General features: G+C 40.8%; 1 protein-coding gene and 1 long non-coding RNA gene across 2 annotated transcripts; one reads left to right on the top strand and one right to left on the bottom strand.

Moving 5' to 3' along the window:
• The first annotated feature begins 22,004 nt into the window (after window positions 1–22,004).
• Window positions 22,005–82,297, top strand: AHR (aryl hydrocarbon receptor). The gene is made up of 11 exons (XM_064167219.1): window positions 22,005–22,568; window positions 29,907–30,094; window positions 57,235–57,350; window positions 59,702–59,791; window positions 61,536–61,650; window positions 67,412–67,542; window positions 68,297–68,499; window positions 70,557–70,666; window positions 72,004–72,145; window positions 73,531–74,794; window positions 79,144–82,297. The coding sequence occupies exons 1-11, from the start codon at window positions 22,513–22,515 to the stop codon at window positions 79,297–79,299; spliced, it is 2,571 nt and encodes an 856-aa protein (XP_064023289.1). The 5' UTR covers window positions 22,005–22,512; the 3' UTR covers window positions 79,300–82,297.
• A 4,545-nt stretch (window positions 82,298–86,842) lies between these two features.
• Window positions 86,843–118,747, bottom strand: LOC135187951 (uncharacterized). The gene is made up of 4 exons (XR_010307517.1): window positions 118,647–118,747; window positions 89,369–89,455; window positions 87,234–87,322; window positions 86,843–87,107 (listed from the first exon to the last, which is right to left on the bottom strand). It is a non-coding gene; the product is annotated as an uncharacterized LOC135187951 (long non-coding RNA).
• Between the last annotated feature and the right edge of the window lie 1,995 nt (window positions 118,748–120,742).

The following is a 120,742-nucleotide window of genomic DNA, read 5'->3' as shown; positions in this document are numbered from 1 at the left end:
GGACTTGAGAGTGTTTGAATAGCAGGGTTGGATCTCAGTCTTAGACCTTTCCCTCATCTTTTTAAACACCTATTTCACAATACACACACACACCCCTCTCCCAAAAAAAGCCCTTCTTGAACTATTTAAATGATGGTCGAAATCTTCTTAAAGTTAGGAAAAGACTGTGAACATTATCTACCAGTGTATTACTCACATCTTATTTTGTACACAGTCACCACAGACATTTATTGAATTTCTTGTGAAACTCATAGACTGGAACATCTTTTGTTATGGTTACCATTTTTATTATGTTAAAGGGAAAAGGGAAGTAAATTCGAACTGAGTGGACTTGTCAGCATTGCCAATGTGCTTCTGTGTGTATTCAAGGCACAGAAGAAAAATAAATTCTGAGAATAAAGAAGTCTGACAAAGTCAATTTTTTTTAATCTTGGTTTCCTTTTTTTTGTTATAATGAAGTGGGGAAACCTTTCAAGTTAAATGAAAGAATGTCTATAGTTAGACATTGCTTTTTTATATATATATTTATATATAAAATTATATATACTCCTTTTTTAGTTTTGTTTTTCCACTCTCCCTTGCTAAGTAAAACCACTTAAGATAACTGAAGCCTAATAACAATTGCACTAACAATCAGAAGCATTTGTTTTGACATCACAGCCTCTTTAGATGAAATACAGAAGTATTACAATGGATGCTGAACTGAGACAAGTAAAATTCTCCCTCTGAAGAAGAGGCAATTCCCCAGCACAGTGGAAACCTTTGCTTCTGTTCCTGAGACATTACCCTTACACCCTTATGTTTCAATTAGAGCTATATTCTTGTTCATGCCTTCATTCAGTATCTTCCTCTCTTTGCTGCTCTGTCTGTAACCATCTTTTAAGTTCAATGTCTCCTTTTAATGATAGATTTAATGTCCAGATGCTATAAGGGCAGTAAAATGAGACATAATTTGTGTCCCATTTGGTAATGGGAAGTGGCTGTCACTGCCTATGGCAGGGGGTTGGATCTAGATGATCTCTGAGGTCTCTTCCAACCTAAACCATTCTATGACTTTATTCTGTGATTCTGTGATCACAAAGCCTAGTCAACCCAAAAGGTCTGCATAAGTTTCTTCTCTTGTGAACTGTGAAGCTCCAGAAGTTTTCCCCAAGACAGTAAGAGTCAAATCTATCTTCTAGAAGTCAGTTCAACAAGCTGCATAACCATGAAAACCATACAAATAGGTTTCCCTTTCCTGCAGAATAATTCTCACACAGAAAACTACACAACTACATCATGTTCCAAAACACTGAAGTGTTGATGTCTGTTCACAGCTCTTGCATTTTGTCTTCTATAAGGCAAAGAAAGCAGGTTTCTTGTTTGAGGGCAAACACTGCAAAAGGTGCACTGGAATACAAAATATACCTTCATTTCTAAAAAATCCACAGTACTCTGGTTACCCAGCATAGGCAGCACATCTTCTTATCTGTATTTGCAACAGTCCTTCTGGAACTGATCATTTATAGTAGGAGAGGAGACTCTAAACACAAGCAAATGTAAGAAAACCATTTTAGGAAAAGAAATTCCAATTTCAAGATATATTGTAACTCTATCTTAATAATAGTTACTATATCCCAAAACAAATGGTTAATTTTACCACATGATATCAGTGCAGGTGTTGAGCCTTATGGTTAAACAAAGTTTAAAGAAAAAATAGAGAAAGAAACAATCTTTCTATCTCTTAAATAAAAGGCTGGCTGCTTTTTCACACATTTGTCAATACAGTCAGGACTCATTCATCTACAGATTCATTCATAGAATGGTTTAGGTTGAAAGGGACCTTAAAGATCATCTAGTTCCAAATCCCATTCCATTAGACTTCATCCAGCCTGGCTTTAAACACTTCCAGTGAAGGCAGACCCACAACCTCCCCGGGAAATCTGTTCCAGTGTCTCACCACCTTTGTTGTAAAGAATTTCTTCCAAATGTCTAGTCTAAATCTCACCTTCTGAAGCTTAAAGCCGTTCCCTCTTGCCCTCACTACAAGCCCTTGTAAAAAGTCCCTTCACAGCTTTCTTGTAGATGCCTTTCAGGTACTGGTCTCCTGAGAGCCTTGTTTTCTCCAGGCTGAACAGCCCCAACTCTCACAGCCTGTCTCCATCGAGGAGGTGATCCAGCATCTTCGTGGCCCCCTCCTCAGGACCTGCTCAAGCAATTCCATGTCTCTCTTATGCTGGTGGCACCAGACCTGGACACAGTACTCCAGGTGGGGCCTCACAAGAGCAAGGTAGAGGGGGACAATCACCTCCCTCATCCTGCTGGTCGCTCTTCTTTTGATATAGCCCAAGACATACTCAGCCTTCTGTGCTGCAAGCACTCACTGCCAACTCATGTTGAGTTTTTCACCAAGTGACAAAGTTCTTCTACTCAAGACTGCTCTTGAGCCTCACCCAGCCTGTATTTGTGCTTGGTTTAAAAAAAAAAGAAAAAGCAAAAAAAGAAAGGAGAGACCTACTGATACTTTGTTTGCATATACTGCATACCAGCTACAGACATCGCCTTCAGCCTTACGACAAAAAATGTCTATGAGCTGAATTCCTTCCCCCATCTCCCACAGTATTACTGCTGTGAAATTTCCACAGGTAGGAAGAGAATAAAGAACACTTTAAGAGTTTCTATTTTCAAGTCACTGGTAACTTCTTTTAACTCCAATCCTTCTGAAACTGCACCTGAGCATTTTGTGTGTGCGCATACTGTGCTGCGCTATGGAGTCTTGCCGAAGGGAAAAAATGCATCCATACCTTGTAAATACATTTTCAGTGCCTGAAGAGCTCTCTTGCACAAATAGTTTTGTGTCATGCCATGTGCTGACACCTTTGAAATCTTGCTTGAAATGGTTTATAGCTTTGTCTAAATGGGGGTATTTGCGCATGATGGTTTATACGATGACGAATCGCTCTTCACATGTACAGGACTCCCTACAGTTGTTAGGTTTAGCACTGCTATATAAAGCATTAAGCTTATTACGCCCAAAAGAATTAAATTATGCTGAGGTAATTTGATTAGTTCTGTCCAAAGGAGGACACAATTCAGAAGAAGCTAGAATCTTGAAGTGAATCTTATTAACAGTAACATATCACGACCGAAGAGAAATATTTGCTTAACCATTTTCATTAAAATGATTTTCCCTTTTAATAAGGTCCACTTGTTGTTCTTGTAAAAATGCTGCCTGTTGTCCAGATGATTCAAAGCATGGAAGTTGGGTGAGCTTTGTAAGATTATTTCAGTGTTTGCACACACTACATGCAATCTTGTGTCCACAATTGTGAGTATTCACAGCCAGAAAATCTGCATTTGGTGGATTTCTTTCAAAATGTTAAATTATGGGCACCTTAATTGACTTTTTCTTGAAATATCCAGGTGATATGAACATTTAATAGCACCTATTAATTTCCTTCTGGAAAACTGAGACCAGTCATGAATGGAAGTTGAGTGATATTTCATTACATTACTTTTAGTTGAAGCAAATGGAAAACCTAAGTGCCTGGTGGCGATCTGCTAAGCACCAAAAAAGCAGAAGACTACTGAAGCAGCAAAGCAACACATCAGGCAAAGCAACAGATTCCCACAGAAGCAGGATATTCAACAGCACCACCATGCCTTCAGCAGTAGGTAGTGATGCAGTGATGATGTCTGAGTGATACCTGTCCTTTGGGCAGCCTTCACAGCATTTTCAGTGAAATATGATTTGGTATTTTCATCTCAGCAGAATTTAGCATATATATATTCCTTTGTAAGTTTTAATTCCTCTTAAGAGGAATGATCCTATCAACATAAATGGGTCATAAGGATTGCTGCATGATCAGATTAACCTCTCTTCTGCTTCATTGCCTCCAAGCTTTAGATCAGTTCTGATGGATTTTGGAAACAGTTTTATGTGCTGTTCCCAGGCTACTCTTTCCATCCTATCAGCATGATGCCGTGTTTATTACTAACTATTACCTTATCTATCTTCATATTTATTGGCCCATTCCTAGTATATAACCTGACTGTGAGAATTACACATCAGCACTGTAACAACAGAAGTTATACAAATGAACAAAAGCCTTAAAGACTTTTCTATCATTCATTTTTGTACAGTTTTTTTTTTGTAACCAGCTAGTTGTACCACACATATAACAAAGATTTACTCTGATATTAAAATAGTCCTTCCTTCCTTCCTTCCTTCCTTCCTTCCTTCCTTCCTTCCTTCCTTCCTTCCTTCCTTCCTTCCTTCCTTCCTTCCTTCCTTCCTTCCTTCCTTCCTTCCTTCCTTCCTTCCTTCCTTCCTTCCTTCCTTCCTTCCTTCCTTCCTTCCTTCCTTCCTTCCTTCCTTCCTTCCTTCCTTCCTTCCTTCCTTTCTTTCTTTCTTTTCTTTCCTTCTTTCCTTCTTTCCTTCTTTCCTTCTTTCCTTCTTTCCAGAATGATGTGAACAAGCACCTGTTAGTAATAGGGCTGTTTGCAGCATTTTTGCTGAATCTCAAAGCCACTGGATATTTCTTTTCCTTAAGAATAAGACTGTATGGATTCATGAATCTTAGCTCACTCCTCTGGAAGTTTTTAAAACGCTGGCTATGCTGACTGACAGAATAGGTGTGGACTTTGTTCTGTGGTTGCCCTTTAAAGTTGCTTGCAACTCCTAAAATCCCATGTTTTCTCACTGCCTGGACTGAGCTGCTTGGGCTTGATGATCTCAAAGGTCTTCTCCAACCAGATTGATTCTGTGACTCTGTGAGCTTGAAAAACCTGATTCCTGGAGATCCTATGAGGAGAACTGGGAGAGGAGGTTGACTTCGTTTGCCTCCAAGATGAAAATACAGAATGAAAGCAAACAGGTATGATCTAGTCAGGGTTTGTGCAGTACGTTTGTGGTTCAGAAACTATTTAGTAGTTATTTAAATTAATGTTGTTATTACTATCTATATGCTTGCTTGCAGCATAAAACCACTTAAGAGCAATGATTCATTAAAAACATCTCCCTGGGAATTCTGATCCTGCTTTGCATTGTTTTCCACCTAGTAACAACAGCTCCTCAGGAGCAACTTGGCAAGTAGGCATCAATAAACTGCTGCTGGGATTTGGGTTTAGTTTTGTTATTACTTGTATTGTGTGTTAATGGTGTTATTTGTAATCATAATATGGTATATAGAGGAGTGCAAGAGCATACCTTATTTGATAGATTTCAGGCAGGATGTTCAGTTTAACTTTGACTTTCTGAGGCTCATCTTAACAGGATAATTAAAATCCACTTGCCAATTATTATGCGGAATACAAACTGATGCTAATTTATTTCAGCTTGATATCTTCAAATGGAATAGGTAGCACCTGGAAAGTATGCTTGAGATCCTATTTAAAATCTGTGCTAGTTTGAAGCTAGCTAGAATGTTTTTGTAAGAAGGATTAGATCACAGGCTGTGAAAGAGAAACAGTGGTGATGTCTACTTCACTCATAGGCTTGCTGAGGTGTATAACAACAAGAGTAAAAATATAGATAAGGGAGTTCAAGCACAGCCTGAGCTTTGAGCTGCATTTCTCTCTAACCTCGCCCTCCATCTCTCTGATTAATCCACTTTGCTTCCTAACCTCCCTGGCCAACCCTCCACTCTTCCTTGAGGCACAAGGCAACGTCTGGGGTAAGGTAGAAGGATGGAAGAAGGTGGAAGGGCAGTTGGGGGCCCCTCCTGGGGACTCAGGTTTCTGGGAGAGCTGTTGTGTTTCTGTATTACCTTTTACCTTGTATATTTCTGTATGTAACTGTATATACTGCAAATGCCTGCTTGTATATTGTGCTAAACTGTAAAAATAAGCTTCATTCAAATTTCCAGAGCCAGATGAGTCTAGTCTGGGTGATTTCCAAAGCAGGGTGGGGGAGGGGAGGTAACACCTAAACCATCACAAAATCTCAGCCTGTGTTGTGTTGGATTCATAGTGCATGGTACTGCGTGAACCCAGAGTGAAAGCAAATTCACATCCATGTTTAGTAGAGCTGGATCCAAGCAGTTTATTTACTATGTGTATGAGATACACTTATTTCAGACAATCCACTGAGCAAGAATCCTAGCTGTGTTTCAGTTGACATTTGGAAAAACAAACAAACAAGCAAAGAATATTGCAATGCTTTTGAAAATGTTTTACTCCACAGGCTGGAATTCTTAAACCATGTCTAAATGAAAAGTAACTTGGACATGGGGAAGTGTTCATCTTTCTAGCAAGTCTGAAATATTGCTGTTTCTGTTCAAGCCAAATCAGACACTTTTCTGATTCTCTTCCACATTTCTTTTTTCCTCTCTAGAAAAAAACAAACCACTCTACCTCACAAGAATAGCTCTCAACTTATACAAGACACCTGTATTTTTCCATCGTGTTTACAAATTGTTATTACTGATATCTTCTAACTTCATCCTTACTAACACAGTAAGAGTCTCAGTAGGTAAAACTTCATGTAAGTTTTGTCATGACTACAAAATTTAAAATAATTACTTTAATTAACAGAATCACAGAATGACAGAGGCCGGAATGGACCTCCAAAGATCATCCAGTCTGACTTCCCTATGGAGCAGGATCACCTATTCCAGATCACACAGGAACGCATCCAGGTGGGTTTTGAATACCTCCAGAAAGGGAGACTCACATCCACCTTGGGCAGCCTATTCCGGTGTTCTGTCATCCTCACATTGAAAAAAATCCTCCTCATGTTTAAATGAAACTTCCTGTGCCTCAACTTCCACCCATTGCCCCTTGTCCTGTCAGTGTGCATCACTGAGCAGAGCCTGGCTCCATCCTCCTGGCACTCACCTTTTACATATTTATAAAGATTGATGAGGTCACCACTCAGACTCTTCTCCAAGCTAAAGAGCCCCAACTCTCTCAGTCTATCCCTCTAAAGTAAGAGAGATGTTCCATTCCCTTCATCATCTTTGTGGCTCTGCACTGGACTCTCTCAAGCAGTTCTATGTCCCTCTTGACCTGGGAGGCCCAGAAGTGGACACAGTGCTCCAGATGCGGCCTCACCAGGGCAGAGTAGAGGGGCAGGAGAACCGACTTGACGTACTAGCCACAACCCTTCTAATACACCCCAGAATTGGCCTTCCTGGAGACAAAAGCACGCTGCTGGCTCATGGTCAACCTCCCATCAACTAGGACCCACAGATCCTTTTCCCCTTCGCTGCCTTCCAACAGCTCAGTCCACAACTTATACTGCTACCTGGGGTTGTTATTTCCCAGGTGCAAGACTCTACACTTGCCCTTCTTGAATTTGATTAAATTTCTTCCTGCCCAACTATTTACATCTAATATCACTTCCCATGTATGTTTAGACAGCTCAAGCATTCATTATTTAAGAATAAAGCTGAATTTCAGTAAGAAAGCAAGAGAACATTTCTGCTCCTGGACTTTTTGCTTGTTTTGCTCTCATTGCTTGTTTTCCCCATGCTTTCAAAATAGCCAGAGTTCTGTGTGGTTTCATGAATGTCTCTTTGTGCAGAGTACAGCTGCAGAAGAAACAAAACACGTTCTGATGGAGGTACCTTCAATGACTAACGCACACAGCTTTGCATTGTTGTTTGCACGTTCAACTTCTAACAATTAGACAACAATAAAGGAAGAGTTTAAGAGTAAAAAGAAAGGTAAAATAACAATAGAGGTACAATCTCTTCCTATCTCTTCAGACCTATAGAGAAAAGTGCTTGCAGATTAGGTATACGGGATAAGACTGCTTACTAGGTAAGTCAGTAATCCTTGGATCAAAGGAGGCAAAAATCTCAAGAACCTTTCCAAGAGGAATGAGTTTGAAAAGAAAGGAGAAGCTATCAACAATGTGTCATTGATAACTGTTCAAAACAAGGTGGTGATTTTTTGTTTGTTTTCTTTTCAGCGGTGGGATCAGCTCACAAAGAGGATTTATTTATTTATTACTTTTGCTAAAGGCTTTTTACCTTGTGAAAGGTAATATAAATTACTCTGTGTCTAAAGCCCTCTGTCAGCACAAACATGCTGTGACAAGTTGCCTCAAGGAAAGTCCTGTAGGGTCCAAATCCCAGCTGAAATTCCTAAGTGAGCCATGCTGAATATTTGAGACTGTTACCTGATTGCTGGTCGGAGTGATTAGATTGCAGAATACCAACTTGAAAGGTACAAAAGCCTGAGGATCTGTACATCTGGCAGTACAGGTGGCTGCTCATCAGACCAAAGAGCACCACTGGGTTTTTTTTGTTTTGTTTTGTTTTTCTGAACCATATCACTCCTTAGAAAAATATGATGAAGTTGCAAAAGTACTCACTGGATTCCTTTTGTTAACTTTATATTCAGCAATGTCCTCCTGCACTGCATTTAGACTACCAATGTGGAGTACACTGTAATTCATCCTGGTGTGCTCCTTTGTTTGTGTTAAGCAGATGTTTTAAAGATGTGTAGATGTAGTGCTTAGGGACATGGTTTAGTGGTGGACTTGACTGTCCTGGGTTAACTGTTGGACTCAATGTTCTTAAAGGTCGTTTCCAAACAAAATGATTCTGTGACTTTATGATTGTACCCTGATGCACAGCACACATAGGAAGGACTTTACTTCACATTGCATTTCTTCCTCCAGTGTAAACTGGAGTATAGGAAATGAGAGAAGAGAGAAAATAATAATTGCAACTCACTTCACCCTGCCATAGAATGCAGCCAGTGTCCTGTGCCAGCACAGGCACTAGCAGCATCTGCAGCTGGGATGAACCATTCATTTCAGCAGAAACCACTGCAAAGCAGAACACTGCTGAGTCGATGAGGGGAGCTGCTTCTGAAGTGCTTTTGGGGCATAAGACAGGATTAATATTAAATAACACACATAAAAGATAGTTTTCTAGAAAATAATATGCTTTTTCTTCCTCTATCACCATTGTAATAGTTTCACTTACAAGAGAAAAAGGAATAGTATCACCATCTTGCTGTCCTGGTTATTTCCTTGAACAGCAAGCTTGAAAAGAACTGTTGGGGTTTTTTTTTTTTTTTCCATCTGTGTGTCTTTGTGTATCTGGTAAGCTAAATAGATTGAAAGGGCTGGAAAACACTACCAGACTAAACAATGTGCTTTTTTAATAGATGAAAATAGCCTAGCTACGTTTATTTCAGAATGAAGGCACAGATGAGTAGGAATACGAAGCATTGCTGAACTCTTATTCCATAAGTTGTGTTGTTCTTATCAAGCATTTCCAAAAACACAGCATCTCTGCAGTGTTTGGACACATGTAAATACACTCAGTGTGAACGAGGCTCAATATACCAAATATTCCCAATATCAGCTGCCCTTGCACCATATGCATACCAAGAAACTTTAACAAACATAAATTAAAATCTATCAAGTGTTAATACCAGTAATTCAACAGGGACAAAAAAGGATCTCACAGCCTTTCCCTCCCATGTGGCACAGTGTGGCTTCAACCAGAATAATTGGTTCACTTGTAGAAAATTCTGCTCTGACTTCATGTAGCTTGATGTAAGAAATTATTGGTTTTCTAACTGCATCTCAGGCATATATAAATCATTTCAGGATGCTTTCAGACATATATATAGAATGTAGGTTGCACTGCTTATGGATCACAGTTGTAGTAAACTTGGAGAGGATCACAGGATGTTAGGGGTTGGAAGGGACCTCCAGAGATCGAGTTCAAACCCCTTGCCAGAGCAGAACCAGAGAATCCAGCTTAGGTCACACTGGAATGCATGAAGATGGGTCTTGAAAGTCTCCAGAGGATACTCCACAACCTCTCTGGGGAGCCTGTTCTGGCTCTGTGACCTGTACAGTAAGTGGAGTTGGACCTCTCAGTGTGAAGGTGGAACTTCCTGTGCTGTAGTTTATACCCATTGCCTCTTTTCCCATCACTGGGTGCAACTGAGAAGAGTTTGTCCTGTGATGGCTTGGGTGTTGCCTGCCACCCCACATTCAAGAAAATCACCCAGACTAGACTCAGCCAGATGGAGGTTAAGGAATGAAGCCATTTTACAGCTGAGCACAATTTACAAGCATACATACACGTATATATATATATATATGCAAATACATACAGTTGTAGACAAGTTAAAAGTAATACAGAATCATAATACCCTCCCAGAAATCAGATTGCCAGGAGGGCTCCTGACCTAAATGCCCTCCACCCCCCCCCCCCCTCCCCTCTTTCCCTCCCTTCAGAAATAATCAGATCAACCCACATATATCTCATGTGATAAATCTGGAGAGATCAGAGGTGAGATGTCAAAAAGACGACAAGGAGGTTAGAGGAAAAAGGGTTAGGTTGGACTAAAGAGTTAAGGCAGAGGCAAACACAGGGGCCAGACCACCAGAAAGAAGGAAGGAACAGAAGTGAGGGCGGAGAAGTGTGTGAGAAGTGAGTGTCTTACCTATATTTTGACTAGTTGTGTTTCTCAGCAGAAGAATGGGTGATATAGGGTACTGGGTTTTTTTCTTTCTTCTCACAGCCAAGGATTTAATTTGTCTCAGTAAAATATTCCCACTAGCCTCAAATCAGCACATGTCCCCTCCCTCTTGACACCCAGTCCTCAGATATTTATAAACGTTGATTAGATCCCCTCTAAGTCTTCTCTTCACCAGAGCAAAAGGCCTCAGGTTCCTCAGCCTAACCTCAGTAGGTTATTCTAGCCACCATGCAACTAAGCTGTCTACATCATCATCATCAAGTTTAGTGTCTCTAAAGATGTTTATGTCAAATTATGTCACGGTAACAACTCTTCAGTTCTTTCACATAGGTGCTGAAAGAACAAACTCAGTTAAGTCAGAACATGGATCACTGTAACAGGAACAGCATAACCCAAGCACATTTGAAAGCCTTGTACTTAGTGTTATTGTCATCAATAAAAGCAGATCAGGTGACCCTGAGCTGTGATTTTAGCGTTACCATATTTCCAACCACCAGGAATTGTAACAATTGCCACATTTTAGGCCAAAAGATCTAAAATGTCAGTTTTCTTTACTCTGCCTGCCTACAATAGGGGGAAAAAAAGAGATGAAGAGTAAATGAAATGTTTTAAACTAAAAAAAAGAAAAAACAAACCACAAAACCAACACTGAGCTGCATTTTTTCATCTGTGTAGCTACAAAGAGAAGGAAAACAAAGACAAAACACACAGAAGGTAACTACCAGGTTCTGTCCTGATCAAGATAACTGCTTCATTGTGCCCATTATAAGTGTTGTCATGACTGAAGTTCAAACTTTGCCCTTAAACAATGGAGACCACAAAATACATATTTGCTGCATATTGAAAAATGTTATGGGAATGACTTAATTTATACAAGGGTAGCAATACATCTTGAACAAACATTAGCTAGCCATAACATTCTGGAACATGGACTGCTGAAACAATGGTGGCTGGGGAGAGGTTCCTACAGGAAGACTAAATTCCCAGTGTAAATTTCTTTTCAGGTCTCCTTTTAGAAACTCTTTCCCTTTTTTTGAGTTTATTGCAGAAGAACTGTGTGGTGGGGGAGGTGGAACTTTCCCTGCGTATGTCCTTCCCTGAGGGCTTCACAGAGAAAGAATTTTTGTAACTTTACAAGATGTTCTGCGGAGCCAAAAGGCCATCAAAAGACTGCAGGAACAATTTGTAGATTATTGCCATATCTTTCCTTTCTTTTGTTTCTTTATTTGGGCTGGTTGATTCTAGAATGTGGACATAAAGGCAGCATCTATCTAGGAAATTAAGTGGAGCCCAGATGTCAACCTGGATACTGCAACTCAGACATGCATAGACTGTTAGATGTGTAGAATTCCTTAAATGGCTCTCTGCCACTGCCACTGCTGCCATGAAAAACAATATACTGATCACTCCTATAATGACTTTGTTAAAGAACCTATCAGGAAACAATAGCTTCCATGGTTCTGTGAGTTACTAGTGGAAGTTGTGATTTTCTCTTTTGTCTCTTTCTTTTTCCCCCCCAGATTTCTTAAATGTCATGGTTTTGGCCATACAGAATGTTAAAGGTTGGAAGGAATCTGCAGAGATCATCGAGTCCAACCCTCCTGCCAAAAGCAGGATCACCTAGGGTAGTCCACACAGGAGTACATCCAGGTGGGCTTTGAAAGTCTCCAGAGAAGAAGACTCCACAACCCCCCTGCGCAGCCTGTTCCAGGGCTCCATCACCTGCACTGTAAAGAAGTTTCTCCTCATGTTGAGGTGAAACTTCCTATGTTCACGTTTTTATCCATTATTCTTTGTCATATTACTGCGCACCACCAAAAAGAGATTAGCCCCATCCACTTGACATCCACCCTTGAGATATTTATAGGCACTGATAAGATCCCCTTTCAGTCTTCTTGAGACTAACCAGCCCCAGGTCTCTCAGTCTCTCTTCATAGGAGATACTTAAGTCCCTTAATCATCCTCATGGTTCTCTGTTGGATTCTCTCTAGCAGATCCCTGTCTCCCTTGAATTGTGGAGTTCAAAACTGGACAAAATACTCCAGGTGTGGTCTCACCAGGGCAGAGTAGAGGGAGAAAAGAACCTCCCTAGACCTGCTGGACACACTTTTCTTGATGCACGCCAGGATACCATTGGCCCTCATGGCCTTGGATAACTTGCTGCCCACTAGGACTCTGAGATCTTTCTTTGTGGAGCTTCTCCCAACAGGCCAACCCCTAGTCTGTGCTAGTGTGTTACTCCTCCCAAGGCTGCAGGACCCTGCACTTGTCCTCATTGAACTTCACGAGGTTTGCATCCATCCAGCTCCCCAGCCTGTCCAGGTCTCATTAGATGGCAGCACAGCCTAATGGGATGTCAGCCACTCCCTCCCAGTTTTGTATCATCAGTGAACTTGCTGAGGGTAAGCTGCTCATAAACTTCTCCTTAGCCGTTGTCATTTTGCAGTGACAACCTCTTTCAAGTATTGCCGTGTGATGGTTTGGGCTCTTACCCACCCCCCTTTTGAATTTGCCCCAGCTAACTCAGAAGGCCTCCAGGAATATAAATGAAGCTATTTATTTTACAGCAGCAAATATACAAGCAGCTATTTACAGTATATACAGTTATATACAGAAATATACAAAGGATAAACAATACAGAAGCACAACTCCCCTCCCAGAAACCTGAGTCCCCAGGAGGGGCTCTCAAACCCCCCAACACCTTCCCCAGCCCCTCTCAACCTTACCCCAGTTCCCAGGAAGAAGAGAGGTGCAGCCAAGAGGTTAAGAAGGAAGGTTAGTGGCAGCGGGGTTAAGGAGATGTGGCTAGGTCTGAAGCTCAAAGCAGAATGAAAAAGAAAATGGAGAATGTTATCAAATGTTTTCCTTCTTCTTCCCAGAACTCTGAGCGAGACTGATGAGGGAAGGAGACACAACCATTGCTTACCTTTTCACTGCCCATTATCTAGTTCTTTTGCCAAAACATTCCAGCTTGCTTCAAACTAGCACATGCCACCTCGTTGTTTCGGATTTGCTTGTCTGCTATGCTATTCCTTTTCAGCAGTTTTATCTTTCTGATCAACTCCAGTTGCATTTCTAGGAATGTACTGTAGGAATCCCACTTTGAGAAAGTAAGACTTTAAAAGTTCTTTGGCTGATTAAATTCCAAAAGACTTCATTGTTCTTAAGTGCCTCAAGAGTGTATCGAGATGCTGGATTACTTTTAGCAGCTAACAAAAGCATAATTGCACCAAGAACAACATAGTGTTCTCTTATTACTTAGCATCCATGAGACTATTTGCCAGGTTTTCTGATCTCCTGGAAATAGAAAACTACATTAAACATAGACTCAGTTCACTGCATATTGTTATAACTACTTATATTTTTAGTATGCATAGTAGAATTCTTTACTAGAACCCAGGAAAAAAAAAAAATAACAGATTTGTTGTATTTCATTCAGTAAGATGAAGTAACTTTACTTGTAACTCCTGATTCTTTTAGGGTCAAGGTAGCAATAAGATCAGGAATTACTTCTTCCATCCTTGGCAAAACACTTAAAAGAAACCACACTGCTCCTGGGCCGTTATGCAGATCACAGGACATCTTAAGCCAAGTCAGAAGGTCAGCTAAAATATTGAGATAGACCAACGTACAGACCTCACATGACTTCCATTCTTATTGCTTCATTTCTTTTAAAATTCCATTTTACTTCAAAATATTGTCACATGTTCCTTGAAAACACAGTCAAATTGTTTTGAAGGACCATTTATTATGCTGTCCATTCCTAGAGAAACCTCACCCTTAACTTTGCAGATCCAAACTTACTAAGTGCAGAGTCAGGGAATTCTTATAGGAGAAGTCTAAGATGAAAAATTAATGCCTGTTGCCTTTAGGATATCTCTTTTAGTAAGCCTTTGTTACAAAACAAGCTGTGAGCTGGCTCCAGATATGTGCTCTCAGAAATAAATCAGCAATATTTTATACCTCTAACGTGAGCAATTTTCAGTCTCTGGCAGACAGACTAGATAGCAGCTGCACTGACTGTGCAGGGGAATTGATAAGCTTCTGAAGCTTCATGGTATCTGGGTGATGCAATCCATTGTGGCTTTAGGGATGCAGTAAGAATATTTGTGTGAAACACTGAAGAAAGAGTTCTGACTGCTGTTGCGCTGAGATCACAGGAATTGCTAAGAGCACTGACAAGCATAAAACCTCACACTGCAAGTTTTGAAGCTGTTTTTAACTTCAGTTTTCTAAAATATTAAAAACATACACTAAAAAAAAAATAATTAAAAAAATCAATGCTTCCTTTTAAAAGATCTTTCATTACAAGGAATGCTCAAGATAGCTTTTTTTTTCACTTCAATATTTCATCTGCCAAGGACATTGCCATGTTCCAAGTATAATATAGAATATAATTTATAAATAGGGCAAATTCCTTTATAAGAAACAGAACAGCTCTTTTCATTAAACACATAATTCAGTGTCTTTGATGACATTAGTGTAAATAGAAAAACATTTAAAGAGCATTCTGAACTGCAACGAGCACTCTAGACGTTGGTCTAGGGTTCTTTTTGTAAGTCTATAGTACACAAACATTTAAGAGGCAGGCTCTGCATAGTTGAGATTGTTAAAACCTTACTTTTCAGACAGCACCTGAGGCTCTACAGTGAAGCTGATGCGACATAGCTAGTTGTGAAAATTAATAGGTAAGTCACTATAATTGAGGAGCTAAACATTTATCTTGTATCCAGAGCACATTGATTGGAAGGTGCTCAGAAGGCTCATTACCAGCAAATGTGAAATACTGCAAGTTAGTCTGTGGACCAGAGTGAATTCAAAGAACCAGACCATATCTTTGTGATGTGTAGCTAGCAACACTTGTGGCTTGCTTAGGGATACATGTAAACACAGCCTAGTTGGAGCACTTAACAGGATAAATGTGGGAAAAAGAGAAAGCTTAAAGCAAACAGTTTATCAAGTGGTTTGTGATCAGTTTTCAATCCATGCATGCTCTCCTGTAATGCTGAGAAGAAATAACATGCCATGACTACTATTTGCAGATTAAGTGTTCATGAGTTTCCCATAACAAAGATACCTGCTCCTGTTACCTTTTCTCCAGTGTTAGTGCTTGCTCTACATAATGTGGCAGCTCTCTGGATACACGCTGGCTTTAATTCTCTAGAGACAGTTGTTTTCCTAATTTCCTGCCCTAACAGACTACTGTCTTCTCTCTTCACTTCCTCAGGTCACAGCTGAAATCAAAGAAAATTTATTGTCGAAATGATGGGAAGTTGTAGTCAGTCTGGAGGAAAAGAGATGTCACAGGTTTGCATTACAAAGGCCCTGGGTGGGTTACATGGAGGGCTATGTCTCCCTGTGACAGAAGGCTGTAAACGATGGGTAGGGCAGTCAGCCATCAAGCATGGCACAGGTACAGCTCACCATGCTTCTGAGAACTATAGGCTCAACGAATTACTGCATTTTGTATCATGTCAATGAAAATAGCTTGAGTGGAACTAATGCATACCATGTTTTTGTTCTCAAGTGGTCTATTTATGGTGTAGGTATTGAAGTCCCCGTGGTTGAGCTTCTGGTCTATTTGTCCTTGTTTATTATTTATTATACATTATGTTCATGGAACTCTTTCTGTGTAATTGCACATATTTCATATTGGTTTTAGTCTTGGCCTTTGGCATTCAGACATCTGTGTGACTATTCATGGGTGTCCTCATATTATTCTCTATGTGTACCTACTAGATCTGAAAGGAAATCCCACTAAAAAGAGAGAGAACACAACTGTCATTCATACAACACCTGTTAGCTTGCCTTAGTTTTATATGATTAAATTAAAATTCATGGCAACTAGAGATATTTATTAAAATTAGCTCAGTATTGTTGGTACAGAAACTAAACTCTGGCATGGCAACTGCATTGTCACTTCTAATTCAGATCATTTTTTTTACTCATTAGCCTTACTTTGTGTATACCCTTTCCTCTTAATGAGAGCAGAAAGAGAATTTGCAGCCTACTGAGTTAGCCATCATAATTGTAAGCTTGTTTCAGGCCCTCTCAAACCACAGGTTTTAAGATTATCAGCCAATTTAGAAACAAAGTCTTGTTAATAAATATGGTTCAGCAGTGTTTTTAAAGTAGAAATAAAACGATCAGCTCTTTTTCTATTTGTTTTGCCTATAGCAACACAGAAGGTCTTGATGCAGCAGGATCACATGTTGGTACAGCTGGATCATATGCTGCCCACATTTGCTGATGGTCATGGTGATTTACTGCTCTGACCAAAACTTCCCTGCTTCTGCATACTAATAATCGCAAGCTATTTGCAACATTTATGGCCAAAAGCATTGGAAATACATTCTGAGGGTAGATTTGTACCAGTAAATTAAGTGAGTGTCATGGAATTTCCTGAATATTAAAACTCAGCCATCAGTAGTTTTAAATAGTTAGAAGCATCCTGTACATGGTTTTGGCATGTTCCTACATTATTTTCTGGGACAGCCCAGGGGTTAACTCAGGCAAGTGGCCATTTGCACTTTTCATGATGCCACCTTAGTTTGGAAACTAAGCAAATGTACTCGTATGGGTCTGGTTCATTGTGTGCCAGTGCATCTTGGTAGCAGGGAAGGATCCTAGGAAGAGACAGTCTTTGGTGATCCTGATATTCTGGCCATCAGAAACATTGTGAACACATGCAGAAACAGTATTCTTCATTAAACTGCTTTGTAGTTGCAGACATAACTCCATATATTTATGTAATGAACAAATTTACCCTTTCAACAATGAAGGAGGGGAGCAGGAAGGAGCGTTGCTCAGTCAGGTGTTTAACTCCTGATATCTTGGTTAAGAGGCTCTAGCAGGTCTTTCTGACTTGCCCTTGGGAAGGGATGACTGATTACTTTATGGCTCACAGTTCTTGATTGAGAGTGGATTACAGTGGATTAAAATAATCCAGTGGCTCTTTACTTTTCAGGACAAATACATGAAGCTCATTGAGAATGATAATGTAGGACTATTTTAGCTATACAATAAAATGTAATGCTTGCTGGAGAAAAGGGTTACTGAATGTTTTAGGAAGGCAGTGTTAATTTAAATTGTTTGCTATATTTGTATAGCTCTTCAGAACCTTTTTTTTTTCTTTTTAGATTAAAAATATTATCTTGAATTGAGAGGCAGTTTCTGTATAAACTTCATTTCTTCTACTCATTTCTGTATATGAAAGAACTTCAGAGAATAGGAAACAATGAATTGATTTTTCTATTTAATCTATAATGCTATTGTTCCCTTAATCCTGTCTTTGCAGGAACATGTTTTTCGTATCACAGGATACAAGCAGCATCATGATACTGACTTACAGATGATGAGTACTAATTTCTCAAACTTTCTTAAAGAGGAAAAAAATCTTCAACATTATCTCTAGATATGTTTTTAATCTACTCAGGATACTTTTTATCCCCTGTAGGAACAACCAATATGTTTCATTGGGTTAGTGCAATTCAATTAATTTAAAGTAATTTAAAGACACTATCATAAAAAACCTTTCAGCACCAACCGTCATGTGAGGATCATAGTCTACTTGCCCCAATATTAATTACATGAAAGGAGGCTGTAGCCAGGTGGGGGTTGGTCCCTTCTCCCAGGCAACCAGCAACAGAGCGAGGGGGGACAGTCCCAAGTTGTGCCAGGAGAGGTCTAGGCTGGATGTCAGGAGGAAGTTCTTCACAAAGAGAGTGATCGGCATTGGAATGGGCTGCCCAGGGAGGTGGTGGAGTCACCATCCCTGGAGGTGTTCAAGAAAAGACTGGATGAGGCACTTAGTGCCATGGTCCAGTTGACTGGATAGGGCTGGGTGCTAGGTTGGACTGGATGATCTTGGAGGTCTCGTCCATCCTGGTTGATTCTATGACTGTATAAATTTCATATTTAATATATTTTAAAATGTAATACTCAGTAGAAAACCAGACATAATTTTAAACATTGTGTGGTGGTTTGCGTGTTCCCTGCCCCCAAACACTTTGGAAATCACCCAGACTAGACTCAGCCAGCTCTAGAAATTGAATGAAGCTTATATTTACAGCTTAGCACAATATACAAGTAGATATTTACAGTATATACAGTTATACACAGAAATATACAAGGTAAAAGGTAATACAGAAACACAACAGCTCTCCCAGAAACCTGAGTCCCCAGGAGGGGCTCCCAATTGCTCTTCCACCTTCTCTCACCCCTCTACCTTACCCCAGATGTTGCCTTGTGCCCCAAGGAAGAATGGAGGTTGGCCAGGAGGGATAGGAAGCAAGTGGATTAATAAGAGAGACAGTAGGTGAGGTTAGGGAGAAATGCAGCCCAGAGCCCAGGCTGTGCCAGAATGCCTTATTTATGTTTTTACTCTTGTTCTTATACATCTCAGCAAGCCTACGAGTGAAGTAGACATCACCATTGTTTCCCTTTCATAGCCTGTAATCTAGTTCTCACTTAAACATTCTAGCTAGCTCCAAACTAGCACACATTGGCATATCAGAAGGGTAATAGGTGTGGGAAGCCATGTGTGGGGATGGGAGAAGAGAAAAAGAATGTGCTGGTTCTATCCTATCCTATATTGTTAAACCAACAAATGACAAGGGAAAAACAAACAAACATAAAAACCCAAAACCAAGCAAAACAAAACAACAAAGAAAACCCCCAAATTAAACAATACCCACCCTCCAAAAAAAAAAAAACCAAAAACCCACCACCACAAAACCCCAAAACTTTCTTATCAGTCTTACCCTCATTAAAACTGTATAGAGCTCAGTAGCACTTCTAAATGGGGCTTTTGTAAGAACAGTCATCATGAGGCCATGCACAATTAGTCCCATTACTGAATTTGGTTTTTTGTAGATATATTGCCCTGTAAGTTTTAAAATGCAGGCAAAATTTCCATCAGTATTCCTGGTTCCTCAGAGTAAAACATTTCTGTGAAGTTCCCAGCACAAAAGAATCAGTATATAGGCTATTCACTGACTCACACTTCCCGGGGTGATTAGTTCTGTGAAATGAGTATGAAGAGAGTCGTCTGAGTTACCACAGATATTCTTTCTTATCAGAACAAAGGTGCATAGAAAATAACATCTAAAGCACTGGTAGTTCTATATGTCCCCCAAGTTCGAGCTGCATAAATCACAGTTTTAAAACACAATCTTATTTCTTTGCCTCCAGGGAGGCAGAAGAGACATCACAGATAATCAAACTAGATTTATTCTGTGTTATTTGCACTGGAAATGGCTAGAACAAGTCAACACACTGAATTAAGCTGAGGGAAGTAAAAGTTTGGCCATGGACACAGAGAGGCTAGAAATGAGTCAGAGATGACCCCAAGATAAAAAAATAGTGTTTATAATTCCTATAAATTCCTCCCAAATAACACAATTTCTGTTGGTCTTATGGCAACCCTGTGAAACACCAGTTGTAGACAGCAATGAGGTCATCTCTGAGCCTCCTCTTCTCCAGGCTGCACACCCCCAGCTCCCTCAACCTCTCCTCATAGGGCTGTATTCCAGGCTGCTCACCAGCTTCATCACCTTTCTCTGGACACTTTCCAGAGCCCAGAACTGGACACAGTACTCAAGGTGTGGCCTGACCAGTGCTGAGTACAGAGGAAGAATAACCTCCCTTGTCCTACTGGCCACACTGTTCCTGATCCAGGCCAGGATGAAGAAGGGTGATGGAGAGGAGGAGGTAAGACATGGTGTACAGTAGTATTCACCTTTTTGCAGAATGCTAAGATACTGTGGAAGAGATAAGAGAATGAGGTGGAAAAGGACTGAGGAGAATGTAGTGAATGACTGAGGTCCTCTGCAAAGGTGTTTGGTCAGGAACGTGGCAGGAATGTGACTGCAAGGCACTAACCTCATAAAGTGGATGGTTCTTTTACTGTATGCTTTCAAAAATGTTGTTATCCGAAGCCATTATTTTCCAAAACATCCTTTGACCGACTGCAGGAGCACTAACAAAGCAACCTAGCATCGTTACGGTTTAGTCAAATTAATTTTCTCGGCATATTGTGGCTTCAGCGTACTTTGCATCTGGGATAGCTTCCCAGGCAATTAAACCCGAACAATTAAGCTGGTAAACAAGCGCGCGTTATGCTGCCTAATCCCAGCTGCGAGCGCCGGAGGAGGAGGAGGAGGCTGGGACGGCGGGGCGCTGCGGTCCCACGGGAGGCAGCGGAGGCCACAGCGCTGCCCCGGCCCCGGGGGAAGCTGCTGTGTTGCGGGGCGGGCACAACTGGCTGTGTGCGGCCCGGTTGGCTGGGGCCGGGCTTTTCACAATACCGGGCTTTTACCGCACGGTAATACTTGAGCCAGTGTTAACAACCTCCGGCAGGAGAGCGGAGCAGAAGCGCCTGCAATGGGGGCTTCTGAGTGAGCTCCTACCGCCGGTGTTAGCTTGCAGCCCGGACAGCCCCTGGCAGACGGGCAGACACTAGCACCACGGACACTGCCTTGGCCTCCCGGCAGCAGGGCACGGGCGGCTGCGGCGGGACCGCAGCTCGGGAGCGCGGCTGAGCCCGCCCCTGTGTCGCTTTGCGACTCCGAGGAAGCTCTTCCCGGCGCTCGTTGGAGCAGTGACCGTGTACAAGTTGTGTTTACACTGGGCGACTCCCAGGCTCCCAAGTTGAGTGCTGAGGCAAAATTTATTGCGGTTATTCAGGGGGAAGGGCTCTCCTGCTTCTGCGAAAGGAAACAGTGGGAGAAAAGGGGCGGAGGCAGCGGCGTCGGGTCCGAAAGGCACCGGGGCTGGTCTTGGATGGTTTTGTCAGCGGTTTAGCAGCAGCTCTCACTTTTTGCGGCATTGCTCCTTTCCTTTAAAATATTTACCTTTAAATGCCAGTGTAATAACCCAGAGGGTTGCCCCTAATGAGACGAACCACGTCCTCGCCCAGCGAGGTCCGCTCGAGTGCTCGGCGAGAGCAGCCTTGCCCCAGCGACTTTGCTTTCTTTCCCCAGGTGTCCTTCTCTCCTCGCCCGCGGTGGAGCTCGGTCCCTTTCCACTTCTCCTCCCGCGGGTTCTCCCACCCGGGGCTTCCCCCGATCCCCGTTTTGGGCGGTGATGTATTGTCGCTGGTTTCTCCGCTAGGAGATCTGCGGCCGCGGCAGCTGCAGCCCGGGGGAGGCGGGAAGCTGGGATAGTGGCAGACGTGGGGGTGGCAGGGAGCGTGCCACAAACACAGACCTCACCGTACCACTGAGGTAGTGTACATTTTTCTTTCAATAGTGAACGCTGCTGGGCTTTTTGCTGCCTTTTTCTTCCCCCTGGTTATGTTTTGAGTGCGTTTGGAGCGGACGTCCCTTCTCAGGTGCGGCAGCAGGGCCCCGCGCACCGCTCCCTGGCCACCCCAGGCTTCAGTTTTCTCTCTTCGACCCCATCCCCTGGCCGGCGCCCCCCGCGGCGCCCCCTCCGCCGCCGCCCGGGTCCTGCCTCGCCTCGTGTGACCTTCCCAACATGGCGGCACAGCCGCCCCCTCCTCCCTCCGCCCCGCTGCCGCGAGGGGCCTCCTCGGCGAGGGGCGGCGGCGGCTGTCAGCCGGGCGGGGCGGGACCCGGCCGGGGGAGCGCGGCAGCAGCGGGAGGAGTGGGCGCGGGGCTGGGCCGGGCGGGGCGATGCTGTGCGGCCCGGCCCGGAGCATACTGACAGGCGCTCGGCCAGCAGACGGCGGCCGCCGCGCGCCCTCCTGCCGCCGCAGAGGGAGCCGGCCGGGAGACGTAGGGCGAGCAGCACCGGAAAGCCCCGGCCGCCCCCACACCTGTGCCCTCCGGGGGCGGTGCGTGGGTGTAGACTGCGCTGATCACCTGAGATCCCCGCCCCGTGTCGCCTCCGCCTCCCGTCCTCGCCCGGCCGGAGAAGGCGCTACTGCCGGTGCGAGCGAGCGCGTTCCCGGGCGGCCGCGGAACACAAGGGCCGAAGCCCGCTGGCGAAGCGCAGCTAGGGGTCTGCGGCGCCGGTGCGGCTCGTCCCCTCCCGACAGCCGAGCCAAGGCGGGCAGGAGGGCGGCGGTCCCCGGCCGGTAGAGGCTGCAGCGCGGGGCGCTGGAGCCGCAGCAGGATGAATCCCAATGTCACCTACGCCAGTCGCAAGCGGCGGAAACCTGTGCAGAAAATGTAAGTGGCCCCGAGGGGCGGGAGGGGGGAGGAGAGGCAGGGTAGGAGAGACCGGCTTCCCGGCAGCTGCCGTGCTGCCGCGCACCGCGCCGTGGAGGCCCGGCCGGGGTGGCCAGTGGCGCGGGGCAGGGGTGCCTGGGAGAGGTGCTGCCTGTGGCGCTGGCAGGGTTGCAATTGATATTGTTGCGGTTTTTCTTTATCTGTTTGGTTTGGTTTTGGTTTTTTTTTTTAATAAAAAGGGAGAGGGGTGTCAGGGCGCGGAGGGTCGAGGCGGTGGAAGGAGGGAGCGGTGCCGGCAGCGCGACGCAGCCGCCTGACCTAGATTGGGAGGCATCTGAGGTGACGGCTGCTGAGCGGTGGCCGCGCTCACCCCGCCGGAGCGGGTCCTGCCCGTGGGTGCCGTGCCGGGCGAGCTGCCGCCCCCGCCCTGTGCCGTGGCGCGCCCGGGCCGCTCCGCTCCGCTCCTGCCGGCGCGCTCAGGTGTCTCCTTGGGGAGCACGGGGTCGGGGCCTGGAAAGGCTGGGCCGGTTCCCGTCGTTTATTTTTAACATATCTGGGAGCGTTGAAGCAGCTTTAGTACTGGACGCTTCCATTTGTTCAGCTCTGAACAGCCAAGGAGCTGCACGCAGGTCGAAAGAGAGAAGAAACAAACAAAAAAGAAAAGACGGGGAAAAAAGTCTGACTGCGTGGTGGTTTTTCGCCCATTAATTGATCTGTTCTGAAACTCTAGGAACAGCTGAGTAATCTCGTATCATGCACCTGCTGTAGGTTTGGGTCCAAGCCTTTGCATGCTTTGCTGAAAGGCTGCTCTCCTAAGAGTGAATTCAGCCCAGAGGAAATGACTTGTGCTCTTAGCTGAAAATCAAGAACCTACATGTTATAAAAAGTAGCACAGCTAAACTACTAAGTTACTAGAGAAATAAGCAAAGCTCAAAAAATCCCCGTGTATTTCTATAGGGTGTGTATCTAGAAGTAAAATAACTGCCAAGACTACAATGGCGTTAAAGGGGAGAATGACAAATATCATTCCCAATAGGATTTCATTAAATATGTCTTTTGCCAACAACTGGCTTGGGGGGGAGGAGTACTAGCTTTAGTGCTCGCTGCTTTATGTTTGGAGTTACCGGAATGAGTGCATGTACATAGCTGGGGTTTCACCCTACAGATTAGCACAAGAAGTCTAAGCATGCGTTTTCCCAAACAAATTCCCCTGCTAGAAGATACTTTTGTTATGAAAACAGTGGTGGTGTGCTTTTTTGACCATTCCAAGGAAAAAAAAATATAGTTGCCTAATTAAATTCATACTGTAGGTCTGGATTTTAAGAATCGAATGGGTGTGTGTTTGTGAAGAAACAAAAATGTATTGGTGGTAGTTGTAGACAATCAGTAGCTAAGGGCAAATAATTCAGAAGTTCTCATTGGGAAAGGACTAGGTGTTCAGATCTTGTGATCACTTAGTGTCTGACTTACTATTAAATCCTGGTTAGCCTTAGAGGATGTGAAACCCACTCTTTTACATTACTTCAGTACCTATATAAGTAATCCTTTTCCATGTATCTCTTCTTTACGTAAGTTGGCTGAGCTGCTCAGATTAGTTGAACTTGAAACCTTTTTTATTACTAATGGGAACCATTTATCTATTAAGGGACTTTGACCTTTAGAACCAAAGGGCAAAGTGTTTCTTCTTAAAAGTATTCATGTTAAAATAGTTTGCTTCTCTATAAATTGGAGACTGATTATTAACCCACTTGCTTGGGCTACTAGAAATCATTTTAATGCCAGACACTTATGTAACACATTTCTTTTCTCCTGAAAAAGGTCATGCTCTTTGGTTGCTTCTTCTGTTAGACCAATCTTACAAAACATTGCTAATGGGTCAGAGGGCTCTGATTTCTCGTGTAACTAATTGCAGACCATAACTTTAGGCCAAAACAATGAGAAAGGCAACAAGATTCTGTAGCTAATGAGGGGAGAAAAGATGTACTTGCTGCTGGTTAATAAAGGCTTGAGACTACTGTAATTTTAGTTTGTTTAATGTTGATGTTTCCTCCTCCCAGTAGAGTTCCTAGCTCTTCAAAACAAACAAGCAAAAAAGGTAATGCTTTCCTGAGATGAGTATCTTTTACAGAAGAGATTGTTACTGTAGATAGCTGTGATGTTTTGTTTGTATCTTTGTATGGAGCATGAAAATTGGTAACTGGTGGCAATAGGCAGCTAGCTTATAGAAATGGAAATTTATATGATCCCACAGAGCCGTGGAAAAATATGAGGCAGAAAAAGGACTTCCTGCTACAGAGGCAAATAGTTTATTAAAGCCATGGTGGTAACTCAAAACCAGCTTAAGAAACTTGCCCTCTGCAACATCTCACTTCTGTTATGTGCTAGGTAAGGAACAGAACCTAAGAGGGAATCTCAGGCTATTGCCTGACAGCACTGAGTATTGAAATGTGCCTTTTTGATTCAGTGGGGAATTGCAGTAACAGCTGAAAAAGAAAAGCAATCATGGCCGAACTTAATAGGCAACTGTTCCTGCAGTTCATCTTGTCTTGTCATCTGAAAAGAAAAAAAACAGGCCTGCTAAACCATGTGTTCTCCAATTGCATGTAATACTCTGCAGAAATCACTTAAAACCTGGGAGCCTTTAAATGTCTTCCTCGTTTAATATTCGAATGCTGCGAGTCCCCCTGGTGGCAACAGATCCACGGGATGTTTCCCCACAAGCTTGGGTTGGGGAGCAGCGGGTGGCCCCTGCTGCCTTTTTTTTAAGTCTTTAATTCCTTTTTTTCTAATGAGAAATAAAAGGCAGATTTTATGGACGTGTGATTTACAATAGATATTTAATTCTATTTACAACAGAATATTTACAAATATTCTAACATTAGGTGAAGGATGTAGCTCCACCTTGTAGTGCTATTTTTCTGTCTGCTAGCTGTGATTTGCCTTGGTTTTCTTCTTTCCCCTCCCTCCAATGTTCAGATAGGAATAGTTTTGTGTAACTGGACAAATGCAGCAGACGGGGAACAGCAGAGAGATCTTAATGTTTCCTATTATACAGGTGCAAAATGTATAATAGCATCTTTCTGTAGCAGACTAAGAAATTATGTATCAGCTCTGCTCTGTCTTAATTTAAATGTATGTATGATAATAATTACTTCAGAGGAAAATGCTGGACAGGCTGATCCTTGATCATGTGATTTCAGAAAGCAGTGTAGAGATTTTTGAACTTGAAAGAATAAACACTTTTTATTTAAGGCAAACAAACAAGAAGTATTAGAACAAGCTTTTAAATGAGAGTTTATCTAGAAAGAAAAACAATCATTACAATATTGTGTGAAGCAGTATCTGCTACAAACAGCACTTTGCACCTCTTGGTTGAAATGAAGACAGTGAACCGTATCATGTATAGATTAAACATATATATAAAATAACCTTGTCAGTCTTGTTTGTTGCATTTAGATTGCTACTTAAAAGTCAGCATTTTAAGGTCTGTGGGGATTTTTTGGTTAATTGGGTTTTGGTCTTAAGTGTACTTTTTTAGAAAGAGAATCTGCAGCAAATGGAGATAGACAAGTGCAGATAACATAGGCAGCAGATAGGGCCGTGTGTGTTTGGTTTTTTCTCTTTCCAAATAGCCTTGACTTGTCATCCTGTACAGTAAGGAAATATGTTAAAACTGAATGTAAAACTTTCATTCTTGGTGAGTGTTCTGACTGTCCCTGTCAGTCTGATGGAGTTTTTCATACACTAAAACAACCTGAGCAAACCAAAACTCAGTGTACCAGCATCAGATGAAGAGCATGCCACATATCAAGGCTAATACGAACAACTATATCCCTTCAGTGGCCTTCATTGCCTGCTGAATGAACTACTTTAAAGGGTCTTTTTCAAGATAAGTTGTTACCAACTTTTGATTGAACAGGTTAATAGTCTGTGCCTTCTGTTGCTTCTGAAGGAATCATCAGTAATCATAAATTTGGGTTGTTAAATAAGAGCAAGTGCTTTGGGAAATGAGACTAAGTGCTTAGAAGTAATCTTCAGTTGATGAAGTAAATGGAGAATTTTGGAGGATGTCACCTGTTGTAGTATTTGCTTAATGATAACATGCATTTCGTACAACTCATCTACTGAGTTAATGTACATGAGAATAACACATTAGTGCATGTCCTAGATTAAAAATATGCATAGCTGAAAACATTAAATCCATTAGCTAAGTGACATTTATGTTCTTCCTTATGTCCTTTTTCCCTAAGCAATATAAACCAGTTCTGCTGAACTTCTAACTAGTGTTTTTAAATGCTTCACTGTATCTTTAGTGCTCTTCTTGCACATTCTTTCATTTCCCAACTTCACTTCACACTTAAGTCTTGTTAATAAGTAATTTTTAGTGCTTGATTATCAGGATGTTTGCAGGCTTTTCAAAGTGCTTGTTGTCATATTGTATTATTCTTTTTAATTTTCTCAAGGGGCTGCTTAAATATCCCTTTAAAAAATGCACATTAACATGTAAATAGTGAAACTTAGTTTGGTCTTTTAATAATATGACTCAAGTATTTGTGCACTTTCTTTTTAATAATGTCATGTTGTTGATGTCTGTGAAGGTGCAAGTGGTAAGCACATGATCTAAGCTTCTGATTTAGTAGTCTGTAGTAGACCTATGAAAATAGTAGTCCACTAATGTTATGATGCAAAACCTTTAGAATTATTGAAGGAAGAATTATGTCATTCAGCTGTTGGTTGATAGGGTTGTAGCTCAGTTTGGTGGCACTTCTGTCTGGCCTTTTGAATGGCTAATTCAAATTCCCTGTGAAAGCTAAAAGATGAAGAACTGAAAGATCAGCTTAAAATCCATTCCTGGCTCTAGTGCTTTATTTTACATAAAACACATGCATTGATTTCATCTTGACACTGCAGAAAAATTATATGCAGCCAGGGCTGTCCTTAGCATCGAGGGTTTGCATAAGTGGACGGAGAATAGTTTAGCTTGCTACTTGTGTCCCTGGCATTTCCCCTCTTGTGACAAAGGGGAAAATTAGGGAAAAAACAGTGTTTGATTCAAAAGAAGAGAACTTGGTAAGTTTTATGCTGCAAGTAGTGGCAACTTAATATTTGGAAATATTGTATGCTACAGTTAAAAAATCCTTATGCTTTGGGAGTATCATTAGAAAGTGAAGATCTAACAGCTTGGTGAGGGAGCTGCTCAGTTACATATAGTTTCAACTAACTTGTCAACTTGCTTATAGATGTTTTAAGCAAAGCAGAGGACAGTTGTGGAGAAAAAGAGAAGCCTGTTATTTAGTGCTCATTTATTTGGGAGGGATAGCACATTTTGAAAGTTTTTAGAAGCCCATTTGATTCAATAGCATTGAGCAGTTCACTGATTCTTTTACAACTGTTACCACACAAAGATTTGAATTTATCATTCTGTCTCCACATTTATGACAGTTTAATACATAAAAATACATTCTAATTAACTTTTCCTAGTAATATTTGATGATTTTGAACTTCCTTTTGTTATATGTCCATTGTGTAAATCATGTGGGTTGTACAAGTGAGTATATCTGCTGGCCATTAAGCAAACGTTAAAGCTTTACTAAATATTTTTTTATTACTCAATTTGAAGATATGGTGAGTTGCAGAGGCTAGGAGAAAAGCACACATCCCAGCAAATACTTTGTCATTTGTTGCAGTTGTTGATGAACCTGTGGTGGTTTTTTTTTTCAATGGAGAGAATTTCCACATTTTTTTAGCTATCAGTTTTTCTCACTTTTTCAGTGTTTTCAGCATCAAGCCCTTCTAGAACTGTCCTCGACAGTCTTTGTCCTGCAGAAAGCTTGATTTTATCCATCTGAGGAGCAAGTAGTTGCTGCTGATATAATGTATGACTGTGTGTTAGTGTTTTGTATTATGGCAATTTCAAATTTCCAGATTCCACATAAGGAAAATGTCTCATTTAATATGCAAAAAGACAGCTGTGGTGCTAGGGAACAGGCAGCCAGACCCAAATGCAAGCTTTTGACAAGCGACTCTTGAATAAAAAATGGCCATAAAAAGGACATGAAACTCAACTAACAATAAGTGTAATTGAAACAAAGCTTGAAAACCCCTAAAATTTGGGATGTCTACTCTTCACTACTTGTTGACTGAAAATACAGGATGGAATTACTTTTCAGTATGCTTTATTTCAGCAGTGGCAAGAATAACTATTTGAACACATGCCATTTCTCATCATAAAATTGATATAAGAGTGAAACTTGGAAGGAAACTAAATGAAATACTGAATAAATCAACTGCTCAGAGTATTTGTGTTTGGTATTTTCACCTTGTAGAACCAGCATTCCTATCAGCAGCACAAATTGACAACTGCTGATCTCAGGTAGAACTGCAGTACTGGAAAGTGAGAATGAATCACTCGTTCATTAAACAGTTTTCTAATTAAAATCATAAAATCTTGTCCTTGTGCAGATAATATTATTTGGTTTCTGTATTGGTTTGTAATGAGTAATTAGATAAAATGAATAGAAGTTCAAACCTGTTCCAGACTAATGCGTTCATGGGAAGGTGAGAATATCCAGATGTCTACAGCTTGATCTCAGAGTGGGTATGAATGGAAAACAGCAAATTTATAACCACTTCATTATGCAATTCATAAGAAGGCTTTAAAAAAGATAGTAAGGTACAAAGGCATAACTTTGTCAGGCTGTACATCGATTAAATGCCTTCATCTGAGAGGTGACTTAAAGGATGAGCTCAGTAGTGTTGTACAAAGATTTTACCTGCTGATGGAGGTGTATCTCTTGTTTTCATGGCCAGTTTTGGATGCCTCATTGTTAAGCAAATTACTAAGACATTGTATTCAGTTGATAGTGATTGCCAACACGGACAAAAATTCAAGTGAAAAATCTCTGCAGTTAAAGTGAAAAAGTGTACTCCAACACATTTGTACACAAATATTACTGAAATGTGTTGATGTATTTGTAACCTAAACATTTGGAATGATCTGAATCTCACAGTTATCAAATGTCTATTACATGTTTTAATAGCTGTTTTAGCTCTAACTTCTTCATTTAACAGTGTGTTGGGGCCGGGGAGGGTTAAATTGTCATAATTTGGTGGTGGAGTTTGGTTTGGTTTTGGTTGGTTTTTAGTTGGTTGATGTGTTTTGGTGTGTTTTTTACCCCAGTGGGAAACAAGCCTCTGGAAAAAGAAAACATTTTGCCTTTTAAAGTTTAAAACACAATTTGTAAGGTTAAGTTCAGCAAATATTTACCTTCACTTTGGGAAGTAACTTGCATTTGTGTTGTGTTTGGTGTGTTTTTCTTGTGTGTGTGTGTGTCGCAGAGTAAAGCCATCCCCAGCTGAAGGAGTCAAGTCCAATCCATCCAAGAGACACAGGGACCGCTTGAATGCAGAGTTGGACCGCTTGGCTAGCCTGCTGCCTTTCCCTCAAGATGTTATCGCCAAGTTGGATAAGCTGTCAGTGCTTAGGCTTAGCGTCAGTTACCTGAGAGCCAAAAGTTTTTTTGACGGTAAGGATTGGGAATTCATTTGCTTTTGGACTGCTTGAAAAGTTCTGTTCATGCTGTATGTTGATTTCAGGTGTTTCAGTACTTAAAGCTGTCAGATGTATCCATGTTTTAATGGAGCATCCAATTATGTAGGTATGTGCAATGTAACTATAGTAAAATAACATTTCCAGTTCTTTTTATATAGTTTTCTTTCCAGTAACTACTTATATTTCACTTAAATACCAGTCTTTCAAAGCCTTGCCCTTGGAAGTAATTGCCCTTAATAAGTCTTGCAATTCTTTTCTTCAGACTTTCAAAGTTATTTAAGTTTTTTTTTTAATCCTCTGAAAATAGCCTTCATAAAACTGTGACTGAATAAAATATGTCACAGAATCCCCATCAGCTGAATGGTTTGCCTAATGGTGCAGCGAAAGTGTCTTTGTCTTGATACAAAGTAATTTCTAGTGCCTCTTCCTATAGTTAATTGCAAAGGTGACTTGTAAAGAAAGAGACAAATTCTTTCCTGTGTTTAAGTCCTGGTTAATTCAGAGCATGTGGCGTTAAGATGACAGCTAAGGCTCTCCACTTGTGTGGGCAGGTTTTCACTGACCTCAGCTCTGGCAACGGTAATACAGCAGCACCTGAAGTGGCAAATAGGCCAGAAGCCTGTGTTCTACACGATCTCAGAGCTGGCCAAGGTGTCTTACCAGTCTCCTTTACTACTTGAGCTGTTCTGTAGAGTGAAATGTAATAACTGGCTGACTTCGTGCCAGTTTCTTCAAAGGCAGAAGTAGTCTGATAAGCTGTAGTGAAGGAATCTTGCTTGCAATGGAATTGATATTAAATGGTAGGGTTGATTTTTCACAAAGTTTTTTGAACATTAATGTCTGCACCCATCAGCTGAAGCTTTGATGTTACAGTCTCTTGATTGAAGCTCCATAAAATGGATGGAAGGACTAAAGATATCTAACTAGCTAAGCTATTTCCACTTTTTTCCTGCTGGAATACAGAACATTTTCATTTATTGTCTGGTAGCTTCAATTTAGTAATGTTCATAAGTTTGTCCTGTGTTTTATTGTGAGAATAATATGATTTCTGTGCTTGTTCAGAATTATTCTTAGTATAGAATCCACTTGAGGCCAGAGTTGATCAAATACTTCAGTGTTTATTTAAATGCAAAACATTTGCTGTTGTGAAATGAAAGAGTTCTCTTGGCACATCAGTTTCATCAAAGTCTTTGTGAGAGGTTATCTCAGGTTGACTACTATAAAACAAAGGTTTGGTTTGTGTGTTTTGTCTTGGTCAGTTGAAGAGGATGTTCTAGTCCCAGTAAAACTTAAAACACATATTCTAACAAATATTAGTTTGCAAGCTTTTTTGCCTCACTTAGGATGGAGTGATAATAGTAAATGTCAATTTCTCGTGCAAAGGAATTGCTTCATTTTATGTTTCTTTCCCCTTGCAAGCCCCTGCCCCAGCCAGAATAATTTGACACCAAAGCTTAGTTTCTTGTTTCCGATTTGAACATGAAGGTAGCTTTTAGCCATTAGCAGTGGTGATGAGTTGGTGGCACAGAGGTTATATTTGCATTTCAGGTTGCAGTTTAATTACCGTGGGTACAGAATTGAAGCAAACTTAACCTGTATTTTCAACCTGGGAGCATGTTTTTGAGATGGTATGCACACCAGACAAACATATGGAGCCAGTGTTAGCATACTGGACCAGAGCCCTAAGAATATAGGGTATTTTATTGTGTTAAAATGAATTAAGTAGCAGAATATTGTTTTTCCTTTAGTCTCCATAAAATAGGAAAAGGCTGGTAAATGTGAGAATATGGTGTTGATGTTGTTTAACTTGTGCTAGACGTTTTGAACAGTGTATGATAAAGCAAGTTTAATTTATACTTTCATCTAGAATAGCTTCAGTAGAGGCTGTCTTAACCTTTGTTTAGCAGAAAAATGCTTTTTGCTACTTCTTTTCAGGCTTTTGAACTGTAGGGGCTACAAATCAGGTTAGTAATCAGTACCTGAAGATAAATAGGGGTAACAAATCTACAACTATGATGTATCCAGTATGGAAAACAAGATAGTTTATACTGTTTTAATATACTTAACTAACATGGAATCTCTTACAGTTGAAACTTAACCTTCCAAAAGAGAAATTAGTGCTTTGAAGTACCAAATTAATAAAAGTACTCTGAAAACTCCTAGGTTAGAGTTCGACGATTTGTCTCTGCAGTGTTCCTCACAGAATCATTGTTTTGAAGGAATGTTTGTGTAGTTAAAAAGCCTTATAGAATAGATCTGACAAATGCAAGAGTGAGCATCGATTGTCACCTTGAGTGCCTAGACTGAGCCAACAGGTCCACTTTATTAACACAGCATGCTGAAGTAAAGGGAAGCGCTAAATGAATAACAGGATACAAATGGGGGGTGTGTGAATTCCTGCGGAAAGTAAAATATAAACGTGTGATCATATGATCTTGCTTGAAAGGAAACTCAAGTTTTTTGCTGTAACAATAGATATTTTTTTCAAAGAAAATAGTTGCATTTTTCCAAGTTTAAATAATCCAGAGTCAATGTCTGTTTTCTGAAGGAGGAAGTCTGGCGGAGGGGAAAAAAGCCTTGTTGTGTAAAAGGCATCTCAAGGAGTGACCTCAGTTTGAATAAACTCAACTCACTTAGCCATCCACAAGTTTTTTGTTGTTACTTCACAGGCTAAGTATGTGTTCTATAAAAATACTCCAACCAAGTCAAAAAAGCATCTTCCTCTGCCTCCAGTCATTAAGGTGGTGCAGAATTATCTTCAGAGCCAGATGGATGAGTTTTTCCATACTGTTGACTGAAATGGTGTGGACTTCTGAATGCTTCCCATGTTTCAGATCGTAGGAGTTAGGTCTATATCTCTTCCACAATCTCAAAACATCTTACTCTTTTGTTGGTGATTGCCTTGTGGTAAGGAGTTGCTTTTGATTGTTGTAGTTTGTTAGTGAGGTTACTGTGCTGCTAAGTAATCCATCTATGTCAGTACCCTTTAGATATACTAGTTTTGTGTGGCCAGATTAGATTTAAATCCACATGGTGCCAGAAAGCTTTCTGTATCCCCAGATCAAGCACTCTGGCGTGCTTTTACATGTATAAACTTGACATTTAGTCAGGAAGAAAACTTCATTAGTGACTTAATGGCTCAAGTCTTTGTCTTTATAGTCAAACTGCTTGTGTGGTGAGTCAAAGCGAAGGAGTGATTTAAGATGCTGCTGCTTCTTAGTTGTGCGTTGATGCTACCTGCCTGTGTTGGAGTAGATTAGCAGTCCTCAAAGTCAAGCAGGTTAGCTTGAGTCAGTCACTGATGGAGTATTTAATTTATGCATGTAAGATACTTTCTGCAAGGGGCTTAAGACAAGCTTTTTATTTTTTAAGAGACTAGACTAAATCAGGCAGGTGTCTGGTGACAGTCAGTAAAGAAAGGCTTTATATGTTATCCTAGCATTATTTCTCTCTGTTTTGATGCAAAAGGCCTGTGTATGTGTGCATTCAACAGTGAAAAACATGAAGTGGAATATGGGACAACATCTCTTTGTGTGGGTGCAGGTTAGTGTGAGTTCAGCATCTGGAGCACAACTGGATGATCATTTAGACATAGCCTGTGTTCCTCCTGCATGCTAAAGGAAAAAAGCCCTTTTGCCTCTAGTTTTGGTCCTCGTATGATGCATTGATAATCCTTTAAATACTTCATTGCAGTAAGGAAGAATATTTATAAAGAGTCTTCCTGAGGTTTTGGTGATGTGGTTAGAAGGAATGGAAGTAGAGTTCATGTTACTGATCATTTTTTCCTCGGTCAGGGGCATGGCTTTTCATTTTTAAAAGTACACTGAGAATTAAGGAACAGGCTTGCAGAATTCAAAATGAAGTAGCTGTGCTCTGTGTGTATCGATACATCAGAAACAGAATTTAACATGTTGCATTTTAATTATCCTTTCATCCATTTCACTAAGAATTCTTGTGGTTTAAAGTATGTGTTGGGTTTTTTTTTTCCTCCTCTTGCTTATTGGACAGTATTCTGCAATTACAGAGGAAAGTTCCTGCTTGAGCTTAGAATTGGTTTCTTATGTTGTATGCAAGTGATTCTGGCAAGCACAGCAATAACACAATAATTAAGAATTTTTTCCAGCAAGTTTGCATTGCCTAATTTTACTTTGTAATACAATTAACACGCATTCCTTGGCATAACATAGCTTAAATTTGCAATGCACCCATTGTCATCACTTAAAATATATTCTTTGATAGAATGTATTTTTTCCTGTGATGCCTGCTGTTCTATCATACTGTGTCAGAGAGAACAGACTGCATATGGTTCACGCTTTGGAGAATGTAGCTTAAGATGTACAGATGGGAAAGATAGGCAAAGTGTATTTATTCTGTCGCATGGAGAAGGGCTGCAACATATCTACACTGTAGGAGATAGGGATAGCCTTTTGTCCAAGTGTTAGTTGGTGCTTTGAAACAGAAACCTGAGAGTACAAAACAACTGATTAAAAATCAACCTGTGAAAGCCAGGACAATAGAACAGTTCAACAGCCTGGGTTGCTTTGTATGAGACTTACTGTATTTTCCTGCCTTGTTTGTCTAATGCAGCTTTCCTCAGGTATTTTTTTTAAGTCGACATCTCTTTCATGTTACCTTCTTCTCTTGCTCCTCCTGCAGCATACACGGACGCTCCTGACTCCCACTAAAGCTCTCTAGGGTGGAGCAGTGGAGTCAGGCTGCACTTAGTGCTTTCAAGTGTTTGTTGATGCCATATAGTAATTTACTGTTGCCAGCAGCTTCTGGTCTGCTTGACTAGTCTTAACTGATTCATGACTCTGTCTTGAGCCATTTTTGTACTTGTGAGGTAGAAACACCCTGCAGTTAGAGAATGCTTGTGATTTATGTAGAACACCATCCGATGTTGATGTGAAGAAATTAGATGGAGCTTCTACCACCTCTCTTGGTGCTTCTTCAAGCAGTGTTAAAATGTTGTTAAGACCTAAATTTGCTTGGTGTCCAGACTTGGAAGTTACATAATTCTCTATTTAGCTTTCTGTAGTTGATGTTTTTATCATGCATATGCTTTATTAATTTGTTTTTACATTTTTGAGTGTAACTTGGAGGAAATAAGTGATTGGAAAAACACCTCAAATAAGCCAACTATGCTTCTTTTTGTACTGTCCCAATCCAAAGTGATTACAAAATGTGAAGCTTGGTGTTGTATGATTATTTCGGTATCAGGCTGTCATGCCATTCAGTGTATTTCCTGATCCACACTGCTCAACTTGTTTTTTTTTCCCCCTAAACATCTTTCCCCACTAAACTGCCCCCCTCCCCAATCCCCTGAGAGTCACACTGAACATTTGTGTCTGTCTGCTCCAGGCTATTTTAGCCGGTATTTTACGTAACAGAACATAAGCAGGGATTTAGGCTCTGGAGCCCTAAATTCTGATCCTCAAAAATGATGATTAGAGCCATGTAATTCTGACATCACCTTAGATCTCAAATATGTATGTTTTCATCATGACATGCTCAGGCTTAGCTTACTCAAAGATGTTTTCTTTTTGAGTGTGCTGTGTCACTGGGCAGACCTGTACCTCGATGGATTAATATAGCTCATGACTGAAATACGTCTGACAGATCACATCTAAAATTGAGAATTCTGTTTATATTAAAAAGAGCTTGCTTTGTCAATGTATTTGTAGACTCAAGAGGAGAAACTCTTTGTTCTAAAATTGGGAATTCTCTTTGAATTAAAAAGAGCTTGCTTTGTCAATGTATTTGTAGACTCAAGAGGAGAAACTCTTTGTTCTAAAATTGGGAATTCTCTTTGAATTAAAAAGAGCTTGCTTTGTCAATGTATTTGTAGACTCAAGAGGAGAAACTCTTTGTTCTAAAATTGGGAATTCTCTTTGAATTAAAAAGAGCTTGCTTTGTCAATGTATTTGTAGACTCAAGAGGAGAAACTGTTCTGTGGATTTTCTTTCTTTGTGACACTGTAATATTTCAGTGATTAATGGTAGTCATTGTTAGAACTCCTTTTGGAAGGAGGAGAGATTGGAGCTTACCTGTTGTCTGCCCCATATGTATTATTTAGTCAAAGGCATAGGGAAGGATGCCTCATATGTAGGTGTCTCTCACATACCAGAAAGCTGTTGCAATTTCATGACTACCAGTATGCAGAGCTTTCGTCTCTTCCCTGTAGTCCTTACCAGAGAGATTAGTTTTAAGCATTCTGTTCTCAGCTTTGCTCTGGATACCTAGTGCAGTGAATATTCTCTCATTTGCAAGATCAGAGCTGACAATGTAATTTATGTTCTGGTGACTACACAAGTGTTCTGGAGATTTTGTTAGAGTTTCTATGACATTCAGACTCAGAACAGGTAGCAAGATAAACCCCCTGACCTCGGGAAGAGCAGCTGCTTATCTGACACTCTGTATTCCAAATCTTGTAATCTTTATTAACATTTTAATTACTATACTGGAACACCTAAATACAATGAGATTTGGAGTTCTTTGGATTTGCTATACAAGCTACAGTGACTGTTGATCCTTCCTCCAAAGTCATTTTGAGTGGAGGAGCATAACTAGAGGTAGCACCAGGCTGTCAACATCTGTCTCCTGTGGGCTTTGTGATTCACCCATTGAAACTGGTACAAGTATAGTTCTCTTGACTGCCACCTTGAAAATATGTCCTAGTAATTTAAGACTTCAGTGTCAATGCACTTTAAAACCCTGCACAAATGACCTGTTCATACTGGAATAGCTTTTAATGCTCTGTGTGTGTTTATGGCTCGGCAGTTTTCCTCCTGTGTGTGCTTGTTGGTAGAAGTGCTCCAGCTTTTCCTGTTTGCCTTTATCTGTATTCTGATAAGGAAATTGGACTTGCTTGTATGCTTGAGCTCTGTAGATGTTTAGCTAGTTGTAGCACTGTTTATTTTTCCTGAGTAAACAAAAACTTTAACTGCTCCATACAAAACCAGTTTCTGCTCCATACATGTTTGGATAGTGTTAACTATCTAAAGAATGATTGCTTTTTGAATTGCTTCAGACAACTAGGAGCTCATTCTAGTTACCAGAGCTCAGTTTTCTTGTATTGGATTAATCTGTAATTTGTTTTTATGTGCATGTGAAAAAGGTAGAAGAAATAACTGGTTTCCAAAGTTCCCTCTAGACTTTCAGGTATTGTACTGATAAATGTTTCTTGGGAAAAGCTTCCTGGGAGTTGCTGCATCTCAGTACAGTGATGGGCTGTCCAAGCTGTGGATTTTAACAAGGCATTATGTTAATGATAAAACTTAACCATAGTTATTGTAGGACCTTAAATGGAGTAAACTGTAAGAACTGGAGTTGTCTGCTCTAGAGAAACTGCCTTAAGAAAATGTAGATTTGCTATTTGCCAGCTGTGAACGTTAAAGGGGACACACAAACAGGAATTAGTTGTCCTCAGTGATACATGCTAAACTCTGTTTTTAATTGAAGAAAGAGATGCTCATTTTTTTCCCACTAAATAACTGCCTTTTGAAATTCAACCCATGTGCCTTTTGAATTGTTCAGTACTGCACACTTTGTGTGGCATCATATAGCATCTAATAAGCTGAAAGACATGCATACTTGGCCCCTCAAGACAAATTCTAACTGATTGCATAAAGCAGGAATTTACTGGAGCAAGTCCACGGCCTGGCTGGTCCAGTATTCTGACACCACCACCCCCATCAAACTCCATAGTCATGTCTTTGGCAGTGCAATTCCTGTGGGTCAGCAGAAGCTCTTTCCACTGAAGAATTCAGTTTCTGTTAATTTTTGTCTTTTGGTGTCTCTCAGAGATTCAAACTGAAGTATTTTATCTTTCCTTTATTGATCTGTGTGTTTTGTTGTTTGTTTTCCTCAATGTATCACAAATATTTTGTGCATTTGGGGGAAAAGGTAAGGGTAACCCCTGGTCTCCTCTTTGCTAGTACAATTTACTTGGTGTACTTGCATCAATAGTAAGAGATGTGCCTGGAACAGTCTCAGTCTTTCCTTCAGTGTTAGTAGTATCAACTATCCTGAATCTCTTGGTGTTTTAATGTAGTTAAGTGAAGAATTTCTTCCTCAGCCTTTACTCTGTGAGAATACAAGTCTTATTCATCTGTAGACTATGGGCAAATTGTGTATGACAAACCCAACTGCTTTTTAGGAGGGTTTCATGATTTTGTGGACAGTGGTGGATATTCTTTCCTGTGACTTTAGCAAAGTCTTTACTGTTGACTCTTACTGTTTTCATATCACCAAGATGGTGATTTAGGGTCTCTCCAAAGCATTCCTCCAGATCTCTCCCAGGCAATCCATTTCTCTTCCCATCTGTGTAGTACAACTGAAATCCATCGACCTCAGTGGCAACTTGTGAAGTGCAGGGGGTGACTGATTGGTGGTTTCTCCAAGGGACAGGAAGGACTCATCTTTCAGACTAAGGGCATGCATGTGGCATTAACAGAATACATCTATGGGTCTTGACAAGGAAATTAGCTGGAAATAAGTCTTATACCCCAAGTAGAGAAGAAACAGTCTTGGGCTGGAAAAGACACAACTCTCCAAAAGCCCACTTTGACTCTCTTGCCACGCTTCAATCATCACAAAGTATTCTGTTAAGTGTTGGGGGAAAAAAAGGTAACATTCTCTTGGTGGAATGTATGGTTTTTTTTTCTTCCACTGAAATAAGAGATATTTCTATTAAAAGAGCTTATTCATTTATAACCTTATGTAGCAAGTGTTGGACTTGAATAATCTTGTAAAGAAACATTCCAAATCCACCTCCATTCCCTTTTAATGTAATAGTGGCAGAACTCCACATCATTTCATAGTAGTAAATAATTAAAGTGTCCTGTTTTACACATGGAATGCAATAATTTTGTAGTTTTCAAATAAAAATCATAGGGAAGTTCCTTAGTCAAAAACCATTTGCATTTTCCAATGAGCCATCAGTTGGATGAAGGCAAAGTTAAGGCCTCATTTCAGTAGGAAAAAATTCCCAAACGGATTTGAGTTCGTTTTTAAGTACCAGGCCCAAGTTTTGAGTGAGATGAGTTCCTTATTGAGATTGATAAATAAGAGAATAACTGAGCTGTAAAGAGTATTTTAAAATAACTTCACTTTCATAGCTTTTATTACAAAAAAAAAAATACTATTGATCTGTAAAACTGAGAATATAGTAAGTGCAGTAAGTCTTGGGTGTGGTTTATTTGTGTGTTTAGCTTTGTTTTATGTCCTTATGTTTGTGGGGTGGTTTTGGTTTGTTTTTTTTAAGCAAAGTTTTATAACTTGTTTCAGAATTACTGATCTAACAAAATATAGGCTGTTAGCTGTCATTTTCTTCAAATGAAAATCCTAGCACATGGATAATGATTTTTAAATATTTAGTATCTGATTAGCTTGTGTGTGTGTGTGTGTACACTTTAAGTATTTTTCTAATGTATGGGAAAATTAAAGGAAAGGAAAACCAAAGGTTAAAAGCCTCCAAATACGATAGGTAGGTAACTCAGTGCAACAAGTCTCAACGTCCCATAGATCTCATTTCCTCTCCTTGTAGCTAAAGCAGTATATTAACAAGTCTGATGGTAAGTTGCATGCCCTCTCACTGACTTGTTTTTTACATAGAAGCAAGGAAGATGTTACCAATCATGCAGCTGAGTGGGAAATACCTCAGAAGAAAAGTGGTGTGCCAAAGTATGGTTTTGGTGATTCAGCAGTTGACTGGTGTCACTGTGATAGTTATAGAACAAGAGTTCATTGCCTCTAAATCTCGAAACCACAAGCTCTGTATGGTGTGGTATATGGTTGTTAAGCTTCAAAGCCCAAGTGAGAGCTGACAGATTTGAACAACTGCATATTTCCTGAGATTTGCTTTTATGTTTTAAAGTAAATGATAAAACAAAAAGTAATTTCCTCTGTGTATTGAATAAAAACAAAATCTCTGAATTTAAATTCTGGCACAACTGCTTGTCTGTAAAAGCACTGTACAGCAATTGCTCTTCTGTTGCATTGGAGCTGTGTCACATAATCATTCTTCAGGGTTGGTTGGTTGTTTTTTAACTCTAGGACTTACTTTATGCTGATGTATTAGAAGCTCAGAAATTTCTATACAGCACATAGATAACATTGTTCCTCTTGAAAAAAGACAGAGTAGTTTATTCCTAATCCTAGGACTTTATGATGCTGTAATATTCTGCTTACCACTTATTCTCAAAAATGGCTGCTTGCCTTTCAACTCCCATAAAAATCTCGTGCTGTCTCCCATTTCCATTCTTCCAATCTGGGACACTGATGGGGGTGTTACAAACAAGAGGCACACACATGGTTGTAGGCTTTACGGGAATGCACTTTGATTGCATAGTGGTTGCAACAGCTTCTGACTCTTCTTTCATTTTTTCTTCCCCATCCTAGCAGCAGTAGCTTCTAATGCCTACCACACACATAAAATAACTTTGAAGTGTCTTGCACAGTGTAGTTTGGGAACATCTGCTTTAGGTAGTGCAAGTGTTTGTGTGAACAAAGACTTCACTCTTCCAAACGTGATGACGGAACTCTCATTTTTGGAGGTAGGCACATGTTGACTTAGTGTGGTGTTTCTGGAGTGATTAATTAGCACGCTGTGAGCTACATTCAGTATCACTCAGTCACTTCAGGGAAAAAAAATACACAACCTGGTTGTTGGTTTTCCCTTCAGGTTAGAAAAACATAGCTGTGTTAAGTATCACTTTATGGCAACTGAAGATATGTCCTGCATTTAAGGGAGACTACTGCATAAACACTTAACATATTCCACACTTACTAATGCTGTTATGCCTTCTTTAGAAGAGCAAAATTTAAAAGGATAAGGACAAACAAAAAACCTGCATTCAGCTGCCCTGAGTAGCAGAGCCTGAGTTGGTTTTAATCTGTGTTTTGAGAAAGTCTCTGTTTTTTCAGATCTTTAACAGGAGCATTTTATCTTCTATCAGTCTTAAGAGAAACACCAATCTGCTTCAGAAGGTTATGAGGTAGCTTCAGTTTGTAAGCTTGGAGTTTCTGTTGCTGTCTTAAGAGGCATTGACTGAGAAATTGTTTAAAGAATAAGTAGTTAATTCCCTGGGGTTTTGAGTACTGTGTTGTGCAAGGTGGTTTGTTTCCCAGACACAACTTCTGCTTGCTTAATTGAAAGTGCTTACAGTAGTGGGAGCAGGCTTAGAAAATTCCCAATCTTGTTTTGCTGTACAGGCCAAGTAAACGTTAACTTTTATAAACAATAAAAGGCCTTGATGGTAAAGGGAAAAAATATTTGTGAGAGTGGGCCTGAGAGTGCAAGTAGATCATCCTTCACCAAAGGGATCTGAGCTGCCTGCTCATAAAATATGATTTAGGGCTAGTTGAATAGCAAAAGTCAGGGCAAAATTTCAAGATGAAACAGATGAGTTGTAGTTTTGACCTCTTCAGAGAATTGTTTTCTAGTAAATATAGACCCAAAAAAGGAAGGGGGAAAAAAAAGGCAATTGGAGACAAGGCTGGATGAAAACAGAGGACATTCCCACAAAATCACTAGGATGCTAGGTCAGAGAATCAAATGAGACAGGCACCTGGCAAAGGAGAAAGCTATAAAATCTTTGTATACAAAGAAGTAGTATAAAAGCATGATTAGACTAACAAAGGAGAACATTTTATGTTGAGCAATAAGGAAGCCTAGAAAAAGATGGGGTGTGGAATACTGTAATAACCCCTATGAGCTACACGGGGGGGGGGCAGAAATTAGGCAATGAGTTTGATTACTAATAATGTGGAAAAGTCTTCTGAGTTCAGAGTCAGAATTATTAAAGATACTAATTGAAGAGGACAAAGTGCCTGAGCAAGCAAACTTTTAAAAATAAGCTGACATCATGTTCTACTTGTTAGGTGTGCAAGAACACTGAGGGAGTCACACAAGCTTCTTTTCTTGCAGGATTTGAGTCTGTTTGAAGTAGACTAACACAGAAGAAGAATGTGATGAAAAAACTTGCACAGAATAGGGAAACATGGCTGTGTTTCAGAGGAAATCTTAAGCAATTATTTCTATTTCACCCTTCCCAACTTCGAATTATTTTACTGCTATTTTATGTCACCAGCAATGCCAGTTCCAGTCTAGGTTTGTTTGATGCAGAGGAGGTGTTTCTGGTACTATCGTTTACTTGCATTTCCATTCATCAGTTTGGGTAGCAGTGCTGATGAGCAGCTCATGTTGTGAAATTCATCTCGTCTCTGGAACAGTATGGCTCAAAAGTCACAAAGACATTATTTCAGGAGAGCTATTCTATCCTTTTCATTCTGTCTTAACAGAGAGCGGACAGATTATCTAATGCCTTTTTGTGCTTTCCTCCAGCTGAAGTCTCTTACCTAACTTAGTGTTTAACTTGGTGACAAACAGCTGAGACTCTCCCTCATTTTCAGCCCTTCACCTTATTTTCACAGTTCAAACTCCTAAGTGCCCTAGGAAGGAAACTCCCAGGAAACTCATATGTAAACTTTGTAATCTCCTGAAGAGACTGGTCTGATTGAGAAACATAAATGGAAATGAACAGGGAGGGAAGATGGTATCAGGTGAAAAAGGCAAATTTGAATGATACACTCCTAGATCATTATGACTTCATAAAACACTTCTGCTTTAAGCCTGTCTCAGAGAAAATACCATGTGCTGGATCTTTCAGTGCTGTTCAGTGTCCTGTATTGCTTGAAGCTTTAAAGGATCTTATCTACAGGAGATCTTCTCCTGTAAAATTTCTCTTTCTTCTGATTTGGTAATGGCCCCCAAGCCTACAGTTGCTCTCTTCAATGGAGTGGGTCACGTTCCTTTCAGGATGGAAATAAAACATGGGAATTTACACTGTATATAAATATTTTCATACTTGAGGTATCTTTCAAGTATTCTGAAGAATTTTGAGCTGTATTAGTCAGCCCCATGCCCACAACCACATTAAAGTAAATGTCAAATTAGAGTCATATTAAATGGAAAGTGCAAGAGACTTTTGGAGGAATTGCCTAATTTCTCTCTCATGTTTTTTTTTTTTAGGGGGAGGGTTTTGCTTGGGGTGTTTTTGTTGTTGGTGATTTTATTTTGTTTGTTTGGGTTTTTTTTTGGGTGTTGTGTTTGGGGGTTTGTGGGGGAGTGTTTTTTGCTTGCTTTTGCTTGGGGCTTCATTCCCAATGACATGAGAACACAGCTATGTTTCAGACATTTTCAGATTTTTCTAACTCAGGGCTTCATGATTTAGTATTTGTACAGCTGTGTGATTCTTACAGGCATCCTTCTAGGGCTCAATGATCTTTCCCTGGTGGGAATTCCTGTTTTATATAGATGCTTACTGACTCTATATGTCATGACCACATTCTGTCCTTTTTGCTTGCTTGCTTTGATGGAAGAACACAGTAGGAGCTGTTAAGACCCTTCTGCACATCAAGAATTTGAGAACCACATTCAAGGGACTCTTGAAATGTAAATACTTATTAAATGATCATAGACATACTTCAGACTTATAGATATGTGGAAGATCCTCTGGGAGGATACACAGTAGAGATGATTGCTTTCAGTGTTGCCACTGTGATATTACATAGGAGGATTTAATCTCCCTTAATTAGAAACTTAATACTTCACAGAGGATGTAGCTCATTTGGCAGTATTTGTGAGATGTCTGAGGAGTTGGTTCTGTGTTTTAGCAGCTTCATAGTTCTGTGTTTTCATCATTGCAGTCATTAGGAACCAATGTACTAAAACATTTCACTAAATGCTGCTTTTTGTCAAAAAATAATGTTGGAAATAAAATAATTATGAGATATTTAGATGTACAATAAAGCCACAGACTGGACTCTACCTCTCAAGATACTGATAATAGCCTTAGCTGATTTACATTTAAATGATGCTTGTGTAATTTCTGGTAACTCAGAAATTTAACCTGGTAAATTACCAGCTGATAGGCTAAGTTTTAAATATAATATGTCTACACCATCACCTTTTCTATGTTGTTCTCTGAAAATAAATGTTGTTGTCTCTTTTCTGAATGTCCTAATGGACTACATGTTTCTAAAATTCAATATGAAGATGAATTGTCTCACCCCTTAAGGACTCCATATAAGTCCTATGGAGGCAGACAGAAAGTTGAGGCTGTTCAGTCTGAAAAGGAGGCTTCAAGGAGACCTTATTGTGGCTTTCCAGTGTCTGAAGGAGGCCTGCAGGAAGACTGGTGAGATAATTTTTTGGATGTTGGATACTGATAGGAATAGGAGGAATGGAGTAAAAGTAGAAGTGGGTAGATTCAGATTGCATGTTAGGAAGTTCTTCACCATGAGGATGGTGAGACACTGGAGCAGGTTGCCCAGAGAGGTGGTAGAAGCCCTATCCCTGGAAGTTTTTAAGGCCAGGCTGGGTGTGGCTGTGAACAACCTGATCTAGTGTAGGCTCTCCCTGTTCATGGCAGGAAGTTTGAAGCTAGATGATCCTTGATGTCTCTTCCAGCCCTGACAATTCTATGATTCTAAGTTATGTGCATAAGGTAAATGGAGCTAAGAGATGCAAACAATAAATAATTGTATAAAAGCTGATTATTTTGGTTATGTCATCCAGCAGCAAAAGTTGTGATCAGCTGTGATACCCAAAATTGAATTTTAGTTTTATGTGCAGGATGAGTCTCTTCTGGGAAAACCTTTTACTTTTTTGCTTGCAGAGTAAGTTGCTCCCAGGGAACAGGTTGTATGTCAAATATTTTGTCACTTGACTTCATTTTGCAAAGCTGGCAGCTATGTATTTATGTATGCATAGTTTGTGTAATACTGTTAAATGTTTGGAATGAAATAGTACACTTCTTGGCACTAGGATCTAAGGATGGAAATGCCATACTTAAGAGCAGAAAGTTGTAAATTACTGCAGTACTAACTAGACTAAACACCCATAGCTCCTTTCTTAAGAGAATTTACTGAACTCTGTCTAGTGTATTTATAATTCACCTTTAAATTATGCCAGTTATGTTTCTGGAGGGAGTCACATATTGGTAACTTTCACGATGTTCAACTCATGAAGAGCAGGAAAGCAAATCTGGTACTATAGGTGCTACTTCTAAAATAAATTACTTTGTTGCTATAGCTAGAAGTAGGCTACAAAAGTCACAGCAATATGATAAATTGTTGTCTTCCCTAGAGAGCCAGACTGTCCTGGAAAAGGAATGCCTGCCAATTTCATGTCTTTGTTTTGTGAGACTGAAAAAGGTCTGGATATGTTTCGAGCACAACAGACCATGTCTGTGCTGCCTGCAGTTTTAGCTTTGTACAGGTTGGTAGCTTCCTCTACTCGCACATCGCTGTAGTCAGCACCATTATTATTCCCTTTTAATTCTTTCTTGTATTTGAACTTTTTTGTTTAGACACATCTGAAGAGACTAATCAGAAGTTATGCTTTTAGGAGGGTGATTGGTTTTTTGTTGAATTATTTTTATTTGATGGGGGTTTTAATCCTTATCCAAGTAGTTGATACCTTTACATACCTCAAAACTGGGGATAGCAAAGGCTCATTTCACTCTTCCTAAGCTAGTGAAATAACACAAATCAATAACTTTTCCAGCAGTCTTGAACAGTCTAGTGTTTTAATTAAATATGTTCACATCAGAGAAAGTAAAGAGCTGTTTATGAATTGCTGACCTTCGTAGGAAAAAGTTAATAATGCTCAGCTTCTAGTCTCTTTGATAAACATAATGTTGGATTCAGTGACATTTGATATTTGGCCATCACATTTGCAAACATTTAATATATGCAAGGTGGGCTTACAAAAGTAGGAAGTTGCAGCTGATGTTACTAAATGCATTCCATTAGACTTTCTTGAGGCTTCTGGCACTCGTTAGCGTTTGAGCTCTGCAGCAATAGCTGAAGCTGTGTGACTGAATGCTGAGTTGCAGCAGTCTACTCCTTGCTGTGTTAAGGAAGTCCCTTTGTTTTTGTTTTACATGAGCACCATATGCTGTGAACTATCATAGCTTAAAGGCAAATATGTCCCCTGCCAAAGCTACCCAAATTGTAGAGCTAGTAATAATCCACTTTCAGGTGGGAAAGCAAGCCAAGGGTAGTGTTTGACAGCTGTCTTATGTTCACAAACCAAACCTTTTTGTTGTTCAACCCATTGCATTTATTTCTGTCTTAGTACTTGTATTTCTCTGCAAAAATGAGGACTGTTCAGATTCACTCATTTGGAATGCAGATACCTGAAATTGAACTGCAGAGTTAATAAATTATTTCCAAAGTCTGTTTGCCTATAAGTGCTGTCAAACTTTACACAGTACTTTTCAATCTATGTTGGAGAAGTCAAAACACTCTTCCAGTTCCCTCTTATAAATCACTGTGGTGTATTAAATTTAAAGGTAAAATTAATTCCTTAAGTTTTATTTAGGGGTTTTATTACAGAAATGGTGCAAGGCAGTAGGAGAGAAGCATATAGCTATTGCCAAAAATTCTTGTGTTGCTGTTCCTCTTTTGTACTGTAAGGTCAGGGCAATAGTATGAAGCTGTGCCTGCAATCAATTGGTGGTACTTATTTTTTTGCAAAACACTTCATAGCAGAGCATATTAAAAAAAAATCAGAATATGATGTAGTTTACAACCACTGACTAAAACAGTCCTGATGAGGTCAGAATCCCCCTACTCAAAGGTCTGGGATGCAGGAAGGAAATGAGGTTACTCTCAATGACAGGCACCATTTGAATCTTGAGGAGAGCTCCATGTCATCTTGTAATCTGTCCTCTGTTTCCCTCACTAACATATTAAATCTGACAAATAGTTTCTCATTCTGTTTTATCTGTGCTAATCTTTAACAAGATGGGTTCACTTTAGAACTAAAGCAAATGTCAGGAATTTGAGAGCAAACATTTTTTCTCTTAGAAGATTAAACAGAGGTGGTGAATAATTGCAACTGTACAGGATTGTTTTATATAAACATATCTTGTCAGTAATGGCAGCTGTCAAACAAATGTATTTATGAATGATGTTGTTAATTCAAAAGGCCTAGCATAGTAGATGGAATCAATTGACTGAAATTATCAATAGTATTTCAGTGTTTTGCACAGTTTTCCCATTTTTGGAACTGCTAAGACACATACATATATTTGTGAAACTTTGATGTTGTTGTTTTCTGGTGAGCATAATGATAGAAATCATTAATATGAATCTTAACCTAAGAATCAATTGTGCAAAGAGAACTTGACACACGTTTTTGGAAGCAGCTGCTCCACTACCAGAAGTGCTTTTGCTTTTCTTCTTGGCTAAATCCCAAATATTCTAAGCATATGGAACAATTTAGCAGAAAATACATAATTATCAAACAGATCTGTCTTTGCCACCTTGAACATTATTTCTTGTGGCAGGGTAAGTGAAACCTCATGTTTAATTTTTATTTCATTTGATCTTCTGCTGCATTGGCAGAAGATTACAAAAGAAAATATGACAGATGGCAGCATTAAAATGAGAGTTGATTTGTGCTTACTCTAATATGAATCTAATATACTTGATAAAGGCATGGAACAAACTTCTAACTGAAATTTTGAAGCAAAGAAACCAAAGAACATTTATCTTGGTAAGAACTTGAGCAATCTATATGACTGTAAAAACAAGTTTAATATCATGCAGGTGTTCAAAAGCAAATATATGCACGTTATTACTTTCATTATAAATAAAGCAGCCACTAAAATTTGGCTCTAAGCTTATTTCTATTTTTCTTTTATATATGGAGGTCAAAATCAGTAAATGCTAATTCTTCATTGCAGTGTCCATTTTGTGTGCAGATAACCTTACCTTGTTGTAGCCTTATCTATAAAAAACACTTCTTACTGTGTCAGAACTGTGGTGTCAAGATTAAGTATAGCCCTTGTTAAATGACTTCTGATTTCTCTTAATTAACTTCATATAAAGTCATTTGAAAACTGAGTTTTCTCTACCAGGTTATGTGTTTCCCATTCATCGTCCATCACAGAAAAGAGTGGAATGACCCTATCAGTAGGGACTGCATTAGGGAAGTGATCTTGTCTTTTGTGGTCAGTGCTCCAGATGGTTGCCTGCTTCCTGATCTTAACTTTCAGCCTTTGGAAGTGTTTTTAATCTTTACTGTATGGTGGAAAATTCTAAACAGGAAGAGTAGGTATTACCTGTACCTCCAGACTCACTCCTACTGCATTGGAAGAAAGGTGTGGGAACCACCCAAAGCAGAGCTGGAAATGAAACCTGGGTTTATAGCATGTCCTGATATTGTAAAAAAAGGTTGTGTCATTTTCTCCAGACACACAAAAAGAATCAGTGTCTGCTAGTTGTCAGAAGAATCTGAATTTATGCCACAGGAAGGAGAATCTAGTTTCTCCTATTTTCTGGACTGTGGCATTCTTTCCCATTCAGAGAGAGAGGTATGGCAGCTCTACATGGTGGGGCTTATGGTGGAATTTAGATACCTGATGTATGGTATTTGAATTGTGAGATTTCCAAATAGTGCATTTGGCATAGGACCCCAAACTTCATGTATTGGGTCTTTTATATGAATCTGTTCTGTGGTTGAGCTGTATGCCTATGGCCATGTCTATCTCTATTACAATTGTCCCTTCTCAAATGGTATTTCCTATTGTGTAACTGCTTTTGGAAGTCTGGGAGCCAGACAATAGCTGTTCACCTACTGAAATCATAGAATCACAGAATAGTTTGGGTCAGAAGAGACTTCCGAAGATCATCTAATTCAACTCCCTTGCAGTGACCATTAGATCAGGTTGCCCAGAACCCCATTGAACCTGACCTTAAATGTCTCCAAGGATGGAGCCTCAGCTACCTCCCTGGGCAACCTGTTCCAGTGTTCCACTAGCCTCATGGTAAAGAACTTGTTCCTGACATCCTGACTAAATCTACTCTTCTCTAATTTCAAACCATTGCCCCTTGTCCTATCACGACAGGCCTTTGCTATCAGTACCACCCCAGCCTTTTTGTAGGACCCTTTAGGTACTGGAAGGCCACTATTGAGTCTCTCCAGAGTCTTCTCTTCACCAGGCTGAACAACCCCAGCTCCCTCAGCCTGGTCTTGTAGAAGAGGTGTTCCAGCTCTGAATGCGTTTCACATCAGTAGCTGCAGTTAATAAGTACTGATGAAAAATGTTTTTATAAACTTGTAGTTGTTTCAGCTTTTCTGCTGAACTTAAGTACCGTCATGGGGAGGACTATTCATTAGGTAGACATAGTTACCTTTCATCTCTTCCTTCTGAAGATTTAGGTGGAGATAGTATTGTGTGGTTTGTTCTCATAGTGCATGATTACTTCATTTATCAAATTCCCTTTGAAACAAGCAAGATCCTTAGATCTAGAGAGAGATGTTCTTCACCGTAAAGGTGGTGAGACCCTGGAGCAGGTTACCCAAATCGCTGGTGGAAGTTCCATCCCTGGAAGTTAAGGCCAGACCGAATGTGGTTCTGGGCAACCTGGTCTAGTGTGAGGTGTCCCTGCTGATGCCAGGGAGGTTGGAACTAGATAATCCTTGAGATAACTTCCAGCCCTGACAATTCAATGGTTCTATGTCATTCAGTTTGTAAAATCAAGTTGAGGTTTTACAAACAGAATTGCAACAGATGCTGAGAGGGCCTAGAGAGTGCATATTACAGGATGACTCGGTTTGCTGTGTTCTGTGGGGCAAAATGAAAGCTAAGGTTTTGATTGCTGTCTATGGATACACCAGGTAGGCTAATGCTGAATAAGGATAAGAGCTGTTGCAGCTAATGAGCGGTGTTGTCACAGGAGGACACAGAAGAAAGATTGGGCATTATTAAAATGTGCACTGGAGTTTTGAAGGTTTCTGTTTGCAGAATAATTCTTAGAGTTTGAGGAAAAAGAGGTGAGACTAAGTCTTCTTGATTTAGCTTATTTACTAAGGTGCTGTGATCTCTCTTCCAGTCTTAAATTCTTACAGCAGCTGCTGGCTGAAAAGGTTACTGTCTCCTTTAAGAAATTGCACCTTCCAGTTTGCTTTTAACGTCCTTTTAAGTGAAGGTTGAATGTGATTCTAAAAAACACTTTGAGAGGAAATGGTGGTTACTTATGTACAGCCTTTTAAATGCCAGAGTTTCTTTAGAGATAAGAATGTATGGAATTCCCAAACAATAAGGAAATGTGTGTAAAATGAGCCAGTGAAATGGGTGGTTCTTTCTGTGCATCCAGCAAAGTGATAGTTTCTGTAAAGCTGTGGAACAAACTGATGTGAAATTCTCTTTTAAATTGTGGTGTGGAGCAGGCAGCTCCAGAGATAGAAGATGCTGCAATAGCACATCGCATGTATCGTAACAGCTCCATGACCAAGTAGTGTCAACTCTGGAAGGTCCTAGATGTGATTCTCACACTAAGTTCTCTTTTTAAACAGTTTGAAAAGAAACAAAAGACCACACAAACACAAAACATCTCCCAACCCCTCAAAACCCCCCAACACCTCTCTAACTGAAACAATTCTGCAAGTCTACACAAGTCACATAGTTAATCTAAAGTGAGAGACTGCAACAAGAAACTGAACTCTTGTATTAGAAGTCTGAGATGCTATCACTCATCTTTTGTCTTCGTGTGGTTGCCCTCCAGGGCAATTTTCTTGAGGCAGAAGCTTTCTTTGTTTATGAGTGGGTGAATTTGGTGTTCATGCTTAATGAATACTGTTGAGTATATATCTTCATATCTGAGGCAGTTTATTAACAGTCAAATGAAAGTATCAAAGACTCAATTTTATGTGTGTTTTGGTTTACTTGAAAGGCTTGTGCTATGAAAGGGATGTATCATTTCTGTGATTAGTGTTATTGCAAGTAGGTCCCTAACTGAATTGATTATTTAAATAATAGCTAGAACTGTGGACTAAATTTCGACCCTTAAGAGCATATATTAAAATGTGCTTAAGGCTAAATAAATAAGTGAATGGAAGTTTCCATCTCTGAGAACTGGTAGATGCACCTGGTAACACGCTAATCAAACTGGGCTTTTGCTTTATCATTATCTTTGCTCTTAAAACACTTCCTGCTCAACTGAGCAGTTATTTTTCTGAAAGACTAGTAAATGAATTGTTCAGTAGCAAGTAAGTATTAATACTCAGTGTATCTTAGATGTATTTTAATGTTTGTGCAGTTTTGCTGTTTTACAACGCTGCTGTGACCAAAACCGTGGAGAAAGATACCTGCCACATTTTGGAGGCTGTTGCAGTTAAACCATAATTATGTTTAGGATATTTAACCATTGAAGTTTGCCATGTTTCTCCAAAATAGTAGTGGAAACCCAGAGTGTCATTAAAATTCTGGCTCAGGAAGTTGCTATTCATTTAGCCTATCACAAATAAACTCATTAGGTAAGATCTAATTCCTGTCCTGGTTACCTGCCGTTACCTATTCAGCACTCTGTAACAGAGGAAGGTTAAGGTTCATTTCTTATAAGAGGCTTTCTACTGGCATAAAAATAATTCCAGGGAGAACTGCAGCCTTTTAATAGAGGCTTTTCCATATTTCAGATGCTGGAAACAAGAGGTTTATAGTTTTCTTGCTCCTGTGTAGTATTTACCCATGTAGTTACAATCTGAGAACAATGGCTTGTCAGTAAAGCAACCTATTAAAATGTATTTCCCAGTTTCATTATAAATGAGCTTTATGATTTGAATTGTAATTCAGTAAATGCATAACTTCACATGCTGTAAAATGACATATAAGTTATTGACGTATTGTCTCACCATCTGTAACTTCAAGGCAGTTTAAAAGGTTGCTGATAAGCATTTCTATAGCTGTACAAGTCAATTACTTAAATGACAAATGTAAATCTTTTCCTGTAGAAGATATGTATTCAAATACACACTGCCTTTAAACATAACGTAAGGTGCATAACCAAATGCATGCTGCACTCAAACATAACGTAAGGTGCATAACCAAATGCATGCTGCACTCAAACATAACGTAAGGTGCATAACCAAATGCATGCTGCACTCAAACATAATGTAAGGTGTATAACCAAATGCATGCTGCACTCAAACATAATGTAAGGTGTATAACCAAATGCATGCTGCACTCAAACATGATGTAAGGTGCATATCCAAATGCATGCTGCACTCAAACATGATGTAAGGTGCATATCCAAATGCATGCTGCACTCAAACATGATGTAAGGTGCATATCCAAATGCATGCTGCACTCAAACATAACATATTAAAAACAAGCCTAAAGAAAGAGAACTAAAATGTTAGGCTACAGCCTTCCAGAATAAGGTAGTTTATCAACAAAAGATGTATGAAAAGGTTTTTCAAAGGTTTTGGAAGGTTTTTCCAGCTGTTGTTTTTTTCATGTTGGTAAATTTTACCAAGCAGCAAAATTACATTTAACATTTATTTATTTAGTTTCTTTTATCAGTAGAACAGTAAACTCATTTGCTGTCTCATAAAGAATCTTTTGATCCAGAAATATAACGTCTGGGAAATTTTTGACTCCTTTTGAGTCTTGGCCAGTGAAATCTGATTGAAGTTTAGGTTTAAAAAGAAAAAAAATATATAATCCTGCCAAATTTTGTTCATCTTACGATTTATAACTCTGAACACTGGAAACATGTCCTTGCCATAGACCTGGAAACCAAGTATCACTGGTCTGAGCTCACAGAAATGTCAGTTTTCAAAGGGCAAGCAACAGACTTCCTTGTACCAAAAATAGCTTTCGTGCTAAATTATTGAAGTATTATTCAAGTATTTGATCTCGGATAAATGGAGAATAATGTTTTGCACTCTAGACCTTTTTTTGAATAGTGGGAGAATCCCATGGTCATTTTAAAGTTAGGTGAGCTTTGTTGGTGAATCTGAAATACCACTCAATCACAAAACCGTGGTACATGGCACTGAGAAAAACGTTGTGTGCTGGTTTTTTTTTTCGTGTCTATTTGTTATATATTGATTGCAAGGAAGAGAGTATTTTAGACTCCTGCAGCAGTTCAGGTAACGTGTACCACTTCTGTGCTTTGCTGTTGTTGAATGTAAAATATGTATGAAGACATGTCTGAAGTGTAAGTACAGCGAGCCCTTGGGAAGTTCTGGAGCTGTACTTTTGAATAATTTCAGCTCAGTGCTGGCAAAATATTTACTGGTTTATTTCTGTTTCCTCAGCTGTTTTAATCCATGGCCTGTGAAGTGCTCAAGGATGATTCTCAATAGAACCTTCATATGGGAAGTTCTTTATTTTGATTATACCAAAAGTATAAACAGTTCTCTCCAGTGTAGCAAGCAAATACAGCTTCTTTGTAGTAGTTTTTTTGGTGGCAACTCTGATAGGTTCTTGTGCTAGTTTGAAGCAGGGTAGAATGTTTTGGTGAGAAGAACTAGATTACAGGCTGGGAAAGGAAAACAATGGTGATGTCTGCTTCCCTCACCGTCTTGCTGAGGAGTATGGGAAGAAGAAATGAAAACATCAGATAACACTCTCGCCATTTTCTCTCACTCTTGCTTGGGCTGCTGGCTGAGCAGCATCTTACCCTCTAACCTCACTCTTCATTTGGACTAATCCACCTTTGCTTCTTATCCTCTTGGCTGAACCTCTGTTCTTCCTTAGGACTGGGGTAAGGTTGAGAGGGGTAGGGAGAAGGTGCAGGGATGGTTGAGAGCTCCTCCTGGGGACTCAGGTTTTTGGGAGGGGAGTTGTGTTTCTGTATTACCTTTTACCTTGTGTATCTCTGTGTATAACTGTATATACTGTAAATATCTGCTTGTACATTGTGCTAGCTGTAAATAAATAGCTTCATTCATATTTCCAGAGCCAGCTGAGACTAGTCTGGGTGATTTCTAAAGTGGGGGGGGGCACCCAAACCATCACAGTTCTGCTGAAACTTTTTATAGTAAGACATTTTCAACCCTCAGAGCCACCTGCTTTTGGAGAGAAAATTTTCCTTTGTCTTCTCTGTAGCTTGAGCATTTTGGTGCAAATCCTAAATTTCTTCATTCCTTAAAGAAAATGTATACTTGAACGTCCTCACAGCTATACTTGTGCTTTGCCTGATTGTATAGCTGATGAGCTTGCATTTTGTGTGGCTTTAACTTGTGTTAAAATGTAGAAAGTACTGGAGGAGTGGAAATTGAGGAGTGCACATGCACAGAACTTGCCCTTACATTCAGTGCACGTCTGTGGAGTTGAGGGGTTCTGCTTTGAGTCACTGGTGCAAAATCTGCAGTGCAAACAAGACGTTCCTGGAAATGCTTTATTTCTAGAGATTTCTGCATAGTGGGTGATCTGTATCTGTACAGCAGTTAATCAAATCTCAATCCCCCAGGAAATTCCCACAACCTGACCACTTTTTACCTTTGTTCTCTTTTGCTTTTTATTTTTAATTGGCAGAAGAACTGCTACAAGGTCTCCCTGGAGCCTTGTAAGTGAGGCACTCCTGACCCTTGATCATCTCCATGGCCTTTGTCTGGAACTCCTCAAGCAGGTTGTGTTAGGGGCTCCAGAGCTAGAGACAGTACTCCAGATGGGCTTTCAGGAGAGTGGAATAGGTGGAGATAGTCAACTCCTTCAACCTGCTTATCACACTTCTCGACATGGCACAAGATTTGCTTTGTTGCTTGTGCAAATTGCTGGCTTGTCCTCAGTTTTTTGTCCGCCAGTACCCCCAAATTCTCCTGTGCATGCTGCTCTCAAGCACTTGTATTGACACAGAGAATTTCCCTGACCCAGGTACAGGATTTTGCACTTGGCTTAACTTTAAAAAAAACAAAACCCAACCCCTTGTTTGTATTTTTTTGGTGTTACTTAACTTTCATTATGCTTTCTTTTTATAGTCACAGGGGTAGCAGGTGCAAAATGTAATCTTAACTAATGGACAAAGCTCCCACTTAGAATTGATCATTTTCCACTATAAACAGCTTTGCATATGGTAATGATTTAGGTAGGAGTTTAAAGTTAATTCTGTTTTCTCAGTGGTGCCCTACTTGTCTTGTTTTGGCTGATGAACTTTGTGTTGGAGGTCAGGATTTGTTGTTGCTGAAGCAAGTAGGACCACCCCCCACATGAGAACTGTTGTTCTAGAAAATAATCTAGAACAGACTAGTTGAATTTATAATTCTACTGTGAAGGTTATGATACAATCTAAATTGCCTCTGACTGCAAACTTTTGACCTGTTTGGCCAAAATGTGGGAATTGTGCCAAAATTTGATATAAAGCAGTTCTGGGAAGCTCTTTCAGATTAAATTCCAGGACTTCATGACTGATGTGCTAGCAATATGCTTGTGATATTAGGCAAGTGTTACTTCAATACAGTTTTAGGCTTGAACAGACAAAAACTGTCTCCAGCCTCAAGTGATTTGTTGCACCTCAATATGATTTGAAATGACTCAATTTAAATTTGACATCTTGATACTGCTTTCTCTGGACCTCTCTACAGTGAGCTACCCTGGCTCCTCAAAATCTTTTTTTGCTACACTTTTTGTTTCCTGGAAAAAAGGCAGGAAAGGTAGAAAAGGTAGGAAAGATAAAAGGTTTTAGCTGCAGAGTATCTTGGTGTGGTTTTCATGAAGCTTTTTGGTTTGTATTTGTCACTCTCATAGTAGGTGGTTGGCTTAGGCAAATTTTGAAATGGAATGTCTGTTTAATCATACATTTCTTCACTCCTTCAATATTAAGAAGAGACATCTGAGGTGGGAATGCCCATGGTTCAGTGAAGAATGATCTCCCAGACTCCACAGCTGGCCACCAACAAATGTGTTTTCTTCATTTATGTCAGAAAGTTTTATTTATTGCCTTTATATTAGACAGCTCAAGTATTTGTATGTTAAATCAGCCTTCTATTTGAATGCCCATCAGGAAGCTGACTGGGTAGCTGTTGGCGTGTACCTTATGCTGAACTCTGCGTCTCCAGTTACTTTAACTTAGCAACAATTAGTAGAGGTAGTATCCTCTCATGTATGTGAAGAGAGTACCCTTTGCCTGTGACATTTTTTGTGGTTCTCTGCTTCTGAAACTTCTCAAAAATGGTAAGGAATTGCCATCTGTGGGGTTCCTGCTGAAGGTGCTCTGGTAGCTTTAGCTGGTTATGTGGTCATTGCTTTAAGGATATGGTGTAGAACTCTCCCTGGTAATGCTGAGTAATGGTTGGACTTGATGATCCTAAAGGTCTTTTCCAGCCACAATAACTCTGATTTTAGAGCTTGAGCTGGGTGAAATAGTGGAGATGGGACTTCAAAGCAGCTGCCTGTCAAGTGAGGCAATTGTGGCAAAGCTTCTCACTGAGAACAGGAGTGACAGCCTGAAGGAGGACACCAGTTGCTGTATGTTGCAGCTGTGGGGAGAATATCAAGTAAAGACCCCAGAAATCAAGTGCTTGAAGGCAGAAAGGACCTTTTCTATCCCAACTTCTCTCAAGGGACAAGAAGGAAATTGAGAGGGTGAATAGATGTATGATTTTTGGGAAAAAAACCCAAAACGTTTTCCTCACTTTAATTTATGATTATCTCAACAGATGGTTTGTTATATTAATCTCTCATGTATTGTCAGTTGATTCAGCATGCTGCGTATAACTCACGCAGTTCAGGATCTATCCCAAAGCAGTTTCTCACACTGTTGTTCCCCAGAGTAGAAGGAAGACTGCCTAAGACCTGTTGTCCTTAACTATTGAAAATAGTTTTTCAAGCAATACTGGGGTTTAAAATGAAAGATGGATTTAGGAAGTATCTAGAACTCTATTGGTTGTGTTCCAGACTTGAAGCAGCCAGATGTCTGAAATTAGATCTGACAAGGGGGGTGCTACACCTTAAATCAGAGTTGTTATCAGATTATAGAAGCTTGTGGCATGGGAGAAAAAAGTCTTTTATTAACAGCAGTGACAAACTAAAATTTAACTGTACTGTAAAGAGAAGGGGTGGAGGGGAGAAGTGAAATAAAGTTATGAGATTTGGATTGATAATCTATTGTGAAAGGAGATGGATGACAAATTTGGTGGCTTCCTCTAAAGGTAAGGGAAAAGTCTGACAGCGGAACAGAAAACTTTCAGTAAATTGACTTTATAAACATTTTAATTTTTTTCTTATACAAAACAGCACATCATCACAATTTTCTAGTGAGCCTTTCAAAGGTCACTAATTTTTTTTTTTTTCATTCTTCTTGTTTTCTTAGTTGCATTAAAATCCTCTAACTTAACAAGACCAGAAAGAAATGGCGTTCAGGAAAACTGTAGAACAGCAAAAGGTGGAGAAGGGATGCGGATCCTGGAAGGAGAACTCTTGCTGCAGGTATGTTTCCCAGTGGATGTATTCTACAACAATTTACATTTTTAACAATAATAATCATAATTAAAGATTACATTAACATTTAACATACCACTAAGTCATTGATGAGGTTGGAAAAGGAAGATCTCTTATTGTCAGACTCTCTCCTCCTTGATGTTAATATTATGCAGCTCTTGCACTTCACTGGTGGTGGTGGTGGCTTTGGAAAGCATGTTAGGCTACAGACTCTGCTTAGCTCTGACCCATTTCTTAAAAGCTGGGTTCTTTCCCATCTGCTTGCATGTTTTGTTAATGCAGATAATAGAATAAATATTCTTTGTAATGGTCATATAGGTTAGTCATCTACTGTGAATTTGGTGACCTATTGCCTAACAAAACCCAATTTCTCTTAACCTCGAGCTGGCTTGGTTATTCTATGAAGTGCAATGGTAGTCTCTCAGAAATATTTAAAACATCTTAATTCTCAGCAATAAGGAGCTCATTGTAGCTGCTTTTGTATTAGGAGTGTTGAGTGTTTTTGTAGGGGTAGAAATACTCCCCCCAGTGCTTCAGAATAATAAAGTCACAAAGAAACTTGATTTTGACTAAGACGGTTGGTTTAGGATTGCAGTCTGCCAAAATCTCCATTTGAATCAATCTCCCATTTATTGATACCTGCAAATTTTAAGGAACTTCCTGTAATTTGTTACATTCAATTTTTGGACAAACAGCTTGCATTTTATGGAAGTTGTGGCTTACAGAAGGCATCTGATTTCTGCAGTAACAATCTGGTTTCAAGATGAACTGCATACTAGAGCCACTGTAAAATGTGATTGAATTCCAGGTACTGGAGCTTTACTTAGCTTTGTGTGAAACAGAGCAAGAGAACCAATTTTAACTTGTGGGCCAGAATTAGATACTGTGCAGCTTGCAGACTTTTTATGCCAGCTACTTGAGGTGAAATGCTCTGCAGAATAGGTCAGCACAGGACACAAGCTCCTGTCACTGCGGCATTGTGCTGCTCCGAATTGCTGTGAATGCCAAACCCAAGAGTTCTGTGTACCTACTGAAATTTTCTTGGGTTGCCTATGCTATTTGACTTCAAATTATCATACTTTTTTTTAATCCTTACTGTATTCAGGCAAAGTTTGTGAAACATACACAAGGCATTTTTATAGAGCTCACAACTGTTTATGAGAGTAAATCTTACAAATGCCTTCATGTTAAGTAGGAATGGTTCACAGCATTTAAAGACCAGTCATTGGGAGATTGGGCTTGATGATCTCTGGAGGTCCCTTCCAACCTTTAAGGTTCTGTGGTTTAATCAGATATTTAACTTGACATTTAACTTTACTAGAAATAGTAAAATCTCTGCTCAATATCAAAAAGAGATTATGGTGATTATCATAGTGTGGAGCTGTGGGAGTTAGATTTTGTGGAAGAGTGATGCTAGTCTATAATAAAAATATATTCTGGTGCTGTTATGGTAAGATATAGAATATCCTTCATTCGTTTTATGTTCTGCATGGTAAAGTAATTTTGCATAATAAAGAGTTCTAAAAAATGTGTTTTGAGTACGCTGGCCAAATTTTACTTTGAATGCAGCTGAGGAAATTAAGTGGCACAATATACTTAATCCAGTCCCTCGAGACAGCCTTTTGTAAAATCTGGACTGAAATCCAGAGAAGTAAATCAGCACCTTTCAGATGAGCTGCCAAGTCACAAATGTGCTGTTTGCTATCACAACAATTGCCATGAATCGTATTGATTGGAAGCTCAGATAAATGCCCTTTGCGTGACTTTGAGTAAGGAGCCGCTTAGTCTGCTGCTTCATGGAGGGGGAAATCTCTTCATAAACAGCGTTTACTTGCCACAGCCTGCTTCTGCAGAGGTTTCCTATTTTAAGCAAGCTATAAAATGTGTTTTTTTTTTTTACTATATAGAAGATCTTGATTGCTTGATTTCCTGTCCACTTAGGCCTGTCTGTGCTATGAATAGAACGCGTTTTGGGAATGGTTTTGTGACACGGCTCCCGTTTGGGCAGCTGGGTCTACTGAAGGCTTGAGCCACGCAGGAGTTGTGAACTGTGGTTAACACAAGATAAACTTGCAGTTCTTCATGCTGCTGCACCTACAACCCGGATGGAATCTTGTAAAAAGTTATCAACAAGATCTGGCTTCTCTTCTGCATTTCAGTATTTTTATAGTGTAGAGAGTTGCCATGAAGAACTTTTCTGTTTGTGCTGTTAGATGACAATATGCTTTTGCATGTCTCACATTTTATTGGGAGATCAGGGTATAGGTAGACTTACAGCCTAGAGTAGCTCTCTGGAATTTTGTCTCTGAAGCTGACAGATGCATATGTTCCTTCCCCAGGCATTAAATGGTTTTGTATTAGTTGTCACTGCTGATGCTCTGGTTTTTTATGTCTCTTCTACAATCCAAGACTACTTGGGCTTCCAACAAGTAAGTTTATTTTTTCCCCCTGTTTCTTTAACAGAGGTTTTGCTTAATTTCAGAGGTTGTCAGTGTTCATATTTAGGGCCTGTTAGTTTGTGTAATAAAAATCTGTTAGGTACTTTGGACTTGGTTGCTTTGAAACCATGTTTCTTTTTTGTCAGCTTGCATAGCTGAAATGGGACCTCAGGCCAAGCACAACAGGAGTATAATTTCCAAAGCTGAGTTAGGCAAGATAAAATATTTTCACACTTAATTAGTCTTTACTGGAACAACTGTTTGAAATTTATATTGTGGTGTTACCCAGTTTATGATGCTGAGAGAGACATAATTCAATGGGAAGGTAATTATTTTAATAGAAACCTTTCATACAAAATTAACTCCATATGCCTTGAGGTTTTATGTATCAACTGAGTTATTTTAGTATTTTTAGAATTTTTGTGTTCTCTTGCTCATATTTACTTCTCTTTTTTAAAATCATTTATTTGCAGTTCACAGTGCAGATCACATATGGTTAACTTCCTTGGGCTTGCGAGTTAGGTACCGAAGTAGTGAAGACCAAGACCCAGTGGGCAGATGGATTTCCTTAGAGAACTCCTGGGATTAGTTATGTTAACTTAATAGAAGTTTAGTTATGGTTATCAATTTGCATCTTTAGGTACTTGGATGTTAATAGATTCAGTTGCTGCCTCAGGGAGAAACTCTGCTTGCTCTGCAGTTTTGGCTAACTGATAATAGATTGGGGAATGCTTGTGTAAAAGAAAATAATCCAAACAAAATGTTGTTGTTCCTGGGGTTACAAATTCTTTCAGTGCTGGGGAATAAAGAAAAAAACTTGGAAAACAAATTGGGCATGAAATTTGTGTAAGTAATGCCAGTAAATTAAATGCATAATATAGCAATGAAGTCTTAAAGTTACAGAAATTAGCATTTTTGGCAAATTATTCTGGAAAAATACTAATTCTTTTATGAAATTAATCAAAGAAAAATTCAGCTAAGCTTTTGCTTTTGCCAGCTCATCTTAATTTACTTACATCTCTGTTTGATTTTTAAATGCTTTCTGTTTATACAATGGCTGGGGGATTGATCCATGCAGAAAACAGGCAATTTAACTCCTTTCAGAGAACTGAGGCTTTTCTTGAATATATTGGGTGGATTTTTCTCCCTTAGTTTCATTCATCTGCAGATCTGGATTGTTGAAGCTTTGTCATTTAGATCACATTCCTGGTCTTGCAATTTGAGATGAGAGCTTAATAATTAAATATTTTAACAAATCCTTAAGGGGTGACAGAGCTTGCAGGCAAACAAAACCAATCTTTATAACCTGTTTGGGTTAGTTTTGGTAGTTGTTTGTTTCAGGGTATCTGGCTTCTCTTATTTCTATAGCACCTACAGTGGCCGAGGTCCGGGTACCAGCTGGCAAGTACTTTATTTACCAGTATATAAACCTGAATTTCAAGAAAATTTATTCATGACAATTCCCAGGCTTGCTTAGATAAAAACAAGGAAAGAGATACAGGATACAATGTTAATATTTTATAATGTAAATTCTTATTTCTCATATTTACAGTCATTAGTGTGACTGAATTCTCTTTGTGCTGCTAAAACTCTGCCGTGTGCATGCAAATGTATGTTTATGTGCCTGAGCAAAATAGATTTTGCTGTACCCTTAGCAGTGCTATCAATTACATTGCACTGCCATATAAGGGTTTTATTATCTTTCCTTATCATATTTTTCCTTTCTTTCACATAGTCTGATATTATACACCAGAGTGTGTTTGAATTGATACACACAGAAGACAGACCTGAGTTTCAGCGACAGCTACACTGGGCATTGAACCCTTCCCAGTCTGCAGATTCTGTACAAGGTATGAATGCAGCCATCTTACTGTGTTTGCCTATCTGATGAGTTGTTTGTGGTTTTGGGTTTTAAATTTGTGTGTGTACAGAAGTTTAGATTATTTACATGAACAAAAGAAGAAATAAAATTCAAGTAAGTTTAAAAGAAGTTAGGGGTATATTTAGCTGACACTGAGGATTACTGTTTTTTTGTACTTTAAATATACACTGCTATTCATAACTAGTGCTAATAATGATTTAAATTGGAAGCCTTTAGTTGTGAGCATAAATGACTAAAGGTTTCACATTGTCTCATCAGCAATCCTGTGGTTACAAGCAGGGCAGGTAGTACTGCATATCTGTGCTGCAAACAGGCCAGTCAGAAGCAGACAGTTTCTTTTGAGTGAAATAAGAATCAAAAAAGTTTCATTTTGTCTTCATCCTCAATTATACAACTTCTCTTTGTTCACTGTTTGAATGGGAAAGTGATTTCTCTGAAGTAATGATCGCTCTTTTACATCTGCTACTTCTGGTTACCGATCACAGTGCCAAATTTACCAGCTTAGGAAGGCCAGCAGACAGTTGGCTGTGACAGCCTCTTTAAACTGTTCACGCTGGTATACGCATTCCATGACTAGGAATGTGTTAGTGACATTATTAATATGTGGAACAGAGTGCTCCTGGTTGTGAAAGTTTTACTCTTCCACGACTCTGTGCTAGTTTGAGCCTAGCTAGAATGTTTCGGTGAGAAGGATTAGATCACAGGCTGTGAAAGAGAAAACAAGGGTGATGTCTATTTCACTCATAGGCTTGCTGAGAGGCATAGGAACAAGAATCCAAACATAGATAAGGCACTAATTCTTCTTCTTGGGGCCTTGCCTGAGCTGCACTTCTCTCCAGCCTCTCTGCCATCTCTCTGATTAATCCACTTTGCTTCCTAACCCCCTGCCCGAACCTCCATTCTTCCTTGGGACTGGGCTAAGGTTGAGAGGGGTGGGAGAAGGTGGAAGGGTGGTTGGGAGCCCCTCCTGGGGACTCAGGTTTCTGGGAGGGGAGTTGTGTTTCTGTGTTACCTTTTACCTTGTATATTTCTGTATATAACTGTATATACTGTAAATATCTGCTTGCATATTGAGCTAAGCTGTAAATACAAGCTTCATTCAAATTTCCAGAGCTGGCTGAGTCTAGTCTGGGTGATTTCCAAAGGGAGGGGGGAGGGGGGATGAGGAACACCCAAACCATCAGTCTGTTACTGCTATATGTAACACTTGAGAATAAAACGGGAAGAGGAATAAAAGAATATTAGAGTTGTTAGAGCATCAGGTTGTCATGTTACTGACGGATGCATAAATGACCTGCTACATTTCCAAACAACTAGGGAGAAAGCTATTGCATATGTATTAGGATACAGATGTGAGGTACAGATAGTTATGTGTAATAGGGAAGCATATGCCTGTCTCACAACTGTGACAGAACTGATGAAACAATTGTAGTGCTCCAGTATTTAAATACATAGGTAAAGCTCTCTGTTACCCTAAGTTGCCTGATTACAGATTAATGTTTTTTAAACCAGAAAAAGTCTGTGTTATTTCTGACCACGTTTACCAATAATAAATTAATGTGATTTAAAACTAACAAGTACAGAAATGCTATAATTTGATAGAGAAATAAACCCCAGCAAATGGCATTTTTTTTCTCTAGTGGTCAACATGGTTATGCCACCTGTGGATCAATTTAGGCAGTCCTAAATGTGCCACACAAGTACTTAATACTGCAATTTGGTATAGCAAACAGCTGCTCTTGCTCTGAAACTCAGTGTTTATGTGGTGGCTTGCTGTTGGCTGTAGAGTGAAATCATGTCCTATGGTGCGTAAGCAAGCGCAGGTGAATTCACAAAAGGTTGTGTTTGAAAACTGCAATGTCATGTTGACTTGGCATCAGATTTGAGTGAATTGCAGGAAATGCTGAGCAGGGTTACAAACAATTGTTTGTTTTGTGCCTTGTGTTCTTAGCTTACTAAAAGCTGCTATTTATTTTTGTGCCTCGAGTAGCATAAAACGTTGGGATGTTTAGGATTGTAAACGTGCATTCAGCTTTCTAACAAAGGATGATTTTATGGTCATAAGGATCCCCTTCATTTTTGCTAGTCTAATCTATTTCCTTTTAAGTACAGTCAGCTAAGCTTTATGTAGATATTTATAGACATAAATAATTGCACTCAGGCTGAAGCATAGATTCTAGCCTGAGTCTGGGAACCAATTCTGCTTCTATTAGCCTGGGTTGGTTGTTTCCCACTTAATACTCTGATATGCCCCCCTAGACCACTGGTTTCTTTAGCTGCAAATGTGTTTCCCAGACACTTCTCCCAGCCCTGTAATTTTTCCAGAGAAGTTTGCAAAAGTCTAAATGTTTCAGTCACAAATATCTGCTGCAGAGCCTTAGGAATAAATTATCTTTGAAAGTTTGTTTGCTATACAACCATGTATTATCTTGAGCTTAAACCCAGAAAGATTTAATGCACAGCACTCCGTGATATTGGTGAGATCCAGTATGGGCTTTATGAGGGCTATGCAGATTCTAACCCCTATCTCCTGTAGTGTTAACCAGTAGTTTTGCTCCAGGGATTGCAGACATTCTGTGAGACTCTTTATCTTGCAATGAGTCACTTGTCTGAGATCCTAGCAGGAAAACTTCTCTGCCTCTTGTCTGCCTGGGAAAGTGCAGTAATATTCCTTTCACAAATGTAGGAGGCTTGGGCTCAAAGCCCATTCTCTGGTGTTTTGAGTTCTATTCCCCTTCTTTTGCAAGCTACAAACTGTATGACTTCTTACACTAAAGCCTTGTTCTCTCTTTGGAGCAGCCCATTTTACTAGGGAAAGTGACAGACGCTTGAGATAACCCACATGAGAGACCTGCATTCAAATTCCAGGTCTATATTTACCAAAAGAATAACACCAACTTGCTCCTATGGAAGAAATACTGAAGAAGATGCCTACCAGTGCCAAGAAGGCCATCAGGAAGCCTTGCAGTGCTTTTTGGATACTGGAGCTGAACTCAATAGGCACTTCTCAGCCAGATTTATCTGAGTTGGAGGTCTTAATCATAGGATCATAGGATGTTAGGGGTTGGAAGGGACCCAAAGAGATCATCGAGTCCACCCCCCCTGCTGGAGCAGGATAATACTATCTAAGGAACACATCCAGACAGGCCAAGGAGCCCACTACTGATGGCTAATATTTTTCCTTACATCCCTTGCAAGAAGTTGCCTGTAGTTTCATTATTTTCCATGAAAAAAGTCAAGTAAACAACCATGCTTGGGGTTTTGAAGGCACCCTAAATCTCTCGGTGTTCTCAACATGCTCCTGCCTGGCCAGCAGTTCTTCCACTCAGCTCCTCTGACAGTAGCCAGCAGTTGATACCGATTTTCTTTTGACCTCATTAGCTGACACCTTCCTCAGTAACTGGACTTGTAGGAGCAAAGTTATGACAATAGAAAAGGAACACAAATAATGGGATTGCTTTGGAGAAACAACAAAACTCAGGAAAAATAGTTTACTGGATTCCCTGGTGATGGTGCTTGTGAAACACAAATGCTGATAAATTCAGGGTATTGACCATTTTCAGGAGACCTCAGGTAATGCATATGCAGGGCTTGTCAAGGATGTCAGAGTTGGAGTTTTTGAAGGATAGGATGGGATTTGCAAGCTGTTTCTTCAGTGCCCTTTTGCCATATTTGTTGCTGTTTTAGCAAACATGTTACCCGTTTTGACACCTCTTGGAAAAGCATTGCCTCAGAAGCGTTGCAAATACTCACCAGCCATTAGGTCATTGAAAAAGATAATCTGCAGCAGTAGGAAGTAAGTTTACTTTTGTCTGCTGAGAACCATCCATACAAGTGTGGGAATTTGGGTGGTTGTTTTTTTTTCCTAGTATCAAAAGTTAGGTGGTTACTATCCGGGACTACAAGTATCTGAGTTTCCATAGCAGTGGGATCAGGTCATAATGGTGACTCTGGCCAATACGCAGTTCTGCAGATGGCTGTAATTTCACACTGAGTGTTTTCATACACACTGTCAGCTAGGGCCCTTTTTCTCTCTAGCTTGAAGTTTATTAAGCAAAAAAATGACTTTTTATAGCAGTTAATTTAGGTTAAAAAAAAAAAGTATCTCTTGATTATAGCTGAAAAGCTGGATAACTCAGCATTCTCCTTGGATTTGTATGGCTTTGGGTTGCAGTGCCTCTTGGTGAACCATCAGTAATCACATTTGACTCCAGTGCAGTCCCTTGAATTAATAGGAGATTAAATTGAACCAGATTTTGATCATGATTTGTTTTCCTTTGGGTTTGGTTTGCCATTGTATAAACCACTTAGCCTATCTGTAACGGGGTTTTTTTTAAGCTCTCCAAGAGACAAAATTATGTTCCAGAGAACATAATGTGGCATGTGATTAAGTGATGTGCTCTTCCTGACTTCATCCTCAAGCCTGGGAGGTCAATATGGGGTTTTTCTTTAAATCTGTATTCTTCTTTTGTCTGTACATGGCAATTGGTTCTCTCAGACTGTGTTAACTGTTATTTAAATTGCAGATTACTTAACACTCTAAAGTAGCATTGCAGCTTTTCCATCAGTTTCTGTGTGTACAAACTCCTAAACTATGACCCATTTGTGGGATTTTTTTATGTATAGCAAACAAGGTCATGTTGCTAAATTCACTAAGTAGGCATGTTCTGGTATCTCTGTACATGCAGCCTCATGCAGAACATATGCATTCTATCAAAAGCTTACTGATTTACCTTCTGGTTTTACTTTGTATCCCAAATGTTTAAGTCTGTTTTCTAAATGCCAATTAGCAGTAAATGCTTGACTTGAAGTGCCAGAAGAGTATCTTGTTGTTAGCCTAGTTGTTAATTGTGGGTTTGAATGGTTTTTATTCCCCCTTTTTTTTGGTGTTTGTTTTTTCTCCTCAATCAAAATCACGGAACACAGGTGCTGCAGGTTCCTCTGGAGAAATAACCAGTGTATTTTTCATCAGCATAGCCCAGGAATATTTTCACTGTTTAGCAAGGGGTTGTTGCATCCATTAGAGAAAGTACTCACATTAATTTACTATGGTGGTTCCTTAAAGATGCTTTTTATTTGTTGCTACAGCTTTCATCTGAATGGAAGGTAAGTTTCACAGATTCACACCATGCCTTTTGCAAGTCCTGCCTGTGCAGAAATATGGATGTGTTCTCTGCTTGAAAACTCTGCTGGGGCTGTGCCAGGGGAAATTTAGGCTTGAGGTGAGGAGAAAAGTTCTTCACTGAGAGAGTCATTGGACACTGGAATGGGCTGCCCGGGGAGGTGGTGGAGTCGCCGTCCCTGGAGCTGTTCAAGGCAGGATTGGACGTGGCACTTGGTGCCATGGTCTGGCCTTGAGCTCTGTGGTAAAGGGTTGGACTTGATGATCTGTGAGGTCTCTTCCAACCCTGATGATACTGGATAATGAATAAATTAAAAACCCCTACAAACAAAACACTGACACAAAACACCAAAACCCAGCATTTAAAAACATAAATCACCTGTGGTTTTCAAATACTGTAGCCTGTAAAACATACTTTCATCCCGAGAAGTGATATTTAACTTGGTGTTATAATCAGCCTAGGGTGTGAGGATGTTTCCAGTTTACATTGTTCTTGCTCAGGTCGTGACCTAAGGCTTTGTTTATGAGACGGAAGATGATTTGTTATAGATAGCCATCACTAGGTGTTCTTCTAAAAATAATCCTTATAAATAATCTTTTCCTGTAGGAGATAATGGCTTTTCACAGCCAGCAACCTATTATAATCCAGACCAACTTCCTCCAGAGAATTCTTCCTTTATGGAAAGGAATTTCATCTGCAGGTTACGGTGCCTGCTGGATAATTCATCTGGGTTCCTGGTGAGTATACAGTTATGTAAAAACTTCCACCTCTGCTGGCAAGTTGGAAATCAATATTATCCTTACAATATTTACAGCAACATAACTTCATTTCTTAAGTCTCCATAGATAGCTGAGCTGCTGAAACCAGTGTGTGTCAGCTAGTAACACTAATTGTGTCCCTTTCAATGTGTTGTGACAACCAGGTGCAAGTTCTTGGTTTCTCACGGCCATTTTCTCAGTGAAATACAAATAAACAGCTGCTTTTGTAAAGCACTGTATGTTTGTGAATACAAAAGCATCATGAAGGTTATTTTCAGTTGGGTATCTTAAACAGAGCCATAAAGAACCGCAGTGTTCCCTTACATGGGATAGTCTATGCTTGCTTGTCAGTCCCATGCTTGTTTCGTCAGTTCTGTAGATGTTAAAAAGAATAAGGGTTTATGATCCTCCTGATGACTTCTTACAAACAGAACTGTTTATGTAGCATTTTGCAGTTGTATACATTTGCATAATTCAATGATTGGCAGAAGTGCAAAACAAATAGTTAATGTATGTATGTGTAGCATCATGTTCATTAGAATATCATTAGAACATCCAGTTAACATTTGCTGCTACGTGTTTGGGCTTTTGGGTTTTTTTTACAGAACAAGCTTCTCATCAGTTCTTTTTTTCCAGTGAGTTTGTCAGTAGATCTTGAAGTGACATGCTCAGGCATCTAACAATAGTGTTCTCTACTCTTTAGCTAACTTTGGTGTTTTTTCCTTATCCTAAGGCTATGAATTTTCAAGGACGATTAAAGTTCCTCCACGGGCAAAACAAGAAAGGGAAGGATGGTGCTGTACTGTCTCCTCAGCTCGCTCTCTTTGCAGTAGCTACTCCTCTGCAGCCACCATCTATCCTTGAGATACGAACCAAAAACTTCATCTTCCGAACTAAACACAAACTGGATTTCACACCTACTGGCTGTGATGCAAAGTAGGTGTAAATTATTTTGCCTTATACTCTAATAATTTACTGCTGAGAGATATTTCAAAGACATACTTGAAACCTTAAACCTGATTAGTGTTTCAGACAATACTGATGATTAAATAATCATCAGGGACTGTTAGGACTTTTCAGCCCTGCAAGTAAGTAAAAAGAAAGTAAAGAGAAATGAGATTGTCATAGAATACCAATGAATTAGAGGAAAAGTTTAAGGTATAAATCTGACTGAAATGTCATTTTTTTAAGTGATAGGAGATGTTTTGTTTTGTTCTACAAACATATAATTGAAAGCAGAAAATAAATAAGATAGGATGAAAATGTCATAGAGTGCCAATGAATTAGGGGAAAAGTTTACGGTTCAAATCTGACTGAAATGTTATTTTTTAAGTGATAGGAGATGTTTTGTTTTGTTCTACAAACATATAATTGAAAGGAGAAAATAAATAAAATAGGATGAAAATGTTATTTGCTTCTAAATAAACAAACTATGTCCTTTTTTTTTTAACCCATTTCAATACTGTTCTTTTCACTATATAGCAGTAGATGCTACTGCATTGGATCAACATAATATTGCTATGTATCAGTGTGGCAAGAAGCCCACTAAGATGCTTCTTTAGCAAAAGAAAATCTTCTGAGCTCCTTCCTTCTCCCCACCATGTATTTCTCAGAGATCATGATTTCAAACTCATTTTCTCTCATACAGGTTTCCCTGAATGTACAGGATAATGTAGAGGCAAAGTACTTGATATTCTGCCTTCTGACAAACCAAAATATTTTTCTTGAGTTCCATAAACTGATACAAGTTAACAAAATGTCAGCACAAGGTTTTCTTCCCTCTGATTGTTTTCATTATGTTTCACTTGAAACATTTGGTTTTCTGTTGTTCTTTCATTTTTTTACATATATTGTTTCCAATCATTACATTTTTTTACCCTGTTTTTTGGTCTCTATTTCTTTATTCCAAATTCTGTTTCAGTCTGTTTTTTTTTTACTATTTTATTCTGTAATGTGTTTCATAGTGCTCACACAAATGCTAAGTTCTTCTAGAGTACTTATACTAAGGTACTATGATTCTGGCTACTAGAATCAACCATGAGTGGTCTCTAGTGCCAGTACCCCTCTGAGGCATATCTTAAAACATTTCAATGCAAACCCAGGGATCCCAAACCACTCAAAAGCAAGAGAGATGTAGTTCTGAGATAGGTCTTGAATTTTAAGCTACTAAAAATATAAATTTAGGTAAGATGCTTAGGTAACTAAAGCTCCCACTTCCTTCTATGTGCTAACGTCTATAGGTTAAGTGGTATGAAGTAGGGCTAAACAGTGTCTTTTGTTGCAGCAAACGGGAGCTGTCTGCTATCAGTGAAAAAATGGAATTAAAAGTCCAGATGAACTGTAAAGTTGGGTTTTTTTGTCTAATAATTTTTGAGCCTGTTCATAATCACAGAATCAACCAGGTTGGAAGAGACCTCCAAGATCATCCAGTCCAACCTAGCACCCAGCCCTGGCCAATAGGCCATGGCACTAAGTGCCTCATTCAGGCTTTTCTTGAACACCTCCAGGGATGGTGACTCCACCACCTCCCTGGGCAGCCCATTCCAATGCCAATCACTCTTTCTGTTAAGAACTTCCTCCTAACATCCAGCCTGGACTTCCCCTGGCACAACTTGAGACTGTGTCCACTTGTTCTGTTGCTGGTTGCCTGGCAGAAGAGACCAACCCCCACCTGGCTACAGCCTCCCTTCAGATAGTTGTAGACAGCAATGAGGTCACCCCTGAGCCTCCTCTTCTGCAGGCTGCACACCCCCAGCTCCCTCAGCCTCTCCTCACAGGGCTTCATTGACGGTAACTTGAGGAACTAATTAAAAGTTTGAGATTTAACTGTGTCTTTTGTTAGAAGTGTCCTGTTTCCACATACATTTGATATTGCAGCAAAACGTAGTTAGCGCTTGCGTCTGAAATGTTCTAGCTGAGATCAGCATGCTTCTCATTCATCCTGTGAGTTGGTTCATCAGCGGTGTTGCAATTGTTTTGTCTTCACCTTGCAGAGGAAAGATTGTCCTGGGATACACTGAAGCAGAGCTGTGTATGAGAGGAACAGGATATCAGTTTATCCATGCAGCCGATATGCTTTATTGTGCTGAAAACCACATCCGCAGTAAGTTTCATTCTCTAAGAAGGGCTGGAAAGTCAAAGCCTGGATTGTACTTATGCTGAAAAAAATGCTCTGGCTTTTTTTTTGCCATAAAAGTGGTCATTAACAAAGACAACACTATTCATTTCAGGACCCTTTAAAGTTATCTATTCCAGTTCCTCTCACATCTTGCTCTTCCACTTCCTTCTCTGTTCAACCCAACTTCTGCTATTTCAACGACTTCCTTTGGACAAAAGGACATTTTCAAAGATAGATTTCCTGTTAGGAAGTTAAATAAAGCATTTTCCTTTGATATCAGTGTAAGATTTTAACCAGAAATTAATCTCTGATTTATCATGCCAGTGTTTCCTATGTTTCTGATTTGATTCTTGTCAGCTTGATTAGTTGTAGCTAACAAATAAGGAGGAACTGTACTGTTTAAAGCGAAGCTATCAGCTATCTGATGTCTGTTTAGTGGCTTTCTTTGCTTTTTCTCTTAGCTGTTCTCAAAGGTTACAGAAATATTTTCAGGATGTTCTGTTGCTGCTGCTTTTCTGACTGCACTTGGAAAACATTTTTAGTTTTGCCTCTTGTAAACAGTTAAATAACCCCTTAAGTTATGTTAGCTCTTATCCTGTATTAAACAGGCTTTCTGTTTCAGATACAGGTCAGTCACTGTTGCATATCAGTGGGTGGGTTTGTTTGATATGGAACAAGAAGAAAATATTTACATTAAAAGAGATGAAACTTTGGTTTGAAATTTGGGGTTGAAACGGTCTTAAAACTGCTTTTGCTCCATTTCTGGTGCTAAGGCAAAAGAATTCATATAGCAAAGGTCATTTTTTTTCCCAGCTTCGAATTGCAGTGTTTGAATCAGTGTACAACAAAAATGTACTGTTTCTCAAGCACTGCTAGTGAAGTGATAATGGGAGTGCAAAATAATGACTTTTGAGGCAGCTCTGCATTAACCAGTCCATGTGAAGAACTGGATTCTGAGCTGATGTTTTCTAATCTTTTAAGTAATAGTCACTTTTTAGATGCAAAACAGACTTAGGCTCTTGTCATCTACTAAGCATTAAGAAGTACTGGATGATGCTCCCTGTAGGATGATGCCAAGCTGTAGAGGTTTTCTTGCAGTTGCTTGAAGTTTTGGCTTTTATTTTACCAGTAAATTAAAGCAGACATCTTAAAGTGATTGATCATCCTGTTTCAGTAGGAGCAGGCTGGAGCAGCACAGAAGTGGGTGATTGAGGATGGGATTTGTAAAATCGCTTTCCAGATGGGATTGCTTTCAAGACGTGCCAGATTCCCCTCTTTCTGTTCTCTGGACAGTAAATGGTGTGCTTACTCTTTAACTCTAGTGATGAAGACGGGTGAGAGTGGAATGACTGTGTTTAGGATTCTCACCAAAGAGAATCGATGGGCCTGGTTACAGGCAAACGCACGTCTCATCTACAAAAACGGCCGGCCGGACTACATCATTGCCACACAGAGACCTCTGACGTAAGTCACTGCTGCACGAAGCAGTATACTGCACAGGATGACAACTCTCCAGCTTGCTTGTATTCAGAAAGGAGTTCTTTATTTTTTCATAAACCCCCTTTAAATCTTGAACTCTGAAAACTTCTTTCAATTCATTAACAAATATCGAAAAGGCTTCATATGATACAGTAGTTAAGTAGCTTAGTGCTTTACATGTAAAATATAAAATGTCTTGGTTTCATATAAAAAATAAGAATACCAGTACAAGTTATTCTCTTCAGCATGTTTTTAAGTCAGTACCTCTGTTAATAAAAATTAAGAAATCCATCTGCAGCTGTGTAGAAGAAACAAAGCAATTAATTCCTTTATGATTTTAAACTAAATTCTATGTAACATGAAATTCAGCTTTCTTATACAGGTTAAACAGTTTTGCTAAGGAGTCTATAAAATGGAGGAAAAGAGAGATTTCACTATTACAGAATCACAGAGTATATCTGGTTCAAAGAGTCCTCAAAGATCATCCATTCCAGTCCAGCACTGAAGAGTCAACAGTAAACCGCGTCCTTAAGCACTAGGTCCACACACTGCTTGAACACCCCCAGGGATGGTGATTCCATCACTGCCCTAGGCAGAGCATTCCAGTGATAGCCCTCTCTGTGAAGAAATATTTCCTACTACCCAGCCTGAGCCTCCCCTGGAGCAGCTTGTAACCATTTCCTCTAGTCCTGTCACTTGTCATCAAGAAGAGGCTGTCTCCCTCCTCACTCCAACCTCCTCTGAGATAGTTATAGATAGTGATAAAGTCTCCCTTCAGCCTCTTCTACAGACTGCACAATCCCAGTTCTATCAGACAGTCTTCTCAGGCCATGTGCTCCAGGCACTTCACCAGCCTTGTTGCCTTTCTCTGGACACACTCTAGAACCTCAATATTCTTCCTACAGTGAGGGGCCTAGAGCTGAACACAATACTTGAGCTGTGGCCTCTCCAGTACCATTCCTGCTGGCCAGGGAGGTGATCGTCCCTCTGTCCCTAAGCATCCCCCTCTATTAAAGTATTAATTCCCCTGACCTTAAGGTGTTTGTTTACTCACTATGCCAAGAAAAACCTAATGCATGGAACAAAGCCCACCTGTTTTCATTACAGCTCATGATGCACAGCAAATGGTGTGTGCTATCTAGATTTAATTACAAATGTAATATGTAAAGGTGGGTTTACAGTCATAAGCTCCTTATTTCATAATCTGCCTCTCGGTTTAACTTAGCCAAGTTGAGCTGGAGTAGGTAGGAATTTGAAAAATGCCTACAAATGAAATAGTTCATTTTAAAAAGATGAATTCCAGGGGACTAAAAGATTAGAGTAGCTGTTTGGTACTGCAGTATTATGCTATGTATCTGGTTTATTTTCAGAGATGAAGAAGGGGCAGAACATCTACGGAAGCGTAACATGAAGTTGCCCTTCATGTTTGCCACTGGTGAGGCTGTGTTGTATGAGGTATCTTTCCCTATGTTGAGCCTCATGGAATCCTCTCAGATGAAGAATAAAAGCACAACAGGCAAGGGAGCCAAATCAACGCTACACAACGACTCGGTGGATCCGAACTCCCTCCTCGGTGCCATGTTAAGGCAAGATGAGTCTGTCTATCTCTGTCCTCCAGCATCACATAAACTCTCCTTTGAGCGCAACTTCTTTGCAGACAGCAGGGATGAACTGGGTGGTGTTGGCAGCAACTGGATGGATAATCTCCTACCTTCTGGAAATCACAGTGTTCTCAAACGGGAACTGATGGAGTGTTCCCAGGACAGTACTGTGCCGCTTCCTGAAGACAGCGCAGCGCTCTTCCAAGATAACAAAACCAGTGATTTGTACAGCATCATGAAAAATCTGGGTATTGACTTTGAGGATCTGAAGTGTATTCAGCAGGATGAGGAGTTTTTTAAAACTGAGTTAGCTGGTGTGGACGATATTGGGGACATCGACATAACGGATGAAATCCTGACTTATGTTCAGGATTCCTTAAATAAGTCAGACTTCTTATATTCAGGCTGTAATGAGCAACAGCCCTTGGTTCAGAATGAAGGTTGCTTAGTACAGCAAGAGTTAGACCCACATCAGCTTCATCAGCACCAGAAACAGCTCATGGAGCAGCAGCAACAGCAGCAGCAGCAGCTCTGTCAAAAGATGAAACATATGCAAGTCAATGGCATGTTCACAAATTGGAGCTCAGACACCAGCATGCCTCTTGGCTGCTCACAGCAGCCACCCCAGCAATATTCATTCCCTGGCATGCATGCCACTCCATCTGAGTTCTCTTACAAATCAGAAGTCAACACTTCTCCTTACTCATGTAGGCAGGAGTTTACACCTTACAGGCAACCTGCAGCGATGCTGCCACAGCTCTCTAATTATGCTCAAATGGATTTCCCTGTAGCAGGTTTTGACAGATCGACCTATTCTAATTCTTCCAACCTCGAGGATTTTCTCAGTTGTTTGCAGCAAGTCCCTGAAAATCGCGAGTGTGGTAAAAACTCTGAATCAATCATGCTGACTCCTCAGACGTGCTATGCAGGCGCTGTTTCCATGTACCAGTGCACGCAAGAAGCACAGCCCAGCTGTGTGGATCAAATTCAGTATGATCCTATGATGGCAAGTCAACAAACATTGTCCAATAAGGTAAGGTAAACAGCATTGCTGCACTGCTTGCATTCTGAATCATGTTCTTAACTGGTAGGGGTGGCTATTGGGATGCAGAGTTGATCATAATTGAGTCACTGAGTTTGAGACATGAATTAGCAGCGTGTGTGTCCTTGCTAGATTGAAGAGAGTTGCATTTGGTCAAGTTTCTACGTACACATTTCCACAGCCTGGTAGCTCCTCGAGCAAAAGAGAGTGAACTGATCTGTTATACCTACCAGTCATTTTCCCAGTAGGAGCAAAGGAAAAGCAGATTGGTCAAAAGCTTGGAATTTCCTTATATACCTTCTTTTAGAGGTGTGGAATGATGTCAGTAATACTGCCTGGAAAAAAACTCTTAGTGTTCCCTAGCTGCCCAGATACTTTTAGGATTACTTAAAGTATCAAGTTCTAACGTGACATAACTAGCAAGAAATATGATGAACTATTGCATTTTATAGTCATAAGTGAAAGTCAGCTTGCTCCTCAAGCTACTGAGTGGTCTGCTGAAGATAAAAGAGCAGGACAAAAAATGATACTCATAGTTGATAAGTTGGACTTTTTTCCTCTTGTGCAAAGGAGACTATCCAGTGAAAGGCATAAAAGAGAGGACCCTGGACATAGCACAGACCATAGTTTTAAGCACAGTTCTTCACAGGTAAAATCAACAAGGAAATAATAAAAAAATAATTACTAAGGCAGTTCCTGATTCTGAATAACCTTTGTTGAAGCACTGTAAATTGTAGCATTTATTTCTGTTAATGTTGCTGAAGTCCAGAGTCACATTTATTTGTTTGTTTAACCTCAGTGACTTATGTTCTAAAGTACTGATCCTGCATGCATAGGCATTTGCAGAACAGGAGTATTAATTGACATTTAACCTACAGAAGGCAGAGGTGAGGAATGCAAGTAGGGCATACCTAGATTTTTGGCATGCTTAATATAAGCACAAAATATATCCTTTTAAAAACTGCTTCACTAGTGGAAAAGATATAATTGCAGAATTGCAGAAATTTAGCTAAAATGTAGGACAGTTCAGCAAGAGGAATGGATAGCTTCTGCCAGAGTGCCCAAGGGCTGAAATAGCACAAAGTGACTGGCAAACCACAGTGTGCAAGCTTGCACAGTACTTGCCTCTAGCTTGCCTGGCTGTGGTCAGTGTTATTAGTCCTTCATAGTGCTTAATAATAGGGTTGCAAAGCCGTTCCAGGGTCATCCAAGTTCATCCCTATAACAGTATAACATTTCCTTTCCACAAGGGTATTCTGGTGTGGTGCATCAGTATTAGCCAGCATGTCACACCATGGTTAGGGGTTGGAAGGGACATCAGATGACGTCCAACTCGCCTGCCAGAGCAGGATCACCTGGAGTAGGTCACACAGGAATGTGTCCAGGCAGGTTTTGAGTGTCTCCAGAGAAGAAGACTCCACTCCATTTAGTTTTTTTCAAGGGTTGGTTTCAATTACATTTATTTTGTAGATTATGGTGTTGCTATGCTGCCTTAGGAATTTTTGTTACGCCCTCTTTTTGTTATTGCCTTGCTTACTTTTTTCTCTCATCTGTCTGCAAAGCAGCATTAAACTATGATTAATAACAAAGGCTGCATCTCTGAATGCAGTAACTGAATGTTTACTGCTTCATATTTGCTGAGGTGATAGTCCTGCATTCTGCCTGTTTGTCAAAAAAAATTGACAAAGGCCACTTGATGAAAAGTTATCCTTAAGTTGTTCAGAGGCAAATTCAGCCCCTCTTGCTATGGCACATCAGTGCTATGTGGGTGTGGATAGCATTGCATCAGCAGAAGCCTGGTGCAGAGCTGATGTTACCCTTGTGCACATTGGAGCCTGTTTACCTCTGGAGAGCTGTTGAACATTTGTCCAAATGAGCTTAAAAGAGGAGCACGCTTCTTGATGAGATAAGGAAGGATTATTCCCCCAGCCCTGTTTGTAAAAGTGATCACAGGTTGCCAACTGGCTGCAGTGGTGGCTGGGAAGAGCCTATGTGTCCCTAAAGCCAAACAGCATTGACTTTTGCAGCCTGTACTGCTATGCACTGTTCACATGAAAAAAGTCAACATAGAAGGGTTGAGGTTGGGAGCAACCTGAAAGGTCATATAGTTCTAACCTGCCATAGACAGGGACACCTCCCGCTAGAACAGGTTGTTCAAAGCCTCATCCAACACCTCCAGGGAAGGAACATCCACAAGTTCCCTGGGCAACCTGTGCCAGTGTCTCACCATGCTCATAGTAAAGAACTTCTTTCTAACATCTAGTTTAAATCTCCCCTCTTCCAGTTTAAACCCATTACCCCTTGTCCTGTCATTACAAGACCTCATAAACAGTCCCTCCCGAGCCTTCTTGTAGGCCCCCTTCGGATACTTGAAGCCCACTACAAGGTCTCCTTGAAGCCTTTGCTTCTCCAGGCTGAAGAGCCTCAACCCTTGTAGCCTGTCATCGTAAGAGAGCTGCTCCAGCCCTCTGATCATGGCCCTCGTCTGGACTTGCTCCAACAGTTCACTGTCTCTTGTATCAGTTTGTGTTCAGTTTTGCCCTCTAGTGCCACCTGCCAATTAATATTTTTCTAGATGGAGGGCAGACTAAGGCTCTCTGTTAACCCAAGTTGTTATGTTGAGAAGTGTGTTAATGCAGAAACAATTTTTACTTAGAAATGTCATTGTTCCAGAGTAAGGTAACCTTACATTTATATTACAGAGATTGTATGTAGTCTTTTATCAGAGGAGCTAAGAACCAAATTATGTGAACCTATAGGAACTAGCAAGTTAGAAGCAGAACTGTTGCACTTTGAAGCAAGCTGGTAAAAAGTCACCTATGCCAAAGCCATGATGGCAACTGGCATGCATTTCTGTGTTGTAAACAGGGAGAATGTATCACTGCTTCAGACAATAAACTCAAGGTTTGATTTCATTGCTAATTGGTAACCAGGAAAGATGTTACTAAGCAGATAGGATATATATGTCTGAGCCCGTGTTCACAGAGCCAAACCAAAGTAGGGCAGTCTTCGTGGCTGGATTTAGCATGCTGATGTCCCTATCAGCTGTTGGAGTCTGCAGAGAGGCCAGACGTTGCTACACAAGCCATGGTTGCTATCCTTTCCTCAGCCTTCTAACTCCCATCGATTTCTACATGAAAAGACCAGGGGATTAGAAAGCCAGAAGGGTCTGCTGTGGTCATCTGCCCTGACCTTCTGTCTACCTTATCACTGTGGGAGGATCACAGCCAATGCAGTCTGAATACGCTTTCAGTCATGGGAAAGGGCAGAAAGACCTTGGCTAATTTGATAGCTTCTTTAAGATTGGTGTTCCTTTATTAATCAGGAGAAACCTTGTGAAGCACTAGACTCTGCATTGAGAACTTCCTTAGACATTTTAACGAGCCTGCTCATCTTGTTAATGAAGAATATTGAAATAATCTTCTTTCTGAAGTAATCCTAGCTTATGTTATTGTAGCTGTCTTTGAAAGTATGGTGGCTTTAATTAAAAATGTCATTTATGTGGCCATAGGCTTGCTAATAACAGATCTGGGCACAGTTAGCCAAATTTCAGTGTTTCCTCAGAAGGAAAAAAAAGTCTGCAAAATGCATCATGTTTTGCTAGACAAATGAGTGTGTGATGCATGTTTTTAAGGATAAACCTCGACTGAAGGGAGTGCTTAGGATGCAAGCTGCTCCCAAAGAGATGATGGAAGTGTTTAAGATAGTTTGTTGTGTTCTCTTTGCATGACAGAATGGAGCATTTTACAGATAAGTGACTTTTCCATAGCATGGCAGGAAGCATTGTATCAGATGATTAAAATAATCCTATGGACAATTATGTCAAGACTGACGAAAGCCATTCATGGCATTGTCAATGTGAAGACCGTTTGTCACAAAAAAGCCCACCCTTTGACAGCTCAGCCTGTGGGCTGAATGCAGTACACTTCAGCTTGCTGATAGGACTGCATGTGCATTCCAGGAAGAGCTGCAGTCTGGGTCCTATCTCAGACATGAAAATATGTAAATAGGTTGCTTTTAAAATGTAACAGCTGGCTGTGGAAACTGGGAGTCCTTGGTCAGACTGTGCTTTCCTCAAACGATGATTCAAACCCTGCTTTAAATTTAATTATCATCACTTGTTATTGTAAAAAGTAGTAAATAATATAAATACGCTTCAAAATTAATCACTTGTTATTGTAAAAAGTAATAATATAAATATAACATCAAAAAATCTAACCATAAAGTATAGATTGTATTTTAAGGTCTCTCTTCCAATCTGTGTCTTTAGAAGGACTTAGAAACTTATAAATGAATTAGTTTCCTATACTCGGCACTTATATTATCTTTTTTCCTGCCAGTTCCAAAATGGTTTCAATGGAGGAAATGTAAATGAAGCATATCCCTCTCAGTTAGATGTGATCAGTAATGCACAGACTGCCACACATCTTCAGCCTCTTCATCATCCGACCGAACCTAGATCCTTCTCAGATTTGGCATCTAGTGGATTTATGTGATTCAGATCTAGAGCTCCATCTGTGATGTTGTCTGGGCGTCGGGCTGCTGGGAGGAAAAGCCTGGCAAATCTATCTTTGAGCATTGGACTGTAACAGCTAAATTACATTTTGAGACTAGGAGGCTGGTTGCACTATGTACTGGTGAATATGGAATCCAAGACCTGGCTTTTTAAGAGTGACAGGTGGAGTTAAAACATCCGACTGAGTATGCATGTGCTGTTTTCCGTCAGACTGTGTCATTGCAGTATGGATTACATGCTAAGTACTAAAGACTACGTCATGCTACACAACATAAGATAAGGCAAATGGTTTTGTTGTTTAGAACATAATTGGGCACTTTACAAATAGCATCAATGGCACAAGGAAGATGATTTCACGTGTGGATTATTTCCAGACTTTATTTCTTAAGAACTATTAAAAAGCTCTGAATTAATGAGAATCTAAAGCACTTAGTTTTAATGCATAGTAAGCTCTTTAATCACTTATTTTATATTTAAATCTTTTTGGTTTAAGTCTCCATTTCTAGCACTTTAATAGAAGGCTTAATACAAGGGTATGATATGCAACTTCAGGTTTTCTATGAAACAGACCCCCTGCATTCCTCCTTTTCTTGTCAACCTTAAGTGCCTCACAATTTAGCTACCTTGTTTCTGATGGGAGCTTATTTTAGCAGAACTCACTAGAAATATCATCCATATTGTGTGAACTTTTATCTAACATCTACAGTGCTACTGGCTGTATTTCTTTTTTTCACCCCCTAAAGATAACTTGTTTAGAGAATGACTTAATTCTTTATCAGTGAATTTCTTACACTATTATCAGGAGTTACCTGAATTTAGTTCAGCTAAAGAGTTTTGGTTTATTCTATACTGCTTTCCTGCTTTCTTCAGGTAATACAGGGTATATTAAAAAAAACCGCAGATTTTGCTGAGAGGGAGGAGCAGATCCTCAGGATTAGTTTTAGGTTATTAATGCTGAAAAACATGTGCCTTATCTTGTGTTAAAATGCTCATAATGTTCTTTAGAAATACTACAAGGCTGCTCTATGCAAATATTTTCATTAAAATGGATATTGAAATGAATTGCATTTTAAATAAAGGGGAAAGGATTCTAAATAGCAGTTGGTATTGATACTTACTTGGACTGCAGTTTGCAATGTTTGTAGAGGGGAAAGGGTTGGTTTTGGTTTAAACTTCATCCCTAGCAAATTGCACTGCAAAGTAAAGAGAGGTTGTTCTTCTTCTGTGTGTTGATCCATTGGAAAAGCTTTGTGCAAAATAGGAAATTGGGAAAAGCAAAACCAAATGTGATTAGAGAAATTCCCAATGTGATAGGTTTTCTTTTCAGGAATAAAAACCCCAAGAAAAACAAAACAAACAACAACGACAGCAAACACATCCATGAAAATATTCTGGGATTTTGGTTTGGGCTTGGGTTTTTTTTTGTCTGAGAGGATTTTTAGAATTGCAGACACCAACGTTTGGTGCAAAAGAATAATCTGTGTGAAAAATACAGGCATCCTGTATATGTTCCAAATATTTCCTACTCTCGTGTGTTGTATAGTTCATATGTAATAAAATGTCTTTGTAAAATATTTTAAAGCTATTAATTTTAAAGTGTTACATCATTATATGTTGCAAACAGTTCTAGTGCATTTTGTTCTATGTAATGTAAACTGGCAATTGAGCCAGCTCACTTAAAACAGGCCTAAATTGGCTCCCTCCAGCTGGTTGTTAATACTGTTTGATAAAAAGACAATCACTTGCAATTGGAACCTTTTTGAAGCTGAAGAGCATATTTTCTTCCACTTTGTGTGATGATATGATATGCTAGGCCAAACTACTAATTCAGTTACAACTTTTCAGATGAATGGCTTCAGCAGTTCTTTTAAGTGAAATTACTATATAAGAAAGGGATATTGAGAAAGCAATTACAATTCAGGAGAAGCCCATGAAGATGTGTGGGTTGTGTCACAAGGTTGCATTTGATTTTAAATAAATAAAATGAACGTTTCAGGTTTTGTTTTGGGCACAAGGCATCATTTACAGATGTAATTAATATCCTTTGAATTAATTTCTGCTTCTGCCAATCCATATTGAAGGTCTTGTTTCAAGCCAATATCTGAAACGTCTTCCATATCTAGCTAGTGTGTCATGTTTGCATTTGAACTTGGAAGCTAGAAAAAGGCTGTAAACCCGGAAGATTCAAAGGGATGATGTATGTTTTACATCTTACAAACCAGTATCTATCCTGTTTCTGAATTTAGTTAAACCAAATACGTGTTGTCCTATCACTAAGTGCCAAGGATGCAGTACCACAGCTGTGCTGCCCTACTTACTGTAGAGACGTTAGTTGTTTATATGCATATCAGCGTATTTTGTGCATTACCTTATGCGTACAACATTGACTGTATTAGTGCACTCTTGATCTGCACCAAACTGTACCTACAGTGCACACGTTTCTGAATTGGATCTCTATTGGCCCTTCAGGTCTGCTATAAGTAAGATTATAACCCAGTGTTAGTCAGTATTACTGTCCATTTTTGTATAAGTTTTCTTAGCTTGTTTTCCTTTCCAGTTCTTAGCTCTCCCTTGCTATGCCTGCACATACCATGCAGTACACCTCTTGGATTAAGGTATGGTTTTGTAGAGTTCTTGCTCATCTCCAGTAAAGTTTGTAAGACATATGGTAATAAAATAATCACTTGAATGTAGCTGAAATGTATGTTCTTTTACTGCAAAAGTGTTTGATTTCAGCAGTATACAAAGAAAAGGAGTTATTGTGCAGTTGCTAATATCTTTTGAGAGCTCATCATTTCATAGTTTACAGAACTGTTGTTATTGCCGTCACTGTGGACTTTGCACTTCTCTGAATATTAGATGCAAATACAATGTATATAATTTAGTGTTGAACAAATGTGTATTTGTCCATGGAATTAGTATTTTATACATGCATGAAAATGACTTTATAAATAAACTTTGTAAATAGTAAGCCACAATTAGCACTTGGAAGGCTTCTATATTCATTAGGGTGGTGGAACGCTGGAATAGGTTGTTCAGGGAAGTGCTTGGGGCCCCATTCCTGGAGATGTTCAAGGTGAGGCTCGATGGGGCTCTAGGCAACATGATCTAGTTGAGGATGTTCCTGCTGATTACAGGAGTGGTTGGACTAGATGACCTTTGGAGGTCCTGGACCATTCTATGATTGCTTAGTGACAGTGAATTCAGCTGAACAGAGCTGAGGCAGGAATAGACTTCTGTGTAGATGTTGCATAGATGCAAGCGAAACACTCAAGTTAGCTCCATCCTCTACCTTGTTAGGGTGTCAATGCAATCAAAGTCTCTAAAATAGGATATCCTAAAATTGAACATACTTTCCTCTTAAGTTGTTCCACTTGGAGCAAATACATCATGAATAACTGAGCATGGGTAATATCCATTAGTCTAGGAGCTAGGATGTGCACTTACGGTTGGATTCTTCAATAGGAGATACTGGGTGCCCAGGCACTCTGAGGTCCAGCAATTAGGGCACTCACTGTACTCTTCACCAGCTTCTCTGTCATTCTCTTGGGGGGAGAAGGGTCCTCAGTTCTGGGTGGAGGTTTAAATGTACAAACCTCAAAACAAAGAAACAAAAAATCATCCTGACCTTTCTACTTGGGTTTATACATCTGCAGTAGAGGAAAGATCTCTGTAGATTAACTGTGCTATAGGTGGTCTTGTCAGAAAGGTTATTTCCTTAGTATTTAGCTGCACGTGCCACCATTTAGGATTTTGAGTTCTTATCAACATTACAATAGTCATGGTCTCAGAGACCTGTTCATACAGAAGCTTTAAGTTACAAGCAACGGAGAAGAGCAGAGTAACTTTCTACCAGTAGAGGTTCAAGCACAATGCTAACATCTGGCCAGGGCTTCACAGTAGTTCCAGTCATTATAAAAAATAGAACAGTCCTCTGATTGCAGAAGTGTCTAAAAACGCTGAACAAGATGGCACAGCAGTTTGCCATTTCCTCAGAGAGCAAGGTAGCTAAACTCCTGTCACAATACTGCAAAGTAGCTGAGGTCCCTAAGAGGCTATTAAAAAGAATAAATGGCTCAGAATTGCTGCTGAGGCTTTTAACTCCCTTGTAGGCACTGTGGGGAGACACATATTGCCAAGTACTGCTCACAGCAGAGGACCCAGAGCTGCTGTGAGCTCCTAGACCAGACTTGTCTGAGACAATTGTGGAGGAACTGGTGACTCCCTTTTGTGCAACAGCCTCATGGTTCTAGCACAATCCTTTGGCCAAACCGTGACTGGCGGCAGGAAGACTGCATTCAAATGCAGAGCATCAAAACAAACACACAAGATGAGTTGCCATCCAAGGAGTTAGGATAGCTGATCTGGATTACTTGATGCTGAAAATAAGTGACTTCTCTGCTTAAGAAGACAGATCCCATAACAGTTATTTAAAGGCAGGATGGGAAGAAAACTCCAAGAAGTTGGCTAAACAGGATGATTTATAACACCTAAATCCTAAAGCAAATACCAAACTATTTTAGAGTCTGTTTTTCTCCAATGTAGCAACTGCTGGGTCAACTCTTGTCTGCTTTGCAATATCAGTTTAAGTAGCAGCCTCCAGCTGATAAAACCCAATGTGAGCAGCTGCTAAGTTGCTTGTGTTACCTGCATTCATCCTTAGTGGAGAGACCAGTTTGGTTTTTTGGGGGCTAGTCCACCATTCTTACAGCAGAGTTGACAAGTAAAATACCTGTCTTGGGTCTGTCCCTTGTCATCACTGTTCCTCCTCTGCACGCTGGGAACCGGGACCTCGCCCCAGTGCCAGACTGCAGGCGACTAGTTCTGCGCTCCCTTTGCCAGTCCTTCTGACTCATGTCTTCCCTCAAAGCAGGCTTTCTCAACCTTGTTTTATTTTTTTTCCTGTGGGCCTTCAATGCAGCCCTGACTCAATTCTCCTGCCCTGGAGGAACCTGCCAGCAATGAAAGGTAGGTAACAATTCCCCAGCTTGGATAAACATATCTAGCCAGGTATTACAGCCCACTCATGTTCCCATGTCACTCCCCACGCTGGAGGAGTAGAACTTGTACATACTTCTTCCACCCATTACCTCTTGCAAACTTTTTCTAATTTCCTGGGCTTAACCCAAAATTTGAGAAACAGTGTTTTAAAAATAGCATGCAGCAAGTGATGAAGGACCTCCTCCTGTCCCTCAAGAGCCAATACTTGACCTTTCATTTACCATGCTGTATTTTTAGTAGTAGAATTTAAGATGCAATTATCTGCACTCAGCCTCTTTAAATCATGCATTAAATGCTTTTTCAGACCCACATTAACAACTAGCTGCTCGGCTTGCTGGAATTAGAAACCAGATACGTTGTTTTATTTACACTATAAAATCAGACTGTGGTTTGGTGTAGATTGCTATAATAAAGAGGAAAGGTCCCTTCGGTGTTCTTTAATTTATGACACACCGTAAAATGTCCAGCCGCATTTTGCCTAGTAGCAGAAGGGGAGAAAATAGTAACTCTTGGCTGAAGATTAAAAAGATCTCACCCACTGTGAATGTATTTTGAGATCCTGCACATTTGGGAGCAAATCTGCTACCTATCCACATCTGGGATCATGTTAATTTGTAACCACAGTGCAGGTTCTGTGGCTTTTAAGATACTTTTTGTTGTTGTTACTCTACCTAAATAAAGTCATGCATATCAGATGAAAGCCAGTAGAATACCATTAAGATCACATTAAAGAGATCTTTAGGATAACATTTTTGGCTTTGCAGGATAAATTATGTCCTGCTCTGACTTTTCTGACTCTGAAGGTCTCAAAGCCTGTTTTTTAAGCGAACTGGAAGCTAAAAATAGTCAAGTATTATGAATTGCAGCTATACTGTGCTCATTACCCCGCTCATGTAAAGTCTTGTCATCCCTCTGCTGGAGTGTTCCCTGGGGAGCTGGACAAGTAAGCTATGACTGAAGGCTTTCTGTAGCTTGTGATCAGACTGCTTAATCTGTGTCAGGAAGCCTTCAAAATAACTATTTCATAGCAAAGCCTTTAATATAAGTACATCACCTGATTAATCAACTGCCCTCAGTAAATACAAATCCCACTAGTGAGTCACAGAATGATGCAAAGACCTTTTACATCACTGCTTTCCTTTCCCCAGCAGAACAGGATTCCTCACTGCAGTATAAAAGCTTCCTCTTGTCTGACTTTGGGCATCGGTGCTAAATCCTATTCACTGCAGAGCCCAGTCAGCCTGTGCAACCTGTTCCGGGGAGAAGTAGTTCCCTTCAGTCATCCTATCTTTTCTTGCTCTCTATTTCTTCCTGCTAGTCTCTTTGTGTAAGTATCTTGAGATTCTGCCTCCCAAACGAGCCACAGAGCACAATACATTTTGACTATTACCCTTAGTCATTTTGTAGTTGAACAGTGTTCAATTCAGGAACTAGCATCTCCATCCAACATGCAATAAATCAGTTGGTATGAAGAGACAAGGTAAAAGAAACAGATCAATCCAGCAGAAGTGACAGGTGACCAGCTACTATTTTTTTTTCTTGAAGAGAAAGCAAGTTCTTACGAAAAAATCCTTACTCTTTTCCTGTGGTACACAAGCCTCTTTTTACTGTTGTGTTCCCAAAGTACTTTCGTTTTAGAGAGCTGAGCTTTGGGGAAGTTTTGAGGTGTTTTTCTGAAATTGAATAGTCTCTTTTGTCTCTGCTGGATAGGGAGACATTAGGTTGCATCAATTGTTCATCATATCAATGACATACACACCTGGGAACAATACTTTGCCACCTTCTTTGTATGTGGCAAATCCTCGTGTATGCCAGATTTGGATTGCTTTGCTTTTGCTGAATGTTATGGAGAAAATTCATACCAAATGCCCTATCCAGTGTCTCTTTCTCCACCACTAAGAATTCTTTGTTCCCTTTGTACTTTGAAAGAGGTGACAGTCTGCATTTCCCAAACGACAAAGATTAAAAAAAGGAAAGGGAGAACTCTTCTGAGAGAAGAGGATGCAGCAGTGAGCTGTTAAAGTTGCAAAAGAAAGACCAAAATGTTAAGAAAGGTTGAGGGAGATCAATCCAGTGGTGGTCCCTTGGGGGCTAGCTGGAGATGTCATGGCATAGGACTCTCAAATCTAGATTGAACTAGGTTGTATTCTGAGAGCAATCTATATAACTGAATGGATTTCTGCCATCTTTTCTTCATTAATCTGCTTGGTCCATGACTGGAGCCTTTCATTCTGTGGGAAAAACATACGTGCACAGACCAAGGATGGGTGCTTGCCTGTGTGTTTTTAAATGGATCGTAGCTGCCTGACAGATTTCTTTGTCTTTCTGGTTTCATGTATTTTTGACAATCATACCAAACATTTGGAACTGGCTCACCCAAACATTTCAGAATCCCTGCAGAAAAGTTGGGAAGAGAGTGTATTTCCTCCCTAACTGACAGCTTTTGCGTGTCATATCTCAGCCTGCAGCAGGCTGTCATTGAGATGCTGTCATAGCAGCTGCGCATACATCTTCCTTCCTCATTATATTGTTTTATCTCGTGGAACTTGACAAGCTGCAGCATAAGTTATCTGTGATTCTTTATGAAAATTACATGGGAGACCTTTATTTGCTGCTTCTAAATGTTTCTAGCAGTGTTTTGTGGAGTCCTTTAGGCCTGTGGGCAAAACAAAAGATAGGTATAGCTTTACCCACTGATGTTCTATCTTCCCCTCCAATCCTGATGGTGCCTGTACCCTGGCTGTTCTTCCTCACCTGGAGGCCCAGTCACAGTGGATTTAGTTCAGCCTGCAAAGTAAGGAAATTAGCTTGTTTAAAGCTGACAGGTGAGTTTAGAAGTGGCCTACCTTACTTAGAAACTATAAGCCTGGGGAAAGAGATCACTTTTGCTTATTCATCTAGAAAAATACAGACCATATTTGTGAAAATAACTGTAGTCTGTGTGCACCCAAAACGGCTCTGGCAGGCTCTGGCTGTGAATTTCACCTCTTGGTCTTCCACCCCTTTATACAAAACAGAGAAAAGCCCATTTTAAAAGTTAATATGGATCAAGCTTGGAAAACACCAAGTCTCGAGGAAGGTGGGATTTAACCTTGCTTTTCTGATCTATGCGACCATCCTCTGGCATCAAGGCAGAGAAGATAGAAACTACAACATCGGAACAAACTCAGGGCTCTTCCTACATTTCTGCCCTGGCACTCCTTACCTGGTAAGTGTTTTCCCTAACTATACTATTTGAAGAGGCTGAATCAGTAGAAAGAATTTTGAACTTTATTTTCAACACACCTTTGGAAGTTTAGCTTTTCAACAGCTGGAGAAATCAGCTTTTGGGCTTTTTCTCATTCTGCTTTTACAACTCAGCCACTCAGCCCCTCCTCAGCATCTGTGTAGTTTCAATGAGTGTAATCCCTGCCCTTTGCTGAGCAATTGAAACCTCTGCTGTATTAGCAATTGACTGACACAGCCTTGCTGATATGCATCTTTTCCTTCTGGCTCAGCAATAATGTCATCATCCATTTCCCACTTAACTCTGGAATGAGGACTATTTGAAATATTTCACTGCTGCAAAGGAAAGGATCTGTGACCAAATGTAATGCTAGATCTACCAGTCCCGTGTATCTTACAGAATATCAAGGGCATGACTAAGGCCTAAGATCAAGTTGGCCATTTAATTACTCAGGGTGTATGTAGCTAGCAATTGCACAAATAGATCTTGAAATTCTGAGCTTGTAAGTTCAAATTCCTGCCCACACCAGCGATTGTCACAGTGGAAGGTATTCAGGGACCTAAACACAGGCAGTTAGTGCCAGTCTAGCTATAAGCTATACAAAGCATCTGCATAAGCAATCTCACAACCTTGTACAGCACCTGATAGGCCAGAACACATTGCTATGTGAATCACTGTCCCACTGGGACATCCTCACGTTGTTGAGGAACACTCAGGGGGGTAAAAATTAGCACAGAATTGCATCCCTTTTACATTCTGACATGATCAACATCTAGATTTGCTTAGCATGTTAACAGACAAACATTTTGAACCATCCACCTTCTTCCAGACCTGGAAATAAGAAGTTATTAAACACAGTTTTCCCCTCCTAATCTTTCTAACTCATCACCAGGTCTTATTCCCTTTGTGCCTGTAACTGATTAATGTTGTACTGATAAAACTTTCTAAACTTTAAAATATCTAATCATATTACAAAAGCATCTGGAATGCAGAAGCCACTTCTGTGCACAAAACGCTGCCAGTCTTACCTCACTAAAGTGCTTTTGTCCAAAGCTGACCTCATGATACCACATCAGCTCAGGGCTTTGCTGCTTGGCCTTCAACGTAGAACCATTCTAATCAATTACCCAACACAGTCAGCTAGGCTGCATCCTGCTTGCAAGTGTTCTGTGAGCAAAAGTCCTTGGGAGTCACCCATTTGCTGCCGCTGGTGGCATCCTGCCTGTTCTCCTCTCTGTTAGGAGATAGGAAAGTGCGACCAAGCTCTCGGAGTGACAGGGTGCAGGCAGCTCGGTAGTACCACTGGGAGCCACAGCAACCGCTCCAGCCGGCCTGAGGCGGGCACAAACGCCAGACACAGTGAGCAAAGTGCACATACAGCGGCACATAGAGCGAGCAAAGTGCTTCAGCTCTGCTGGAACTGCTGGCGCTCAGATCACTTCTCTATGCTAATTCTTCTTCCTCCAGATTTCTGGCCTGGTGAGGAGGAAAAACGTTTTTTGAAGGGATGTTTTTTAAGCAAAGACTTTAAAATCTGATTATGGTCCCTCAGGCATATGCTTTATCTGGGTAGCATTAGCTAGCTGGAACTGTGCTGGATGTTTTTCATAGATGATGCATCCACTTATCCAGTAGAAACTCTGCCATAACTTCTCCTCTCTTATCTCCTGTTTCTCATTCTGAAGAGCTGTTGCTGTTTGCAATGAGGTAATGGGCCAAAGACAAGCTTGCTGACCAGGCCAAAAAATTCTGTGGACAGTTCTGCACAGTTTTACAAGCTGGTTGGACTAAAAAACCCCGGGAGCTGTGAGGAATGGCTTACCTGGACACATGCTGAGTGTAAGCTCTCATATTAGCTGTTGTGATTGCATCTTTCTGATCTTTCAGGTCTATCCAAGAGGAAATTTTACTATTAAAAGAAAAAGAAAATTTAAGTAGACAGGTATAGGTAGTGTACTAAGAATCTTCCACTCCCTGTGAAGGGAGTGAGGCTGAGAAATCCTACCACCCACCAAGCTCTGAACTGATAGGAGAATCAGGCAGTTTTACCTCTGTATAAACATACCTATGCATGCACACATGTAATCATAGGAACCAAATTCCCACTCAAACAGCTTACTGAAATAGATGCTTAAGAGTCACCCCCAAAAAAGTATAGCATTTTAGAGTCCTGGCCTTTAGAAAACATTCCTGTCCCTTCTTCCAATGCACCTTTTGCATATCTCCTCCTGGCCAAATGTGTGCATTGTCAATAAAAGAGGCAGTTCACTTTTAAAACACATGCAACTTACCCCATGCTTTAAATGGCCTTTAAAAATGTTTTGCTTCAAAGAAGTGCATAATAATTACCCCACACCCATGAGGTGAATAATAACTTCACTTTCTCTGAAAAACAGTGGCACAGCAACTTTCTTTGGCCTTATGCCAAATGCAAAGGTGCTCATTAAGGTTTTACTCCTTTTTTTTTTTTCACAGTCTAATTTCCCTGAAATACCAACATGATCTTTGCCAGAAAGGATTTTTCCTGTATGGATTGGGGGTTTTAGGGTTTTTTTTTTGTATGACACATCTTTCTTGAGTTCCTACACACAGAATGACTGTGCTTTGACCTCACCACCTGTCAGACTGCCAGTATCACAGATACATTCTGATAGTTAGGTCCTGTCAGATGCTAGGTAGGGTCAGATCTTCAGAGGCCTTCTTTGTTTTTAGTGTAATGATAGTATAATCATAGGATCAGTCAGGGTTGGAGGGGACCACAAGGATCATCTAGTTCCAACCACCCTGCCATGGCCAGGTACACCCTACCCTAGATCAGGCTGCCCACAGCCTCATCCAGCCTGGCCTTAAACACCTCCAGAGATGAGACCTCAGCTGCCCCCCTGAGCAACCCATTCCAGGCCCTCACCACTCTCATGCTCAACAACTTCCTCCTCATATCCAGTCTGAATCTCCCCACCTCCAGCTTTGCTCCATTTCCCCTAGTCCTGTCACTCCCTGAGAGCCTAAAAAGTCCCTCCCCAGATTTTTTGTAGGCCCCCTTCAGATCCTGGAAGGCTGCAAGCAGGTCACCTTGGAGCCTCCTCTTCTCCAGACTGAACAAATTATATAATAATATTTTGCTTTCATCCTCTTGACTCAACAGTGTTGCCCCATCATTTTCAGTAGCTTTGTGGAAGGTCCTCTACCATTTGAATCAATGTTTGTCATGATTTATCACATTTAGTAGTCTGAGAGCCACTGACTTCTGTTGGGAAAGAACAGAATACATACAATGCCACATCAGGCCAACTGCTAGTGTGATTTCATTTAATTTCATAATCTTCTTTTAGCTACCAAAAAGGGAACTGGAAATACATGCTCACTTCCTCTGCCTACTGCAGCAGAACTGTGCATTTCCCAGAGAGTGGAAAAATTCAGGTCTGGGGTATAACATGATCCTTATGAACCCCTTCCAACTTTGGTGATTTCCTGCATCAACACCTTTTTCAATCTAAACTAAGCTAAAAATAAGACATAAAGAAATAAGTGTAAATGTGGACTAGATTTGGATCCTATTGCCTACAGTGAACATTCTACTAGACATCTCATCACAGAAGCACAGCATGGTGAGGTTCTGAAGAGACCTGTTAGCACACGTACACCCAGATCAGGCTGCACAGGAGCCTGTCCAGGATGGGTTTTGGAAGTCTCCAGAGAAAGAGGCTCCACAACTTCTCCAGGAAGCCTGTACCAGTGCCCCATCCCTCGCAAAGAAGTCTTTTCTTATGTTTAGGTGGACCTCTTTGTGTTCTAGGTCGTGCCCATTGCCCCTTGTCCTATCACTGGGCATCACTGAATAGAGTCCAGCTCTATCCTCTTGACACCCTCTCTTAGATACTTTTAAGCATTGATAAGATCCCCTCTCAGTCTTCTCCAGGCTAAACAGCAACAGATGTCTCAGCCTGTCCTCGTAAGGTCCCCTCATCATCTTTGTAGACCTCCATTGAATTCTGTCCAGTAGTTCCCTGCCTTGTACTGGGGAGGCCAGAACGGAACACAGTTTTCCAGATGTGGCCTCATTAGGGCAGAGTAGAGGGGAAAGGAGAACTTACTTTTCCCTTTTTTTTTTTTTTTAAATAATCTCCTCTTTTTGCTGTCTTCACAAAGATGTCAAAATAGATTAAAATAAAATGTAGCTCACTTGATGTACTCATTGAATTGCTCTTGTCCTTTCTCTCCTGACAGAGGCAGGCTCACTCAGAGATGCTTCTGGTCAACAACAACAACAAACAGGCATGGGAAAGCACAGGCAATGTCAGGGCACACAGGGCAGCAGCAGGACTCTCAAAACCAGGTAGAAATCCAGCTGCCAAGCACTAGAGTTGGTGATTATGAAGACATGCACAGCAGGAATGGGAAGGGGTTCTGAGGTGCTTGAGCAAGAGGAGATTTTGAAGAGAGACAAATGCTGAGGGAGGGCAAGAAAAAATGGAAAACAAATCCCTATCTGTGTTCAGATTTGTTAGTGTCCCTATTGCTGTTCAGGTTTGTTAGTGTCCCTATCTGTGTTCAGGTTTATTAGTGTCTGTTGCAGTCCCCTAATTGCTGCTGGTATATCTCTATCTCCTTTTTCTCCTTTGCAAATAAGTCAGCGTAGACCATCTGACACATCACTGCTGTCTACAACTAGCTGAAGGGAGGCTATAGCCAGGTGGGGTTGGTCTCTTCTCCCAGCCAACCCGCAACAGAACAAGGGGACACAGTCTCAAGTTGTGCCAGGGCAGGTCTAGGCTGCATGTTAGGAGGATGTTTTGCACAGAGAGAGTGATTGGCATTGGAATGGGCTGCACAGGTGGAGTCATTGTCCCTGGAGGTGTCCAAAAAAAGCCTGGATGAGGCACTTAGTGCCATGATCTAGTTGACTGGACAGGGCTGGGTGCTAGGTTGGACTGGATGATCTTGGAGGTCTCTTCCAGCCTGGCTGATTCTATGATCACTGCTGAAGTCTAGTTCTAAAGGTCCTAGTTTTCAAGATTGCACAGGCAGATGTTGTCAACATCACCTCATGAAAGCATGAAGGAGAAAGGGCAGGTAGCACCAGCCTGAAATGGTGCAGACACTGAGCAACCCCACACAACTGCTAGAGGTGAAACTTTCTGATCTGAGCAGGGAGAATGGTAGGTTCCCACAGAAAAATGTTGCTTGTTTTTCTGTGGCTGCCTTAGCAGGAGCAGATTTCATTTCAAAGTAAGCCATTCACCACCCCTCATAATTATGACTAAATCTTGATGGAAACGAAGAATCTGAACTCTTGGTTGCTCTCTTGTGAAGCAGTGAGTCATGTAATGGTGTTGACTCAAAGCACTGAAGATTACCTTAGTGATAAAAAGTGACTACTCTCCTGTCTCCCACTTAAATATAAGGCCTTTTATTTTAATTAAGATTGAATAATAATTTTTAAAAAGCCAAACAACAAAACCCAAACATTTTTGTGTTCCCTGTACACAGACCTCAGCATCCAAGACTATTTTGCTGAGTGTTTGAAACTTTGATTTACATATTCATGGATGAATCAGAATGATCCATGCCAGTAAGTCTACGTGGTCATAACTTAGTGCTGTCTTGACTCATACAGCTGAAAAAGTTCAACAGAAAGAGCAGTAGACTGAAAGGATGGGGAGTCAGCCTAGTTTTAAAGTTCACATGTGACTTTAGTGCCACTACCTTGGTTATTATTGTCAGCAAAGATCTTAACCTGCAGTTGCCAAAGTCTGGAGAGTGATTCAAATATTGGAGACTGGTCTAAACAGAATGATCCTCCAGCACCAGCTGATGTGGTCTTCTGGGTCATCATAGCTAACCCTTCAGTGTTGAAGAAATTTGGTCATATTGTCCCTCATGCAGTTTTCAAACATCACTGAATTTTTCTTGTGGCTTGGACAGATTTGCTAGTTGCTGGCTTAGTCATGGTTAGCCAATACTCATTTATCCTCCAAAACAGGGGAATCCAGATCAGAGGTAGAATAGCAGACCTGAAGGGCTTGCTCCTCACAGCATGCAGTCTCACAGATCCAGCTCAGTACTAATTTGACTACTGAAGGTGTTTCAGGCTCAGATCTCACAACCTTTTCTGTATGAGTTCCTGCTGTAATGCTATTGCCTTGCACTGTGTGGAATAACCACACACTCTTCATCAAAGCAGTGGATAAACACTGCCAACTGGATTTACTTTCACCACTTTACCTCATCCTTTGAAGTTTCTTTGTGCTGGCTGATGACCATAACAGCCATATATGCCACTTTAGGTACAGTGATATAACTTGTGCAACGTTATGCCCATCATCACATCTATTCTGCTTTTCTGAAAGCTTCAGGCAGATTAACTTTTGTGTCAAAACACTGCTTGAAGGGGGAGGAGTGGGATTTATTCTGCTCTGCAGGTCCTGTTTTGGAAAGCAACCTGACATCCACTTTTCTAAACCTAGCTATCTGTAAAGCCTAGCAAATGTTTTCTGCCTTAATCTAGTGAGAATCTGAAGTTCTGCTAAATTTTCCATTATTAATGTCATAAGTAACAACTTTATTGCAAAAAACAAAGAAACAAACAAACAAATAAATAGATAAATAAGGCACAGGACATGTCCTGCAGCCCTCATGTTGCAGAAGATCAAAATCTCTTCCCAATATAATGCAGTCTCTATTAATAATATAATATATGGTTTCTATATACTGTATAGCATTTGGGACCTTGCATACATTAAGCTGAAACAGACTAACTCCTTTCTGTCACCACTAACTGTTTTTACTATTCTCTGTCATTTTTACCAACCTGTCACCACTCCTTTTAAAACTGCACCTTTTACGTGCCTCCTGAGATGATCTGGGTTATTTGTGTCTGTCTGATCTCTTGCTTTGCTCATCCTCCAAAGGAAGAGGAACTTGCTTCTCTTGCTTCTCCATCACCTCCAGCTAGCTCTGTGACTTCTGCGATCAGTCTCTCTCTAGCTGATGCTCTGATTCTCTCCCCGTATCTAGCATTTGCCCTATCACCCTTCCTGCTTTATGTAGTTTTCCTTAGGCTGCTGCATGTCATTAGAATCACAGAATCAAGCAGGTTGGAAGAGACCTCCAAGATCATCCAGTCCAACCTAGCACCCAGCCCTGTCCAATCGACTAGACCACGGCACTAAGTGCTTCATCCAGGCTTTGCTTGAACACCTCCAGGGACGGTGACTCCACCACCTCCCTGGGCAGCCCATTCCAATGCCAATCACTCTCTGTGAAGCACTTCCTCCTAACATCCAGCCTATACCTCCCCCAGCACAATAATTATATATATATAATTATATACATCATTAGTAATATCTCTAAAATAGGAACAAAGTAAAAGTTTTGAAGCAGTTTCCTCAGTGATAGCTGAATTTAGCCAACTGTCAAAAAATGGAGAACAAACTAAATGCAAGATAAGTGAGGCACTTGTAAAGCACTCTCAGAAAGCTGATTTTTACAGTTGTTTCAGTTCATTCTTTTTGTGTTTTCATACCTTGAAATATTATGCCAGTCATTACATTCTTCAAGAAGTTATTTGAAGAATGGTTCACAGTCCATTTATTGTTATTCTTCTACAGAGATGTGATGAAACCAATGTACTCTGCACCACAGGCATAATATAGAGCAGATGGTTTTTCCTCAAGCAATGAGTACATTAAAATCCAAACTATAATACAATATATATGTAGTGCTTCCAGATTAAAGCTCGTGCATGCCAGATTTGTAGCTTTGATTCTCTCTGATTTTAGTGCTTAGTAGGATTTATTCCAGTGATTCTGCCCTTGGGCCAAAGTGAATCAGCTTTTATCTAGGCTGATCATATATTGGCTAAGCCCTGTAGCCTTCCTTTTAATAAACATGTAACTCTAACCTACCATTACATGGACATAAAACATTACAAATCAAGCTTGCACACAACACTGTAGCCAAAACAGAACCCATTAGAGTTCAAAACAAGGTTCGTTTTCAGAATGAACACTTCTAACATGTATCCTTTTAATTTCTCCAATTGCCTTCCAGTCAGCTTTCTTATATTCATAATTCATTCTTGCCCAAGCTTAAGCTTATTTGTGGGCACCATAGAAAGCCATTTTCAGGCTCCTCCTTTAGGCTATAAGGAGTCTTTATAGAGGTGCAATTTCTGACTAGAAAGTGAAGCGCAAAGTGGCTTTCTGATTTTCCCATCTTCCTTGGTAGGACAATCAGTGGCTTTGGGTTATTCTCTTCAAGACTTTAAGAGTTTTGCTCATACCCTTAAAGATTACATTTCCTGAATATGAGGGGTTTTTTAAGATTTTTTTTTTCCAACTCCCAAAAACTCCATTTTGTACTTTGAAAATATTTGAACAGATCCTCTTGGCCAACATATTCTTTTAACCACTTAGAATCATAGAATCAACCAGGTTGGAAGAGACCTCCAAGATCATCCAGTCCAACCTAGCACCCAGCCCTAGCCAATCAACTAGACCATGGCACTAAGTGACTCAGCCAGGCTTTTTTTGGACACCTCCAGGGACAGTGACTCCATCACCTCCCTGGGCAGCCCATTCCAATGCCAATCCCTCTCTCTGCCAACAACTTCCTCCTAACATGCAGCCTAGACCTGCCCTGGCACAACTTGAGACTGTGTCCCCTTGTTCTGCTGCTGGTTGCCTGGGAGAAGAGACCAACCCTCATCTGGCTACAGCCTCCCTTCAGGTAATTGTAGACAGTAATGAGATCACCCCCTGAGCCTCCTTTTCTGCAGGCTGCACATCCCCAGCTCCCTCAGCCTATATATACCCTCACTTATAACAAATGTAGATCAATTACAGAGTTAATTTCATATAGTCAGCTCTTTTTGGTCCTCAGTGCATGTAATGTGACAGGAGCATAAAAGCAAGAGGGCAAATTATCAGTCTGCTCTAGAACATTTTGATTTCCTCTGCACATGGGAAATCCCTGTGGGGTCATATTGAGGCTGTAACTGGAGGGCAGAAGATCATAAACAGTTGCTGCCATCAGAAATATTTCCAGTGATTCTTTGAAAGCATGCAGGAAATATGGGCTGATTTTGATCAGGAAGGATCTGAAGCTAGAAGAGAGTGAGTATCGGGCATGCAGTCCAATCTACTGTCCAAAAATTTAACTGATTGGTTCCAGGGTGGTTAGAAAATAATTCTCTCTCACCCTGCATTGATTTTACATATCTGCCTAGACTAGTCTAAGAGGCAGGAAGAGTCTGACCTGAAGTACCTCTGTGGCCTTAGCTATATGCTCCAGTTGCACAAATTTAGTTCATTAACACTGCTGTAGCCTGAGCAATCCTGCAAAGAAGCTCTCAGTAGCAGGAATAACATCTTGATAAGAAAAACAATTCAAGATGAGGTGAAAAAATTGTTTCAGGTAACCTACCATGCTGAAGGCTGGGTTTCTCAGGCAAGAGCGAAAAAAAAGGGCACTGCTCCTGCTCTCCCACCAGTTGCTCCACCAGGTTTGCAGATCTACTTAGCTTCACTACAGGTCACGATTTTCATACCTAGAACATCAGTTCCTCAACAAGACTACCTCAAGGACTCCGCACATGGTTAAAACAAAAGAAATACTATCACCCAAGCAAACAAATTTAAGGGATTTTCCCTCCCACCTTTTTCTCTTACATGCAAAGCAGAGGCCTGAGTACCATTTCCTGTAAGTCTTGCAGCTCTGGGGGTTGTATTGACTCAAAGCAAAATCATTTTCACTAATAAAGAAAGAATGAAGAAGTTTCTCTCTGTTTCATGCAGGCCTTTTCCTGACTGGTTCAGAGTCAGAAACAAGCAATATGAGGTTCTCGCTGAGTGTTGATAGAGCTTGCTTATAAAAGACCAACAGACAGCAAGAGTGCAGAAGGTAAGATAAAGCTAAATGTCTTCCTGTGCTCTCTGCTTTCATGTGAAGGTTGCTCAACATGTGACTTACAGTACATTTCCTGCAGCCTCTGAAGATGCTCGGCAGGTCTGTAGCATTTCACACGTTCATTTAGCAGGGCTGGTTTTAATGCTGCCTGTCCTTCAGACGTTCCCACAGTAAACTTTTCAAGACCTGTCCTCCAGGGGAACTTTTCTAGGGGTGAGAAGTGCACAGTCCAAATGCTAAACTCCTGCTCAGTATGCTGGGATAGCCCACAAAGTCCCTGCTGACAGTGAGAGATTTTCTGATTCAAGGAACTGAAGCTGCTGCTTTATTTCACTGAGAAAACAGACTGCAGAAAACCTTGATTGATGACAATAAAAACTTTTGGATACTACCGACCAGATAAAGGTGAAAACTACTGTCTCACAGTACTTATCTAATGAAACCTTTCAGTCTTCTTTACTTCATGATTGAAATATGATCCTTTTTAATCATCATACTGTTAGAACTTGTTCACCTTGCCACGATGGATGCAATGAGACTCTATTTGCAAGGCAAATTGTTTGATGGTTGTTTCATTTGAAATGGGATATATAAAATTACCACAGTGCAGAAACTCCCTGGTTTTAATTGAAGAGCTCATTGTTCTCTCTGGGATTAACCATGACTCCCCCACAGTTTTGCCAACATTTTCTTCTCCAGCTGGAACGGTGCTTTTTTTTTGTGACTAATGGGAATTCCATTAACCTACATTGACAATTTGGCTTCAAAAGAGTAATAACAAAGAGGTGAAATGACTGACATCAGCCTATGCTAATAAATCCCATGTCGAATGCTATTTTAGCTAGAAAAGTATCACCTTCCTAATGTATGGAATTCATTCCTTCCCAGAAAAAAAGTTTGCTCTTGTTTGGGTTTTTTGGGGAGTGTTTCTTTGTTTGTTTGTTTGAAGTTGTTTTTTGTTTGTTTTGTTTTTGAGAATCTCAGGTGGTATAAAAGGCAGGATTGTGTTTTCTGGTCTTGGTTTAGGGATGGGGATTTTTTTTATTTGGGGGGGGTGTGATTGTGTCATGCAGAGTTTGTTTCCTAAGAATTGAGAAATATGACTTTTAGACCAAATGATCTGTTTAGTATTAACCTATACCAAGAATGTAAGAAAACAAAGTTTCTTTCTGATTCGTAAATTTCAACTGCTGCTTAAAATAAGTCCAGCCTTCCTCCCTATGAAAGAATCATTTCTTAAGATAGAAATCACAACAGAGATAAAGGTGAAGTACAGCTGTCGATATGAAAAGAAAAAAAAACCAACATATTTTCATAGTGGAAAATACATTTTTTACAGAGGCCACATTTGAGATTATGATGAGATATGATTTCTTGTAAGCGGTTAGGCACAGTCCTGCTCTCACTTGTACTGCTATGAATCAAAAGTAAAAGCTGTGTGATGAAGGACACTATAGTAGAAAGGAATAAAGTGATATTAGGCAGTGCCCACAGAATCACAGAACGTCAGGGACTGGAAGGGACCTTGAAAGATCAGCCAGTCCAAGCCCCCCTGCCAGAGCAGGATCACCTATACCAGATCACACAGGAACACATCCAGGTGGGTTTTGAATATCTCCAGAGAGGGAAACTCCACACCCACCTTAGGCAGCCTGTTCCAGTGCTCTGTCAACCTCACAGAGAAAAAATTCCTCCTTTACGTGAAAATTGCTATGCCTCAACTCCTACTCATTGCCCCTTGTCCTGTCATTGGGCATCAGTGAGCAGAGCCTGGCTCCAGCCTCCTGGCACCCACCCTTTACATACACTGCACTCACCCTTTATGTACACCTCTCAGTCTCATCTTCTCCAAGCTAAAGAGCCCCAGATCCCTCAGTCTCTTCTCATAAGAGAGATGTTATGTCATACAGGCATATGTATATACATATATAAGTGTATTTACATAGTCTCCATTGCCATTTTGCTGAGAAGAGCTCTTGGAGGCCATTTTCATTTTCTCCCACCATGTAGGCAAGGCAATGGTCCTGTGGGGCAGTAGTAGTTTCATTTAGAAATATGCCATAGTTTAGTGTCAAGTTGATTCACTTTTTGTTTAGATTTGATTTTCATTGCTTCACTCTGTAGCTAAACATGCACTTGAATTACAGTAGGGTTTAGTTATGGTGGCTTCTACACGCAGGGAAAACAAGGGTAAATGAAACCCAAACTAAAATAGAACCATATGCCAAGAGCGAACGCTTTGAACCCTTGCAACAAGAGAGAAAGTGAAATGTGAATTCTTTCCTGTGAAAACATTGGGGGAAAGTATGAAATCTGGGAACTGGCTGGGTTCTGTGCTCTGTGTTTACCAGAGCAAAGGCATGATTGCACCAGGTTACGCAATACACTCTCGTTCATTACCTGCAGTCCCTTCACAGAGAAGGCTTTCAGGAAGGAAAGACTTAATAAATAGCAGAAAAAAAGATCCAAAAAAATCAACAGCTCCCACACAAAATCATCTCTTTCTTCTTGAAACTAGTTCTAGCTCCACAGCCCTGGAGAAGAGCAGCAGTTGTTGCTGGGACTAGGAGATGAGGGATGGATCTTGACTGCGTTCTCAGATAAAATTGGAAGATATTTGGGGAATAATCTAAGGCAGACCAGCTGCAGATGTGGTGCATGGCCCTGGGGAGAGAGACTGGCAGGAAAGGTCAAGTTTGGACAAAGTCCTCACAGGGATAGCTGAGACCTTCCAGAGTGGGACCAGGCCTGCAAGTCAACAAGAGGACGAATAAGGAAATACAGACAGACAGAGATGAAGACTCATTTATAAGGGGAAGGGAGGATTCCATGCAGCACGAAATGCACTCTAAGTGGGTTAGGTGCAACCAGCCCCAATTCAAGGTAAGGGTCTTGAGTAGAATCTGGCTGGTGAAGGCAGAATTCAGACACCAAACATGACTGCACAGCTGCCACATAAGCCTGTAGGCACCTGAACACCAGAGATACGTTCCTCTTCACTGCAGTTCTGCAGTGGCAGGGTTCACATCCCTGCATGTTCCCAGGCCAGGCCCATTTCTGACAGGGTTGAGCAGCTGGGAGCAGGGGAAGCAGGCATTCCTCTGCCTAAATCCCTGAAGGGGCATGATCGGAGAGGCATTTGCAAAGCATGCTGAACGCACTCGTGACTACCACTTCCCTTTAACACTGCAGTGAGCAGAGGGGGCCCTTTGCAGCACTGGCAGGGCTCAAGTGCATGCCCAGCCTGCCAAAGAGCCTTTGTTTCCCCAGTGGTGTCTCCAACCTTGCCTCATCAGATCAATAGGGAGGCTGTGGAAGGTGTAGGTAATAAGTTTGCAGAAGTGCATGGGCCCCAGCTGCACTAGTGTCCAGTACAGATCTGGGGAACTGGCATGGCTGCACAGCAGCAAGGAGGAGAGCATCCTTGTGAAAGAGGAGGTGCACCAACCTCTGCAGCACAGCCTGTGAGGGTCCCCATGCACTGCCAAAGGAGGCCCTAAGTAAGACAGCACATTTGGGTTGGCAGGGGCAGACTTTGGCAGCAAAGGGAAAGGTGTGCCTGTGAGCATTACCTGCCATTTTGTCCCACATAAGCCAATTCCTCTTGCTATATGCTTTTGCAGTTAATGCACTGAATAAACCTGACTGTCACTGTACATGATGTTGATTTATATCTTCATCCTCAAAGACTCCTTTCCTTTTCTCTCTTTTTGTTACAGAATTTCAGTCCCCTCAGTAGCATAGATGAGAGAACCCTAATATTTATTACACCCACAGATCTTTACCATTTGTCAATGCATGGCTACAGTAACACAAGGCAATAACAAAGGAACAGTGTTGTAACAACCACTGTGTGTACAGTCTCTGAGAGCTTCTTGATTATGGTAAGTGCATGCTTTATTTAACCACATATAAAATGCAGCATTCATTCCCCCTGTGTTGGAGTCTTTAAAACCTACACCTCGACTCAAAAAGTGATGCAACAAGACCTGGTACGACAAGATCTGAGTTTCTGGACATCTCCACCACATTTGACTGGGCTTTCCTTATGGCCAGACCTCTCTCCATGTACTGTGAGCCTGCAGATGTGATCCCAGGCTTACCTGGAGCCCATAAGCCAAGGCGCCTGCCACAGCATGTTTATAGGTGAGAGCATTGCCAGGCACAACCAGGCAAGCCTGTGAGACATGGCTGTGGTGGGAGCAAACTAGCACCTGAGCACTCATCAGCCTCTGCTCACTCTCATGACTACCTCAGAGACAGTACTTTTCCACTAGAAAAATATTCCCTCACTTCCTCCCCACACACACACTGAACTATGTAGAATGGAAGCCCATTCTCTTTGACTAACACTTTAATAAGTTAGTCATTCATTTCCTCGTGTTTTCACTGGAATTTCTGTCCTGAGATAAAAGTGGACAAAGAACTTTTTTATTCCTTGTGGAAGCTGTCAATTCTTCCTTGCTCAGGCTACTAGAGAGAGGATGGAAAAGGCTCTGAGATGGGTTTCAATGGCAGCTCACAATTTTATTTGTAAAGGGGAGGAAGCACAGAAATCTGCAAAGCATTCCTCATACTAAATTTGTATATCCCAAGTTAGGGATTATCACTGATACCATGCTGGGAAGTGACTGTGGAGACCTTACAGAATTTAAGCTTCTGCTACAAATTTTGGACTGAGATATCTTATTTTCCCTCTAGTAATCCTTGAAACTTCACACTTGGATTATTTTTAGCAGAAATAGACAAGGAGTGTCCCACTCACTATCCAGCACACTTAGTGATGGATAAATCCCTATGTAAAGACATGAGAGGCAGTTAGAACACAGCTAGAGCTGAAAGTACTGGTGAGAACAACATATATGATCCAGTGGCAGCCCCAGGCCACCTTCCAAACCTCCAGGCAAAGTAGGACCCTGGTGTAGGACTCTACACTCAGAACATCTATACCCACAATGTCCATACCTGTAAAGCTACTCAGCATCCCCACCCCCAAGTAAATGTTAAGATCGCCTCCATCCTGACACTATCATTCATCACATCTCTCTGTTTATTTAGTGTCCTGAAAAACAAAATAAACTAAACCATGTGCTGCAGCTATTGTGATCTTTCCTTAGCATAAAACATGGGTTTGCTGTTGCAATCCCATCAGAACCAGCCTCCACCACACACCCCTCACATCATTTCTCCTTGAATTCCTTTATCTATTCACTTCTCTCTCCATATGCTGCCTATGTCCATGTCTTAGCATCAGATGCTACCTGCAATAAAAGAAGACTGTGGGGATTCATTCTCTTTTATTTATTCAATAAAGCTCAGAAATTAATATCATTTTAGAGTTAGGAAACTTTCTTTAATGAATGGTAGGAGGAGTGCAAATTTAGTTATTAAACACAGAAAAAAAACTGCATTAGAAGCATAATAATCTCCTAAGGTGACAAAAATAATTGTGATTAATTATTGTTGAATATGTAACTCTCCCAATATCAGAGTGACTCAAATTAAACCAGCTGAGACTCTACCCATGCTTTTAAAGGGGCTTTAAAAGGATACATAAGAGTCTAACTGTAAGAGATGTCTGCAATCCATTGACAGAACAAAAATACAGTGAAAGTGTGTGCCTGAGACAGCTTCCAAACCACAATATTTTAGCAGCTTTCATTTTCCAAAACAAAAAGCAGTAGACTACATAACTCAGCATTACTCTGCCAAAATAGTTTTAACCATTATGGTTAGATAAGCACAAACACAAACACATCCAAAACACATAAGGTCTGGGAATTCTTTTGCATGTTTATGCTTCAGAACAAACCATATTAATTTTTGTCTTATCCACAGGGCAGAAGAGTTGCTAACACTACAGCACACTACAGCACACCACAGCTGGAGTTTGCAGCCAAAAACTCAGTCTATTATATTGCAAGTAAACCAGTTCCATTTTGGCTATTAGTTTTTTGGGTTTGTGGGGATTTTTAATCTCCAGAAACATAATAGGGTTAGCCAGCTGCTCATTTGAGGCATGCCAGTGATTTATTGCCTGTTTTTAAAGTGAAAGGAAAGAGAGAGGTGCCAGTTCAATTTGAAATATAATCTGGAGAGTATGTGCATTAACCATTTTGGGTTTTGCCAAGCACAGTCTACAAACGTGTCTGAAACGTTGTTGCTGCCTATTTGTTCTTTCAGTCAGTAACACACAGCAGACCAGTTCAGAAGGTACAACTGCCAGCAATCTGAGCTGAGGGAAAATACACTGATGATTGGCACAGCAACCTGGCCAAGGGTGATGCATATGAAATAACAAAAGTGAATTTAACTGTGCCATATATCCCCAGTTCCACATTTGCACCTTGGACGTAATGACAATGATACATCTGAGGATTTCTGCTCATCACCTGTGACTGAGTGCAGATGAGCTCTTAGCTTGCCCTCATCTGGTGAATGTTATAGTTTGTGATCTGGATCAGAGCTCCAAACACTGCTCTGTAATAATTAGATAGAGTTTAAAAAACAGTCCCATTTTGGGGGAAAAGTGTGATCTAAGTAATCCCATAAGTTTACGTATGACATCCTGCTAAGACTCACTGATAAAATTGATGCAATAAATGATGCATTGCTGTGCTGGCTTAAGGCTCATTGGAATAATCTAATAAAATAAATTAAATCATTACTTGTAAAATAATAATAATAATAAAGTCTATATCATTCATTGGTTTGCAAAAAGGTATAAAATGTCAAAGTATAAACAATTCTTTCCTCTTTGCTCTGAGGTGCTTCTCTCTCCAATCTTTTCCACTAACCCTGGCTGACCAGATAACAGATAAACTTTGCTAGTTGTTTTCTGTATGGGGAGAGAGTGAGGGTGACACTGGTCCCTTCTGCACTTTCTTTGTCCGGGGGGGGGAGGTTTGGATTTCTTTATTATTTCCTAATTGCATAGAATTGTAATTTTGTGATTATATTGTGTATACATGCTTGTAAATTTAGCTTTGCTGTAAATATAGCTTCATCTTACTTCCAGTCCATCTCAACTGGTCTGGTAAATTCTCTCGGGGGGGGGGGGGGGGGGGGGGCAGAGGAGGGAGGCAGTTCCCAAACCACTATAATTGCACAGGTTGTCCACCTTAAAAATTATTGTGCTATGACACAGTGAGAAGATGCAGCTCATACTCCTGTCTCCCATCACCAAAATTATTCTCCCACTGAAGACATTTCCCCCTTCACTTTATAATCCCAGCTTTGATTGAAATCTTACCTGACCCTGAATTTCACCAAACAATTTCTCTTCTTGGCTACTCAGTATTCAGGGAAGCAAGTGAAAAAAGATACCTAGGACATGTAGTCTTGTTCATCTACAGGTACTGCTAGCAACCACCAAGTCCAGATATTGATGTCTAATTGACCTTACGGTTCCCAGTTCCCTGGCCAGTGGTTTAGAGCTGTGAATGGGATCACACTCCAGCATGTAGAACACCATTGCAGACAGTAACATGCAAGGTAGGAGCACCATAGCTTCATTTTCAAAACCTGCCTAAAATTAGCACTAAGAAGCAGCTTTTGCTTACTACACCCAAAATACAGTAGTGCACAGTGCCATATGTTCAACAAAAAGCAACAACACTTTAAGGCTTGAGGATTCAGCAAGGCTATGCCAAATGAAAAGGAGTTAAAAGCCTTTCTATGATACTCTTCCTTGTGTCTCAACTACTGCTTGTCATAATACCATCTTTTCCTGATGTTTTGCTGAGGCAGTTCTTGGTGGATAGGAAGAACATCAGAAACATATTCTAATAGCTGAGATCATTACCAAAATGGCAGAAGCTGACAAGTGCACCCTCTGACCATCACCCCGAGTTTGCATCTTCTTGGCTACCTCTGTTCTCTTTATATCCATGATCTATGAAGAGAGCATGATGTGGAATAAGGAGCTTTTCCCTGGCACAGGTTAACACTTCATAATGCCACACTTGGCATTTACTTTAATGAGTTGTGGCAGGAGATCCCAGGAAGACAATGCTACATAAATGTCATGAATTTCTCATGTTCCTGCCTACAGTAGAGGTCTTTGGTCAAAACTTACCTAATAGCATGACATTTTTGGAAGGAGGTAACCCTGCAACAAAACATCTTTTAGTCATAATATAAATAAGCTTTAGGAGCTTTTGGTGTCTACATTCCACTGCAAGCTGGGTCTTTAACTCCCTTAAGTTCTTAAAAAATCCTAGGCTTTGTTCATGTAATAATCAAAATCATCTCTGTCCTTCAAAATTTTGCCTCTAAGCAAGCCCCCTTAACTCTGGAATTAGCTCTCACTAATGTAAATGAAGACACTAGGGAACCTGGTCACATTAAAATCTTAGCCAAGTGATGAATTCAGAAATTGTCTTTAACTGTTTTTCAGAAGATTGTTTCTGGAGTAATGTCTTGAATCCAGCTATTAGCAGTAGGCATTAATTTCCCAGGAAAATGATCTGAGCTTATAAAACAAACTGTTGTTTTTTAAGAAGAAGCTAAACATGGTTCCAATAAATTTTATGTTCTTTTAAATTGTTTGATGTCAGGCTTGGTATCGAAAGCCCTAAAAATGACTACACGTTTGATGCTCATTTTTCAACTACTAAAGCATGGGAAAACCCAAAGTACACTTACTCCTTTTTATTTACACAATCCTTCTTCTGATATTTTCAAAACCAAGAAAATTTTATGGCCCCAGATAAATCAGTACACGCTGGGCACCTACATTAACATGCACTGAATTAATGTTATGAATGTCTAATGTAGACAAGGAAGTGTAAATATTGACACTTGCCAGCTGGACAAGCTGAGACCTGGCCTTCCATTATCTCAGAGTGCAACTCCCAAGCACATGCTCACAATGTGCAGCACAGGATTTCAGAATGCACTGTTTGACATAGTCTGGTAATCCAGGTCACTTCCTCCTAGAAAATCAGTAAGTTCATAGAATCATAGAATCAACCAGTTTGGAAGACACCTCCAAGATCAACCAGCCCAACCTAGCACCCAGCCCTGTCCAATCAACTAGACCATGGCACTAAGTGCCTCATGCTTTCTTTTCTTGAGCACCTCCAGGGACAGTGACTCCACCACCATCCTGGGCAGCCCATTCCAATGGCAAATCACTCTCTCTGTGAAGAACCTCCTCCAAATATCCCAGCCTTTACCTCCCCCGGCACAACTTGAGACTGTGTCCCCTTGTTCCTTGATAAAACACCTGGGGAAGTGTTCAGAATTATTTAGCTGTTGAATTTAGAATGGAGTTATGAATGCTGTGGAGTAAAAGTGTTCATGGGCCTGTGCTTGGTCACACAATCCTGATGTGTGACACCTTTCATGTGGTCTACTTACTATGTGCCAAATGCTTTATCAATATGAAAAGGCTGCCCTAGGGATGTGATAGAATTTCACATGCCTTTGGCAGGCTAGGCAGATTGTGTTACTCTGAAGCTGCTAATGTAAGAGCAATTACATGAACCGAAAGAATGGAGAATTGTGGACACTGTAAGATGGGCAAATTAAGAAAAAAAATGTATTGTTCTCACAGGCTTCCATATAATGACACTGCAGAGACAAAGGAAAAGGCACCCAGTGATTGATGCAGGTTTAATACTGCCTGTTCAGTTCAGGATGGTGAAGCTCATCTGTTGAAGTTTGTCTCCCCAAAGAAGGAAGAGAGTTCCAAACTTCTGAAGCACACAACGATTAGTGACTTACCACAGATGATGGCTATGCCTCCACAGAGACTCCACCTTCTCCTTTTGGTAATGGACAATGTACAAATAAAATTCAATAACCATAAAGCTCTTGAAAACAACAGAAACTAATCTAGACAGCACATTCTTGCTCCTAAATTTATCCCAAGTCTCTAGGCGACAATAAGAGGGAAACATTTGTTTCAGGAGGATTAAAATGATTGTGAATTCTGCTCACGTATCAACCTGCACCACGTTTCTCTTGAAAGCAGAACAAAGTCAGAGAGAGGTCACAGTCACTGCTTATTTATTTACTTGTATATTTTTGGAGGTGAAGAGGATGATGGGAAAGGAATTGTGCAGGGAAATGCAGCTAAGAACAAGACACATTGGCAGGAACAAAGGAGTAGCAAACCTGATGATAAAAGGACTAGAAGCTGGGTTTAGAGAAAGACTGTAAAGATACCATTAACTAGATGATGTTTTTCTTTTCCTGTGCTTTGCAGGATTTCCTGTTTGAGTTCTGCATCTTCCTATGTATGGCTGGCAGTGTTCTGCAATTAGCTGCAATTCATTTCTCTTCACATCTGGTACAGTTTCTAACCTCCAACTCAAGACTGTCAACGTTTTTAGCATCTGGTAGTTTCTAACTCCCAACTCAAGACTGTCAATGTCTTTAGCCTTTCTAATGGGACAGAACTGCATTTCTGCTGCATCCCACCCAAATAAGAGAGCCTGTAGGCTCTTGTGGAGTGCAACTGGGATGAGAAGATAAGCAAATGTGCAGCAGACAACAAAGGCGAGTTTGCCACATAGATCAAAGTACTCAGAAGAGGCATCGCTAAGCCCAAATTAATTATTGTGATCCTTTGCTATGACAGAAGTAGGCTTTAACCAATATTTGAGGCACCATTTTGCAGAGAGTTTAAATGTGTGACTTCAAATGCTGAAGTATCTCTTAAATCAATAGGACTTAGATGTGTCTTGGCATATGCAGGTGTGGTGTGCTGTAAATATTTTGCAAGCAATGATGGTTCTGTTACTATAGAAAGGGTAGCACAGGAAGAAGTACACTCCACCTCTACAGAGTATGGCTACTCTTGAACGTTTCTCATTTGAGATTTGCTTTCATGGAGAGCAACATCAGACATAATGAAGTCAAGAATAGATGCAATAACACATGATAAAAATCTGCCAAGGGAAATGAAACATGATTTCTAAGCGTGCCCTTGTGAAACAGATACTCATATTGTGTCAGAAGTGCCATCTGCCAGTTTCTTGTATTCCTACACACCATCATTTCCTAGAAGCAGTCATTGGCTCAAGGTCTATAGAGAAGAGTTTTTCCACACTTTCAGACACATGAGATATTTTCCACGTGGAAGCTTCTAAGCACCATAAAGTCTTCAGAAAAGCCTCTCTTAAAAAATTCTTTTTCCACTTAGTGACAAACACATCATGAAGACTCTGTGACCAGCTCACAGTGCTCCTGCTGCTGCTAAAGAGGAGGAACTGGATGACGCAGAGATGATCTGACCCGTGTTTAAGGAAGCATGCTGCAGACAGGCATTCCTGTGCAAAAGGAACTCAGGCCATACACACCAGATAGCCTTGCCTTAAGCAAATTCAAGAAGTCTCTACTTCACATTTAGAAAGTACTTTTCTATGATGTCTCATGACTGATGCATCTCCATCCTCCCCAGTTTCTGTCCACTCCCTAGACTTACAAGTCTGTCTTTCTCATACCCTTTCAGACATACACAAGCTCTATCCTTATCACCATTTACACCTCTGTGGTACAGTCTCACTTATCTTTGTCCTGGCCACAATCTTCAAGCACCTCTTGTGATCCCACACTACAAAAAGAGTTTCAGAAGCTGTTTCCGTTGGCAGACTACAGCAGAGGAACTTACTGGGAGGAGGACTGGAGGACACAGACTAAATAATGCTGGAGCACTCAAACACATGGGGCCTATGCAGCCACTTAAACTGCTTGAGCTTTAGGCCAGCTCTGTGTCAGCATTTCATTTTTCTCATAGAACAGATGCTTGGTTTCCATATTCTCTCAATATCAAGCATTTCACAATTAACTCCATCCACGACAAATAAAACCTGGCAGAATTCAGTGCATGGGAGACAGATGTAAATAAGCAGCATTGCTTTGACCAGCTGTATCTGGCTCAACCTCAGCAGCAAACTGTCAAACTCTGCTGTTAAAAAAAGACAACCCTCACATCTCATGAGCCAGTGTGTATCTGTGTTGCAAAGACCTGTGCTAGAATAGCAATTGTGCTGAAGTGGAAGGGGAGAGCTTGTGCTGGAGCAGCTGCTGCAACTCAGCACAGCTTCATTTAGCTTTACCCACTCCCACAGCAAATGCTAAATCTGCCCTGCTAAAAAGGAGCTCAAACCATGAAGATATTCCCCACAGAGGAGGATTATAAAGCCCTGTGATGAGCCTGAACTGAAATTAAAAATAGCCTGTGAAATTAATGTGCTTTTCTTAGCCTGCTTTGGGAAGCTTCATGAAGGAAGTTTTGCTTCTCAAAGCAGTCTGTGTAATCTCTCATGGATAGATCCCAAGTTGTCCGCTGCGTAACAAATGTAGATGGCTGTTCAAAAGGAATGCGGTTGCCTTGTCTGGGGTCTTTTTATTTGTGATGGTGGAGCAAGGGGAGCATGTGTGTGCATGTGAGGATGTGTGTAGGAAAAGGAGGGCTCACCAGTTGATCAGATTTCATTAGGTTTCTAACTGCCAGCTTTAAACTAGCGGTTTTGGAATATTACTTGGGACCACTTCCAGTATTTCCAGCTTTGAAAAGCAAGTTGTTGTAGTTTCTAATTAAAAAGAGGAAAACAAAAAAAGGCTGCTTCATCAGTTAATAAATAATGGTCACTGACACTTCAGTTTAAAAAACCCAGGGAGCTCTGGAGCTTTCCTTTCTCCTTTCTCTGCTAAGGGCTCCTGGCAAGAGGCAATGTCCCCAGCAGCGGACCACCTGCAGCTTGGGAGCAGCCAAGTTCTCAAGCTGAGACAGAGAAATTTTATACATGACCAAGATGTCCACTTCCACTCCAGGCCATCTTGAGACCAGATGCATCTTGACTTCCAAGATACAGAAGGGGAGGGTGCCAGATTTACAGTATAAAACACCTTCTTTTAGCATTACTCAGGCTATGAGATCCCTAGCTGCTTCTTTTATCCCTCATATTAGCAAAGAAAATGGAACCCACCAAGTTTAGCAGTCTCATGTAAAACACTGACAAATAACCTTAAATGGTGAATTTCCTGGGAGCTCAGGAAATTCATGGTCTCAAGGGTAAGGAGAAGATAGGCTTAGCATTTTTTTCAATCCTTGTCTCATTTGTGTCACTTATTCCATCATGTTGAGAATCACATTCTCCATCCACTGAGGTCAGAAAAAAGAATGGATTTCCAAGTACATCTAAACACAATCTCCCTCACTTTGTGGCAACATAGATGGTGTGGGTACAGCTTTAAAGGTGTCTAACACAATTTTATTCCCAGTGCTATGGCAATTATGCAGACCCACAGGCTGTTGAGGGCTATGTGGGGCAAACTGCCTTTTATTATGTCTGTCTAGAGCCTGCAGAAGAAGCCCAGGCAGCCAGCTTATACACAGCAACTATTACTTACATGCCTTGGGTTGTACAAGATGAATCCAGGCACTCACTCTGAGTTAATGAATCCAGCCACTCTGAGTTACTATGGAAAATTCTTACCATTGTCCAACAGCACCAAAATTATTTCATGTATCTATTTTGGTCCCTTCAGAAAGCTTGGAAAACAGTAACATCTTTATATCTTCTGCAGATATATATCATTCTTGAAACTGCTAAGCTGAAACCGTAGTTACAATTCATCCTCTGTTTAATCAAGAGAATGAAGAGTTGATAGGACTTGGATTTGTTATGTTAGTGCAGTCTACTGTCCCAGAACTCAGTATATGCAGGTGCCTGAGAGTTCTATATGTAGAGATATGCAGACACTACAGCTGAAATTAAAACCTAATTCTGAGCAACAGCACAATGTCCACCTGGAGACCAGCGCCAAGTGGCATCCCTCAGCAGTCAGTGCTGGGACCAGTGCTGCTTAACATCTGTGTCAGTGAAATGGACAGAGGAATCGAGTGCATCCTCAGCAAGTTTGCAGATGGCAGTAAGCTGTGTGGCACAATTGACTTACTAGAGGGAAGGGATCCATCCAGAGGGATCAGGATAGGCTGGAGAGGTGGGCCCAGGCCAACATCATGACATTCATCAAGGCCAAGTGTAAGGTCCCGCACCTGGGTCAGTGCAATCCCAAGCGTAAGTCCAGACTGGGTGGTGAGCAGGACAAGGGAGGGGATTTTGCCCTTCTACTCTGCTGTCCTGAGACCCCACCTGGAGTACTGTATGCAGTTCTGGAGCTCCCAGCACGAGAAGGACATTGAATTGTTGAAGCGAGTCCAGAGGAGGCCACGAAGATGCTCAGAGGGCTGCAGCAGCTCTGCTATGAGGACAGGCTATGAGAGTTGGGGCTCTGCAGCCTGGAGAAGAGAAGGCTTTGAGGAGACCTTGGAGAGGCCTTCCAGTATCTGAAGGAGGCCTACAGGAAGGCTGGGGAGGGACCATTGACAAGGTCTTGTAATGACAGGACGAGGAGCAATGGGTTTAAACTGGTAGAGGGGAGATTCAAACTAGATGTTAGGAAGTTCTTTTCAATGAGGGTGGTGAGACACTGGCACAGGCTGTGCCTGGAGGTTGTGACTGCTCCCTCTCTGGAGATGTTCAAGGCCAGGTTGGATGAGGCCTTGAGCGACCTGTTCTAGCAGGATCTGTCCCTGCCTATGGCAGGGGGTTGGAACTGGATGATCTTTGAGGTCCCTTCCAAACTAAACCATTGTATGGTTCCATGATTCTATTAAAATCAACCATGCCTAGAGAAAACACTGCACTCGCTGTTTTTAATGTGACTTTTGTGAGGATAAGCATGGCCAGGAGCAGCTAAGCTGAGCCTTGTGCCTCACTATGGGAAAGGTGGGTTTGTAAAAATTTCTCTGGGCTTTCAGACACTTTTCCTCTCTCTTCTATTTCTGTGATAATGATCCAAAAATTCTTGGAAAGCTCCCTTCTCAGTTTTACATGACATCAGCTTTTCCTGTGACCAGCTCAAAAAACAACTATGAGAGGTATATATGGAAACAATAAAGACCTACTGGGGTTTTTTTAAATGGAATTATAATTCCATCCAAATAAAATGCACTATTTACGGAAACTTTCATTAAAAACATAACACTGGAAGAGTCAGTGCTGGTAATTCAAGAAAAAGAACCCCCTTGTTTTCTAATGTAAGTGAGAGTCTTGTAGTGTCAGGCTTATCACAGACAAAAAAGAGTTATGCACAAATACGTCAGAGAGAGCACTCCACATGTGAAGGTAATGAAGGACAGATGTTATCCCAGGGAAGATGCTGAGCTTAAGGATTGTTTGCCATGAATTGCTTTAGAAGAGATGTTCTATGCATCATATGCCATTGCAAATGCACATATATGGTTTGGTTTTGGGGTTTCTTTTTATTATATTCGGTAATATGCCTGTAATTTACAGAGAACATATAGCTTCTTGGGCAAGAACAAGCTCTCCATAAGCTGCTGACAATGTGATAAACCATTCCTGCTCTTTTTCCACTGTTTGAACATCTTTCAGCTCCCTCTACCCTGCTCAATCTTCCATCAGTCTCGCAGAACATCTGTATGAGCTAGGAGAGGGGAGAGCAAGTCATCGTGCCTGGTTGACAGGGGGAAGAAAGAAGGTTTCAGGACACTCTGTTGGCAAGGGGTGACCTAGGGGTAACTCACTGCACACCACAGGTTCACCTCGGTAGAGAAATCGAGTACTACTGTTGGAATATAGTCCCGGCTCTAAAGGGTTACAAATGAGAGTAGAAGAGGCTCTGACAACTCCTGGGAGAGCTGAAAATTGATTTTACAAGAACCCAAACCCTCATGCACACCTGGTATCTGTCCACTGTGTTTAAACCACACCGCTGTGTCTTCCATGTATGGAAAATTAAGCTCCATTTGTCCAAATTATCTCAGTGTACACACAACAATATGACTGCTGGATAAGTGGCCAATAGACATCGTGGAGCAGACTACAGAGAATCAGATGTCCTTAGAGAAATGTACTCATTAGTGGGGTAATTAGTGGTAACATTAGTCCAACAATGGAGCACCAGAGTAAATTACAAATTCTATCGTGGGTGAAGATTTGTCTATAAAGCAGGGGAAAAAAAGACTCAGGTTTCCACGTGGAAGGTGATTATTAATGTCTATTTCCAATGAGCTGAAGGAAAAAAAGCAACCCACTAACATTGCAGCATGAATAATTGGATGTCCCAGAGTAACTTAGATCAGAATGAAACGTACTCCTGGAGCTGTCAAACTGAGGATCAAAGGATGGGTGCATTCATTTCAGATTACTAACTTGCTTGCTTTTTTTTCTTTCTGATGTTTTCAATTACATTACTTGAAGACCAAGTTTTCCTTTGAGCTGCATTGAGTAACAGTGCCCACTGTGCTTTCAAGTGAAGAATTAGTTTGGGTGCCATAAGACATTATATGTGGTGATTTCGGTGCCCAGGCAGCTGCTACATATCAACTGTTGGCAAGCTTTGGGTTGCTGGGTTCTGGGTTGTTGGTTTTTTTAGGGGGGGGGGGGGGGGGGTTTGGGGTTTTTTTGTTTTGTTTTGGGTTTTTTAGAGTTTTTTTTTATTTCTTTTTTTTGGGTGGGGCTCTTTAAAGCATTGAGCGGGGTGTGCTAGTTTGAGCCTAGCTGGGATATTTTGCTGAGAGGAATTAGGTGACAGGCTGTGAAAAGGAAGCAATGGTGATATCTATTGCACTCATAGGCTTGCTGAGATGTATAAAAACAGGAACACAAATATCGATAACAGAGTTGTTCTCTGGCTCTGGCTGCATGCACTTCTCTCCTTAACCTGCTGTCTGTGTGACTAATCCTTCTGCTTCCTAACTCCCCTGGCCAACTCTCCAAACTCACCTTGCACATAAGACAAAATCTGGGATAAGGTAGAGGGGTGGAAAGGAGGTGGAAGGGTGCTTTGGAACCTCTCCTAGGGTCTCTGGTTTCTGGGAGGGCTGTTGTGTTTCTGTATTACCTTTAACTTGTATGTTTCTGTCTATAGCTGTAGATATTGTAAATACCTGCTTGTACATTGTGCTAAGCTGTAAACATAGTTTCATTCTCTAATTTCCAGCTACTGAGTCTAGTCTGGGTGATTTTTTTAAGTGTGGAGGGGGCAGGTAACATCCAAACCATCACACAGGCTTTTAGATAATGTAGTCGTTTAAAGCTTATTGGAAAATTCCCCTAAGAGAAACTGAGACTTTCCTGAAAGCTCAGTGAGGATCTAAATAAAGTAAAGCATTTGTTGTAAAAAGAATTAGTGATGATAAAGACTGTGTCATTCATTGGTTTACTAAGAGGGATAAAATGGCAGTGTATAAACAGTTTTGCTCTCTTGGCTCTTGGGCTCTGGCTCTGTCACTGTTTCTTTGGCTCTCTGACTCCTCCACACCATGTACTAAGCTTTTTGCTGATAACAGGTGAGATCTTGCTGGTTATCTGTCAAGGGGAAGAGAAGAAGGTGGTGTTGGCCTCTTCTGGGCTTTTCTTTACCCAGGGAGGAGGATTGGATTTTTGCCTTATTTCCAAATTGTAAAGCATTGCATGTAATAGTAAATATATTTGCATGTATGCTTGTAAATATAGCTTGCTGCAAAACATAGCTTTATTCCACCACACCTGGAATACTCAGTCCAGTTTTGGGTTCCCCAGTTCAAGAGAGACAGGAACCTGCTGGAAAGACTCCAGCAGAGAGCCACAAGGATGACTGGGGGGCTTAAGCGTCTTCCCTGTGAAGAGAGACTGAGAGACCTGGGGCTGTTTAGTCTGGAGAAGACTGAGAGAAGATCTCATCAATCTATACAAATATCTGAGAGGTGGGTGTCAAGTGGCTGGGGCCAGTCTCTTTTGGCTGGTCAGCAGCAATAAGACAAGGAGCAATTGGAACATGGAAGGTTTGACCTCAACATGAGGAGAAACTTCTTTACAGTGAGGGTGACAGAGCACTGGAACAGGCTGTTCAGAGAGGTTGTGGAGTCTCCTTCTCTGGAGACTTTCCAAACCTACATGGATGCATTGCTGTGAGAACTACCCTAGGTGATCCTGCCTTGGTAGGGAGGTTGGACTTGATGACCTCTGGAGGTCCCTTCCAACCTCTAAAGTTCTGTGATTCTATAATCTTACTTCCAAGCTGTCTGAGCTAGTCTGATAAATTTTACTGAGGGTGGAGGATTTCCCAACCTACTACAGATAACTAAGTTACAGAGACTATCATGTAAGCATTCTCTGCTTACATGGTGAATACACTGGGTTTGATAGGTAATACCTTCTACCTGCTGTAATTGCTTGTTCTTGCAGATTGCAGAGTAATCCAGAAAGAATTCTAGAGTCACTCCACATTAACAGAAAACAGGAGAGGTTGTGACATGTGCATTCCTTCTCTGATAACGCAAGCATAACAAAAACAAACCAATAAAAAAGCATTAAGTAGGTGTGCCACAGACCTGTTTGTTTCCCACAATACAGGCTGGTTGTTTCAAAGCAGAGACATAATAGTGTGGTGAGCAGCCCTGGAGTACTGTGGCAAGTTGAGGCAGGTGTAGATAATAACAAAACATCTTTACTAGTGCATTTCAGGTGCATTAGTTGCAAGCTTAATAGATTAAGAGGACTACTCAGCTCTTTTCAAAGTTACTATAGAACAGAGCTAAAACATATTTTGGCCTGAATGAGGTAATTCAATTTTAATAGTTTGGTTTGTTGTTGTTTTTTTTTTTGGGGGGGGGGGGTATCTGTGTTGGCTTTTTTTTTAACATATACTCTTTTATCAGTTTATTTGTTTAATTTGCGTGTGGTACTTTATCAAACTCTAATCTTTTTTTCTTTTTTTTTCCCTATATAAGTTATCTAAGTTTTTCCTGGTTTTATAAGCAAAAAATCTTAAATTTGCCTATGGAAGAGGATGAGGGAGGTTATTCTTCCTCTGTACTCAACACTGGTCAGGCCACACCTTAAGTACTGTGTCCAGTTCTGGGACCCTCAATTCAAGAGAGATGTTGTGGTGCTGGAAGGAGTCCAGAGAGGGGCAACGAAGCTGGTGAGAGGCCTGGAACACAAACCCTATGAGGAGAGGCTGAGGGAGCTGGGGGTGTGCAGCCTGCAGAAGAGGAGGCTCAGAGCAGACCTTATTGCTCCTACAGCTACCTGAAGGGAGGCTGTAGCCAGGTGGGGTTGGTCTCTTCTGCCAGGCAAGCAGTAACAGAACAAGGGGACACAGTCTCAAGTTGTGGGGAGGTCTAGGCTGGATGTTAGGAGGAAGTTGTTGGCAGAGAGAGTGATTGGCATTGGAATGGGCTGCCCAGGGAGGTGGTGGAGTTGCCGTCCCTGGAAGTGTTGAAGAAAAGCCTGGATGAGACACTTAGTGCCACGGTGTAGTTGATTGGACAGGGCTGGGTGCTAGGTTGGACTGGATGACCTTGGAGGTCTCTTCCAACCTGGTTGATTCTATGATTCTATGAATCACTGTGAGTGCACTTATCAACTTGCAAAGCTCCAAGGTCATATTAGGTATAACTCGATATTGATTCTTAATTTAGTAATGAGAAAACATTACTTTCCTGTGTCCCTTGACAATACCCTTCCTGTAGTATATTTATACATCATAAAACAAACAGAGAATAAGAAGCAAGATTAAAAAAGCCTGTGCAATCTAAGCGCAAAGGGAATCCAATAAGCAGCTCAGCTGCAAAATAAAAGCAATTCTATGAAGTGCACACTTACGATTTACTCCCTTACAAAACATTGTTATGCTTTGGGGAGGAGACTGATAATTGTATTCAAAGCAAGAAACTTCTTCAGCCATATTAGCAGTAAGCATGAAAACAAACAAAACATTCATGAGCAGTTGCAGTGGCTGTGCTTGCAGCCACAGCATGAACAGCACATTGCTTTCACCAGCTCCTGATTTGCTTGTGATCACCATAAAAGATGCAAGGTGTACTGCCCTAACTGATGGCTCAGCAAAGTGTTCTGAGACTTGCTTAGCTGCACTGGTTCATGTGTACTGTTGGCTTTCTGCTGTGCTACGGTGAGGAAAATCACAGGAGCAAGGCATATTCCTCCCTCACTCCAAATTAAGAGGATGAGCAATGGCAAATGGAGCAGGGAGGTGATATCCTGATAGAGTTTACCTGGGGTGAGCTGAAGCTTTTGCTTGGTTCCCAGCCTAGGAAAACACTCTAATGGGAAGGTGAAAGCATGGAAACAGTAGACAAAAATACGAATAATAGTTTTGGAGGAACCAAAACTATTTTCGTTGGTATTTGTTGTGAAAAATAGTACCCGTGTCAATATGAGACAAGGCAGAAGAGAATATAAAAATATGAGAAAATAAAAATATGACAATATGAGAATGGCAAAACAGGGTGTGTCGGCGCTAACTAAGGTGGAGACGTTGGAAGCTACGAGCGATAACACAAAACACTGCAGAAAGATAGTCCCCTTTCAATACGGGACGTGAGTAAAACAGGGGGACAGGGGTGCGTCAGAGCTAAGGAAGCTGGAGACGTTGGAACCTTCGGGTGATAACACAAAGCGCTGTGAAGAGATAGCGACCTGTCAATGGGGGACGTAAACAAAACAGGGGTGTGCCAGGGCTAACTGAAGCCAAGCCAGGGACGAATGATAACAGAAAAGCACTAGGAGCATTGTAGATAAGAAACTAAAAAGCGCGCAAACATGAAGACACAAAGAGCTGAGTCACAAGGACACCTGAGAAAGACTCCTTACTTCAGCCCCACGACCACCAGAGAGACCCCCAGGAGGATTAACACGCATGTGTAAAAGTTCCAGGAAAAACTGCAACCATTTGGGAAAATGATAAAATATGGATTACACTGCTTTATGAGTATGTATCTGAGCGGGAAATAAAAACCCTGCAACCGCGTGTGTACAGCGCGCAGCTGCGGAGATAAACTGCCCTGCGCCCAGCGCTGCTCCCTGCTTGCCAAAACACAACTCCTTCAACTTATCTCTAAGCTTTTGGTGGCTCAATTTTAACCTTGTCAAGCACAAGAAGTTCTACAAGTCTAACTCCACTTCTTAAACTCAGGCCTTCTAAAATGAAAACCCTGCAAGAGGCCCAATCTGATGCTGGTTAGCAATAGCCTTGCCATCATTACCTCGTGCCAAGGGTTTCCCTTTGCACAGACAAAGGTGGTGTGGAGGCAGGGAACTGATGTGGCCGCCTCAGGCATTTAATACAAAAACAGAGCTATTTTGTTTTCCTGAAAGCCCGCCCCAAAAACCATATAGAGAAATTAATTTAGTTTTAATTACCGGATTCAGCTCGCTTGAGAAGGTCGACACGATGCCCCAGATACTGTGACTGTTTGGAAAGTCGGACGCTGGAAAGCCTTTATCCGTTGAACGCACAGCGCTCTCTTACCAATAAAGCCGAGCCGAAACACTCCCCGTCAGGCTGGCTCGGCCCGCGGCCTGTGCTCTCGCTCTCCTTCCGAAGCCGCAGCAGAGCCGTTAAGGGTCGTTACGGTCCACACAAAAGGTGTGGATGGGCGAAGCAGTCCTTTGGAGCGCTGGGCTGGCTCTGAATCGGGGGGGAGACGTCGCAGGCAGGCAAGAAGCCCAAAGGCGCCAACTCCCCCGGTAGTTATGCCCTCCCTAGACGAAGAGCAGAGCTGCTACTGCCGAGGCTCGAAGGGCACCGCCGACGCCAGCGCGGGCTCTGCGCGGGGCAGCCTCGGGCGGAGGGGCAGCCTCGTGCGGAGGGGCAGCCTCGTGCGGAGGGGCAGCCTCGTGCGGAGGGGCAGCCTCGTGCGAGGGGCCCCTTGCTCTCCGCCTGCACACCTGCAGGGCCAGGCGGCGGCGGGGGTGGGGAACAGGTGCCTTTTCCTCTCCCATTCGGGCCACGGAGGGAGAGGAGTGTAGGGCTATACAGGACTCCAGGACTAAAGGCTGGCAGCACCCATAGCTTTGGCTTCAGGCTGAGCCTCTCAGGTTGCTCTGCACGCTTTTCATCTTTCCAAATGCCACCTTTTTACAGGATTCCCTGCTTTCATTCTTTCCATATGCTGCTTTTTGCACAGACCCCTGTTGTTGCAGTGCTGCACTCTGCCTCAGGTGCTGTTAGAGAGATCGGTGGGCTGTGCTTACCTGGTGCCACTCCCTGGCGCTTTGCCCCTTTGGGAACTCTAAGCCACCGAGGGGGCAATGTCACCTCTGCTGTTGCTGCAACCTCCAGACAACCACTGTAGTCATCACCCTGCCTCACGCATAACCTGAGCACTTAGGGGGGGAAACCATGTTCCAGCTGCACAGATGGGCAATCCTCAACAGCCAGATCAGTGCCAGGCAGCTGAGAGAGTGCATTTAACTATCCGAAGCCCAGGAGACTCAGAAAAGGCAGCCAGATGCATCTAAGGCAACCTAAGCTGGCCAAGAGGAAATTCCCAGGCAAGAGGAGGACTTAGCTCTTTTTAAAAGATGGTTCATCTGCAATATCTTTTTTTTTAGCAGGGGGAGAGAAGATTCCTTTAACATACACTTCACAGCCACCAATCGTTTTCAGAAGTAGTGTAGATGCAAGGGGGTTGTTTTAAAAAGCCAAGAGACCAAGGCTGTCACTGCAGCTGAGATTCAAAAAACACTGCATCTCTACATTTAAGTCCTCCTCACATCTGATTTAGAGTAAGGCTTTAAAATAAAATTGCTTTTCTCTCAAGAGAGCTCCCTGACACTTAGGCTATAGAAAAAGCTGAGTAAAATGTTTGTTTGTTGAAGGTGATCCACTTTACACATATCAGCAGCTGTATGAGAAGAGGCTGGCATCTAAATATAGTCATTTTCACACTCTGTCAAAGCTCAATGAATATTTAAGTAGCTTTTGCACAGTAGCACAAGAGAGACTGGGAGGATATCAGAACTGAACGTCTCTAGCCTTGCATTCGTTAGAGGTTTAAATCCCACTCAAAGGCCAGGCAGAGGAATGATTTGCATTTGGATATCCTGCGTAAGCCCTCTCGGTATTGACTTCACAGTGATGAAGGCTGGGGGAGGACAGAGGCTTTGATCAGTGTGGTTTGCTTGAGAAGCATCACAAAGGCTCCTCAAAGGAGTTGAGAGGAAAGGCATGCTAACGTATTTCTGTAACATGCAAAAGCCTAGTCATGAGGAGCAGGTATATGTGGTTTATGTCAGGGTCTAGACAGCACCATGAGAGAATTCAGGCCCTGGAGATTTAAAGCATCCAAGGTAAGTCAGGAAGGAGTACGAGCTGAGTGGTCAGTAAGATGACTTTAATCAATCTCTTTGAACTTTCCTAGCCTGAATGTGTAACAGAAGAGAGGTGTCTTGATTTCCAGTCACTTGCTCTGGTGAGAAATCTACACTGAAACAAAAAATCCTTCTAACCTCTA

The sequence above is a fragment of the Pogoniulus pusillus genome, chromosome 28 (genome assembly GCF_015220805.1).
Source record: "Pogoniulus pusillus isolate bPogPus1 chromosome 28, bPogPus1.pri, whole genome shotgun sequence".
In the NCBI taxonomy this organism is placed as follows: domain Eukaryota; kingdom Metazoa; phylum Chordata; class Aves; order Piciformes; family Lybiidae; genus Pogoniulus; species Pogoniulus pusillus.
The sequence above is the reverse complement of the archived record's forward strand: the minus strand, read 5'-3'. Positions and strand labels throughout refer to the sequence as shown.

Bases quoted from the DNA above. Each gene is read 5' to 3' on its own strand.
- AHR (XM_064167219.1), top strand. From the start codon at position 22,513: ATGAATCCCAATGTCACCTACGCCAGTCGCAAGCGGCGGAAACCTGTG. The intron at 30,095-57,234 runs GTAAGGATTGGG...TTGTTTTCTTAG, and splicing joins AGCCAAAAGTTTTTTTGACG to TTGCATTAAAATCCTCTAAC. The intron at 57,351-59,701 runs GTATGTTTCCCA...TTCCTTCCCCAG, and splicing joins AAGGAGAACTCTTGCTGCAG to GCATTAAATGGTTTTGTATT.